The sequence below is a fragment of the Maniola jurtina genome, chromosome 8 (genome assembly GCF_905333055.1).
Source record: "Maniola jurtina chromosome 8, ilManJurt1.1, whole genome shotgun sequence".
NCBI lineage: Eukaryota > Metazoa > Arthropoda > Insecta > Lepidoptera > Nymphalidae > Maniola > Maniola jurtina.
The window spans coordinates 5,084,089-5,203,334 of NC_060036.1; the positions used below are offsets into that span (position 1 = coordinate 5,084,089).

General features: G+C 35.3%; 7 protein-coding genes across 65 annotated transcripts; 4 read left to right on the forward strand and 3 right to left on the reverse strand.

Annotated features, from left to right (window-relative positions):
• Nucleotides 1-10,206: 10,206 nt before the first annotated feature.
• Nucleotides 10,207-34,209, reverse strand: LOC123867287. 5 transcript variants are annotated; one of them, XM_045909265.1, is made up of 14 exons: nt 33,901-34,089; nt 33,593-33,815; nt 33,084-33,278; nt 32,548-32,658; nt 31,905-31,958; nt 29,595-29,703; nt 29,366-29,483; nt 26,347-26,482; nt 17,306-17,445; nt 15,680-15,798; nt 12,115-12,269; nt 11,641-11,770; nt 11,063-11,238; nt 10,207-10,599 (listed from the first exon to the last, which is right to left on the reverse strand). In XM_045909265.1, the coding sequence occupies exons 2-14, from the start codon at nt 33,756-33,758 to the stop codon at nt 10,484-10,486; spliced, it is 1,725 nt and encodes a 574-aa protein (XP_045765221.1). In that variant the 5' UTR covers nt 33,759-33,815; nt 33,901-34,089; the 3' UTR covers nt 10,207-10,483. The 5 variants fall into 5 exon arrangements, with proteins under 5 accessions (XP_045765221.1, XP_045765223.1, XP_045765222.1 ...); XM_045909267.1 differs by lacking the exon at nt 33,901-34,089 and adding an exon at nt 34,104-34,209 and having other exon boundaries at nt 10,208-10,599; nt 31,938-31,958; XM_045909266.1 differs by lacking the exon at nt 33,901-34,089 and adding an exon at nt 34,104-34,209 and having other exon boundaries at nt 10,208-10,599; nt 31,908-31,958.
• Nucleotides 18,349-20,935, forward strand: LOC123867293. Of its 2 annotated transcripts, XM_045909283.1 has the most exons (4): nt 18,349-18,813; nt 19,210-19,361; nt 19,994-20,239; nt 20,396-20,935. In XM_045909283.1, exons 1-3 carry the CDS (start codon nt 18,626-18,628, stop codon nt 20,197-20,199), a joined length of 546 nt encoding a protein of 181 aa, XP_045765239.1. In that variant the 5' UTR covers nt 18,349-18,625; the 3' UTR covers nt 20,200-20,239; nt 20,396-20,935. The 2 variants fall into 2 exon arrangements, with proteins under 2 accessions (XP_045765239.1, XP_045765237.1); XM_045909281.1 differs by having other exon boundaries at nt 19,994-20,935.
• LOC123867291 lies at nt 21,557-25,903 on the forward strand. 8 transcript variants are annotated; one of them, XM_045909280.1, is made up of 4 exons: nt 21,557-21,595; nt 24,625-24,792; nt 24,976-25,145; nt 25,406-25,903. In XM_045909280.1, exons 2-4 carry the CDS (start codon nt 24,656-24,658, stop codon nt 25,588-25,590), a joined length of 492 nt encoding a protein of 163 aa, XP_045765236.1. In that variant the 5' UTR covers nt 21,557-21,595; nt 24,625-24,655; the 3' UTR covers nt 25,591-25,903. The 8 variants fall into 8 exon arrangements, with proteins under 8 accessions (XP_045765236.1, XP_045765234.1, XP_045765229.1 ...); XM_045909278.1 differs by lacking the exon at nt 21,557-21,595 and adding an exon at nt 23,605-23,806; XM_045909273.1 differs by lacking the exon at nt 21,557-21,595 and adding an exon at nt 23,826-24,038.
• Nucleotides 34,210-34,887: 678 nt separating the features above from the next.
• Nucleotides 34,888-35,982, forward strand: LOC123867290 (THAP domain-containing protein 2-like). Its single transcript, XM_045909272.1, has 3 exons — nt 34,888-35,030; nt 35,251-35,446; nt 35,543-35,982. Exons 1-3 carry the CDS (start codon nt 34,957-34,959, stop codon nt 35,894-35,896), a joined length of 624 nt encoding a protein of 207 aa, XP_045765228.1. The 5' UTR covers nt 34,888-34,956; the 3' UTR covers nt 35,897-35,982.
• A 2,014-nt stretch (nt 35,983-37,996) lies between these two features.
• Nucleotides 37,997-46,861, forward strand: LOC123867288 (thioredoxin domain-containing protein). 2 transcript variants are annotated; one of them, XM_045909270.1, is made up of 7 exons: nt 37,997-38,244; nt 39,004-39,189; nt 39,514-39,652; nt 40,301-40,462; nt 45,803-45,928; nt 46,383-46,605; nt 46,649-46,861. In XM_045909270.1, exons 1-6 carry the CDS (start codon nt 38,115-38,117, stop codon nt 46,579-46,581), a joined length of 942 nt encoding a protein of 313 aa, XP_045765226.1. In that variant the 5' UTR covers nt 37,997-38,114; the 3' UTR covers nt 46,582-46,605; nt 46,649-46,861. The 2 variants fall into 2 exon arrangements, with proteins under 2 accessions (XP_045765226.1, XP_045765225.1); XM_045909269.1 differs by having other exon boundaries at nt 46,383-46,861.
• Nucleotides 46,862-47,222: 361 nt separating this feature from the next.
• Nucleotides 47,223-49,000, reverse strand: LOC123867289 (ELMO domain-containing protein 2). The gene is made up of 2 exons (XM_045909271.1): nt 48,210-49,000; nt 47,223-47,751 (listed from the first exon to the last, which is right to left on the reverse strand). The coding sequence occupies exons 1-2, from the start codon at nt 48,726-48,728 to the stop codon at nt 47,329-47,331; spliced, it is 942 nt and encodes a 313-aa protein (XP_045765227.1). The 5' UTR covers nt 48,729-49,000; the 3' UTR covers nt 47,223-47,328.
• A 9,252-nt stretch (nt 49,001-58,252) lies between these two features.
• LOC123867641 (glutamate-gated chloride channel) lies at nt 58,253-118,792 on the reverse strand. 46 transcript variants are annotated; one of them, XM_045909754.1, is made up of 17 exons: nt 118,390-118,792; nt 77,551-77,647; nt 70,647-70,736; nt 68,071-68,159; nt 67,699-67,794; nt 66,255-66,319; nt 65,982-66,134; nt 65,535-65,685; nt 65,011-65,151; nt 63,866-63,940; nt 63,206-63,358; nt 62,833-62,985; nt 61,433-61,647; nt 60,268-60,318; nt 59,419-59,421; nt 59,076-59,186; nt 58,253-58,692 (listed from the first exon to the last, which is right to left on the reverse strand). In XM_045909754.1, exons 3-17 carry the CDS (start codon nt 70,724-70,726, stop codon nt 58,561-58,563), a joined length of 1,668 nt encoding a protein of 555 aa, XP_045765710.1. In that variant the 5' UTR covers nt 70,727-70,736; nt 77,551-77,647; nt 118,390-118,792; the 3' UTR covers nt 58,253-58,560. The 46 variants fall into 46 exon arrangements, 43 of the variants coding, with proteins under 43 accessions (XP_045765710.1, XP_045765706.1, XP_045765704.1 ...); XM_045909750.1 differs by having other exon boundaries at nt 58,253-58,707; XM_045909748.1 differs by lacking the exon at nt 59,419-59,421 and adding an exon at nt 59,539-59,601.
• Between the last annotated feature and the right edge of the window lie 454 nt (nt 118,793-119,246).

The following is a 119,246-nucleotide window of genomic DNA, read 5'->3' on the forward strand; positions in this document are numbered from 1 at the left end:
GATAAGATGTCCTTGGTAGATTTATTAAACGCATTGAGTATCAATTGTCTAGCTTTTATAGTTTCAGATTTATTGACAGTCAAAACTTCTAGTCTGTAATTCTAGGGTACTTCCCGAAGTCCTAGAAGTTTGAAATTTGGTGTGTACACTAGAAATTGCATACAAACTACAGGAAAATTAAGAAATTTGAAATTTTCCCCCTCCACTCCCACGTATGGGGGAAGTAATTTATTTGTAAAGTCTATCGCTAGAATGCTGATATTTTCAGGATAATATGTCCTTGACAGATCTATCAAATGTACCAAGTATCAATTGTCTACCTGTTATGGTTTCAGATTTATTGCCATTCAAAACCCCTCTAGTCAAAAGTTCTAAAGTACTTCCCTAAGTCCTAGAAGACTGAAATTTGGCATGTAGGCTAGGGATTTCATTCAAACAACAGGAAAATAAACTTTTCCCAGTCTGTACATTAAAAAAATGTGTTTCCTGAAGTCCTAAAAGACTGAAATTTAATATATCTGCTTTAAAATTGAGTTGCAAGATTCCACCCAAACAAACATAGTTACATACATTGCAAGTGGGATAAAAGCTTTTAAAAAAGAGGTAACGATAGAGAGCGGGCCATGAAAATGATGTAGGTACCTACAAAAAATAGATCCAAAAAAAAAAATCTAGGGCACCTGCCAAAAAGAAATGAAATCCCACCAAAAACATTTCATGTAAAAAGGTTGCCAAGACTCACAAGTTCATAATGCTTTCACTGTTAAAAAGTTATGAGATCTCTAGTAGAGCCAAGCCCCTAGCTGAGCTTAGAATTGCGCTGCCCATGGGACTTATCCCAAGTCCAAAGTATATAGCTCTTAAATGCTCTTGAGTATATCACATTTATAACAATAAAGAACAAATAACTCTACTTACAAGCTCTGATTTTACAAACTCTAAATCTTGGTTAAAAAAAGTACGGCTTGGCCGTTTAATGTTCGTGAAACTATTACATGACATAACATAATATATTAAGGCCATAAGAAATAGTTTGTTCGACAATTACTAATTTGTATTATACTTCATGATTGTCGCACAAGCTAATCCGGGCTTAAATGTCATATCAGATAAAAATTTCACAAACATTAAACGGCCAAGCCGTCCTTTTTTAACCAAGATTTAGGGTTTGTAAAATCAGAGCTTGTAAGTAGAGTTATTTGTTCTTTATTGTTATAAATGTGATATACTCAAGAGCATTTAAGAGCTATATACTTTGGACTTGGGATAAGTCCCATGGGCAGCGCAATTCTAAGCTCAGCTAGGGGCTTGGCTCTACTAGAGATCTCATAACTTTTTAAGGTAATTGCTATATGACAAATCGCAAAAATGCTGTACTTTGAAGTAAATTGTTTATTTTTCTAAAGCATTAACAGCTATTAAATCCATCCATCCATCCATCAGCCTGTAAGCGCCCACTGCTGGACATAGGCCTTTCCAAGAGCGCGCCACCAAACACGGTCCTCCGCCTTCCTCATCCACCCGCTCCCCGCCACCTTCTTCAGGTCATCGGTCCAGCGGGCTGGAGGTCGTCCCACACTGCGCTTACCGGTACGCGGTCTCCACTCCAGAACACGTCTGCCCCAACGGCCGTCGGTTCTGCGACAGACATGGCCTGCCCATTGCCACTTCAGCTTGCTAATCCTCTGAGCTATGTCGGTCGCTATTAAATACATGCAATTAAAAACTTCAGTTTGTGAAGATTATAAGGGCCTCTTTTAATTTAGTATACATTATCCCAATAAAAAAAAAAACCAAGTTGAAAACATTGCTGTTCGCAACTTGTTCTGTAAAAGTTTTCTTTAACATCTTGATACTTTGAAGCCAACCTCCAGAAAATGATATGTTTAGGTTTAGCAATCAATTTTAACTGTTAGTTTTATACTAAATGTTTTTCGTTTCTTAAATAATCTAAAACTAACCAAAAAACTTCCTGTGCTATTTATTTTCTTGCAGGCGCTCTATGGAATTCAGTGTCCACTGGACTCTAATGGCGGACGGACTGCGCGCGTCATTTCGTCGCAAAATATTATTTAAAATGAATTTAAGCTTATTATTTTTGAATGAAAGTTGTGTTTATAATCGTTGAAAAATAAAATAGGGATTTTTTCATTTCTAAATGAAGCCTGCTTATATACTAAATTTTATTCTAAAGTTACGGTTTTACCAGGTAAATACTCGGAGGTTGTCATAGATTATGATGACAGATAGTAAGTGTTCTAAATAGGTATTATACCTATGTTAGGAGATAGCGCGCCTCGTTCCGGGTGCCGTGTTCCGAAATGGATTTCGTAGTAGTGCAAGTTTGGTGCAAGCCCCACATGACGGAGGGGTATGCGTCAGGCATTTCCTGTGTACAAAAAAAAGACCTATATTTCGGATCCATATTTCATCACTGACAATATGCACTATTCAAAGACTGTTCTTCAAGCATTGAGGAATTTTGGACAGAGACATCTCGAAGGTTCCCGAAGGCTGCCTGAGTTAGATTTGTCGGCTAGCTAGCTTTTTTCGAAATTGGACTTACTTAGCTGGATTGTGTGTTAGAGCTTTCTTATGTGATATTATATGTACATAATATAACCATGGGTCTCATAAGAAAGCTCAGATTCATGCTGCGGGCAATGGGGAGAGCCTAAAGGTTGGAACGCCATTTCGGCGGCCGTGTTTCCTGCCATATATACCTTAGATACCTGCAAGCCAAGAGTGAATAGGCATCTTCTAGGTAAGCGTGCTCCAACTTGGACCTCATCATTGCTTTCTTTAAAGCATGATTGTCGTCAAGCGCAAGCGCAAAGATTCAGGCGGCGCAAACCCGTAGCATGTGGAAGACCCTATTAAAGACCTATGTTCACTGTGGACGTCTGTCGGTTGATGTTGATGATTATGTCTTTAGTGCAAGTAGTTCAGTAGTTTCAGAGTTTATCGATAACAAACAAACAAACCTTTCCTCTTCATAATATATGTAGTTAGTAGCGCAAACTTGGAAAAAAATCTCGTGGACACTCTTTGATTTTCCGAGATAAATGTCATTTTACCCGACAGCCCTAATCAATTTTATCACTGATATTAATAACTAATTCATAACCGTTAAACCTAAGTGTCAAAATCTCGTTTTTCTAGTCGAGTTCCGTAGGCTCTTTGAACCCACTGCATTATTATCCCAAGAAAACCTACCATTAGATGTAGGAATAATGGAAAGAGGTCACAACCCTCAGCAATAAAGAATACGATGCGGAGAGAGATGTCACTCTCAAGGTCTTTAAATGTATCCATGCAAAAAACCACGTCGACTGGTTGCTCCGTTGCAGCGTGATTGAATATTAAACCAACAAACACACTTTCGCATTTGAAATATGGCCAGTGATTATAAGAAACAGTTTAAATCTCTCTCTGCTCTCTGAGAGACGTTAGGCAAAGTGAACACGAATTATGACACTTCTGTGTTCTTATACAAGCTTAGGTCTCTCAATTTTGTCAATTAATGTCAAATTTCTTTCTCAGATCAAAACCTAGTAAGTGGTTTAAAGTTTAGGCCGTAGTTCTTTCTGGTCCAATGCGGAATGGCATACTTCACACACCTTTGAGAACATGGAAAACTTGCAGGTATGCAGGTTTCCTCACGACGTTTTCCTTCGCCGTTAAAGCAAGTGATATTAAATTGCTTAAAACGCACATAACTGAAAAGTTAGTAGTGCGTGATTCCGGGATCGAACCCCCGACCTTCGATTAGGAGGCGGACGTTCTAACCACTAGGCTATGACAGTTTTTAAATTAAAGGGGTTTAAATATTTTAGTGTGAAGACTGGCCAACACATTTATTCATTACATGTGCATCATTTTCTTTTTTAGGGTTCTGTACCTCAAAATGAAAAACGGAGCTCTTAAAGGACCACTTTGCTGTCTGTCCATTTGTCCGTCCGTCCGTCAAGAAAACCTATACAGTACTTCCCGTTGATCTAGAATCACGAAATTTGTTCTCGGATTTATTCCTTTACTTGGGCTATGAGAGTTGAGACCTATCTACCTGCCCATAATTCTAGGTTAACGGGAAATACCCTATCGGTTTTCTTGACAGACACGACAGACGGACAGACGGACAGAAAGACAGACAACAAAGTGATCCTATAAGGGTCCCGTGTTTCCTTTTGAGATATGGAACCCTAAAAACATTATGTAAGTATGCAAAGTATTTCCCTTGCAAACCATATTTTAACAGTTGACATGTAGAGGTCATTGACTTTTCCTATCTTACTTTTAAGTTTTAATGCATTATTAAGTATTTACTGTTTTGACATGGTATTTAGATAATGGGTGATATTTATTTTATTTAATCTAATTCCTTTTAAAAACTTAGTAAGGCGCATTAATCTATAAAAACCTAGCCAGTTCAAAGACTTACTATGTTTTAAAATGGTCAAAGCGACTTACTAGCTTTTAATTTTACTTTAATGTGGGTGTCCTTACAATACAACGGGACATACTATGAAAGTTAGGCTTATGACATAAAACGATTTTCGGAAAAATGACATTTACTTTGTTTTGATATGGGGCGGTCGATATAATTAGGTACTAGGGTAAAGGCTCGAGTAAATGAACAGATTGGACGTTTTTACATGTATTAAGAGCTGGAATAAAAAACCGGCTGATATACCTTTTTTAAATATTTTCTTACAAATTCTTACACTTTTTTCAATTTCAATTTCAAAACCGTGTTCCGTTCAAACCGTTCAAAAGTGCGTGTGCGTGCGTCCATGTGTGTGTGTGAGTGTGTTGTATGTTTGTACGAGTGTTTGTGAGTGTGGTATTGCGTTGTATAACCACATGAGTAGCGAACAGAGTCAAAGCTTCATACAAGCGCGCTACGATAGGTACACTACTACAAGCTTGAGGCGCGTGTGTGCGTGAGCACAGGCGCTACGTCGCGTACGGAGAGAAATCGGTTTATACCGGCTCGGCCTGTGCTCAAGCTCAGGGGCTGCAGTACACGTCGCGCGTCGTGTTTTCATTTAATTTAATGTTAATGATAATAATTTAAATAGTGTTTAAAATCTATTTTCTTGAACTGTCATAGATTTTGTTCAAAATCAATATCTGAGGATCCCTAGGATCACAAAACAGGAAATTGTTACCAAAATTTAAAAAAATCGACGCCATTTTGAAATTCTTTGTTAATTGACCGATTTCGTTCAAAATCGATATTTAGAGCTCCCTGGGATCACGAAATAAGAAACTGTTACCAAAATTTAAAAAAGTCGACGCCATTTTGAAATTCTTTGTTAATTGACCGATTTCGTTCAAAATCGATATTTAGAGCTCCCTGCAATCACAAAATAAGAAACTGTTACCAAAATTTAAAAAAGTCGACGCCATTTTGAAATTCTTTGTTAATTGACCGATTTCGTTCAAAATCGATATTTAGAGCTCCCTGGGATCACAAAATAAGAAACTGTTACCAAAATTTAAAAAGTCGACGCCATTTTGAAATTCTTTGTTAATTGACCGATTTCGTTCAAAATCGATATTTAGAGCTCCCTGGGATCACAAAATAAGAAACTGTTACCAAAATTTAAAAAAGTCGACGCCATTTTGAAATTCTTTGTTAATTGACCGATTTCGTTCAAAATCGATATTTAGAGCTCCCTGGGATCACGAAATAAGAAACTGTTACCAAAATTTAAAAAAGTCGACGCCATTTTGAAATGCTTTGTTAATTGACCGATTTCGTTCAAAATCGATATTTAGAGCTCCCTGGCATCACAAAAAAGGAAACTGTTACCAAAATTTAAAAAAGTCAACGCCATTTTGAAATTCTTTGTTAATTGACCGATTTCGTTCAAAATCGATATTTAGAGCTCCCTGGGATCACAAAATAAGAAACTGTTACCAAAATTTAAAAAAGTCGACGCCATTTTGAAATTCTTTGTTAATTGACCGATTTCGTTCAAAATCGATATTTAGAGCTCCCTGGGATCACAAAATAAGAAACTGTTACCAAAATTTAAAAAAGTCGACGCCATTTTGAAATTCTTTGTTAATTGACCGATTTCGTTCAAAATCGATATTTAGAGCTCCCTGGGATCACAAAATAGGAAACTGTAACCAAAATTTAAAAAAGTTGGCACCATTTATAATTCTTTCTAAATTGACTGATTTCGATCAAAATCGATATTTAGATCTATTGATCGATATTTAAACTAGGCAATCACAACAAAAACAAACTTTACCATCTTGTTGAACAAATAACTATTGTTAATTAAATTGTATCCTCCAGTGCCAACCCTACCAAAATAGTTATAAAATTTGCTCGCTTCTTAGAAGCTTTGCCTCTGTTTGCTACTCTGTGGTATAACACCATGTTAGTAACCAAATCTTAGTATATTTTTAACCGACTTTAAAAAAAGGAAGAGGTTCTGAATTCGTCGGTATCTTTTTTTTTATGTATGTTCCCCGATTACTCAAAGACGCCTGGACTGATTTGGATTTTTTTTCGTTTGATAGGGTATACTTTGCAAGTGGTCCCATATAAATTTGGTAAAGATCTGATGAATATCTTTGAAGATGGAGAACAGAACTCCTCAATGGATAAGAGCAAATTCAATTTTTTTTTAATGTATGTTCACCGATTGCTCAAAGACGCCTGGACCGATTTGGAAATTATTTTTTTTTGAAAAGCTAGGTATACTTTGCAGGTGGTCCCATATAAATTTGATGAAGTTCTGATGAATATCTTCTGAGATGGAGAACAGAACTCCTCAATGGATAAGAGCAAATTGCTCGCGATCAGTGTAATTGCTTAGTAAACAGTAGGGTTTTAGCTGGGCATGGCATATTATTATAGTACAGTGGGGCCACTAAAAATTTTGAAATAAAATATTTTCAAAAGAAAAATAAAACCGACTTCAAAAACCACAATAACTTAAATTATTTTTTACTTTTTAGTGTTTGTGATTTTGAAATCGGTTTTATTTTTCTTTTGAATTTTTTTTATATTTATTCTGGTATTCTTCTTTCTTGGATATGGATCCCTCTTGGGTATCCCCATTTCTCTCTGTCTTTGGTACTATCAAGCTAATTTTCTCTCGCGATTTGCACAATAGCATTAGACCAACGCGTCTTCGGTCTACCTACCTGTCCTTCTTTCATCTGTAAAAATCGATACAATATGACCATTTGCATTGCAGTTTTAGGGCATGTCTCAAGGTGTCTGTAGGCTTTGTCTTTTTTCTTATGTCTTCAATTCTCACTTTGAATATTTTTTGCTTAATTTATGCAACTTGCCATCGCCTTTTAGCAAGTTACTATTTCTTTTTATATTCTTTGTCTGGACCCATGTTTGGCTGGCATAGGTAAGGCATGGCAGGATGCATGTATCTATAACGGATCTTTTAAGATGTACTGGGTAAGCTCCTTTCATTCTTTCCTTTTGTGCCCAGTAAAACAAGCATACTCGGGCTACTTTGAGAACCCATTAGCAGCTAACAGCAAGGCCTGGACTCCAATTTTTATATGTGGAAGCTGTATTTCCTCGTTGCGTTTATGAGCAAATAAGAATAGTTAACTACTTTTACTAAAAAAAAATTTTATTATTTGGCGCGAACCATCTAAACACCATGATGATTATTATTTCTGCGTTGTGAATATTACCAGAAGAAACAGCAAAAAAATTGTTCCAAGCGGCTCTATTGTAACTTGCAGTCTGCAATTTGAACGATTCTGACTTCTGGTGATAAATCTGTACCTCAGCCCCAACCCAGTACCTCTAATCTACCATTTCAAGAACTTTCAGAAGGTAGTGACGATGTAGTGACTTTTTTACATCTCAACTTAGACCATTCAATCAAAATTATTTGGATCACTTAATGAGAGATCTTAGATTGTCTAAAAAGCATCAGAACATGTGGCTTCTCGGCTCAAAGGAACAAATCTGATAACATCAGACACTTGTGTTACGGTATATTATTCTCACTACTCTTAACACATTCAGTAGCTGATGTTGCACTTCCAGCGACTTGGATGCAACAAGGGCGTTAAGTTTCATTTTCTCTGTAGTCATTTGGACTGTTTTCCAGAAAATTTAGGTGACTTTCAAACTAAGATAACTATACCAAAGGGGATAATATCATATGAAAGGGCTCTATTATACATTCTAAAACAGGTTTTATTTATTATTATTATGTAAAAGAGTTTTTGATTTATCGCGCAAAATGTAGAAAAAAATATACAATAAGTCAAAAACTGAAAATCTGACATTTTTTTTTAAATTCCAAGCCGAAAATATACTTAAGAATTTATTAATAGGAATCGAGAGTTTATGCACTAGATAGAGTTCGTTCATTCACTGAAATTTCCAGTTCATTTACTGGCAATTTATCCTTTTGTTAAATAAAATAATTTATAATAATTAATACCACGCATTTTATTTGATTTTTTGATATACTGTGTACAGATACACAAAAAATAAAAATTATATATAGAACAATTCTCATATATCTTAATTTTAGGTGAAAGTCAGGGTAATCCTTATTCGTTCATGTACTGGATCTTTTACCCTCCTACGTCAAAATACGAAAAGTCCGCGTAAATTTCGCAGATTGAAATGTCTGCTTGATTAATTGTCAATAGAGGGTCATGACATGTCAAAATTGCTAGTTTGAAGGTGAAATCGTCTAAGTCATTCGAGATGGTTTTCCTCTTAACAGTGAAAGCATTATGAACTTGTGAGTCTTGGCAACCTTTTTACATGAAATGTTTTTGGTGGGATTATTCTTACTTTTGACCCAACATGTACAGAGGTCTTTACCATGAACAATATTTAAAAGTACAATGAAAAACCATTTGGAAAGACTTCGAGAATGGAAAGAGTGGGTAAGTATATTATAATTAATTATTTTAATTAACTTATTAAATGAGTATATTATATTTAAATAAATACGGGGACATAAAATAATGACAATGCTGCAATAAACATCTAGTGTCATAAATCTACTAAATAACGCGATATAAATTTAATAAAGATGTAACGTTAAAAACTTATCTAAAGTACTACGTTTAATTTAAATAGTGTATAAATAAGTAGTTTCATCTAGATAACTATCAGGAAAAAATAAGGCAAGTGGACCTGTAATTTCGTCTATCTATTTTTTTTTCTACTGTAAATTGTGGAAGTCATGTACGAAAGTTGTTAATATATGAAAAATGCTTAATTCTTAAATAGAAAATGCGTTAAGTCCTTGAGGAAACGACCAAGAAGGTAGTATTATGGCTTGCGCAAACTACTTTTGTTCGTAGAGTCAAGAATGGATCACTAAGAGCTGCATTGCATAATACACACGATGGACTAAATAGTTCGGTGACACTCAGTAGTCAAAGATGAGAAACTTTTGGCCTCCGCGGACACCAGTCAATCTGTGCAGGCGGAGTAAGGGCTGATTTATCATTCAGTCATATCAAAAATAGTGATAGAATATTGAAAATTTCACCCTAACTTGAAATCTGATTTTGGAAAATTATAATTCAGTCTGATTAATCTAAATTTTAAGCAAAAGGAAGGCGCTCAGACTAGGGATAAATGGAATGGAAAACTTCACTCGGAAATCCGCTCCTCGTTACGTCATGCGCCTTAAGTTTCACGGGTGGTCCAATAAGTATGTATTTTATCATCGTATTTAAATAGTTTCATTGCTGCATATAAATGTGGAATTGCGTTAGAATTTTGAATAAATTCGCCCCATGTTAATATAATAATATAATTAATGTCCGAATTTTTTGCAAGATAAGTCGCATCGGAAAAATTAGTTTGCGCAAAAAAGCGTAATCTGACGCTGTAAATATTATTTCATACTAACGACAAGTTCGAGCTCGAGCGTGCGTTACACTAATTTTGTAAATCAGTTTCTTTCACTGGCGCGCTTTCTAGAGCTCTGCACCCTAAGGGTACCAACGGGACCCTATTACTAAGACTCCGCTGTCAGTCCGTCTGTCTCTTAGCTGTATCTCGTAAGTATAGAGTTGAAATTTTCACAGAATGTATATTTCTGTTGCCGCTATGTCGACAAATAATAAAAATTTCAAAATGACCAACCATGAAAATTTAGATAAAATTAAGTGTTATTACTTGATACGGAACCTTTCATGTGCGAGTCCGATTCGCACATGAAAGACTCCGTACCATCGCACTTGGCCGATGTTTCATAAGTAAGGGCTTATTTATAATATATAGTCCGTACAAAACGAGCTCACTCGCCATTATAACGCTATGTATCCAACCTGTCATACCAAAAGTACGATTTTAGTCCTTATTTTTACGGTGCACCGTACTTTTTACATGACAGTTGACACAGAGTTAAAATGGCGAAAAAGATCTCATTTTGCACGCATTATGCATCGATGGTGTTATTGTCGTTTGTAAGGCCTACGTCCGTCATCAGCACACCTACGTCAGCTAGTCGGTGGGTGGCGCCAGGGCTAGCACGATGGCTTTCATGACGGCGGCAGCGGCTAGCGCGGCGTGCGGCTGCCACTCCTTGCCGCGAGTGCCGTCGCGGTAGTCTGATATGCCTGGAATCACAATTATTTAACATATAGATAAATAAATACTTAATAAATAACTACTTTTACCACAAAATCATTAGCTGATGAACTGAGTTTACGCACTGTCTGACCTTATGCAATACATCGAAAGATATCGAAGTTCATTAAGGAAAACGAACATTAATTGAAATTGTTATGAATTAACTCAATTGTCCATTATAGTTAGGCTTTATAGGTAAGTTTCATTTACTTTAAGGCATCGTTAATTCTACAGCAGATTTCATTATTAGTTATGCTACAAATCTATAGTAGGCCTACATTTATTCATTCGGAGGGCAGATGTCTGTCTTCTAGCATCATATCTCATCATCATCTTACTTGTGTGAGGTTTCACAAAAACGAGCTCGAACAGAGAAAGTGAGGAGGCATTTCCCTCTGTTCGAGCCCGCCACCGGCGCGCCAGTGTACGCCTGAACTCCTCGGTACTCACCTCTGATGGAGAGGAAGCAGTCCTTGCAGTTTCCGACGACGCTATCGAGCACGGCGTCGAGCTCGCAGTCGTACGCGAGCGCGCGCGCGTGCGACGCGAAGGCCGCGCGCGCCTCGCCCGCGCACGACACGGCGCGCCCGCCCGCCACCGGCGCGCAGTGCACGCGAGGGCCGCGCCTGGACACGTCGGTGTAAGACCTTTATATATTGACTATCCAAAGCTAAAGTTTGTACCCTTAGCGCGAGTTGGCAAATCTCGACCACGCCGATAGAAATCAAAAATACTTGTGCTGTGAGGCCTTGCTTATTGCCTTAATTCATAACACTAAGTCGAGAAGAAATACCCTATAGTTTGATTTATTTGAGATTGCCAAAATATGCGGCATAAAATACTGTATTTTTTGATTGTGTTGACTTCGAAGCTTGATTTTCTTACAGCCAAAGGGGTCGTAGACGTTTTTATCTCCACGCATGCCTGAGAAAAATGATCTTGACAGACAGACAGACGACGGAAGTGATCCTATAAGGATTTCTTTTAACCGTTCGAGGTACAAATCAGTAAAAACTTGTCACTCATACATTTTGTCGCCCTGCGGCGCGGGGTGCGACACCTCGATGTAGGCGCCGCCGCCGACGTCCACGCACAGCCGGTCCGTCGCCTCCTCGGGCGGCTCCCAGCGCCCCGGCACGCCTTTCAGACGGTTCAAACCTGCACAAAACCATTACGATATAATATTTATGCCAGAACCAAGCAGTGAGAAGGATAGTCTTACAGAAACCGATAAGGGGTATGGGCTATGGATGTAACAAAAAGTGCCGCACCCCTTCCAAGTCAGTCCGCTACGATCTTACACTACATCATCACTTACCGTCAAGTGAGATCGCAGTCAAGGGCTAGCTTGTTAATTGGAATAATGGAATTAAAAACTTATTCACTGCAGTGTACCGAGTAAGAGGTGGCAATAAAGCAATGTTAGCCACCATTGGATAAAAAAATCGTAGCGTTTTAGAAATAAACAGTCCATAGAATCCGTTGGACTGTAGTAACCATACCGTCATTGACATGATGGGTCCAAGTGGCGCCAGAACTTGCGAGGATGACCGCCAAATCTTGTAGAAGGTAGTCCGCCGGCTTGTACGGTTTCACTTCGTAGTCCCAGCCGCCTTTGTTGTTACGTTCTGCCTTTTCGCAGTAGATGTACACGTACCTAATTAAAAAAATATACAGTGCGATAGTTGAGATCACACTCGCCATTTTAGCTCTGTATCAACTGTCATGTCAAAAGTACCGAAATTCAAATTTTATTTGGTTTTTCGCAATTTGTAAACTAATACGACAAAGTAGGCTTATGGCATTCTAGTTGCGACAATGACAGTATCATTTCCACGTGTTTATGTAAAAATATTTCCTTGATGAGGTCCAGTTTAAGAAATTAGCTCTAGTATCGACTAATTTGTGAGTTACAGTCGATACTAGAGCTAATTTCTTAAACTGGACCCTTTCAAGTAAAGATTTTTATATAAATAGGTGGGGATGATACTGTTATTGTCGCAAATAGAATGCCACTGTCTACTTTGTCGTATAAGTTTACAAATTGCGAAAAACCAAATAAAATTTGAATTTCGCGGGCAGGCCCGTCGCATCCACCTGAAGGGATAAAATCGTACTTTTGCTTTTGACATGACAGTTGATACATGATAGAGCTAAAATGGTGAGTGATCTCAAAATGACATTAAAACGTCTGTTATGCACCATACTGGGTACATATTAAATAGGAAAAGTAACGTAATTGCAGCTTTATTTATAGAAGCTACTAAGGAACCCTGATAATATTATCACACCGAAGTTGTATTTAAATGAATAGGTATTGAAATATTTTGGTATTCCCCATAGTATGTGTCATATGTGATATTCAAATAGGTAATTAACTAAGCATTTGTCAATGATGACGTATGGTACAGACAGGTAACGCTATGAATTATTATTGTGATCAATGGGTAGTTCAAAGTTCATTCATTTAACCCGCTCTCGGGGCGTGCTGTGAGGTCATTTACATTAGACTCATAAGCCTATAGCATACTTAAACTAATTTAGGTAATGTGTACTGCCATTGAACTTAATTAGTACGTATAGAAGGGCTCTGTCATACAAAAATCGTGTTGTACGAAGCTGTCGAAATTAGTATGACACTGGGCATCAAGTTGTAAGCAAAAACGAGTCAAAGGCCGCATAATTTTTGTTCGGAATGACTCGTCTAGTGCTTAGTACTTACTACATATGATAGCTCGTTGACTGTATTAGATTTATAGGATACTAGCTTATGCCCGCGACTTTGTTCGAATGGACTACATAAATTTCAAAGCCCTATATTGCCCCCTTAGGGGATGAATTTTCAAAAATCCTTTCTTAACGAATGGCTACGTCATTATAGCTATCTGCATGCCACAACCCGATCCGTTCAGTAGTTTGAGCTGTGCGTTGAGAGATCAGTCAGTCAGTCAGCTTTTCCTTTTATATATTTAGACTAACTGATACCCGCCTTTCGCGTAGATTTATGTTTTCAAAAATCTTTTTAGAATTCTTTGATTTTCCGGTATAAAAGAAGCCTATGCCACTCTCCAGGTCTTTAACTATATCCATGCAAAATATCAAATCGATCCCTTGCTCCGTTGCTGCGTGATTAAAGAACAAACAATTAAACAAACCAACAAATAAACACACTTTAGCATTTATTATACGGGCAGTGACTAGCTGACCCGCCTAAGCTACTCACTACTAGCAATCGCTCGGACGGAGAATCGGAAATTCCTTAGGATGTCTATGTAACAGAGAAATCCTTCAAGCTAAATTTTAAGATCGAGGCCGAGCTGTTTGAGCTGCACTTAGAGATATACCATATGGACCACTTCCCAGGTAGCATGAAAGCCTTTTCAAATGTAACACTTATTTCCTATCTTACATAAAGAGAAGCCTGTGAAAATCCACGAAGCAAATGCTCACAAAATTTGAAAATGATTTTATCCCGCTTTACTTTTAGAATTTCTAATACGCTAAAGATCGCTGCGTGTAAGAAAGAGAAAATCATCTAGTTAAATAATAAATTAATGTAGTAACGATTGTAAGTTGTGTAAAATTGAAAAATAACTTTCCGTGAAAAGTCATCTAAATATGAAATCACTGAGAGAAAAAATCATCAAACGAAAATGATTTAAGTAAAAGTAGCAATAATGCCCATCTCTAGTAACAACATACCTAGATAAATAAAGAATAATAGATAAAACAACATAAAACATAGACACGATTTATTGAGTATTCAAGATTATGCGGTAGAGTCAATATTATAGGTAAGTCAAATCAATACCAATAGGTACAATGTAGGAAAACTAATTGCTATACCTATTGTGAAAAAATTGCGAAAGGATAATTGTATGATTCGTCGAATGAGTGGATTATACTGGATTTTCTCATAACTTTTGGTTAGGAGTGTAGACTCTAGACGCATACGTCATTTACAGTGGCGCCTAAAGACGCCGCCGCATTTTAAGCTATAAAATTACTCAATATGTGTCAAGGTCTTGACATGTTAAACACTACCATGCGTTTTTGTATTCGAAAAGCCAAGCTTACATCATTAGCATAGATGTAGATAGTATAGTATTTAGTCCAAAGAGACGATATCCAAGCGAAACCATGGGTATTGTATAAATAGTAACTTAAAAAACTGTTCATTTACAGATTAAGCTACAGGTAAGTGAAAAATTAAAAAGAGCAGTATCAAAATATCACACTTACGCTACCAAAACATTACAAATATTCTAATGTAGGGAGATTACCAGTAAAGATATGGTAAAGATTATAATAATTATAGCACTACAAAGAACTCATTTTAACCATCAGACAATTTAGGACACTTAGATAAAACGACACAAAAACCTCAAATTGTTTCTTAAGCGGCGAGAACTTTAGGATTAGTGATGTTCGAGATTTGACCTTGATAAAATTAATAATTATTCCCTTTTATCAAACTTTCAAACAGCAAATACGAAAGCATTTAGGTAGGTGTTTTCTATTCCTTTAATAACTGTATTCTTATGAAAGATTGATTTACTCTATAGTAAAATTATATGTAAGGTACCTATTACGTATCAATTGAACGTAAAGTCTGAATGTATTCAATTCATTAAATTTTTAAATTCATTTCATTCAATTTATAAAAAAGATAGCACTATTACACAGCAGATATAGAGCTGACAATTTAGTCTGGTTTAGAGATAGTGTACAACATAATTGACCTCTTTCCTTCGATCTTACCAATGACTATGAGTTTTTCAATATTGCTGGCGTTCTTCCTTGCTATGTGACTGAAGTACTCGAGGCTCCTCCGCAGACAGATGTTAGATAGCCTCATCTTTATTTTTAGTTTGTTAAGTATTCATCTATAATACTAGTTATTTATTTATATAGTTAATAGTTACTAGAACTGTTTTTTAGTATAGACAAATAGGTACCCAAGTAAAGAAAATGTTACTGTATTAGGACTTCTTTCATTTAAAAAAAATATATGTATGTATGCTCAAATTGTTCTATAGAAATCTAGTATATCAAAGAGGAACTCACTTGTCTTGCAGATCCGGTGCTGGCGTGGAGACCACAACGTCTCCCAGTCTCACGTGCTTAGCATAATCCGTATAATGGGGCACCCCGCCGCCCACGCCCACCAAGAACACGTAATCTACCTACGACACAAAACACCTCTATGAATACCAAATTCGTATGTGACTTGCGTGAAAAATTAACTAGACTTCATAAATTTTACGACTAAGTCGGCAAAACCAGCGGGTCATCCCCATTATCCATATAGTCTGTCATTCAGAAAGATTCCACCCGGAACGAAAACATAAATTCCACATAGAAAAGGTCTATCTATCTTCGCTCTCTGTTAACCAAATGAAAAAAATATTTTATCTTGACGGATATGAACGAATATACCACAGATGATTTGCCTTGTAAAATCAGTTCAAGGCTACCCTGAACCCTCATGTCGTCGACATTCCTTGAAACGATATGCGTCATGAATCATGATTCCTCATAGATACCAGCTATTACCTATGAGTGCGTATGGCAAAGATTTGGAATCGTTAAACAAAGTTTAGCGATCATCATCCAAAAAGCTTCTCTATCTTCGGGTAACTAAGCCCTGTCCATCCCCTCGCGTCTTTGGGGACCTTGAGCCCCTTTGCCTTCAATTCTACCTTCTAAATTCTAATGCTAATCTTGGGAATCAGAATTGGGCTTCTCCCTGTAAAGAAAGCCAGTTTCCTTCACATGATGGTGGACATGAGTTCTCTCTCTTTGTGGACCAATTCCAGTTCCAATAAAATCAAATTGCAATATCGTAACTTTGCTTTAATAAATCTAAGGGTCCATAAGCATTCAAGTGTAACATCCTCTGGTGCGCGGGCGTACCTACTCACACTCATGCGAGAAATTCAATCAAGCGTGTTCGCATCTGTTATTGTAAATCATAATGTATAAACATAGATGGAATCGCTAGGCGTCTCGTTTAAAAATAAATTGAAATTTCCCGCATTGCACCTCCAGAAATAATTGTAATACATTGTGCTTGATTCGTAGGTATCGAACTACACTAATCTTGGAACTTGCTCTCGTTTGGAACATTAGTAATGTAGCAAAATCGCGCCATTTGTTATGAGCTTCAGCCACTTCACGTTCACATACGAAATAGAACAGGCGTCCAAGGACATACTAAGCAGGTTAACACCAATTAGCTAAGTAGATTTTGATACTATTTGGAAGTTTCATGAGCAATAAAAACAATGGTTATTTTTACAGCGCGAACTGAATAAAATCTTCAAGCCACCTGGAGTTTCATCATTATTGGCACTCGTGTTTTACGAGATATTTCACCACAGGTTGCCTCACTTTTTTAGGGTTCCGTATCTCGAAAGGAAAAACGGAACCCTTATAGGATCACTTTGTTGTCTGTCTGTCTGTCAAGAAACCTATAGGATACTTCCCGTTGTCCTAGAATCATGAAATTTGGCAGGTAGGTAGGTCTTACCTACCTGTCAAATTTCATGATTCTAGGCCAACGGGAAGTTAGGCAACGCTATAGGTTTTCTTGACAGACACGACAGACAGGGAACAAAGTGATCCTATAAGAGTTCAGTTTTTCTTTTTAAGGTATGGAACCCCAAAAATTAGATACGGGTTACAAGTTACCTTTTGGAAAGTGCCAAGGAGCCTGGTTGTGGTGTTACCAGCGGCTGTCATGGCTTCTCTCGTCCTGCCAACTGACGGCAACTTCGTGGTGACGACTCGATGTGCGCCAATAGTTCCCAACGTGTACACATTGGATTCACCTGTTGAATATATTTGTATATCAATGGCGAGTCAAAAATAGGTTACTGAAAGTTTTCTTTAACTTTCAACAAAAAAAAGTGATTACTGAATAAGCGATTTCCGAACATAAGTAGTTTTAAAATACACCCTATTTTATACGTTGTTTCTGTAAATAAGAGTGCACATGTAATGCATGCACATGCACTGTAATCTGCACTACTATTACCTTGGGAGGTAAAACTGTAAGTATTAGGTTGTATGTTTTAACACTAACTTATTGAATTTCTCTTTTCTCTTAGGACTAAGACGTCCAATAAGGTTAGTTACCAAAAACTATGATAGGTACAACCTTATAACTCTCCTCTTTACGTGAAGAGGAGAGTCCTTGTGAGGAGGGTTTTCGTAAAATCTCTTCTAAACGAATGCCTTCACCCATTGAAATAAATGTTTAGAATATTCCGAACGGTAATCGTGTTCTACGAGCCATCAAACTAGAGACGTTGTCCATTGTTTTATTGTCGTAGAGTGCCTTATCATTCATTAACTTTACGTTAACCATCAACTCACATGCGCTTGAATAACAAAGCATTGTACTTTTCATCCTTTCATTGAGAGTTTGGATGACTCAAAGATAAGTATTATCCTTTTCAACATCTAGGTAGGCACTACTGCCGTCCTAACAAAGAGTGCAATAAGTCGAGTTTTTGGGCAAATTGACTTAAGACCATATCCGTAATCAGGAAAATGAGCTCTATATTTTCGCCTTAGACGTCTTTTTTGTATCTTCAGTAGTTTCGGTTCTGTTGGTTATCAAAACTGCAATATGTAATATTACGATTTGTAAGTAGCTAATCATAACCGCGAATATCTCGAAAGTAGTCGAAACCTAGTTATTGCTCTCTTCGTTAGGACGACAGACTAGCAGTACTATTTTCCTCAATTTCATATAATAGGTATCCTATTAGATTATTTTATAAAAGCCTCATAAGGAATTGTCAATTTAGTAGCGTGATTCATTTGATCATAATATGTATTACAATAAATACAATTTATTTTGAAATCCATCACTAGTAATTAATTCACACGTCGCGTAGCACGTCAATGATAATAAAGAAACAATAAAACCGTAAATAATTGGTTACTAAAACTGCTCAGGATTCGTCAATATTAAGTATAGTATAAGTGATAGTGAGAGCGAAAATGGATTTAGTAAAAACTTTCGCAATTATAAGTATTGTTATGACACACATCGAAATGATACCAGTTTCGCTGACGTCTAGTGTAGAACTCTTAGATCCTACGAAAATTCCTACTGTACTAAAACTACCGAAGGATATTAAACCAGGAACAAACATAACAATTCTTGGAAATAATAACAACGTTGGCATGTAAGTATCTAGTGATAAAATTATTATATTCAACTAGCATCGTCCGCGTGGATTTAGGTTTTTCAAAATCCCGTGGGAACTCTTTCATTTCCCGGGATAAAAAGTAGCCTATGTGCTAATCCAGGATATTGTCTATCTCCATCTCCAGTTTGGATGTTTGTGACTTCACGCCACAATGACTGAATGATTTGGGGAATGGGGATAGCTTATACCTGGGAAATCGAGATAGATTATGAAGTAACAGACTATTTTATCCCGGAAAATCAAAGAGTTCCCACAGAATTTTCAAAATACCATACGCAGTACACACACCAATACAATATCCATGCGCACGAAGTCGCTCGTCTCCGATGCATTTTGCATTTTCGTATTTTTAATGGTTTAAATTTTTTTTAGGTTTAGCGCAACGTTCTCTGGCGACTTTATGGATAAACACGACAACTGCAACATCTTCTTTATCCCTAATCAAGACAAAGATCAATTCACAATTAAATTCGAAAATCAGGCCGAAACTAGCGAAACAACTTACGATATTGATCCCAATAATAGTAAGTAACTGAACCACAATATGAATTGTCCTTACATCCTTATATTACTAAGATATTAAAATTTTAAAACTAACCGGTAAACAACATGACTTTCCTATGTACTACAGTATTTTTAAGCCTCGACGCAAAAAGAGGACTGTTATAAGAACTGCTTGGTTTGTCTGTCTGTCTGTTGGGTCATATCGCTAAAATGGATGGATCTATTTTAATGCGGTTCTCATATAATATGTTTAGTGAATATCCAGCTGTTTGAGAATTTTCAGCTATTTTTTCAGGGTGAAGGGGTTTCAATAAAACATTTGATATTTGTAATTCTACCACTATAACTTGCTTTATTAACTATTATGAAAGTTCTCCTTAATGTTCCCAAAGGTGTGTGAATTCTGCCAGGCCGCACTCAGCCAGCGTGGCAACTATAGTTTAAGCCCTAGGTTAGGCACGCGGCTGGTCTCAGAGACCAGCCCCGTGCTCTGTAGTAGGCCAGCGATGGGTTGAGACGACGATGATGATATAATGAGTGGCACTGATGATTGAACCAGCTATAACTTTTTAGATTTAAGTAAAAATATAAAAAATAATCGAGTAGCATATTCCAATAATACCTACATGTATTTTAATTTTATTATTTCCAGAAGAGGTCTCTTTTACTCTGCATGTGATTGCTAGAGTTACTGAATCAGGTGAAATAATGGATCTATATTTTGAAGAAACTGATAGAGGACAAGAGCCAATAGGTCACTGTAGGTTCGCGTCATTTCAAACTCTCGAATACATCGTATTTAAAGGCGTTGAACATGTCCAGAATTTGAGCTTTAATTTTACACGTCCCGATTATTGATTTTGAGAATTCACATTTTAATAAGGCATGAAAGGAAATTTAATGGGGAAGGAGGGACGGTTATCGTTACTATTAACGTTTACCAAAAAAATCGTTACGTTAAAAAGGTACTTATAACGTTAATAGTGGGCATTGTTATTTTTATTGTTACTTTTTAACAATAACGCAACGGTAGTTCAGTAACGCTACAAAAATACCGGTAATTCGGTCCCTGAGGGGAAAAGGAGAGCTCATAAGAACAATTTATGAGAAACTAAGAAACAATGAAAAATGGAAGAAATACAAGAGAAGCTAGACGATAAAAAATACGATACATTAAGAGGACAGTGAAACCAGGAAAAGTTCGTAAAATAGACCTCAGGAGCATATTATCAGAAAATAAGCTTCGTATCATACCTACCTGCGAGATATCGATTGTAATCAAATTTTTAATAAGTGTAGTTTCAAATTTTTCCTATAAGTATACCTATTCTGATTTATTAGAATATCCATAAGTATTTTTACTGAGCGAGATTATTATAAAAAGTGGCAAAATATGCATTTTAAATTGTAAAGTATGGAATTGCTGGGTATTTAAAGACTAACTCAATTATATCATACTAAGTAAATACCTTTTCAAGTTTGGTCACATTTCTTTACTATTAAAAATAAAATATTAAGGTAACTTTGTGTGTACTGTCTAGTCATTACTAAAGTTAAGTAATCTTCGGCTGGTCCGAGGAAAGGTTTTTTTATAATAAAGATTATTTATTCGTTGTAATGAAAAGTTTATTTTACTGTAAACCATTAATTTTAACCTTTCATAATATGGGTATGGGTAAAATGAACTCGAACATTTGTACATTTGAACATTAAAAAAAAATATATTTATGCAAAAGTAATTATGTCATTAGAAATTTAATATGGCGGCATATACTTATTATGCATAAAAATACAAACATAAATACAGATATACAACATCAATAAGATAAAATATACAGCCGTGCGATAGAATGTGCCCACTCTTTGGCCCAAACGAAGAAATCGTGCAAACAATAATAAATCTTTGAAAGTAAAAATAATTTGAAGCGTTTGTAATAATATTTTCTGTGGTCATAATTTGTACAGTGTAGGTAAACTTCAGTGAGGCGTAGTCACGCGTTACTCTATCACCGATATCCGGAGAAACTTTTTTTTTTTTTTTAAAGTATATTAGCCATGTTAAATGACTAATATTCCCCTTTCCTGAGGCAACTAAGCGTCAGGCTTGTGCTAGGAGTAGGTACGACAATAGTGCAAAGGGTGGGGTTTGAACCGTCGACCTTCCGGATTTCAGTCCACTCCTTTTACCGTTTGAGCTATTGAGGCTCTGAATCATAAAGTAAACAACTTTTAACATTGGATTATAAATTAAAAGGTAAGATTTATTTTCATTGCATGTAATTTTTATGATCTAAATCATAAAGTAAACAAAAATGTACTTACCTAAAACCTTATATTCAGTTCTAAGAAAGCATCTATCATTAATTCCATGTCAGGTCAGATTGAAGGTAAGTTCTAAGTTGGAATCATGTAAAAATCCGCCTCTAAGCCAGGTGCATAATACATCTAAATATTAAAATAGGAATAGGGATATCACCTACTAAATGTGAAACTATTCAGACAACTCATAATATTTATTCATTAACTCATCATATTAGTTTCTAGAATATGTCTGCAAAATTTCATGGACTTTGGTTGCTTAATATTCAAATGAAATTGGAACTACGTTTGTATGAAGCGAGTGACGGAGAGACCCCTCTTAACATGAACGACGAGTCAAGATTCTGGTCACAACTTGTAAAATACCGTACCTGCCTATTGACCTGCGTCAGACAAGCTTACTTCTACGTGATAGTACTCAAGTTGCTACATAAAGTCACGTACTCTTCAAAAGATAGATAACCTAGTTTTACATGTTTTATAAAGGTTTTATATTTTAAAAAAAATAGGCCGTACGCCTACACTTTTTATACTAATGATACTTATGTAAGCCCCAAAATATTTGTTTTCAACCGTTGTACATCGAGTTGGTTAATCCAGTCATCCCAATAAAACTTCTGATTGGAACTCAATGAGGTTTCCCAGATGGAAATAATAACCAATCTTACTTATTAGTTACTACCCACTTCGGTACTGATGATTTTTAGCAAAAATCTTCATCATCATCTCTTGTAGATTTCCACACGCCGTATGAGATATATATTTTCAGACTGACAATTATCACGTAAATCTGTTAGTAAAAAATCGGCCCAGTAGTTTAGGCGCTACGGTGGAACACACAGAATCTGGATACAAACATACATACATATTTACATATATACATACATAGACTGCTAAGATCATAACCCTTCCTTTCGGCTTTGCCGTAGTCGGGTAAAAATATTCTTATAGGTTCTACGTTATTGTTATACTTATCAGGTACCTACTTAGGTACCTATTTATTACCTACAACGAACGCGGGGACAATCGAAGCTGATAAAATGTACAAGTACCTAGGTGACTTGCCTCAATAAGGTGTGGGTGGATTAGTAATAGTTTAAGGACTAGTAGGTTTCCGTGACTTAGATTTATGAAATTAATAAAACATCATATTAGACATTAATTTATGTTTGATATTAAAAATAACACCACAAAGGGTGTGACTGCAAAGAACGCCTTTTTGCCACACTAAAAACTTATATTAATCGCCTATATTAAACATTACTGTGACTAAATGAACACACACAAGCAACTTAAAGCGGTGGATCTAGAAACTTGAAATTTTACACATGGGTTCTCCCTTTCACGTTTAAGACCCACACTAAGAAAGGACTTGGAGAAATTCCTTAAAAAACCTAAATACACATGAACGAAGTCGCGGGAGTCAGCTAGTCCCTGATACAGTGGAGATCCCCCCATTAAGTGAAGGGATCAGCTCAAGCGAGTTGCTGGAAACCTATAGAATCCATGCAAAGGCTTGTGTCCAACAGGGCACCTCTATTATTTGGAACTATTGATAGGTCAAATCATAAACCTTTGACCAGATTCTGCTTATTGTTTAAACCCATAAATATTTAACTATCGAAAAAAAAATTGAACCAGTAAGTTAATTGGGAACGATTAGCAGACATGATCAAAATAATTTTGAATTTAACGATCATACCAATTATTGAGATGCAATTAGTAATAATGTAGGCGGCCAACGTAAGTAGGTAAGACCAATTCGAGTCCATTCAGCTCGGAAAATTCGGTAAATATTTCTTGGCTTATATGCTTTACTTTATGTTGGAAGGATGTGCTACTACGAACTAACACCGCCCTCTGCCCTTTTCCGTGTGACATGCCTGTTGAATTGATGACCAAAAGATAAGGCAACTGATGTAGGTAATGATAATATTAGGTATGTTATCCTTGTCTAAGTAGGTAAGTGCGTCACTATTTATGAAAATCAACTTGTTATAAAAAAACTTTATATAAATGTATCGTGGGACGCATACTGTACACGCTTTAGCTATACAAGTGGTGCTCATAGCTGACGTCTCGATCGTGCAGAATAACTGCGCTTGCGGCTCGGAGGTGGCCGCGGCCAGTGGCGTTAATCTTCAAGGTGTGTAACTGTGTAAGGTGTATACTGTATAAGTATATTGTGTCTCCGTATTCCGCTGTGAGCGTGTTTGTTTTCGGTATTACGTCACCTCAGTCAATCCACATTCCATCTCTCTATCATTGATAGGTAGTTAAAAACGAATCTTAGCGTGAATTGACGTGTTGTGTTTATTTATTGATTGGAAACGTAGATTAATCACGATGTTAAAAAACTGTTGGGAGTGTGTGATGGGGTATGTAAAGAGCAGTTTAAGTGTTATTTTTAGGCTACACGGCGAGAAGTTTGCCCCGATATTTTCTTCTTGTAATATGCGGAAGTGCACTTTCAATTACCTACTCAATGTTTGCAAACATTATATTTCGCTTCAAACATTTTAAAGTGTAGTTTGTCCCTTTGTCACATTCTTTTTACTATTTCCAAACGATTTCTAAACTTTTTCAATAGCCAAATGTCAATGTCAACACTATTGACAAACGTTAAGTTTGGACGGAGTTGAGACCCGAAAACACGTTTAGTAGGTTATGTAAATTAAAATACAAGACTGAATTTATGAATTGCATAGTATTTAACATGAATCGTCCATGTGGTAAAAGGCTTGTGGTTATTTGACGTACTTTAATTATAGTAAATATCATTTTGTAATTGACCGTGAGTGTTGATATTTAAATCGATTCAGTGGTTAACTCCGATTAACATTGGACGTGTATGTTTTATATTAATTCTGATTAAAAGCGTATACCAAAAGCTAATTTTTTTTTTATTAGAACAACTTTGCATACATGTTTACTGATGAAATACAATTCTTTCATACAATCTAGCTCCCCTGTTGACAATGAAGTTTATGGGACGATGTTAAATGGGCACTCACAAAATACTGCTTGGCCTGAGTCACATCGACAGAACGAAAATATGTTTAGATTGCCGAGGCCCCTAAAAAATGGCGATATGATAGAAATAAATGGATTTTTACAAGGCGATCCACAGAGGTATTTATTATGTAAACTAACTTTGAAATAAGTAGCAATATTTATAAATGAATCGCTTGTTTTCCATTAGCACTTGTCCTGTTTAACACACTTTTTTCATCTTATTACTTATTCTCTATAAAATAACTGATTTGTATGAAATATGAATCAGGTTTAAGCCTAATTTTACATTATCCTTTTCAGGTTATTACTCAAACTTACAACAGGCATGAATAATCCAGATGATTACAATATTGTATGCAAGGCTGAAGCTAATTTCTCTGAGAATATTTTCCATATAAGCGGCAGTGTAAATGGACAAATAGACAACCAACCCCCCTCTGAGGAACCAGATTTGATTGGTCAATTTCCAGGTAATGTGGTAATTAATAATGTGGATAAATTAGTTAGTGCTTAAAAACTGTGATATATTACTAAGTAATTATAGTAAACAGATAAAAATTGAAATGAAAGAATATTATGTAGGTAAGTATTCTTGTGTTTAATTATGGATATAAAAGAAAAAAAAAACATTTCCTTATCTGCTCACACTGCGTAGCACCAAACCTCCCTGATTTTTTTTCCAGATCCAATATTAGTAATTTTATAATTTTAATTATTTCCTACTTTGTAGCAGATGGGAAATTCAATTTCATAATAAGAGCAAGAGGTCATGGATATAATATGTACCTGGATATAGATGTGTTTGAATCAAATATGGGCACAAGAGAACTAAAACACAATTTAGGAGACATCACATTTTTGACACTGGACGGTGATATTACCAAAATTGAAGATTTAAAGTTTACATATGCGTAATTATAAGTATTTAAAGTAGTCTTACCCATTGTATTATACTTATGTGAGATTTTATTTATTGTAATTATGTGCATTTGAATAATGTTTCTCATGGAAGAATCACACATACTGTTATTGATCAGAATTCCATTTTTTTTCAGTATTAAGCTTGATTTTTGTGGTTGTATTTATTGTTACTTTAAGTTTAGGATATTTTTTTTTGTTATTGAGGATCCCACCCATATGTTCACACTCTAATGAATAATATTCTCAATATTGTTAGTTATTTTTTGTAATAAAATTATGAAAAAATATAAATTATCTAGTTATTCAATTATTATTTCTGATAATGTATGAAAAATCCAATTAACTAAGTATTTTTGGAATCCATTCAAAAATTCAAGGGCTTCTTAATATAACTTATTTTTCTTCATTTGTATTCATTTGTGTTTTGTCTTTTGACACATAAGTGGGTTTTAATTACTGAACATATTAGCTTGACATGGCTGGCTAGGCAACAAATTAAAAATAAATCTATGGTTTTCTCTTGGCAACTAATAACAACAATACAACTTACTACAATAATGTTATGACTAAAGTTATTAGTACAATAAGGATGTTTTGATAGTACTAGATTTACTATCTTTTGTTATATGGGTCACACAATATTTAGGGTTCTGTACCTCAAAAGGAAAAACGGAACCCTTATAGGATAACTGTTGTCTGTCTGTCTGTCCGTCCATTCATCCGTTAAAAGCAAATATCAGAAGTACTCACCAACTGTAGTGTACCGCACAAAAGTTTCTTGGTTATCCATCATAGCGTCGACTGCTTGCTTCTCACAGTAGAGGGCCGTCACCACTGCTATCGTGGGTTGCCGGGATGAGCACAGTGTGGGCATTTGTTTCACCACCTAGGGAAGGGAAGCTTTATATAATGTTTATTTATATTTGGATTCATTCTGTTGAATATTGGCATATTTTACGAGTTCATCGAATAGGTGCATGAGCAGCGTTACTAGTCTGAGTGTATAACAACCACATCTGCGGTAGTCTTGGCGTGAGATGTCGCAGACAATATTTAAGACTCCCGGTCACTACGAGGGTCACAACTCACAGGTGTCTTAACAAGCCCCTCGCTGACTAGCGGTCCAGGGCCCGCGGCCGGTCGAAAAAAACAATGAATTGAAAATGAAAAAATATTTATTAACTAAATACAACTTATTTTATTTTTTTCTCTCTGTCCGATGGTATCTACACTAGGTAATCCTGTGTCGTGGCCCATGGGTAACAATATACCGATAACGTTTACAATAAATATCGGTAATAATCGGATAATTGACATCGCACAAGTAAGGTACGTGCCAACGATCTTCGAATGGACGATGCTATAGAGTATAGATCATGCAAAGTAGAAGAGACTTAGCAGGAAAGCAGACCCTGACGTAAGCCGGGACAAAATCTTGGTATAAGAAGATTGCGTATTTATCAATTTTGAAACCGATTTTTACTACCAAACCGATTTTGAAAATTCTTTCACCAGTATTCTATTGGTGAAAGAACTAGCTACATTATTCCTGGGTAACATCCTCCATACTAATATTATAAATGCGAAAGTGTGTGTCTATCTGTCTGCTACTTTTTCACGGCCCAACCGCTGAACCGATTTTAATGAATTTTGGTACAGACTTGGGATACATCTCGGGGAAGGACATAGGCTACTTTTTATCCCGGAAAATCAAAGAGTTCCTACGGGATTTAAAAAACCGAAATCCACGCGGGCGAAGCCGCGGGCATCCTCTAGTAGGCTATATTTTATTTTGAAAAAAATTAGTGATCCCTACGAAAATTGTAATCCCCGTAGCCGTACCCGTGCGAAGATAGTTTATGTAGTCCACGCGAACGAAATCGCGGACATAAGCTAGTTACAAATTATGTTCTCCTGACCGAATTTCAACCACGGCGGCTAATCCTAATGAAGATTAGCCAATTACAGGAGGCAATGTTATAGAGCACAAATGCGTGCGCAAAAAGGTGCATTCTGTATTCTCTCACTACCATAGTCCAATGGGATGTCTATTTGACACAACCAGACCAGACCGAAGAGTTCGGGTGCGTGCTTTTGGTTGGTGGTAGTCTTGACATAATATCATAAGTGACACATGAAATAAATAAACTCGTTGGATTTCATTTTTCGTATTATCCAACGACGGGAGTAGTAAATAATAATAATCATAGTAACCACACGTGCCAAATGTGACTTAATTTAATTTAAGAATGACGCGCAATGCACATACATGAGTTGATTACATTACATGCGCTTTACTCATTTGTTTTAAAATAAGAATACGCATCATTTGAAAGACGCGATTGCAATTATTACGAAATTTATAATCTACTAGCCGATGCCCGCGACTTCGCCCGCGTGGATTTAGGTTTTTGAAATCCCGTGGGAACTCTTTGATTTTCCGGGATAAAAAGTAGCCTATGTGCTAATCCAGGATATTATCTATCTTCATTCCAAATTTCAGCCAAATCCGTCCAGTAGTTTTTGCGTGAAGGAGTAACAAACATACACACACACACACACACACACACACATACAAACTTTCGCCTTTATAATATTAGTGTGACTAGGTCCTTTGTTCATAGAAAATCTACTAGCGTCACAAGTAATCGACGCGCAACGGTGAGAATGCAAGGAATTAATTTAACCTATGTTGTCATCCGAATTTTCAGTGCAAATAATATTATTACATAGAAAACTTGTTCAGCAGAAACTTTTTTAGTTGTTAGGTATGAAGACTTATATTAGCGGAATGCACAAACTCAACAATATTCACTGCTCTCTCTCTCTTCACTCGTAATCCTCATTAAAGAGGCTCGTAGACCTTTCCATTAATAGCGGATTGATAGGGGTTTTCTTTTCTTGTCTAATAATGTGTCAGACTTCGAAGTACTTCCGCATAGGTATTTTATAAGTAGTAAATATAAATAACAATGTGGAAGCCACCGTCTAAGCTTTCAGTTTTCCTTTTGCAATTTGAAATTCTGAATCTGCTGTCCAAACCAATGGTAGAGTCAAACACGTAGCTTATGATATCAGTCTTCATCATCATCAACCGATAGACGTCCACAGCTGGACATAAGGTCTCTTCCTCAAAAGGAAAAACGGAACCCTTATAGGATCACTTTGTTGTCTGTCTGTCTGTCTGTCCGTCCGTCCGTCCGTCCGTCCGTCCGTCCGTCCGTCCGTCCGTCCGTCCGTCCGTCCATCCGTCCATCCGTCCGTCCGTTCGTCCGTCCGTCTGTCCGTCCGTCGTGTCTCTCAAGATAACCTATAGGGTACTTCCCGTTGATCTAGAATCATGAAATTTGGCACGTGGGTACCTTTACTTGTACTATAAGGCCTTATAGTACAAGTAAAGGAATAAATCCGAAAACCGTTTTATGGTTACATTACAGAAAAAAAATGTGTTTCAATTTTCAAAATAAGATAGCTATACCAAGTGGGGTATCATATGAAACCTTTACATTCTGAAACAGATGTTTATTTATTTTTATGCATAATAGTTTTTGATTTATCGTGCAAAATGTCGGAAAAAATACCCGAGTACGGAACCCTCGGTGCGCGAGTCTGATTCGCACTTGGCCAGTTTTTTTCGAACTATGTGCCCTATCCATTGCTGTTTCAGCTTCGCAACCCGCTAAGAATGTAGTTTCACTCTGGTTCACGATCTGCTCAGAGCAGACTTACATGAAATAAATTTTTGAATTATTTAAATTTTGTCGTTTACCTGGGTATCAATACTATGTTGTCGCACGTAGATGCCATCTGACATTAGACGCGTCAACCCCTTCTCCTCTAAGGACTCCAATGCGTCTTTCACTTCGGCCTTTGACCATTTTCCTGCACTGAAAATGCAACTCATAGACTGTAATTGGGATTGGGATGATCCCAATCCCAATTACAATTCCCAAATATGTGATGACAATATTTTTCTTTATTAACGAATATATACTCACGTTACGAAGTCTTCGACAGAGAGAGGATTAGGGTAAGCATTTTCAATCATATCTAGTACCCTTTGTTCTGATATGTGCGTTTGATTCACTATACTGTCTTCAATAAACGCTGAAATAAACATTTTTATATAATACTGTAAGTAGATGTAAGTAGATTGTATATAAGAAAGTACATAGTTAAACTGTTTCTACTACAGTAAAATAAGAATCTATTTGATATAACTTCTGTCCTGCGTTTCTTTTTCATATACTGTAAAATCTATGAATGAAGTTTGAAAAATTTTATATAACACAAACAATAGAATAAAAATAGTGGTAATGTATGAAAAACATTAGCTCAGTTTTTTAATATTTATATGTAGGACGTAGGTATTAAATAAACACGCATAAGAAAAGAAACCAGATGTCTTAATTTAGACCTAGTTGTCCAGAAATCTCTAACTTTAACACAATTGCCGTTAAGCTTTTCACAAATTCCATTGCACAATTTCAGTTACGGAAACATTTGTAGGGTCCAGCAAATAACTTTAGCAAAAAGTAGTTGTGGGGGACACAAGGTCCACTGATTAATCAAAATTGCATTTAAATCCTTTCGTGCCCCCTTCAGTGCGCCAAAAAGACCTTAAAATCGATACTCTGCATTTGCTCACGGAATCTGTTGGGTACTGGTACTCGCAGTTCTCTTAAATTAGTTAAGTTTAGAGATTTACAACCAAAGTCCGTCTCGCACAGGAAGGGTTCCATACCATCATACAACAAATAACACTTTAATTTTTTTTAATTTTCATGGCAGTAATTTTGAAATGTTTAGTATTTGTTGTTACAGCGGCAATAGATATACACATACTGCGAAAATTTCACGTCTCTACCTATTATGATTCACGAGATACAGATATGTGGAGGGACGGATGGACGGACGGAAAGCAGAGTTTAACGGGGCTCTCCCCGTCACTCGCTTCATACAATCGTAGTTATAATTTCATTTGAATATTAAGCAACCAAAGTCCATGAAATTTTGCAGACATATTCTAGAAACTAATATCTGTGTCTGTGGTGTTTTAGATTTTTCTAAAAATATGTAGTTTTAAAATTACAGGGGCTCAAAGATTTGTATGTAATTTTTTAAGACCATGTAACTTTGAAATTGAATATTTTAACAGAAATCTGGAAAACCACAAACATAGCCACAATACTTAATATTCAAATGAAATTGGAACTACGTTTGTATGAAGCGAGTGACAGAGAGACCCCTCTTAATAATAGGGGCCGGTTAGCACCTTTGGGTACAGAACCCTACAAACTAAAAACTAACCCTATATTGATTTTGATGGCAACAAACATGCTTTTTAATGTGACAAACTATGAGTTTCTATATCTATTTCTATATCATATAATATAATAACGAATCCATCAAATCGAGCACATACAATCAACAATGTGTCTAACTTGTGCTAAATGGTAAAACATACAAGGAAACATTGAATGCCATAAGATTCTTTCATGAGTTAAAATATGTTAATTGAAAATAATAAGAGGTGTATCATTCTTGTGATGTGTATAAAAAGTAAACAACCAACAAATACAAATGGATAAATATAAGATTGATATCATAAGCACAGACATAAGGAGCCGAAAGCCAACCACAATGTTAAAAAAAACCGGCCAAGTGCGAGTCAGACTCGCGCACTGAGGGTTCCATACTCGGGTATTTTTTCCAACATTTTTCACGATAAATCGAAAACCATGATGCATAAAAATAAATAAAAATCTGTTTTACAATGTACAGGGGTAAAGCTCTTTCATAGCCCCACTTGGTATAGTTATTTTACTTTGAAATTTGAAACACATTTTAATTTTTTTTAAATGATGTAACCACAAATTCGCGGTTTTCAGATTTATTCCTGTATTTGTGCTATAAGACCTACCTACCTGCCAAATTTCATGATTCTAGGACAACGGGAAGTACCCTAGAGGTTTCTTGACAGACACGACGGGCAGAAAGACAGACAGACAGACGGACAGACAGACAGACAACAAAGTGATCCTATAAGGATTCCTTTTTTGCTCTGGAGATACAGAATCCTCAAAGTCTGTAAAAACTTGCTTTTAACGTTAAATATAATATTTGTCAGTTGTTTAATTTTGTATAGTGCAATGAATTAATTGTTATTTTTAGTGTAAAATTAAAAAATATGTTCATTGAACATGTTATGTTTTCTTAAAAATCTAATATTTTAATAGTATTATTTGCAATCTTAACTTTCAGAAAACACAGCATGCTTTTATATAATATTCTAATGAAATACATACAACCGTTATCATACTTGTATACAACTGTCTTACTCGAAATATCACCATTCACTTCTGTGGCACAGAATTACAAAAATATATATTATTTTAAAGGCATACATAGAATGTCTTAATCTACACATAATTTAATATTTTTTTAAATTAATGCAATAATACAAATATAATTTAAAGGCTCTAAGAGCAAATTGCATATCAGACTGGCCATTAAAGATTACAATTATGGTTAAAGATCACAATGAATTGTTGTTGTTGAAAAAAGTCAGGTTTGTTAACTTTTGATCAAAACTTTACCTAAAAGTAACCATGAAGGTACAAAATTACTGACTTGTGTGTCTCACTTTTGCTTGTTTTTTGGTGGTTAATTTTTTTAACTTTAACCATAATTTAACAGTCTAAAATGTGACTATATGGTTAACTAGCTGATTTGCCCACCACCATCTATATAATAAATAAAACAGTACTGATTGACTGATAGACAATGCACAGCCTAAACTGGCAGATCTAGAAACTTGGAGTTTTGCATGTGGTAGGGAGAACCTCCCTATAAATATTTATAAGGATAACTATTAATACGGATTTTGATAAATTTTAAATAAGTAATGGAGTATTTTTTGCCTGCCTTACTTTATTCTATGATACTAACCTGGTGGTGGTGGACCTGTGCCTTCTTGTCTTAATTCTACTTCTAATAGTTTCAATTGGTGATATTTGTTTTGCATTAATTTTATTATCTTCTTAATAAACCCCACATAATCTGTAAACAAGAAAAAGTCTGAGAATAAAACAGGCATATTATCATGTAAATATTCTTCTTTATTGGTATTATTCATTATTGGTTCTATACTACTTATTATTCCTAGATTATTGGGCATATACTTCAAGATACACTAATATTACACAGAGGTACAGTTTGTATTTGGATATAAGAGGTACTTTAACCTTACCTACTCTCCAAAATTACTTCAATTTCAAAAAATCTTTAACTGCTAAATAGCTACATTATATCCAAGTGTTATAGGCTATAGATTATATATTAGAATCAAATCATGGAAGAAGTCACAAGCAAAAGCTACTGTACTATATTTTTTTTTCATATTTCAGTAAGTATGCGCTACATGAAATGTAGCCAAAATAAAGTCCAAATTCAAATACATGATTTGCTTATAAAATGAAGTATACCTTTAGGAAAGTCCTGAGGACTAACAAGTTCTCGGAAGAATGCCTGGGCTTCATGTGGGCAATCGTCAAGGGACACATCAGGTTTAAACCAAAACCTGAGAGCCCTTGCCTCTCGTGTGTGGTTACCGGTTACTGCTGATACCAAATACACACAAAACTCTAGTTGAGCATGGCAGGGTTCTGTTACACCATTTTCTGAAAATAAGTAACAAAAAGTTTTTTTTTAATATTTGTCATGTTAGACATCATCTGTTTTTATGAGATACAAAGCATCCTAGTTGCAAACTACCTCTGCGCTTTTATCAAAATTGGTTCCATTGTCAAGAAAAAAATTTGAAACTGAAATTCCCTCTGAAATATTTATTACATCATCAGTATCGATTTTCGGAACAAATCCACAGTAGTATAATATTTTGTCATAAATTTATCAGCAGGAAAATATTTTAGTTAGTTAGGAACTGAACATGTTAAATTAATTGAAATAGTATAATTATTAAACTCAGCATTACCATAAATTTTTTCCTTATTGATTATGATCCCGGTGTGGTCTCCTCCAGCCACATGAGTTTTGTCACTTGGCTCTGCTTCAATCACTTTCCTTTCAACTATCAGCACTGTGGATGTTGGGCTTTTACTCTTTGGAGTCATTATCACCTTCTCTTCAATTTCAGCCATGATTACCTCAGTGATACAACTACAATGCTAACAGGTCACCACGACGCGCCCTAACTCCTGTTCAAGTAAAGACGATGACTCATGAACTTAGTCCTTTTTAAAAATATCGTGAGTCGTAACAAATGACAGCACCGCAACCTACTTTTCTGCAGTGCAAGGTTAACACCTGCTAACCTTAACAAGAAATCTCGAGTTACTTGTTAGATCAATCGCTACTTTTAGGGCGGTTACAAATATGATGAACACACAAACAAAAACAAATTGCAACAGTTGAAGTGCACTCAATGATAAATATAAGTTCATGTATTATCCTTGGCAAGATCAGCTTCATGAATAAGTAATTACCTTTAATCAAACGAAGTCTCAAGTAGCTTTTTAATTTTACTTCTCAAGTTCTCAAATATTAATCAGTATAAATGCCTCGGATGAAGGTACCTGCCTACAGCAAAGTTCAAATCGTTCAAATTAATTAAACGTCATTGTCATTTGTCAAATGTAATATCATTGTCAAGTCTGTGTTGGTTTTTTTTTTTTTTTTTTTTTTCTTTAAATCTGGCTTTACTCTGATTAGCCAATGTCAAGTTTGTGATATTTTCAAGTTATTGAATTTATACAAGTATGGACTCCGTCTACGCCGGCGCCCGCCGACATACGCGCGGCGCCCCTTTAGAGCGCTTCCCAGTCAGTTCCACCACCAAAAAACACCAACTAACACAAAAACCAGCCACTCTTAACAATAAAAAACACTCCAAACAAGCACAGCACGCGCGCCAGCAAACGCCATCGCAGACGAAGTCATCTGTGTTGGTGTTAGCTGGCGTCTCTAGACTGGTATAATAGTTATCTGTGGCTGGCGGTCGTGCTCTGCCTTTTTGGAGTGGTTTTTTTGTTAAAACTGACTGACTGGAAAGCGCTCTAAGGGGGTGACGTGCATATGTCGGCGAGCGCTGGCACAGATGGGGTCCACACTTGTATAGTTTAACTAACTGGTTACAAATGTCTACAAACTTGACATTGGCTTATCTTTGTAAAGCCAAACGAGAGAGAGGAATGTACTCTGTGGTCGTCACCTTCACTCTTTAGACTGGTTTATAGTGATCTGTGGTCGTCACCATTGGAAGGCACAAAACCACAAAACATTGGAATTTGATTTAGCGTTGTTTTAAAATTATAAATATCTCTTAGATCTAAAAATCAAATGTGTGAGGCTGTGTTTTGTGCCTCCAGATCTACGAAAGGAGGCCTAAAAGCTCCTGAATTGTCTTTTCATAGGTAAGTCTTTAATTAGTACCTATTTCATCGTTACCAACCGCGATTTTTATTTCGAAAATTGCTGCAAATTAAAGATTTACATGTTAGAAGTGTAATTATCTTTGCCGCGCACTACTCATTAAAGAAAACACCTCCTTTGGGTGCACTTAAAGGCGAACCAAGTCGTCCTTTTCGAATAGATGGGATGAAAATAATTTACCTTTAATGTACCTATTTGTAGGTTTCCTACATGTCCTGAAGTTAGAAATGCTTGGCTCAGGGCAATAAGAAGAGAAAACTGGGAGCCAAAAATCCATGCCCGACTATGCTCCAAGCATTTTGAGCCATCCTGTTATGTATCTGGTTTAAAAATAAAAAGGCTAAAATCGGACGCAGTACCGACCATATTCGAAGATTATCCGAAATATTATCAACCAGTAAGTTGTAACCAGTAATTTTTCAATTTGTACTTACGAATATATTATAACAAAATTGCACACTGTTGTACTTATTAACTGCTGTTTTTTTAATAGGTTGTGAAAAAAAGAAAACTAAATCGAGCGCAGGCATCATGTAATGTCAAACCTGAAATGAGTCAAACCTTTGAAGAGGTAGAGCCAAGTAGAAACAGAGAACTAACTGTTATAGAAGATGGGAGGACGCTGGCAGATAAAAGACTTTTAGAAACTATGGAGAAAGTTCAAGCCACATCTGATCGGAGATTAAAAAAAATTAAAATATTAAGAGAAAGTAGAAGAAGAGCATTGAAAAAAATTGCTTCTCTTAAAAATATAATCAAGGATTTAAAAAACACATGTACACTTGCACAAGCACACACACACATTCGTACATACAAAATCTTTGTTAAGGATTCAGTACCTACATAAGAAAATATTATGTTAAAACTTTAAAAGATTATTCATACTAGCGAGTGCTCGTAGCTTTTGACAAAATTATTAAATTTTTAAGTTTATTTTATGTTATCATTTATATTGATTTATATTGATAATATGCCCCACCTATATTTGTTGTACCTATTCTTTTTCTTCACAACCTCTCCCACCAAGCCAAGGTTCACTAATAGAGATCTCTTATAAAAATAAGTGCTTTCCTGTGCGCTTCCTTTTTACTGTACCTACTGTACTTACCAATAAATAAACATTTAAAAACCGGCCAAGTGCGATTCAGACTCGCACACTGAGGGTTCCATACTCGGGTATTTTTTCCAACATATTGCCCGATACATCAAAAACTATTATACATAAAAATAAATAAAAATCTGTTTTAGGATGTACAGGTAAAGCCCTTTCATATGATACCCCACTAGGTATAGTTATCTTATCTTGAAAATTGAAACACATTTTAATTTTTTTTTTAATGATGTAACCACAAATTCGCGGTTTTCAGATTTATTCCTGTACTTGTGCTATAAGACCTACCTATTTACCAAACATATATCTATCATATCATCTATCCAGGTCAACGGGAAGTAACCTATAGGTTTCTTGACAGATACGACGGACAGACAGACAACAAAGTGTTTAAGGGTTCTGTTTTTCCTTTTGAGGTATGGAACCCTAAAAATGACTAATAAGTAATATTATTACTTATTAGTCATTTTTAGGGTTCCATATTAATTATATATCCTCTTTATTCCCTATTCCTTAAAAGTTTTAAAATACCAGTAAGTAATACCAGTGTTATTTCTTGTCTAAATTATAAAGGAAACCTCTGCACCAAAGATTTCGGCTGAGCGTTGAGGAGTCAGTGAGAAAGGACTTTCGTTTTTATGTATTTAGAATTTAGATATAAAAATCGGTCAGAGCGAGTTGTATTCGCACACGAAGGGTTCTGTACCATCATACACTAATGACACTAATCATTTCATGGCTGTCATTTTGAAATTCTTATTAGGTAATTGCATCGATTTATAGGTGTTTGTTATAGCGGCACTAGAAATACACATTCTGAAAATTTCATCTCTCTAAGGGGATACTTAGCTATTACGGTTCACGGGATACAGCCCACAGACAGACGGACGGCCGGTGGAGTCGGTAATAGGGTCCCGTTCGCACTATTCGGGTATGGAACCCTAAATTAGCTACCTTCTTTCTCGAATGAGCAATCAACTTTAGCAAAGGCAATTTCCCAGATAACCCTGCGGCAGAGTAGCAGCTGAATGTAAGACCCATAGGTAAGACCTGCCTAACTCCCTATGTCGTCGGCCATAAACGATGTTAATTATTTGGTTCTAATATAATATCCATTAAATCTAAAATATATAATTTTTAATACTTCGTAAATCCCTACGCTAAATTAGTTACTGAGTTAAATGGGTTAATCACAAAGTCGATACTATAGCTAATTTCTTAAATTGGACCCTTTCAAGTAAAGATTTTTATATAAACCTGTGAGGATGATACTGCCCTGCCGCAATTAAAGTGCCATAAGCCTACTTTGTCGTATTAGTTTACAAATAACGAAAATCATATTAAATTTGAATTTCGCGGGCAGACCCGTGGTTTGACCATTGACATTTTCATTTATTTTCTTCTGGCTTTACACAAATTAGATAATGTCAGGTTTCTAGTGATAAATAAATTAGGGAAAGTTATGTAGGTACGAAGTTTCCCGCTCCCTTTTTAGTTTCTGACATTTTCATATGTTGATTTCTGTCATATTTTTGTTGTTGATTTCACAGACCATACCAATAATAGGATAGGTAATTTGTCTCCTAAATTTACAACGTACCTACTTCGCGATAATTTGTTTAATATTTTAAACTACCAGGCTTAAAAGGGCGAGAACCCAGTGCCGTAAAACCAGAAAAAAAAAATCATTTCGCGCTACTCGTGTAGTCTTGGATGTAGTAAAATAGGTATTTGTTATACCGTATACGTCAACACAGACCACGAATACGGAGATACGTCAATTACATACTCTTTGACCTACGAATTTATCCTATATGTTATTGGTCTGTGCTACGAATATCCTCAAACATTTTCAATCATTATAACCTAAATAATTACCTATTTTAATATATTATCTTTAAAAATAAGCGCTGAAAATTAGTTCAAAGAAAGAAAGTTTAGCAACTATTGCATAATGCATATTTTGCCGTTTTGTTTGTTATGTTTTATAATCGTGAAAGTTCAAAGCCAAACTTTGCAAAATGTAAGCGATGATGAGTTACTGCAACTGATAAAAGAAGAGGAAAAATTGATTGTATTGTTTTGTAAGTAAGCTCAAACAACCTGTTTTTACTCTAAAAAGTCCTTCAGGCGCCCCTGCCGCGCGTTTTGAAGTTTTAAGTATTTTGAAACTTTTACACCTACTAATATTGTTGGTTTTTTTCGTCTTCTGATTTCTTTTATGTAGTCGTAAGCGTAGCATTTATCTCAATCTTGCTTCGACAATGTATATTCTAAAAACTAAAATGATACATAGAAGTTTAGCATGCTCCCTGCGCATTTTTCTGTCGATATTAATTTAATTGTTTGTAATGTTTTTTCTTTGGGCCAAATTTTTATAAATGCTGTGTAATACTTGTGAATGATCATTACATTTAGTAAGCATATGTTTAAGAAGTATCAGTGTCAGTAGTTGTCATAAGTAGCCAATTAAACAAAAATAAAATCTCCGATAACAGTTGGCCTTTGCCCAGCTGCTAGTTCAATATCATATAAGTATTATTTATTAGCAGGCCAATATTTTAATTAACCATGATTACCCGACTGGTGAAGCCCCAAAAAGCCCAGGACCTGTATGTATATCTGTCCCTATGTCCGCTTAAGTAAACACATCATCAAGATGAAACATAAGTTTTGTTTTGATGGTGCAAGTGTCACTGGGTACATAAAGTTCTTGAAAGGAAAATGGCAGATTTTACACACTTAAATGTGTGTGCTGAAAATGATGCACCGCAAACTGCAGTCAGTGTTTTTTTGAAAACGTTTCAAATTATGTATTTGTTTTTTAAATATGGTTGTTTCAGCTAAACCAAATTGTGATGTGTGTAATAAATTGGAACAAAATCTTGACAGTATGTATGATGACTTTGTGAAGCATATGAATGCTTTAACTGTGAAAGCAGTTAACAGTCATTTATCCAGACTTTACAGTCCAACCAAAGAGCCGGCCGTTGTATTTTTCAGACATGGAGTTCCTTTGCTCTATGATGGTATGAAACCTTATTCTATTTTTCACTAATTTTACTACAATGTTTGCATACAATAGAGAAAAATATGGGACTGGAGTGCCCTGAACATTGTTGTCCAAGCTTTTCACTATATTCATTCTTGAGATTTTCAAGTTAAGCTTAAAAAAAGTTCTGACCTGACTGTATATTGTCCCAAAAGTAAATTTTGAGAAGATTGACACTATTTTAATTCCTGGCTGTTTCGTTTAGAACAATATATTATGTTACTTAAAACAACCACTGTTTAGAATTTAATGACTATATTGGGTAATATACTTATTTATTTTCATGTTAATTTAATAATAGGTGAACCAGGTGAAAATGAACTTTATGGGTTTTTGGAAAAAAATCAGACGCCAGCAGTTAAAGAGTTAACAGATAAAATTTTTGAGCACATGACACAAGCAGCTACTGGTGCCACCACTGGGGATTGGTTTGTTATGTTGTAAGTACTGTCTTACTTATTTTTAGGGTTCCGTACCTCAAAAGAAAAAACGGAACCCTTATGGAATCACTTTGTTCTCTGTCTGTCTGTCCGTCTGTCAATTTGTCATGTCTGTCAATTAAACCTGTAGGGTACTTCCCGTTGACGTAGAATCATGAAATTTGGCAGGTAAGTAGGTCTTATGTGCTATAATTATTTTTTGTATTAGTATAAGTAAAGGAAAACATCTGAAAATCGAAAATTTGTGGTTACATCACAAAAAAAATTAAAATATGTTCATGAACAAATAAATAATTAGTATTTTCAATGTAAGATAACTGTACCAAGTGGGGTATCATGTGAAAGGGCTTTACCTGTACACTCTAAAACAGATTTTCATTTATTTTTAGACATAATAGTTTTTGATTTATCTTGCAAAATGACTTAATATCTTATGCATAATTATTATGTGAGTTGAAGAGGCACTTATTTCTTTCAAACACTTATAGATCATAATATTATGACATAATCTATCCCATAACATATCCTTGAAAAAAAAAAAACAAAATTAAAATCGGTTCATTCTGTTTAGGAGCTACGATGCCACAGACAGTTTATTTGATGCATCTTTTTAATACCTAATGATGTTTGATTATGACTTTGTTAAAGTTACGGTGCATCCTGTGTGGAATGTCAAAGGTTGCATGCAGTTTGGGAAAGTGTGGGAGCAACATTACGTGGACGAATTAATGTTGCCAGGGTTGATGCTAATCTGGCAGGGCTCAATACAGCCAAGAGGTTTAAAGTTGCTAAACTGCCAGCCTTTCTCTTGTAAGTTTAACTAATTACTTTTTTCACTTTATTAGTTTTAAATGCTTTCAGGGTGGTTAAATTGAAATCTGTACCCCTGCAATCCTAAATACCTATTCTTTTACAAGAAATCAAAAGGAATTCCTAGTTTTAAGAGCCTCATAAGCTCAATAATGAAACAATCATAATGAAACAAAATCATTTCATTTTTGATGGGCATCAGTATTTTTAAATATAACTTCACAATAATGTTAATAGATGGCGCTGTGAAGCATTATTGCAATATTCAACTATCTCCAATAATTCTAGCTCTTTTTGCATCTAATGTTAAAAATTAACTATTACAATATATAGTTAAAATTATCTTATGGGAATAATGGGATACCGCTAAGTCTCAGTTCGGGGGAACCACTAGTTATACAGTAGAACGCCGATTATCCGAATTAATTGGGACCAGGGTCGATTCGGATAATCGAAAATTCGGATAATCGGACATAGACTGGTAATAAAGAAAAACGAACTGTCACACATAGAATAAACTTTATTAAATTTAACAAACTCAATTCTACAATATGTAAGTAGTGCACTAGAGTTTCAACTTGTGACAACAATTACATTACTTACTTACAGTGCTTGGTTTTAATTTTTTATATTACGCTTATTAAGTGTTTAGTTTTCGTCGAAAACAACCGTGTCTTAAACGCAATACTAGCAGCGTAATCTGCTGACGCCGCGTCTTCGACCGCCGCGCGCGGGTCAACTGCGTTCGACATAATGACCCAGTTCCGCGTTTTGACCGCGTCAGGGTTATTATAAAATAATTTAATATTAAATCGCAGCTATACTACCTTTATACTGCAACTATGGGTACGGAAATTAAATTAATTACGGAAACAGAGCAAATGCTTTTTAAAGCATTCTCCGAAAAAAAGGCGGAAAATGAGAAACTTCAAATCATGATTACTGCTATGCAAAAGCAAATATTGGAACTCCAAAATCAGATAAAATTTCTATCAAATCAAAATCCAATGGATACCAGCCAGAATAACACTACCAAGGAAAACTCACCGCAACCTACGGAATACCAGACGGATGAGGAAGAGCTAGCCAGAGAGACAGAATGGATTAGAGCTAAAAGCAGGAAGAAAAGAAAATTGAACACCTCGCCTGCACAGTCCACATCTATAAATCAGCATGATGATTCCCCTCAAGAAAAGACAAAGAAAGTCCCACCACCCCCGCCAATAATAGTAGACGATGTAACAAACTATCAGTCATTTTATGACTTATTAACAGAAGGTCCATCCGGAGACTCTTTTCGAATCAAAATGTTAAATGGCAACAATGTTAAAATAAATGCCAACAACGAAGATACATATCGGTCAATCACTAAGATACTGACTGCAGGGAAATTCCTGTGGCATTCTTATGAAAACAAGCAAGAAAGGCCCATTAAAGTCATGGCCAAAAAGTTGCATTTTACTTGCAAGCCAGAAAGAATAATCGAAGACCTACAGAATAAGGGGTTTAAGGTTGAAAATGCCGTCAACAAGCTAAGGTGGAAAAATAAGGAACCTCTAAACATGTTCTTGCTTAGCTTCAAAAATGGAGAAGACATCAACAAAATTTATGGAATCACTTCGATTCTTGGATGCAAAGTGGAAATACATCCACTGAGATCATCAAAGCTCATACCACAATGTAAAAGATGTCAAACGTATGGGCACACCCAAAAGTACTGTTCTAGAGAGCCAAGATGTGTCAAATGCACTGGAAAACATCTGAGTATTGAATGCAAAAAACCAGCTGAGCAGAAACCTAAATGTATCCACTGTGGGGAAGCTCATCCAGCTAATTATAGAGGCTGCATAGTAGCCAAGGAGATGCAATCCATTAGGAACAAGAAATACAAAAATCCATCTTCTCAAAACACTCAAGCAGCAAGTGATAAAGCAAAACAAACTCCAGCTATTAAGAACCGACTTGCCGAAATCAACAAAGAAAATCCTAATAAAAAGGTAACATATGCACAAGTAGCATCAAATATAATGTCCGGCAGTAATAACACGAGCGATCCTACCTCAAATAAACTAGACGAGATCCTAAAACTATTGTCATCATTTGATGATCGCTTGCGAAAACTTGAAAAAAAGCAATAACAAAGCTCCCTTTAAAACCAAATAATGGGAAAGGAACTAAAAATATTGGCATGGAATTCTAATGGACTATTTCAACATCTACATGAGCTACAAGTAGTCCTAGATACTGAAAATATTGACATATGTCTGATCTCCGAAACACATTTTACAAAAGAATCCTATATCAAATTTAAAGGATATAAAGTATACCATGCCCTACATCCCAATAACTCAGCCAGAGGAGGTAGTGCTGTTATAATAAAAGAGAATATTTCCCATTACGAAGAAAGTAAACATGAGGAGTTAGAAATTCAAGCAGTGGCAGTAAATATCAAAACAGAACGATACCCAATTACAATAGTAGCCATATACTGCCCACCACGGCATTCTCTAAAAAAATATGAATACACAAGATTCTTGAGTCAATATGGACACAGATTTATAATTGGTGGCGATTTTAACGCCAAAAATATTTTCTGGGGCTCTAGACTAACAACAACAAAAGGAAAAGAATTGTTGAGTGCGATTAAAGACCTAAGATGCGACGTGATCAGTACTGGTATGCCGACCTATTGGCCTACTGATCCTCGAAAAATCCCAGATCTGATAGATTTCTTTATATCTAAGAATATCTCACCAAGGTACCTAAATATTGAAGGAAAATACGACATGAATTCGGACCATTCGCCAATATTGTTAACATTGGATAAACATAACATTGCATTCAAGGAAAGCAAGCTCACTCTTGTGAATAACAATACAGACTGGGAGAGCTTTAAAATAGAGTTAGCCAATATTATAAACCTAAAGGTCCCTTTAAAATGCCCAGACCAGCTCAATTTGGAAGTAGCCAAATTTATTACAGAGATACAAAAATCAGCCTGGAACAATACGCCATTCATTAAAAAATGGAGTAAGGGTGCCACCTATCCGAAGGAAATTATCCACCTTATTAGAATAAAGAGAAAGCAAAGAAAAAAATGGCATGCCTCGAGATCGCCAGAAGACAAAACAACACTTAACAAACTCGCGAAAACAATCAAGAAAGCAATCAAAAGTCATAACGAAAATAAGTTAAATGATTACCTACGAAGCTTGACCAATGATCGAGAAACTGACTATTCTCTTTGGAAAGCAACGGGAAATCTAAAAAGACCCATCACACATATACCACCACTTAAAGACTCAAATGGAAAATGGGCTATCAATAACATTCAAAAAGCTAATAGATTCGCTCAGCATCTGGAAGATATATTCCAACCAAATGAGGGCCATTCACTTGATCTTAGTGAGAATGAAGAAAGACAAGATGATCGGCAAAATATCAGACTTGTGACACCAAAAGAAGTATCTGAAGAAATAAAGTTCAATTTAAGCAAAAAAAAATCTCCAGGATACGATCTCATTACTGGAGAAATTTTAAAAAACCTACCTCGGAAAGCTTTAGTGAAACTTACCAATCTCATAAATGCGTCATTTAGACTGAGACATGTACCTGAGTTATGGAAAGTTGCTGAAGTCATTATGATTGCCAAACCGGGGAAACCACCCCATGAAACAACATCATATAGACCAATCTCTTTATTACCAGTTATTTCAAAGTTGTTTGAAAAATTATTACTCAAGAGACTAAAACCCGTACTAGAAGATAGAAAATTAATACCAGATCATCAGTTTGGATTCCGAGAAAAACACTCAACGATAGATCAAGTCCACAGAATTACTGATATAATAGAGAAATCATTAGAAAATAAGAAAGTGTGTTCTACAGTTTTCTTAGATGTAGCGCAAGCTTTTGATAAAGTGTGGCACGAAGGGCTTATCTATAAACTCAGAAATATGCTACCAAAGTCATTTGCAGATATCCTTGAATCATACATTTCAAACAGATGGTTTAGAGTTCGTCAAGAAGATGCGTATTCTGAACTCAAGGAAATTAAAGCTGGGGTACCACAAGGAAGTGTCTTAGGTCCGGTCCTGTACTTATTGTACACCTGTGATATTCCAGCACTAGAAAATAATACCATTGCAACATTCGCTGATGACACTGCGATTATAGGAACTGGTGAAAGTCACGAAGAAGCAGTGGAAAAAGTTCAAGTTGCCATAAATAAAGTTAACGAATGGACTATAAAGTGGCGAATTAAGCTTAACGAATCGAAATCAATGCATATAGATTTTACCAATAAGCGACCGAAATATCACCCGATTTATCTAAATCGGCAACTTATTCCATATGTAAATACAGCAAAGTACTTAGGTATGACGCTAGACGCAAAGCTTCGATGGAAAGCTCATGTTAAAAAGAAACGCGAGGAGCTGGAACTACGTTATAAAAAAATGTATTGGCTGCTTGGAAGGCACTCAACACTCTCTATAAATAATAAACTTATGCTATACAAGCAAATTCTGATGCCTGTATGGACGTATGGTATACAACTCTGGGGGTGTACTAAATCGACCAATGTACAAGTAATACAGAGATTCCAGAATAAAGTACTCCGGGAAATAACAAATGCACCCTGGTATGTAAGAAATCACGATCTCCACAGGGACCTTAAGATAGAGATCGTAAACAAAGTCATCCAAAAGTTCGCAGAAGCTCACCAACATCGACTTCATCATCACGTTAATTTCGAGGCTGTGAAGCTTCTAGATAACTTGGACATAAAAAGAAGACTCAAAAGAACCAAGCCGTTCGAACTAGTGTTAAAAAGTGCATAAATGCAGTGAGTGTGTATAGTGTTTGTGCTACTTTATTTTTATCTAGGTCGCAATAACATAGTGGACCGTAAGCATATTAGAATAAACTAAGGACAGTTATTGGACTGAAATTAGATTTAGAAATTATTCATAAGTAGAAGTTTAAGCTAGAATAAAATTACTTATTAGCCCATAGGCTAGATCGTAGTAGAAATAAAGCTACCATTATATAATGGAGCTTTATGGTAAGGAAAAAAAAAAAAAAAAAAAAAATATTACGCTTAGGACCGATTCGGATAATTGGCGATTCGGTTAATCGGCGTTCGGATAATCGGCGTTCTACTGTAGTATGGTTGCTGATAGATGTGTGGGCATGTGTATGTGAATTATGAGTGTGTGATGTGTCATTATTATGGCTGTATGAGTAAATATTTTTATTTTAAAAAAGGTCAAAATCACTTATAATATTAAAATAAAATGATGTTCTAGTAAGAGGTTGATGGTTGGTTGGTTATTTCAGCTTCCGTCTTGGAAAAGTTTATCGCTATGACTTACCAAAGAGAGATATCAAGTCATTTGTTTCCTTTGCCCAGGATTGGTACAAAAACTCAAAGGGTGAATCTGTACCACTTCTTTCGTCACCATTGTAAGTCAAACATTACATAAGTTATACATCTTTAACAAATATAAAGACAGTTAAATCTTATTATATAATAATACTAGCTGTGCCCGCGACTTCGTTCGCGTGGAATAGTGACTTTTCGGGCAGCGTGATTCTTTAAATTGACATAACTTTTTTATTTATGAACCGATTGACATGAAATAAACACTAAATGCTAAGTGAAGCTTACTACAATATATCAGTGAAAACCGTATCTAAATCGAATAAGCCGTTTCTGAGATTAGCGTGCACAAACACACAGACAAACAGACAAACAGACAAAAAAAAATTAATTACAATTTCGGGTTCGGCATCGATATAATAACAACCCCTGCTACTTTTTTTTATATATTTCCATTGTACAGACACCACTTTTCTACAATTTTATTATATGTAATAGATTATGGAATCTTAAAAAGTGTTTTTTTTTTAATTTCAGTGATGAGTTGGTTGATTGGTGTGTTGAAATGATTAAATTCAGCATAGCTTTTGGACTGGACATATTAGCAAGATATCCCTGGATCTGGCAGATAGGACTAGCAGGATTTGGTCTTGTTGCAATAACAGCCCTTATAGCATTAATCAAAGCAGGAAAAACAAAACCTAAAGAAGTTAAAAAAGAGAAGAAGAGCAAATGAGTTGGTCTTAATATGACATCACAGATTCTAAAAAACACTTCAAAGTTATTAGCACTAATGTAATAATTATGACCAGTGATAAAATATTATTATCAGGGTAGGAACGTTGCATTTATTTATCCGTCCTAGTTTTTGAGCATGTGATAATACTTTTTTAACTACCTAGGTATACTTACCTATAAGTTGCATAAAAACCCATATATTAAGTTTGTATATTTGTATTGTATTTTTTTAAAATACTAAATAAGTATATAATTATAAATAAAACTATTTAATTTTGCATAAGACTTTTAATACCTAACCAAAGTTAAACAATAAGCATTTTGTTTTGTCATGGTTTTAACATAATTAACTTAAAAATAGGTAATCACATTTGAGAGTTAGTATTAAAATATTGATCACAGAAGCACAAGTGCATAAGCTTAAGAAAATACATATAAAAGATTTCATTGTTATTTTAAGTTAAATAAAGATCTTATTATACTTTGAACACTATAAATACAAAATACATATTGATACAGCAACATTTAACATATGAAAGACATTGTATAGGAGTTTTCACACATATTATGTGATAGGTATATTTTTGAAATTATTTATTACACAAGACAACAAAAGTTATGTGCCATCCAAATTCCTACATTGTATTACTATAACACAGTTCTAATTGAACACATTGCACAGGTAGTTCATAAGCTTCAAGTTTGTGCTACAAATCGAGTGTAAAATTCAACTAAATATTTATTTTTATATAGTATCTACTTGTATGTTTATTCTAAACACTGATGCTGGATCAGCTAGCTCAGAACGAATAGCATTCTCAAACTTTTTGAATATTATAGAAAATTCCATCATATTCTCTGGTTTTGATTCAATCCACATTTTGTCAAATTCATAAAAGAGATAGCAATAAAACTTGTGAAACAAATTAATACTAGGCAGGTACTGTTTACAGTTAAACATATACGTTTTGGCCGAGCCATCCTTTAGTAGATAGTAAGCCATGGATGTTAAGTTAATACCCACAATAGCAAATGTGTATCCGTACTTAGGGTGCAATGAGTGACTTAAGACATGGTTTGAAGCCCGAGTGTACTCTGTTGCAAAGTATAGTAAATTTTCTAAACCCAGGAGTCCCATACCACGGAAGTCTGTTTTTGGATCATCACCCTGAAAAGATAATATGTATGTAAGCACTTCTGTTGCAGCAGTTTTTTACAACCAAAGAATTTTTTTTGTATGAGTAATCTAAAAGAAAATTTAAAAATTTCTTGAATCAACTAAAAAGAAAAACAGCAATCACCCAATAAGGCTGTAAACCACACTGTATGTTTTTGTATACGGGCAAGGTATACAGCATTTGTGCCAAGTTGGGACATCTTTTTGTTCAGGTTGTGCCACACATGACACAGTGTATTCCGGTGCTTCTTCGAGGTCTTTTGACTTCAATGCTCAAGTATTAGAGGCGCGGAGATAACCTAACCCGTAGGCATAACTGGCAATGTGTGGCACAGCTTTCAGAAAATGAACATTTTTGTTTCTTTCTTTCAATAGGCTAGGTAAAGTTAAAAACTATAATATGTAGGTAAAATTCTAGTTTCAATTATTGTTATATTTCTTTACTGTACCTGAAAACCGATGTCTTGCCAGTCTTTGGTAATCCTTGCTTCCAATGGTCTGTCAGGCATCAACAAATTCCACAACCTCAAGAGCTTTGCCTCATGATCTGGATTATTGCTATCATACTGTGTACACCGAAGATCTTCCACTTCATCAACTAACTGACGGTAACTCCAGATTTGTATGAGGCACTGACGAAATGATGGTTTGAAAGCATCGTGGAGTTTTGGATTGATCTTCTTAACTCTTAGTATAATATTTATTGGAGGATCGAGTATTTCAGAGAAATGTGCCGGAATGAATCGTCGCTCTCTTACCACCGCGTCTAAGAACGAAACAACTTCTTTTACATCTCGCGTTCGTGATAACATTAATGATTTTTCAATATTACACGTCCTCTGAGCTCCTACTCTGTCACCATAACATATCCTTTGCAGTTCACAAAGACGCGTAGTTTTCCGCAAAAACCATTTTATAAAAGGCCTCAAATACCACTGAAGCACAGACCAGAAGTTGAAAAATACCATTTCTAATTTATTCACAATTTTCACTTTTCATTTACATTCTTTCTAGTTTCCACTTTTACAACAGCCCCGTATGCCTATTTGGTAAGTAATGGCTGCACTTTTAATATCATCTTTTAGATTCAATAGATCAGTCTCATTTATTAGGTAATGAATTTGTGATATAAGGGCTAACTACGAATTTATGTTACACTGACGAATTATTATAATAATAAAATTACAGTTTATGTATCATATATTCACAGTTCACACTGTGATGTTATTAGTATATTATCTATGGTGATCATGATTAGGTTGAGTGTGACAGTGACATTAAATAGGCTTGTCGAAAAAATATCGACATATCGATATTTTTGAGCGATATTTAATTTTTCGATATGTCGATATAAAATTCCAACTATCGAAAAGATATAAAAATCGATATTTTTTCGAACCGAAAAACAAATTTTAAAATGGGTTTCTACCCACCTAAACTAAGTCGAAATATAGAGTAAACCATACCAAGGTAGTGTTGCCTATCGTTAGACTCGATTTTCAAGGTAAAACTAATGATGATTATAATCTATCGATAGTATTGCCACGTGGCAATAGTATCGATAGCGCTTTACAAGCAATACTTTCGATGAATTTTTAATACTATTGATAGTTCTACATTAAATACTATGATAGTATAGATTGTATTTTTCGATTGCTCGCAAAGCGCTATCGATAGTATTTTCACGTGCATCGATATCCTGAATAGTTTTCGAGGTCAATTATCGATAGTCAAACTTCAACACTAGAGCAAGGAATAGAGAAGAAGAGTATCTTCCTTGCTTCCTTTTTTTTTTCTCTCTCCTCTGGCTTTACAAAGATTAGCCAATGTCAAGTTTGTATTATTTGTAACAAGTTAGGGAAACTATGTAAGCATGGACTTCGTCTGTGCCGGCGCTCGCCGACACACGCACGGCACCCCCTTAGAGCGTTTTCCAGTCAGTTTTAACAAAAAAAAAAACACTCCAAAAAGGTAGAGCACGCCCGCTAGCTAACACCAACACAGACGAAGTCTCCTTACTCCTTTATCTGCTGTTTTTTTTTTTTAATTTATTTTACGGCCCTGGATACCAGTCCTTTAAGGCCTTTTATCTGCTGAGCTATAATTTAACCACAGAGTATATACACGAACACGCTAGTGTACTGCGGATTTTCTTGGAAGCCCGAGTTTAGGCGGGATTTTTAACATTGTAGAATTTAGGTAGGTACATAGACATTCCTAACCTATAATATAGATCAAGGTATTACTTATTATTATGTAGAATAACGGGTACATGTACCACGATTAAGATGATTTTGAGACGCTGACGAGTTGCCAGATATATCTAAATATATAAAAGAAAACGCTATCAACACACAGCGCAAACCCTTGTACGGATTGGGCTGGGAATGCAGATAGTTAATAGATATAACATACCTAGACTTTTGAAAATTCTACCCCTTGATAAAATAAATGTTATAATTAATATTAGGTTAACTATATGTAATTATCGAATCTATGTACAGTGTACTTACCTACATTATTTTCAGTCAGTATTTAATTTTATGTCATATACAGTCATAGGTTATTCGATAGGTAAGGTACTTATTACTTAACAAGTAAGGTACTTAATAAAATAACAAGCATACTTTAATCCGAAATTGTGTTTTATTTATTTTGAAAATTGTAATAATAAATTCTACTTAAAATTATTTACAATGCAACATACGATTTGACATGCCATTAATTTATTTACACGTAGAGCTATGCGAGAAATACAACTGTAGCTTCGCAAGTAGGTATAGTTACCGATATTGGTAGGTACTTGATGCTGAAACCTATAGCTATTTATTATTTACCTATAATAGGTAGGTACATAGTTACTTTAGTAAAAGTCAAATAAATAAAAAGGGTTATCTTACCTAAAATGCTCTGATGCGTTCCTATAGGTACACAGTGAATTTTCGTAAAATATTTTCTTTTTGTTTACAAATAGGTGAAGATCATTGTTCACATTGTTATACACAGTAACTCGTACCTAGATACGCAGCGTATGAAATAGATATTTTTTATTTAATACCTATTTAGTCATTACGTAGGTACCTATCTCAAAAGGAAAAAGGAATCTTTATAGGATCACTTTTTTGCCTGTCTGTCGTGTCTGTCAAGGAAAGGAAATCAAAATGTACCTATTGGGTGCTTCCTGTGTACTTCGCTCTGACCTAGAATCATGTTTGGCAGTCAGGTAGGTAGGTTTTATAGCACAAGTACTTAATGGAAAAATCCAAAAACCGTGAATTTGTGGTTACATCACAAAAAGTATTAAAAAGCGTTCAAGATATAATATTTTTATTAAATAACATTATAGATGGCGCTGTCCATCATTAACTTGCAGTGTGGTTCAATTGTTGGAACGAACATATAGTAAATACTGAAGTGTTTTCTTGTACGATAGTATGGAACTCTTCGTGTGCAGGTCCGACTCGCACTTGACCGATTGTTTTGTGATGTATAATTAAGCGGTTAATAGGCTCATCTGGGGACAGAAGGGCTGGCACATTTTCTTCGCAAAGGATCAGCCTGGCTGTCAGACACGGAAACGCAACCAGCATTCTTGGTACCATGCCACGCGGACATTTTGTACAGTACCTAATTAGATAAGGCTAGCTTTAAGTTTATTATTGTAATGAAAAATTCTTTTTTTCGATGAAGTCTTCATGGCTGATCGATGTAGGCGCCTAAGTAGGTACGGTCGGCCTCAGAATTCGAGTAGCAATTCTACGAAACAATTGCATCAAATTCAATCACTGATGACCTTCTTCTATAAACACGCCACACACAATATCTAACGCATGTGCATAACCTTGCCACGCGAATCATTAAGGTGCTAAACGACTTACGGCCTTTGTACATAATAAATAGTATGTAGGTAGGTAGGTAGCATGAGTGCCACAAATGTTCGCCTAGGTATATGAAATTAATACGCATTAAAATACACGTAAAGAGGAACCCCCGTAATTCACAGTTATTATTACTATGAAGTCTCCGACCTAGATTCCACGAATTGGATTATTGAAGAACGAAGCTCCACCTTAACTTTCAGTATCTTTACAAGACGTGTAAGTAATTATTGAATACTTACCCACAATCTAACAGCAGAAAGTGTCGCTTTATAAACTTACTAGCGCCCCGCCCCAGCTTCGCACGGAAGAGGAAATTTTCCAGTACATAGAAACTTACTAGCGACCCGCCCCAGCTTCGCACGGAAGAGGAAATTTCCAGTACATAGTAACTTACTAGCGACCCGCCCCAGCTTCGCACGGAAGAGGAAATTTCCAGTACATAGTAACTTACTAGCGACCCGCCCCAGCTTCGCACGGAAGAGGAAATTTCCAGTACATAGTAACTTACTAGCGACCCGCCCCAGCTTCGCACGGAAGAGGAAATTTCCAGTACATAGTAACTTACTAGCGACCCGCCCCAGCTTCGCACGGAAGAGGAAATTTCCAGTACATAGTAACTTACTAGCGACCCGCCCCAGCTTCGCACGGAAGAGGAAATTTTCCAGTACATAGTAACTTACTAGCGACCCGCCCCAGCTTCGCACGGAAGAGGAAATTTTCCACTACAGTACCTAACTAAGTACATTGTTTTGCGTAGCTTTTAAGGTGGATACGACGGGTCTGCCTGCGAAATTCAAATTTTATTTGGTTTTTCGCAATTTGTAAACTAATACAACAAAGTAGGCTTATGGCATTCTAGTTGCGACAATGACAGTATCATTTCCACGTGTTCATACATAGGTACATACATCCAGACAGACAGCGGGAAGCGATTTGATTTTATTTTTTAAAGAAGTAGAATAACTTTCACAATCATAATCATAATTAAAATGTATACCTCATGGAATCACAATAATTTATACCTCGTGGAGTTATGGAATTTAAAAACTACGGGATACCTACCTAAAAGTCTATGTTAGGCAGCCACACATGATTGGAATAAAAGATAGGCAGCTATATGTAGGTACAATTCAAAGACTCGGCGCACATTAATCTATTGACGCCTGAGTGATAGCGTCTAAAATATATACCTAAGTTCAAGCCGCTTTAGCAGCTATAAAATGCTCAAATGCTTCTGCCAGAGCATTTTCTCGATGGAACGCTATTAAATGAACCACCCCAGCTGCTGAAAAGTAGCGTTCGCTCAGGCGATTAATAGGCGCCCAGACTTTTTATTTTATAATAAAATTATAAACAACATAAGCTGTAGCCATTAGCTAGATGTATAATAATATGACTACTCGTTTTATTGTTTTCAAGTTACAGCATAATTAATTATTATCTTATTATCTAAATAAGTATAATTATTATGAAAATTCATGGTAACATACCTACTTAGCATGTTAAACGTAGCAATTACAACTTTCATATACTTGGGCAAAGCATAATACATATTACGAGTATCTAAGTGACTCGAGTCTACGGCCCAGGTGGGAGCGGCAGCGTCCTGCGGCGCGGCCAGCGTGTAGAACAAACTTTTAATAGGTATTTACAAATAATTGGAAGGAAAACGCGCGGACGTGTCCTAATCGAGAGCGGGTCGGAGAGTATGGCATCGCGGCTCGCGCCCGCTGGCCGCGTCGCAGGACGCACCCGCTCCCACCTGGGCCGCAGACTTACTGAAAATGCAGTGTTGCCACACATATTATAGTGGACCCCCGGTAATCCGGCCCCTGTCTAATCCGGCACCCCCTGTAATCCGACATGTCTATTTTTATTGAATTAACTAAATTAGACATACATAGTGAAGTATGATTTGTACTTCAGAGTATGTATAACATATAGAATCTTATCATTGGATCTGTAATTTGTCGGATTACAAGGTACTCTTTTGTAAAAAAAATCCGGATTATAGGGGGTCTTAGGCAGTACTCTATAATCCGACAAATTCGATAGTTCGACAATGTCCTGCAAAACATTTGTCGGACTACCGGGGGTCCACTGTTTTATTTCTAACTATTTTAATGTCTTTTAAATAGTGATGTGACTAGGTAGATTCAGTTAATCGGCAGATTACTTTCATCCTAGTTTAAGGAATTAGGTAAATAAATGACAGGAAATTAACGTTATACTTACCTACCTAGGTAAATGACCTAAGTAATTCTTGTCATATTGCACAGGCAATTGATAGGCACACAATAAATAACTGAGGAGATAAGTAAGCATTTCAAATGCAATTTAAGCAATTAGAATTTATTTAAAAAAAACATTTATTTTAATTTATTCCTACTCATTGGACTGTGGACGTAATATAATAAATATTACAATAGTTATAATTAACATCCTCCATTATATAATATATTTATTCCTTAGTAGGTAGTAGGTACTACATACGAATAGGTACACTACTTTAAAGTTTTGACGGCCACATTGAAGAACCACTTTATGAACAAATGTACATAATATTAAAATAATATCTATATATTTATAGTCCAAAGCCGAAATACCAGCGTATAATGGAAGGGCTTAGTCTAAAACCATAACTTTGACTTTTACCTACCTTGTAAGTTTTCGGTCCACTCGCGAGCCTACCTAAATTCTTTGTACAAAGCCGAAACGCAATTTTTCCTGTTTTCGGCTTTGGACTAGAGGTAGCCCTGAATTATATACCATTTTAAATGTGTTTAGACTTTATTTAGAATTATTATAATAATATAATAATAATATTATATGGTTATTAGAGGCCAAAGTTATATTTTGTTCATCGTGGCTGTTATTTTAATTCAGAGCGAAGCGAAGGGTTCTATAGTTAGTAGTATAGGAACTCTAAAGTACATTCCTGAGCGTAGCGAGGAATTCAATATACCTACGCCGCAAAAAAAAAACTTTGGTAGCATTTTCCTCTCTGTAGTGAGATGAAAAGTTGTATTTTGCACGGCTACAAAATTCTTATCGTCTCGTGCCTTTGAATTTCGTCACTATGCCAGTAGGTGCAAGGAGAATTCGTATTTACCCATATACCCACTGCTTTAGGGTTATCATGACTGGCTACCTACTCCAAAGCCGAATTGATAAAATTGAGTTTTGACTTCAGTTTCAGTCTGGGCTAAGTATTTAGGCACTCCGCAAATGATCCTAAAATTCACGAGGCAGAAGGCGCTTCCAGCATGACTGATGATTGCAATGACATTGGCAAATTGCCGGCATTTTAGCTTTGGACTATAACATATTATAACAAAAGCGTACTTTATAATAACAGTTTAACAGTTTTTTTTTTTTACAATGATGGTTTAATAAAAATTGCATTATCGGTGGATATATTTTAACATATGCATGTATAATTTAATAATGTACCTTTTACAATAATATATAATCTTAAATTGTGATAAAAGATAGAAATTTATAATTTAACAATAACTTCGTTAAATAACGCCTGCACAATATAAATTTATAATTCTATTTTAACAGAAGAATATAGCATAATAAATATTTTATTTCCGTATCTTATAAAGCGAATGATATGTAATTTTATCTTATAGGTACTTTAGAACATTGCGAATTAAAATAGAATCACTTCCAACAACAATTATAAACTAACTATATTATATATATTTCATAAATTTGGGAATGGTTTTACTAATAATGTTAATTATAATATTTTTATTTAGTAGGTAATATAAATAATAATATTTATTGATTATTAAACATCTGTGAAAATAGAACGTTTGAAAATAAATCGTATATTTTATATCTTGTTATTCATTCCTTTTACCTGCATTCAATGTTCAAAAATGTATTTAAGATCTATTCATTTAGGTACAATATGTGATAGTTTTGGTATTCTTTAGAATTTTAAACATTGCCGAGAAATCGAGATACTTAGGCAGGTATAGCTGTACAGGTTAGCAGGTACTTGTAGCCTATCGGCAAATTAATAATAAAATCTATCCCAACTGTTATAATCTGTTGATAAGTTAGGCACCTAAGTAGGGGGAAGTGCTATCAACTTTATAGCCAGAGATAAAATAACTCTGCACGGACTAATACATAATTAACTTATACTTTGAATAACATTCGTATGTGTTTGATCGTGTATTTAGAGCTTAGCTTAGGTAGCTAGACACTTAACTTTCCATAAATTTCTATCCTTCGGAAAGAGAATAACAAATTGAAAAGAAAAAGAAAAGTCGGTATCAATAAAAATAATTTTATAATCCTATACGATTTAATTTACAATAATTAAGCACAGCCAAAACGGGTTTCTTAGATACGATTTATCTATACATAGTATTTATTATATTTAAATATAAGGTATGTATAATAAATATATACCAAAAGTTGACTCTTTGGTCCGCTTTTTCGTTAAGCAAAAGGCAAGTAGGTACCTATCGTTGACACGATAATAAATTGAACATTTGTATCTTGTATCATCAATTGGAATAAGAAGCTTAGGCTTTACTCTAGTACAAAATGGACAAATACTACACTTAAATAGGTATCCAAAATGCGAATCATTGTGAATTTAACGAACGACACAACTGTACATACATTATTACATACATTTGCTACAAATGCTGAACTCTTAGTGCTCAGTGAGCTTTTGTCTTTTGCAATGTGAACTTAAAATAAGCAAATTTCTGCAGCCGAGAAAATGGGCATAGCCAGAACAAGACAGAGCCCACCACGGGAAGAGGATATGAGTGCAGTAAGAGTTAAAATTTAAAGACTACCTAACATCTTACCAATATTATAAATGTGAAAGTGTGGATGTTTGGATGTTTGTTACTCAACCACGCAAAAACTACTGGACGGATTTGGCTGAAATTTGGAATGGAGATGTATTATACCCTGGATTACCACATAGGCTACTTTTCATCCCGGAAAATCAAAGAGGATTTTGAAAAATGAAAATCCACGCGGACGAAGTCGCGGGCATCAGCTAGTAGTGAAATAAAATAAGGAAGCCTTATTGTTTCATGTAGTCTGTCTCGTGTCATAGCCATTTTATTCAGAACTAGATGATGCCCGTAGCTTCGCCTGCGTGGATTTAGGTTTTTGAAAATCCCGTGGGAACTTTGATTATCTGGACAAAATTAGCCTCCGCGATAGCCCGTCCCCGGGATGCAAGTTATCTGTAGTCTGTACCAAATTTCGCAAGAACATTTAAATGAAATACTACACATTTCTCCGAATTGGAGGGCAGATACTAGTAGTGTCATTTTTTAAATGTAGTAATTCATGTTTATTAGTACCTAGTTATCCATTTCATAGGATGTCACAATTTTGTTGCTCACCGGATGATGTCTGCTGAGTGCTGGCTATGCCCAAAGAGATAATTAATTTATATTGTTTCAGGGGATAAGTATGATCGTTTTTATGAACGAAATGTATACCTTCCTACTTAGAAGAATTTATCTCACTTAAAATAGATACCTTTACAATATTTAATATTTTGCTATACTTACCTACAATATCATCACCAGTGCAATATAGTGCCTATTTCATTTAAATTAAATATAATAATGGACTTTAGTGTTTGATACTTGATAACTCAATACACAAATAATACTGTAATTATTATTTGTTTATATTTATATGAGTGTACTCACGAGTTCACAAGATCTTATAAATTCAAGGCACGCTTAAATCTATTTTTTTAAATCTTATTTTAAGCATTTGAGCTTATTATGTCTTTGCATTTTACACAGTCATTACTCATTACAAACAAACTAATACCACATAGTTTTAACATCACACAAAACTCTTTATTTACGATGCATATCCACTTACTACTTTCATATAGTAATTTATTTAGCTTATATAATCTTACGTATTGATAGGTTTATATTGTATTTACATTATATTTTCATCTATTAACTAAGCAAATAAATTGAACAAACTTTTGACTTGAAAAAGTAATACAAGGCATGTTCATGGTTTTGAAAAAAATATGGGTAGGTAGGTAACTACTTACATAAAAAAGTATGAAAACAACGTGTAGTTTAGAGGGTGACTAAACACTAAAACATATCTATTTGAGCGTTATTCTCTAAATCTAATTCTTTGGTGTCATTTGACTCAAATTAAAAATAACCAACCAGCGCGGTTCACTAGCAAGGGTAAAATCCGAATAGGTAGGTAGGTATATAAATATTTCTAAAAGCAATATTTTCGATATTTGGAGGTTTTACAAAAGATGTGGATGTGCATATTGATATGCTCTACCTAAAGTGATTTAACTAATACTTATATAGTATTGTATTATAATATATAAAATCTACATTAATATCTTACACGATAAGTTATATAACTTCACTACGATTGGACTGTCTTAAGGTTTGAAATAGATTTCTTTACAAAAATCATCACACTTTTACGTCTTTTACTAAACTCTTCGCGATCTTTTCTATAAATGTGAATTGTTCCCACTTTATCTTATCATAAGTATTTTTAGTACGAAATCGGAATCTTCCTTCCGAAGACTATCCCATTAGTAACTATACGCATTTTTAAAACCCATTTCAAATCTTCAGAAAAATAATAGGTACTAAGTAGTTTAACATTTATTTTACGCGGTAATTATGTCTTTAGATGTTTCACAAAAAATAAGGAGTCTTCTGATCTTATTTTCACTCTTATCAATATCTATTTTACTTCTACACTGGATAAATACAATCGCAATTGCTTGAATTGTAATTCATCAAAAATAATTTATCAGATCTTGTAAGTGGTTTTTACCTATTAAATAGCTGTGAAATACGAGATACAAAAGCTGCTCTATTTGGTGCCGACACACAGCTCGTGGCGAGCGTAGGCAGCATTAAGAGAAGGCCTTGTAGTGAATGAAGAAGAAGATGAGAAACACGGCGTACGCAGTGGGGAAGGTAAAGCGAGCTATCACGTCGATCGTCTTCGCCACACGGATTGGATGCGGAGGCTCCTTTTTACGGACCTGAACGAAACATGGCTGAAAGAAATTATCTTGTAAATGAATGATGATGGCGAACGGAAAATACAGATACCTACTTAGACTATTACAACAAATAATAATTGATTAAAAATTAGGAAGTAATCAGATTAAAAAAAATAAAATTAACGAATTCTGATAAAAATACAGTTAAGCATGAAAGATAATAATTTATCTGATATAGTAAGAACTTAGATAAGCATATTTAAAATAAAATTATTTTTAAAGCAAATTAACTCCTAAGTACAGAAAAAGCTTTTGAAAAATAATTTACTTAATCACTAGTAGAAAAAAATATTTATTATGTTACTAGCTAGCAGTTACCTGTTAGGAAAATAATTGAAAAATATATAGGAATATTAAGCTACCTCGGAAACCCCGCCATTGTTGGCCGTATGTGTGCAAGATCCGGGCGCACCTGTACATGCTGTACACGTCACCAGATCTGTTGCAGTTGTTGACTCTCTCTTTTTATCACCCTGTAATAAATAATTATTTAAAAAAATAAATCAAGGATTCGTAGCGAACCAGTAATTATCCTCAAATATAACAATTAAAACTTTAGTTCTACAAACTACACAAGTCAAAAGATGCTACTATAGAATAGCTAAGTACTTAAATGCATACTGAAGTGAATAAATGACTCGGGAACTATTGTTAGTGAAAAGAAATAAGTTAAAATCATAAACTAAAAATCTAAAGGCTACTTACAGGCTGTAGCAATCCGAAGTGGCATTAAAGAAAAAGTATGCGTTAGATTTCGTGATATCAGATTTTTGAGATGGTATGGTATTTAGCGGGATGTGTTTTGGGCGTTGTGACTTCACTTACAGCACCGCTAGTCTCCGGCTGAGGCGTTTCAGATTTTGCCCAATGGAGGAATGCCATCGCCTCCTATTTGGATGAATATTATTATTTCCTTTAGCCGAAGCACATAACGTGAACGTGTGACTTGCCAAAGCTGCGTAATTACTTACTTGATAGTTACTAAATAAAGCATCTTACTCAATAATATTACTCATTGCTTTAAACTTCTTACTTATATTAAGTTCATACTCATTTCAAATATGTAAGTACATTAAAGCTATTAAGATACTTGTACAATATGTTTATATAGAGCATTTCGTTTAGTGTCTACTTGATGCTATCCTCGATACTACCAGGTACTTTCAATGATATTATAACTTATATATTATTATACCTACATCACAAGATGCCTTTAATGACACAGTAGGCGCTCGAGAATAGTAAATGAAATAACTTAATATGATCAAATAACTACGACTAACATTTAAGCTATACTAACAACAAACCATTCTCGCGCAGTTTGCTTTTGCATTGTTAATTTTATGCAACATATCAAAAACATCTGAAGACCAACACATGCGTACCTAATGGAATGAATCTGTGCTGTGATTACAATGGTCCTATATACCTACTGTTATATTTCTTTTCGTAGGTAACTTTCAATTTTACATTAACATATTATATACTGTGCTTCCAAGAAATATAACAGTCTCATATCAGGAATGTGCCAATGATAATGGCGAATGTTCTTACCAAGGGGCTGGCCAGTATAATGCCAATTCTGCTCAGAACTGCGGGCAGTCGCTGTGAACACATTATACAGACATATTGTTCACTTGTGGCTGATGGACTACTGTAGTGCAAAAGTGAACACAGACTAGATTGATGTGGCCACATTTAACATCATCTAGGAACACTGCACATCCAAAATACAAAAATCTTGACATCATTTTTAGTAACATAATCGTCTAAAGATTCTTTGCAATGTTTTCCATTTTCGATGAAAAAAACATTCATATATAATTGTGATGTTTATTGTATTGAAATTGTAATGAAAAAAAATAAGATTATTGATTTTGGCCACACAAAATAGTCTCTGTATAGATGATACGATGTTCATACAATAAATTCTAGGAAAAATTTGCACTTGGCTTGTTAGGTGTTCATTTAAATAAAAACATGCATTTCGTAAAATTTAGAAAACATGCTAAATATAGTAAAGAAGGATATTAAGTTAATGGTATTTGAGACATGCTACGATTTTATTAGTAAAGATACTATAGATAAAAGAAAACATTGCAAAGAGATAAATAGAAATTCTATTAGGTAGGTAGCTAGTTTATTATTCTTCGAGATCATAATTACACCTTTAATCTATTATAAAATTGAAAAAGCTTTTACCGTTTCAAGCTTTCATTATGTACCTACTGTAAACTATATAAGTAATGTAAATTAATACCTACTCGTAACTATCTGTAAATATCGAGTGTGCATTTTTTTGAACAATGCAGCTTTTTTATAGAATGTATTTACATTATCCATTATATTATTTCAGCATTATCAAGACAGAAATATTATTAAATGGAAAATTTAAAAATAGGAAACTAAAGAAATTAAAGGCAATGTGCAAGCAAGATAATTTCTTTTATGCACAAAGTATTGTGTAGGTTTAATTTAGTAATGTCACGCGATATTTAGATTTTGTTAAATTTGCCATTTTTTATAGTTCTTTATCTAATTAAAAGTCATAAAACTTTATATTTTAAACAAGTAAATCATCAATTTATCAACGATTAGGTACAATAGTGCAACTGATCACGTCAAAGCGTTGCTATGATATGAATCACACGTTAACACAACAAACGACAAGTACCAGAGTGAATAATATTATACGAGTAGGTTCAGTTATAAGTCTCACCTGTGTTACTGGGTTCTCGCCGGGCCTATACACCACATTATGCAGTGGTCTCTTGCGACCTACGTAATTGACGCAGACAAATTCAAGAAGGGACGCGTAGATGAAACACATGCACACTCCGTCCCATACGTTCATTGCAGTCAAATTCGACACCACTGGTAACGTTGAACGGAAACCATTGGACGTTGTAAAGAAATTCAACATGGTTGTTACACCTGTATCAAAGAATATAAATTGCTTATTAGTGACATTATGATTGTTAATATACGAATATCTCAGCGTATTACTTCGCATATTGGATGCTCGAGGAACAATACTTTGCTCTAATGGCCTAAATAATAACGAAGTTACCTACCTACGTAAATGTAATATTATGCGGCTTCAATTTTTAAGGTTTTGGATAATCGTTTTATTGTCTAATGCAGTTAAGTTTCTTTATTCCAGAAGGTTTTGATTTAAAAAATTCGCTAGTTAAAAGAGCAAAGTAGGTTCGGTACTTTTGATGATTATATTAACATACTGCAGCATGACTATTTAAATGATGTCTAAAATGTATATATTTATTGCAAGAACCACTAGATTTCAGCAAGCGTTTTCTAAAATACGCTGGATATTCATATTATGTTCAGAGATACGGACTTGCTAGACAAGAAATATATAACTTAGCTACCTATGTAATAAAGGTGCTTTAAGTAATAAGCTTCGTGATATCTATTTTCAAAATCATAAAAAATCTATTCATACTTTCTACTTAAACATTTTCAACCTTTCGTAATTTTAACATAGGTAATTTCATAGGTTTATAATAATAAATAATTATAATATGTTTATTACTGTGTGCAATTTAATTAGTTCCAAAGATATTGATTTCAATAATATAAATAATATTTGAAAAAAAATGGCATTTAAATTGCGCAAGGTTGGAAATATCCATTTGGAAAGCATAAGAATTTTATAAGATGTGCTTTGTGCTTGATAATAATTTATTGTAATAAGAATTTAACTAGAACTTTTAATTTCTACATACCTAACATTGTAGCCTATCAACACCAACAACATCCGTGAACGTTATTATTGGAAAAGTAAGATTCCAAAAATAATAATAAATAAAGATTTATATTTAGCTAAATAATGTTCATCTATAGGTTTACGGTTCCGAAGAACTTGAAAGGATTTGATGAAAATTGCATAGATCCATTTCCCTATTAAAGGGATATATTTAGCTACAGCCTCGTGCTATTGAATCGCTAGATGGTATAGACCTGAACCAATGTAGAAAATTGTTACCAATCTTGACGCTCTTGTTCTTTGGCTCTAAGAAGTGCCAGATATCCACTTCACCCACTCTTTGTTGATCTCGTATAAGATAATTTATAAAACAAAAAACAAATGAAACTGACCTATCATGACTCTAGCAGGTACTGCATTCCATTCCAACCAAAAAGTAATAAAAGACGACGTCACCAAAATGATGCCCGGAATGAAAACAGTAGTGAAGTAAAATGATCTATCTCTTGTGAAGATTAGATCCACTTTGAGGCAGCTGTAATTACCTAAAAACGTAAGGCAAAATCTAATAATAAAATTAAAATAAACAAGCGGTCGAATACGTTGGCATTAAAGTAATATTATAAGTACATGCCAACTAGTAAGCAAAAGAATCCTGCGAGAAGTAGAATTAGCGTGTTATGAACAGCTGCTGCAGCCACATCTAAGAAGAGAGAAGATGCAAGATACAAGACCGAGAACATTCCATTCGCCAGCCAATTTTACCTATCATGGAACGAGCTGGAACTGCGTTCCATTCCAGCCAAAATGTGATGAAGGAAGAGGTCACCAGGATTATGCCAGGGATAAATACTGTGGTAAAGTAGAATGCTCGGTCTCTTGTAAAAATAAGGTCCACCTTTAGACAGCTGTAGTTACCTGTGAAGTTAATATTATACGTAACGATTGAACGTCATACAACACGTCCACGTTGACACTGTGTCGTGTGTTGTATTCAGTTGTACAATGCAATTATTGGTTATGATAAGGTTCGGACATATTCTAAATAACTCTATTCAGTGGCCTTGTAAATTATTTACAGTTACGATAACAAAACCAACTTCTAAACTACGTTTCCGTATGCAGGAGTAATGCGTGTTGTGTACCAACGTGTAGGAGCCTAGTGTTTCAACTTCTCAAACAGCAAAACAGACTAACTTCTATCACGTGCATTTAAACAATTTCGTGCATTAGTAACGTAACACAAATAATAAGTAAATGTTTGATGATAGTGAATGATGGAAGTACTTGTATCATAGTTCTCGTAGCCTTTTCACTTGACTACCACACAACAACGCAATTACTCACACATAAGCGGAATATGAGTTAAACGACAACACCGGACAGGACGGTCAGTCATCCAGTTCAAGCTCAAGAGGTAGGTACCTTGCTCCTCAAATCGTCTCTGGCAAAGATTACATGTCAGGTCTTCATCGTCTTCGTAAAGTGTTAAACCATCAGCTGCTTGCAAAGACGTGAATAAATTCTTACATACTACATTATAAATTATTCATTTATTTATCATGACAATCTTAAATACTCCCAAAAGCTGATATACCATCCAACTAATGCAAAATGTGTGTATCAAACTGATAAATAAAAAATGATCATGCCATACCTACGGCTAACTACGGTCAATTTGCGTAGTCACATTAAGAATATACATAACTAACTAACATAATATTATCTAGTAGTAATACAGTAACAAAAAGCAGTCACAGTTAACGTTATGTATATAATTAGGTATACATTTCTATAGCACGAAAACTTAAAAGTATGTTTCGGAAAACCAAGACCAAGCTGAAAAGAGTTAATCAGAATTTGTTTCGATTAAGTATAGGGTTGTGCTCATAACAAAAGAATGTATGTCAGGAACACTAAGCTACATAACTTGGGCGCGACCGATATGCATATATATATATACAGGGAGTCCTCAATAATAGGTATACGTTAGAACATAATATTACTATAAAAGAACATTAATTTATTACCAAATTCTATAAATAAAGGAGAGATAAGTTCAATTTTTAAATTAATCACTGGAGTATTTCGTAATAAAAATAAGATTTCTAAATAGTAAATTTATGAAAATGAAAATATAAAATAAAAGTAAGTTATTGAAGCCATTCACACCGAGTCGCGAAAGGATGTTATAACAAAAAATCTTGCAAAACCTCTTCACAATTTTAACAAAGTGTGTGTAGTAAAAAGTTTGTGTTAGTGACGGCGTATAGTGAAAAATATTTTTATAAGCCTTAATTCTAAGTTTAAGTTAATATGCTTCTGTACCACGAATTACAATCACTACTAAGTATATTACAGAAAGTATCCATAGTTTGATAGTTAATATCAAGTTAAGTTATAATCAAGATTTTTTGTCACAAAGTATTTCTTTGAATGGATCACTGTCTAACTAGCCTTAGTTAATTTTCACGACCTATTTTCAATGACACCCTGTATATGCTAAATTAGTTTGTTAGTAATGTCATAGAAAGCAATATCATAATCATGGCATGTGAGCAATATTTTACCTCTCCAGCTCGCTTTATTGGGACAAGGAATGGTCTGGTTCTTGATGAGGTAGGCATTTAGCGTCGTTAACGACGGTGACTTCCTTAGAGTGTCTTCATCGTTTTTCCAAACATAAGTTATAGCCGATTGTTCGTATGATACTGAAATCAGTTAAAAACATATTATTAAATAATACTGATTCATGATATAACATCGCCGAAATTTGTTCCAAAAAATAATTTAGAATTTTAAATCATCTTAGTAACAACTACAACGAAAAGATAATTGCAACGGTAAAAAGCTTTCAGATCCTTCAGTTTTAACCTGTACAATTTTCATGCTTTCTCTAAACGTATGCTAATATTTTATCCAATTTTTATTTTAATATTTTTTTCATCAAACTAATCGTTAACTTATGCAGACTAATATCTAACAATAAGATGAATTGAGATCTAAGGCATAACGACGATGGTGACGCGATATTCTGAGATAGATCAATTACAATCTAAATATAACAAAAAATCTAGATAATATGATTACTCACTACTTTCTAACGCAAATGAACACAATGGGTCATCAAATGGGAATATGTTGAGGCTTCCCTGACAGGACAAAATGAGGTGACGCCGCATCAAGTAGTTGATGGTGCCATTCCGATATATGCGCAAGGCAAAATGCATCGGTATTATTGGATCCTGGAATTACATTAATAATACATTTACTAAGTACCTAATCATAAGTCTAAACAAGCAAAATAGGATCCGCCCGCATCATATAGTACTAATCATTCAAATACATAACACCTAAAATTAATAATTAACTGAGAAAATCACAAAAATAAAACTGAATTACTTATACAAAAATAATATCTAGAAAAGAATTTCAATTTTTTTTTGTCTAAGATTACTACATATTCTAAACGACTTACTAACCATCAGTTATATTTTGCTAAACTCTAAAACTAATTTCGTTGGGATGTTAAGCAACTTACTTTAAAGTCTCCATGCATGATGAAGTAAGTATCGGGTAGCCAAATATCCTCGTGATGATGGATGGCGTTAAGGAAGTCGTAATGCGACTGATTTGAATACCGCAGTCGAGGATCATACCACTGCTGTTGCAGAAGAAATTCAACCTCGTATTTCTGAAATATTTCCATTAATTAAGTACATATTTGAAGAATAAATCTTCTATAGAAATTGAGAGTTGATAGTAAGTATAGCAGAAGTACAATACTATTAATCTAAGAAAGAAAATAACTTACAAGACTAGATTCATCTGGAGATGCTAAACTAAGAAGTAGCACGCTAACATTTACGGTGAGGACACCTGGAAACCAATACGGACATAATTGTGATGAATTTTTGCTTTCCCTTATAGAATTAAATAGTTTAATTTTATAAATAAAAGGAAAAAGCAAAATAAAGGAACAGAGCCTTTCTTATGAAGTACAGCAATCAGATCTAAATAGATAACCGTTCGATAATAATTATTGAAGCAGACATAAACTTTACAGAAGAAACCACATGCTTAGTATCTATAGAACAACATCAAAGTGCTTGGTTGTTTTAACGTTATCTTTTTTTAGTGTTATCATAATTATTTAGGGATTCCAGTGATCAGAAAGAAAAATCAATAAAATCAACACTTAAACGACTTTAATAAAAATATTTAGCATTGACATTTGTGTTATGTTTGTGAAAAGAGAAAATTTAATATTTTTTTTGAACAGGAATGGTACTGTGAAGGTGTTAAAGTTCTTCTTCTGGCCAAAAATTTTACAACTTGTCTTTTCATCAGATATTGAATTTCAGGTAACACAGAATACATAATAGCAGGTAGTTGTAGATAAAAACGTATGCTTAGTGACAAAAATATGTTAAACACTTGCCTACTATTAGATATCGGAGAGAATATTTTATCTTTTTTTTTTACGATACGTGTAGTAGTGCATACGAATAGTCTAACACAAAGAATTCATTGAAAACCACACTGTATGTGCAAGTGATGCTTTAGTGTATGTAGTGCAAATTACTACAAATGCATTCAGTTAAGTTAAATAAAGATTTATTTAAAAATAAGAATTTACACTTGAGTTTACCTTGACTTTCGTTTCTTTTACAATTAAATTCACGGTGAAATAGTGGTTTTAGAGCTGCGGCTAAGTAAATTGTCTTAAGCAGGAAGTACTATTGACTACACTTGTTTGTTTTGGAAAACTACACTTTGTTTTGATAAAAAATATCTTTGCACAAACTCGAATCTGTGAGAAACAGTAGTAGTGGGCGGCATATACAAGCGTCACGTGACAATTCCACGCTGTTCTGAGATACCTCAGGACACCTGAGAGTCAGAGCGATGCGGCGGGTTGATAGTAATTAATTATTTTATTTTGATTTGAAGACTAAGGTTAAAATAGTTACATAGTACTGCTTAAGGTGATTCACTAGTCACGGCTCTAAAATCATTAAAATTTCACCATGTAGGTAGGTACCTTTACTTGCAAAAAGAACAGACAAATCAAGGTAAGTGCAAATTTAAAATTTTTATCACACCAAAAATATGTAACTAATATCACATAAATAATAATACATAATAAATCAGTGCGTAGGTAGATGCAGTGACAACTAACAGATAAACTTAAAGAACATGAACGGGGTAGGCAATATAAAGTGTTTCTCTTTTCAAAAACATAGGACACAACGAACCACGATTGTGCGATCGAGGCCGAAGCGAGGGTAGCCCAATATTATTTTGATTGAGAGTGTCGTTCGGCGAAGTGAGACCACAACAAAATTCAGGATCTGTAATTTAATATAGCCTTGCACCTTGTTGTGATTTAACCTCTCGATCTCTACAGTTAAACTCCACAACTTCAATCTAATTTTCTTGCTGCTTTTAGTCTCTTCCATACATTATAATTTTAACCAGACCTTTTATTTTTTCTTATGTATAGTTATCTAAATGTATGTATGTAGTAATTAAAATAGTTAACTTGAATTAATTCAGTTAATATTATGTCATAATAGGGACTATTATAATTTAATCAGGTTATAATTTCTTAAAAGGTTTTTGCTTACCATCTACTGGTGGGAGCAGTCTTTTGTCATAGCGGGAGTTTTTCAGAAGATTGTCCAGAATCTCTTTGTCCGACTTGCCCGCTGCAAAACTAAAATAAAATAATTTCAATTAATCCACCAGATGAGATTGCGGTCAACGGCTAATTTGTATCTAAATAAAAAAAAACCATATGCCTACATCATAAGTAGGTAAACACAAACTTAAAAGCCCCGTTCACGGTAGCGAAAACTCGTTGGTAGATATAGTGCCGTTTCCATAGATGAAGGAAATCACGTTATCTGAGCATGCCATCCTTTCGCTCTAACCGCTCTTTACCCCGAGAGAGGCCGGGTGAATTAATTTTGCTTGAGATACAAGATTTCTAAGTCAAAAACCGCAAAGGGAGAATTCAAATCGACGTTTGAAATTACGCCTATTTTTCCCAAAAGAAAACATTTCATTACACAAACTAAAGATATTTGAAATTATTATAAAGTAAAGTGTGACGCCATGATTTTTGTTAATTTTTCAATGTCATAGTTTCTTATATAGCTTATTTACGCACGAATCTGCCACAGAATTTGCCCTAAAATGGCGATTTTTCAAGGGTCATAACTTTCAAAATAAATATAATATGTAAGTAATCTGACTAAATTTATTATTTTAGGGCATAGATAATGGAGAGATAAATAGACACGAGGAAATAGTTATAGATCTATAATAACAAATAAAAATAATAATAATATATAAATAATAGGCGTAATACGTTTGTATGGAGAAGTGCGTAAGAAGGGCCACCTTAAATACACAAGTAGTAATGGCCAAGTTGCAAGTTGCAAGCTCCGGCCCTCATTTTCCTACCACAGTTTTAATTATAACCAAGGCATATATTGTAAATAATAATTGTTCATGTAATACAACGTAATAATTGTAGCAGCATTTCATTTATCAGTCATCATACGCTGCATGGCTGCTACATATTCACAAGTTCTACGAGTACAATACGTACTCGTAGAACTTGTGAACGAGTAGTACTCGTCCAAAGCAAGTATGTTTTGTTTATTGATATAATAAATGTTGGACGTTGACGATATGGGGTCCTAAGGTGCGAGAATGTCGACTTCGAACCGGAAAACGCAATGTTGGAAGGCCGCTCACTAGGTGGACAAATGAGATCAAACGAATCGCAAGGAGACGCTGAATTCAGGCAGCGCAAGACCGTGGCGTGTGGACGTCTGTCGGTTGACGATTATAATGATGATTATTATTAATGTATCTTTTAACGATCTCTGTATATTATAAATTAAGTATAAATAAAATGTAAAATAGGACGCGGCCGACACTTTACGCTTGGACAGATGTTTACCATGTTACGTCCGCTTCGCCGCGTGCCGGCCTGCCAGGCTTTTCATTTATGGCCTAGGTGTTTACCTACCCTACAAATATTTTCACTGTCCAACGCGATCTAAAAATAGCTTCACACTGGAATTTTATATGAATCCTATCAACTATACCTAGGTATACAGTTGGATTTATTTTAACGTAATGAAAGGGTTCCTTTTGAAGTGAAAACTAAATATTTAGGTGCGTTGGGCGATTTTCGGATGGGAGGAAAAGTTAGACTAGTACCTATAAGATTTTTCACACCTTTATTACCTGTTATATCCCAAGACCACTGTAATCCCATCGCATAGTCGCAGATCGTTCTTCCCTGTGTTGGGGACAATACGCAGAGAATTTCTCAGCTTTTATAAAATAATGAAGGTCTGGCACGCGCTGGCTCTTAGTCCATAAGTAAACTATCGATATTTAAAAAATACCGAGCGATGTGTAAACGGAGTGGACGATTAAAAAATTCATAGATCAAGATTATTAAGTCTAGTAAAGTATTAATGAAAATGGCTGAATATAATGAATCGATTAAGGTATCGATACTCCAAGTCGACTTTTGTAGGGCAGCTCGAGTACGTAAGGGAGAGGAATAAAAATAAACTCTACCTTCCGATTCACAATATTTAAAGCATTCTATAAAGATTGTATGCTTCAAGGGTGGATTGCTTCATAAAAGCTTATAGATGACCCCGTGTCAAGGCTGTCTGTGTTAATTAAAAAGATTTGGCATCTATGTATTAAGTAATTTTCGAAAAATCGATCTACGGAATCTTTGTGAAGACTTTTCAGGTTTGTGTTATACTTTCCAACTTTATCTTTACAATTCCATTCCATCAGCCTTTATGCGTTCACTGCTGGACATAGGCCTTTCCAAGAGCGCGCCATCAAACACGGTCCTACACCTGCCTCATCCATCCGCTCCCCGCCACCTTATTTAGGTCATCGGTCCAGCGGGCTGGAGGTCGTCCCACACTGCACTTACCGGTACGCGGTCTCCACTCCAGAACACGTCCGCTCCATCGGCCGTCGCTTCTGCGACAGACATGACTGCCCACTACCATTTCAGCTTGCTAATCCTTGGAGCTATGTCGATCGCTTTTGTTCTTCTGCGGATTTCCTCGATCCGGATTTTATCCCTGAGAGTGATTCTGCTCCATACGTCATCACAGTACAAATACTTTAGAATAAAAAATATTATACTTACATATCGGACGTAAGTGCAGATGCTCTGCTGAGCATGAGGAGGACAGCCACGGCGCGTGCCACAACGCATGACCAACCCATATTAGGACATCTGCAAATTATAATTGAAACAATTAAGTAGGTACAATTTTAGAAAACTCTATAAGTCACACTAATATTATAAAGGAGAAAGTTTGTATGTGCGTGTGTATGTGTTACTCTTTCACGCAAAAACTACTGAACGGATTTGGCTAAAATTTGGAATGGAGATAGATAATATCCTGGATTAGCACATAAGCTACTTTTTATCCCGGAAAATCAAAGAGTTCCCACAGGATTTCAAAAAACTTAAATCCACGCAGACGAAGTCGCGGCCATCAGCTAGTATTACATATCGGTGATCTGATAGTTCCGACATCAATTAGCTGACCCAATCAGGCTATGCTCGGATATATTTCTTTCTTAGGTTACGGATAGTAATACATAGCTCCACGCAAAATCTCAAGTTTTTGAAGTGAAAACTTTGGGCGTGTTGGGCGATTTTCAGATGAGTAAAAACGTCAAGGTCGCGTTAACGACATGCTAAACTTATTAGCTTTTAAAAGAAAGAAAGATGTTTATTTTTGAAAGCTGTGCTGCACATCACCAATTATACCTACGGGTTAGGTTTTAAAATTTGTATGCTTCCATAGTTAAGTTTTCCCTTCCGTTGCCAGTCCCTTCTGACTGTCATATTATTTTTTGGGAGATTGGGATAGGATCGTACCACGGAATCCATGTTGGATGTAAGCTCTCGATAAATTGAAGCAGATATTTTGTATAAGTTTTTAAATTAAAGCTTAAAATACCATAAAGGGCTGTGATTAGAAATCGTAAAGACATTGCGTAGAGAGCTGTGTTTTACACATCTGGGTAGGTAGTTTACCTATAGATATATTAATTTGCCGGTATCTATTTAAACTATGATATGAACCTTTTTATCAGTATGTAGGTACTACATGTAAGTATATGCCCAGACAAATTATGTCCGGTCGCAAGTCATGCAAGCTATATGCGCTGGCATAAGGCTAAGAGCTCACCCTGAGTCTTGATTCTCAATACTTTTATGTGGTTTTAAGTGTAATTTTGATGCCATATCTGGCACGTTTCAAATACCTTGCTTGGCACTCTTAGCAACACCTTGGCACTTGGTAAACCTTCTTGCAAGAATAAGTGTCAGAATCACAAAATATATGTTACTTATAAGTTAGATACGGTTTTGAGTTCACAGCGAAAGGGCCCAATTGTATGGCATTTATATACGAATCCACATTATTATTCATCCATACTAATTTCCAAACTTTAAAAATATATAATAAAAGCGAAATTATCAATGCGAATTGATATTATAAAAGCGAAAGTGTGTCTGTCTGTCTGTCTGCTAGCTTTTCCCAGTCCAATAGCTTAACCGATTTTAAAGATTTTTTTACAGATTTAGTGCACGATCGTGCACGAGTCACATTGAAATGCGAAGGAAATGCATACCGAAAATCAGCTATTCTCATAGTATTAATTTGCCCGCCTCAAAGTAACGTAATTATTACTATGGGTCTCAGCGGGAAGTCAATTCAAATTTTCACTAAACCATCTCAGGCTACATCACAGGTAGGTACACATTATTATACCTAATTTTTCCCCGTGTGTGGCAACTTTTAATTAATTATTAAAGGTAAGTTTTTATATTGTATTGTAGCCGCGAAGGCTATTGCTTGTTGTTTTAATCACGGTGCGTTCCTGCCCTAAGTAATCGGCGAGGCCACCTTTTTTTCTGATAGCCTAGCATTAAATACATGACCTACATTTGCCTACCATTCGACATGAAATGCTATGACGTCAATTGAATTTTTCTGATATTAAATGATTATTTCATAAAAAATATGTAATGGGTAAAACTACCCCGTAATTACTGTAATGGGTAACTCTATTTTACAACTATTTTTAACCCCCGACCCAAAAAGAGGGGTGTTATAAGTTTGACGTGTGTATTTGTGTATCTGTCTGTGGCATTGTAGCTCCACTACACTTATAACACCCCTCTTTTTAAGTCGGGGGTTAAAAATTAATCAATACGAATTGCGGCATTTATAGTGGTACTTATTATAAATAAAATACGAAGTAAAAGACAGACAGACTGTCTAATAGGTCCCAACATGATCTAAACTTAGTTAAACATGCACCGGGTAAAAAGTTTTTGATTAAATCATTAATCCAATTAGTTATTTATTCAATATTAATGTTACGTGAGTCACGTAATGCTGCGACAAATAAAAATAGTACACTAGTAGTCAGTAGGTAGGTATTGTGCTGTGTTGAGTTTTTCATCTAAAGAATAGAAAACCGAGGGATGGCGCGCTCTCGCAGTTTCCGTGTCTCCTGCAATGCTAGTATGTTGATGCCTTTAAATCCCTTGGGATATCATGCCTAAGTCGATAGGGCTTTGTTGAGAATTATCTATGCTATAGGTAGACGTAGCAAATGGATTACGTCAGTCACGTATTTCAACAGCAATATCATGAAAACCCAAGCCCTGTTAGAGGGATTACAAATATCTACGCCTTTCATAAGGAATTCGTCGGCGCAACAATGTTATCTAATTTCAGCCTTGCATACACCAGCGTATAACTATCTCGTAGTAGATACATGCTTTGACACCACATTAATACGTATATTATAGACTATTATAGACTAGCTGTGCCCGCGACTTCGTTCGCGTAGAATAGCTCTCAGCGCGCTTTATATAGCCACGGACGCTCAGGCGCGAGGCGTGTATTACGTACTCTGTACGTTAAAAATGTTCGCCGTGATTCTTTAAATTGACATAACTTTTTTATTTATGAACCGATTGACATGAAATAAACACTAAATATTAAGTGAAGCTTACTACAATATATTAGTGAAAACCGTATCTAAATCGAATAAGCCGTTTCTGATATTAGCGTGCACAAACACACAGACAAACAGACAAAAAAAATTAATTACAATTTCGGGTTCGGCATCGATATAATAACAACCCCTGCTACTTTTTTTTATATATTTCCATTGTACAGACACCACTTTTCTACAATTTTATTATAATATGTATAGATTATTATTAGAATATTTCGACACCTCCCACGTAAGTTGTTGTAAGCCACAAAATTGCCATTTTGCGTTTTTTACATAATAATGTCTATTTTTATCTATTTTATATGTTCAATTAAAAAAAATCCTAAAAATGTTGTTTTTTAAAGCACTTATGAGGCGTATAATGTTGTATTTTTCAAACGAGGACGACGTAAAATATCATATCGACCTATACAACGTTTTATGCGGGGTGAAGTCGTACGTTTGCGCCTCGTATGTAACAGATACAACAGATCACGCCGGACTTCAAATGAAATGTTTGTAACTCAAGACACTGATATGTCACGGTTGTGTTTGCATTTTTTTAATTCATTATCGTATTTTAGTAATTTAATAGTGATGCCAAGCTAAACTGTTGTATAGATTACATACAACAATTTACGTCGTTAAGGACACCCAAAAACAGTATTGTATGATGACATACAACCGTTTACGTTGCAGAATTATAATAAATTTTGTGTTAAGTGATACATACAACATTTTACTTCGGCATTTATTTCTCAAAATTTTGTTGTATGATTACATGCTATATTTTACGTTGCTATGACATTGTTTTTTTTCTTACATACGACATTGTATACAATAAAACTATGTTAAAATTTAGTTTGATGGCGACGTAAACCTATGGTAGTCAATGAAATAACTAATCGGCTCATCATACCACTAGGTTACCATATAATTAACAAAAAAATCACTATTACAATATATTATTTCAGAGCCTACCTTGCCAATAAATAGGTTGGTAGAACCTGCCAGGTGGTGGAGTCCAATTTCTTTACGGCCTATCGTCCAAAAATAACAAATATTTTTTATGATTTTAAAGCTCATGGCCAGAAAAAGGCCAGAAATGATACTGTAGTCTTCAGCAAATGCACCTACCAACTGGCAGATCTCTATTGTACAAACACGTGACTTATGGATCTTTAATTTCGTTTTAAAGATACCATAGAGCGGAACAGGAACTCAAAAGTATTCACGAAAGATCTGTCTACTAAACAGGGCCTGCTGATACGACAAAAAACTGACAACACCTCATTTCAGCTAAACTTAAGCTCTTGAAATAAGTGGAGAAGTTCTATGGACAGTTATACACCACAATACAAAGACTTGTTGAAGATTTGGCTAAAGATCCCAGAGCTAAATTGACGGGACACTAAACCCAAGATATCCCAGATGCCAGTATATACGAGATAAGTATGGCTCTCAAACAACTCAAGGATAAAAATTCGCTCGGTGATATCAGAATCACAGTAGAATTACTTAAGGTCTTTCAGTGATTTTCCAATCGCCATGACGGGATTTTCAATCCCGTCATGGCGATAATGCCGTAATAAATAATAAGTAATGGTTTATTTGTTGCAATGTGGGCACAAAAGGTTAGTGAGTCTTATATTCAAATCTAGTTCATTGCATAACGAAATTACAAAGTTACAAACATTACTCAAGAAGAGTCATAGACTCATCTCGCTGCTAAGCCATGTCTATAAGCTGTTGTTATCGTAAGTCGTTATGAATCGTCACAATAATAAGTTCGATGACTTTCAGCATCCCTAACAAGCTTGATTCTGAAAAATCTTAAGCACTATAGGTCACATTCATAAGCTGCGACATGTTATGCATAATAAAACTGAAGGCTATTATAATAATCTGCCTCTTTGCTAAGCGTTTGTAAACTATGAGAAAGTTTTTGATTTGGTAGAAACTGGGGCTGTAATAAGGTCGCTATTGAGATGCTAAAACAACTGCCTGTTCATACAAATGCTGAAATAGAATCCTGTACAAAAACACCATGTCAGTCGACATATAGGACCAGACTAGGCCAGTCCAATTGCTGTGACAGGGTGCACATTGAGACGTAATTCTCTGAAACTCTTTACCGCTGCTTTGGAAGACGTCCTTATCTTTAAGCTTGGATTGGAATAAACTTGACATTAACATCAAAAGAAATTCACCTTCGATTTGTCGATGACATAGTCACTATCGCAGAAACTCTGGGAAACCTCATTAGGTTTCCCAGAGTTTCTACATTTACAGCTCAATGACCTTTGCAAAGTTTCACAAAAGATGGGCCTGAAAATGAACATGAGTAAGACGAAAATTATGTCTAATTCTTATGTCTCGGCCCACCCAGTAATCGTTGAGGGCTCTGCACTCGAAATTATAGAAAAGTGTGTAAGCCTGGAACCAGGTACCTAGGTAAGTGCAATATCAAGAAACAGGTCAGCCAACGAATCCGACTCGGCGGCAGCGTACGGAAACCAAATTAGTCTTCGAACAGTGCGTGTTACCAGTGATGACATATTATGGATCTGAGATAATATGGTCACATAATATTATAATGGAATTCATAAGAAAGTTCAGAGTCACTAAGCGGGTAATTAGAGAGCTATATTTGAAGTTTCTCTAAATGAAATCTAATTCTCTAAAAGAATCTGGAATGTGGATATCGGTAGGAAAATTAGAGTAACCGGCATAAATGGGTTGCGAAGCTGAAGTGTAAATGGCCGGGGCACATAATTCGAAGGACCCATAGACGTTGAGGTTCCAAGGTGCTGGAACCTCGCACTGTAAGGCGCAGCGTTGACAGACTCCCACTAGGTGCACAGACGACATCAAACGAGTCACAAGGAGCCACTGGATTCAGGTGGTGCAAGACCGTGGCATATAGAAGTCCCTACAAGAGACCTATGTCCAGTAGTGGACATCCATTGCTTGGAAATGATGAATCGGACTACACATACTACATTTTTTTTAAATATTAAACGACGTACACTGTTGTATTTAACACATACGATGACACTCAACCCGTTTTTTCCAGCGTAATTTGTTGTAAGTATCTTATACAACATTTTACAAAAATGAAACACGCCGTAAAATGTTGTATGAACAAATTCTCAGAAATGTGAAGTATTTCTATAAATTATCTTTCAGAATATGTGAAAGTACTGTAAACTATAACTAAATACCGAATTTCACAAAAATATATTGAAAAATGGAGCTTTAATTTCAATTTATATCTTTAAAACGCTCTACTGAAAAGTTGTAGTTTTGGGGATACAACAACTTACGTGGGAGGTGTCGATTTCTGCTCTACCATCCCTTTCAATTTCTTTTTCTCTTTAAATTCAGTAATAATTGTTACCATATTTGGCACACGTGTCATTTGAATTCTTGGGACGTGAAATAGATGCACTTGTAATACAAGTACCTGCATGATTAAGTAGGTAATTTGATAATTATAATGTAAGCAATAATTAGAATTTCCTAGGTTAGATGTATGTTTAAGCGCTTTACCATAATATTATTCTGTTATATACTTTACAGACCGCTAAAGAATGCTTTTCAGACTTCCAACGTTTTATCTTCTAATAATATATAATGTATTATCGTTTAGCTTTTTAATCTCCGACCCAAAAAGAGGGTTGTTATAAGTTTGATGTGTGTGTATCTGTCCGTGGCATCGTAGCTCCTAAACTAATGAACCGATTTTAATTTGATTTGTTTTTGTTTGAAAGGTGGATTGATCGAGAGTGTTTCTCTCTGTCTGTCTCTTTTCTAGTTACTGTAATCTTCACTCGTCGGAGGGTGTTATAAATTTTTAATTTACACTTGTAGTTTTTTCTGTTACTTATAAGCTTAGATGATATTTTTTTCTAATTAACAGTGGTTAGCTAGTTAGGTATCGCGCTCCACCTGCTTTCCCACCATGTGTGATTGTCAAGCTAAATTTTTTTTTAATAATAATAATTATAAAAAAAAAATACCTTTCTGCTGCCTGCAGAGTGTTGTCGACATGTGGACATAAGCTCAACCAGCCCGCGCTACGTTAGGCCTCCGCAACAGCATCGTGAAGAGTAGGATCTAAAATGAAATAAAACAACTTTATAATGTTTGCAACTAGGGAAATATGGAGACAAATAAGTAGAACATGTAAGAAATTAAATATGTATGTACACTGTACCTATATAAATATCAGTTTCAATAAAATAAGGTAAAAACCTACGATAGGTGTCCCATGGAAGCGACAACTCATTGTTGGGTAAGCCTAAAATACTGCAGTTTCCACAGATGAAGGAAATAAAGCGAACGTTATCTGTGTGTGTTTCCCTTTCTCTCTAACCGCACCTCACCCTGAGACTCCTGAGAGAGGCCAGGTGAATGAATTTTGCTTGAGCTTTTTTAGTCAAAAACAGCAAAATGAAAATTCAAATCAACGTATAGAATTACGCCTATTTCTCTCGAAAGAAAACATTTTTTAGACAAACTAAAGACATTAGAAATTATTATAAAGTAAAGTATGACAAAATGACGTTGTTAATTTTTCAATTTTCTTGTTCCTTTTATACTTTTATAATTGCACAAATTAATTTATGCACATTTGCCCTAAAATAGAGATTTGTTAAGGGTATATAACCTTCAAAATAATTATAAGTAATTTTACTTTTATTATTTTTGTGCATAGATATTGGAAGGATAAATTGGTCGATATCTGGCTTAGTTTTAGACGTATTACTACTAATAAAAGCATAATAGTCGTAATACGTCTTAACAAGGGTCTTTATTTTTAGGTTAGAGATCATGACCATAGTATTAAAAAAAAGAACCTGTTTCATAACAGTAAAAAAAAAATACCATGTTATATTTTACCATCTAAATTATTTCTATAATTAGCAGCATCTTTGTTACGAAAATGAATAAAAGTAAAATTTTTCTTTCAAATAGCGTGGTACGATTCTATTTTTCGCTGAAGCATTTCAGTTTCCCAAGTTTATTTCATAACGAAGCGCAGAGTTAGCGTCAACTTTTCAAAATGTGCCCGTGGCTTTGCAAAAAGGTGTTTATTTATATTTTATTTATAGAGACTTCAGTAATTTGCCCAGCTTCATTCCAACTTTATAGGACCAACAAAGGACTTCGTCTGCGATGGCGCTTGCTGGCGCGCGTGCTGTGCTTGTTTGGAGTGTTTTTTTTTGTTAAGAGTGGCTGGTTTTTGTGTTAGTTGGTGTTTTTTGGTGGTGGAACTGACTGGGAAGCGCTCTAAAGGGGCGCCGCGCGTATGTCGGCGGGCGCCAGCGCAGACGGAGTCCATACTTGTATAAATTCAATAACTTGAAAATATCACAAACTTGACATTGGCTAATCAGAGTAAAGCCAGATTTAAAAAAAAAAAAAAAGGACCAACAAACGTAACGAATGGAAAAGTACTATATGCTTTTCTAGTCGGACGAACATTGTTATATACTTAAACTAGCTGACGCCCGCGACTTCGTCCGCGTGGATTTGGTTTTTCGAAATCCCGTGGGAACTCTTGGTTTTCCGGGATAAAAAGCCTATGTGCTAATCCAGGATATTATCTATCTCCATTCCGAATTTCAGCCAAATCCGTCGAGTGGTTTTTGCGTGAAGGAGTAACAAACATACACACACACACGCACACACACACACACACACACACTCACACACACACACACACACACACAGACATACAAACTTTCGCCTTTATAATATTAGTGTGATAGTGTGATACTTAGATTAAAGAAATATCAAAATAAGCATAAGTAGGTAAGTAGGTAATAAGTAGGTAACTTGGTACCTTTTTTTCCGTTGGTAAAAACTAGGTAGGTATACCTACTTAATATTATATCAACTTCCCCGATAATAATATGATTTAACTTATTATCTGATTTATGAAATATGTATTTAATTAGCAAAATACCAACAATTGTGATAATAATTTCAGTTTAAAACTAGCTGATGCCCGCGACTTCTCCGCGTGGACTACACAAACTTTGAACGCCTATTTTACCCTCTACAAAAATTCTGAACAGCTATCTGCATGCCTTAATTCAGCTTTGAGTTGTAAGTTGATAGATCAACCAGTCAGTCAACCAACTCACCTTTCCTTTTATATATTTAGAAGATAATGATAGTTGGTATCCACCTACTCTTTTTTATATTTATGAAAATAAAGACATAATATTATACGAATTATTGTAAATTAACAAAACAAGCCGTTAAAAAATAACACGCATAGTAATCTTACTCCAAGTGTTAGTAGAATAATAACAGACTTATAAGCGTCAAATTTTGGTTTACATTAAAGAGCGGGCCCTAAAACCACCAGGGAATCTAAAATATTCATGGTTTGTGTACCTTTATAAAACAAAATAACATTCGCTGGCGCAAAAGGCAGCTATTCCCTTCTTTTACTGGCAAAAACAAGCCCCTGATTAAATCGGTTTCAGTTATTTTCAAACATTATTTACCTCCCGCATATTAAACACCTACTCCTACTTAATATTAACACAGTAGAAGCTTTACATAATTTGTAAATATTTGCAAAAGAGAATTAGCGAGTATATATATGGGAAATAATATGTCGTTACATCACAAAAAAACTGAAAATGTATTCATGAACAAATAATTAGTATTTTCCATTTTCAAAGTAAGATGACTGTGCCAAGTGGGGTATCACATGAAAGGGCTTTACTTGCACATTCTACAACAGATTTTTATTTGTTCTTATGCATAATAGTTTTTGATTTATCGTGCAAAATGTCGGAAAAAATACCCGAGTACGGAACCCTCAGTGCACGAGTCTGTTTTTTGTACTTAAACTACACTTCTACAAACCTGATTTTCTAGAAATAAACTAGATAGAAAGAATGCCTCAAGCATCTACGAGTAATGACGTTCGCGATGGAACTGAAGCGGTTAATGCATTTACGTTTAAACATGATTTTTTAGTAAACAACGTTATTTTTAGAATAAAACTAAAGTAAACATTTTTTCAAGTGTTATAGTGATAGGGACAGCATCACAATTGTCAGAGTTATCGCCAGAGAAAAAAGAAATTTTATACTCATATCCTATAAGGCTAGGATCATATCAGTCAAGACCCGTCAAGAGAATCAAGGCGTATAGGCGTAGGTACTTTCCGTTGTCCTACAATCTTAAATTTGGCAGGTATCAATGTCCCATAGCATAAGTACCTAAAGGAAAAAATTGTGGTTACATCACGAAAAAAAATAAAAAATGTTATTTTCGTAGGTAGGTATGCGATGGTACGGAAACCTTGTGTTAGCACGTGAGTGGTTTTTACCCAAAAAGAGGGGTGTTATAAGTTTGACGTGTGTATCTGTGTATCTGTCTGTGGCATCGTAGCTCCTAAACTAATAAACCGATTTTAATTTTTTTTTCAAATTACACTTGTTTACTACGTTTTAATGTGTTTTTATAAAGCTGGCCAATATTGTGTTTAATATTTACATTGACACGTGTTCAACTTTTAACGTTTATACTTATCATGATCATTGCAGGTTTTAGTGATGTAATATTATAATATGATGTTTGATCCCCACACCACGAGAGATGAATGCTTGTTGAATTTAATCGTCTACGATACTTTTACGACGGATACGCTACGCTAAATCGCTAATCGCCGATGATAAAAGTAACGGTGTGTCGGTCAAAGTCAAATCATTTGTTCAAATTGGGTACCTACCATTGTATACTTTTTGATTGTCAATAATTGTTGAATTTGTAGTTTGTCAGCTTTAGCTAACTCCACGGAACTGCGAAAATGACCTTAAATAAATCTATGGCCTTTTCTCAGTGTTGTCATTTAGTAATTGCATCGCGAAAAAAATCGAGGCCTGACGATCTGAACTGTTGCCAAAGTAGAGAAATCCGTTATGCTGTATGCATGAAATTGGAAACTGTGCCAAATATTACAAGTAGGTACTTGAAGAGAATCTACTTCCTTCCTCAACACTCCTCAATGAAACTAAAGAGCAACTCATATAATGTAGTTAACTCAAACTTAAGTGAGTTTAAAACTGAATGCGCTAAGCTTGCTAAGGTCTTGAATTTATTTTCAGTAGAAACATCCTATAGTATAGAGTTTGCCTTAAAATAATAATAATATCTGATCGTGGTTTGGTGGTAGGTACAGGGTAACTGGCATGTCTCTAATATTTTGGTACCTACTCATCACTAATGTTACTTTTTATTATATTATATTATATTCTTTTGACAAAGATTCAGTTGCTATAACTATGTAACAAGTAGCTAAACAGTAGTAACGTAGAATTTGATTGACTGCACGCGCGACAATTAGGGGGTTTGCTACTGGTATTTATTGGATTCGGTGTTCTGGTACGATGCCACGTATCACACTAATATTATAAAGGCGAAAGTTTGTATGTGTGTGTGTGTGTGTGGTGTGTGTGTGTGTGTGTGTGTGTGTGTGTGTGTGTGTGTGTGTGTGTGTTTGTTACTCCTTCACGCAAAAACTACTGGACGGATTTGGCTGAAATTCGGAATGGAGATAGATTTTATCCTGGATTAGCACATAGGCCACTTTTTATCCCGGAAAACCAAAGAGTTCCCACGGGATTTCGAAAAACCTAAATCCACGCGGACGAAGTCGCGGGCGTCAGCTAGTAAACCGATAAGGGGCTTAATAAAACTGCCCTATCCCTTCCAAGTTAGCCCGCTTCCACCTTAGACTGCATCATCACTTATGACCAGGTGAGATCGCAGTCAAGGGCTAAATAGTAATGGAACAAGTGTAAATTAAAAATTTATAACATCCCCGATAAGTGAAGGTTACAGTAACTAGAAAAGAGCTGATAACTTTCAAACGGCTGAACCGATTTTCTTGGATTATGTTCTTTCAAACAAAAAAAAACTATCGGTTCATTAGTATACGAGCTACGCTACCACAGACAGATACACAGATACACAAGTCAAACTTATAACACCCCTCATTTTGGGTCGGGGGTTAAAAATAATGGGACATGGACAATAACAAACACTATCGCCGTCCCTAACTAATTAAAATGTGTTTACCTACAATTTAAATGCTAATATTAAAATCCTTTTTACATAATATTACTCTCTGAATAGTTCCCACGGTTGTGAGTTGTTCTTGTTCAAAAGTGAGATAAACTTATTTATTGTTCCCCCAGTTCGAGTTTATTCAGTGGAGAGCTATTTGACTTGTCGACGTTTTCATGGCTTCATGTTTTCATCCTTTTAGATAAGTATGACTTTTGGGATATTAACCTAAGCGATAAACGGTCGGTTTATGTTAAAAGCTTGTGTAAGTATATATACCTAAATAGATAAGGTTCGCACTTTCATATAAAGTAGCTAGATCTTATTTATAATACAATACTTAAGTACTAGTGGGTACCTAGGTATACGGTTTGATCTGAATATTGATAAAATATAGCAATCAGTAAGTTTTTCCTTTAATAATTGATATTTAAAGTATTTTCCTAGAATAATTAATCCTTAGTGTCGCGTTTTCAACCACGTAGGTACCTAGGTGCTTACCTATTTTATTCATTTAACAAATGAGACCCTCATTACAACAAAGGTGACATTTGCTACCATTGAACCGAGTTCCCCTTTTTGCAAATGGGCAGAAAATGAAATAATATGTACCTACAAAGGTTTTCTCTACGAAATGATATTTACATGCCTTTGTTATATCATGCATGTTTTATGTGAATGATAATACATATTGTAGTTATATCAAAGAGGTATTGTACGAACTTTTACAAAAGGGATAAACTATGAAAGTAGACAAATCCTGCTCTCAGATGTATAAATAACGCCGGAGTATTTCGTAACAATCATTTCATCATAAATATTATTAAAAAATATACAATACAGGGTTGCCAACTGGCCTACTGGTAAAACGTCACGTTCCTATTTTAGGCTCTTTACGCACTGTGCCCGATCCGAATCCAAGAATCCCCGATCCGAAGTAGCAATAATACCTACTTACTAAATGCATGAGTGGTTGCGCACTGTAAAATATAACATAGATCCAAATTACCTACTTGTATGAAAGCTTGTACACTGCGTCTGATCTTCCGAACTATCGCGGATACGCAACGATTCTGTCGAAACGGAAGTGGTGTAAAATCGACATTCGGATTCGATCCGAGTTTCTATATCAGTTTTCTTGGTTTTAGATGCAGTTCGTAAAGAGTCCAAAAAATTGTATGGGAGGTCACATTCATACTAATTCATACTAATATTATAAATACAAAAGTAACTCTGTCTGTTTTTCACCTTTTCACGGTTTAAACTTTGAACCGAACCTGACGTAATTTAGGCTATTATAGCACAGAGAGCTACTCGTATCTCCATTCCAAATTAACAAAGACAGCTTGCATCTTAGGATGCAAGTTAAGTATCTATGCAGTGTTGTATCAATCTTGAATAACACGGTAATTTATATCCAGGAAAATCAAAAAGTTCCAGTAAGTACCGAATCAGCTCATCACTGAGAACACCCTTCAGTGTTTAAACATAATCGTAATTCCACTCGGAATTATTGTGATTTGATAATCTTCTACAAAAGATTTTTCAAATCGCCCAACCCGATCTAATGATTCACGCTGAATCCTGTTCCTTGAAATGTTTATTGCACTCCAGAGACCGCGGCAAAGCAATGGAAGCTGAAAGAAAGAATTGAATGCTTAAGTTGAATACTGGGGAGGAAATTCCTAGAGGGACGAGGTCAAGTAAGTGAACGTTATGCACTGGGCTTTATATTGATTAAACTTTGGTAAATACACAATAATTGATCTTTTTCATCCCAATAAGGCTACAGTCACAATCAGATTAGTTCTAAGAATTTTAAGGCCTAATTCCTTTGGCAACGGAATTTTCAATTTCTTACGTCTTCTTACTTACTTCAAACTTAAGTTAAAACACCAATTTTGTTCCAACAATGCAACATTATTTTCGAGTTTTATTAATTTTCGAGTTCCAACTCCTCAATAATATAATAATAAAACTGTACCTGGACGATTTTTTGTACATTGAATAGGTACCTGCTTACACTTAGTATTTTTTTTTAATATTCGGAGGAAGCATAGATATTGAGCCCAAAACAATAAATAGGTACTCTTTATTCATTTCCGCTTCACTCTGAAACTACTAAACGGATTATGCAACATTGCATATTTACTCTCTAGATACTGGATTATATGCAAAATAAAATATGCATGAAAAGTGTCGAAATATGTAATATAAAATATTAAAAAATACCAGTATTTATTCTTTTAATTTAAAATAACATACAATTGGTAAGTTATTTACATAGAAAAGAATGCATCATCGCAAGATTTTCGGTAAAATAATATGGCTTTCAATAATATCATTGAAATCATTCCAAGAAGAAGGGTAACAAAACAAATTCATAGAATATTTTATATATGGAATAGATCAATATGAGTTTGTTATGAGCGGGTAACGTACCAATAGGTGCCTAAGTAAATAAAACAGTAACTTAAAAAAAATTACGTTACTTGAGCTACTTCTATTAAATTCTAAACCATATAATTATTATCAGCTACGCATGACATTGTAATTATTTTTGTTGAAGCCCCATTATTATATTTGTTTCTAGGTACATTATTAGTTGCCTAAATAATACGTTTAAGAAATTCAAAATCTTAAAGAATTGACTTTTTTGTTTAATCGATAGGTATTTTGAAATGGTTATAGATGGTGTGGATTTATTGATTTCACTAGTTGTTTATGGTTTTGTACCGGTTTTAGGGTTCCGCACATCAAAAGGAAAAACTGAACCCTTATAGGATCATTTTGTTGTCTGTCTGTCTGTCCGTCTGTCTGTCGTGTCTGCTAAAAAACCTATAAGGTACTTCCCGTGGATCTAGAATGGCACGTAGGTAAGTCTTATGGCACAAGTAAAGGAAAAAATCCGAAAACCTATCTCCGATACCTACCTATCTCCGCTTAGAAATCCATCTCCCTCATTGATCACTATGGATGCAGTAACTAGTAACTAATACGGACAGCAGCTGACGTATCATTCTTTAAGTAAGACGGATTCCTTATACCTACCTACTTTACTACTTTTATGAAGGAATATACCTATACTAGTATAGATACTTTTTCATTGATTGTAGTACTAGCTTATGCCCGCGACTTCGTCCGCGTGGACTACACCAAACCCCTATTTTACCCTTCTAGGGATTGAATTTTCAAAAATCCTTCCAAAGCTGATGCCGACGTCATAATAACTCTTTGCATGCCAACAGTTCGATTCGTCCAGTAGTTTGTGCTGTGCGTTGATATCTAGTACAAACTACTGTTAGTCAGTCAGTCAGCTTTACCTTTTATATATTGAGAATACTTATTAAACTAACTTTAACTCTTAATTTTATATTAGGATTAGAAACACAAGGTAGTTGTAAGCAAGTTCGGTACACTGTTTGATATCCGAATTATGTTATGTATTCTGAGACAGCTGTTAGAGTTATGTATTGCAATGGTAGAGAAGAGATAAAAGTCATGACATCGTATACGTAGATGATAATATAAGGATTCTAACTTGCGATATACAAAGTTATGTTAAGTACAAGTAGAGTAAACAGGGTTGCATAGATAATGTAATAAAATTAAGCTTATTACAGTAAGCCAGATAAATATACTCGAAGGTTGCTGTGCTCGAATAAAACCTTTTTTTCCCCTCGAACGAAAGTGTATTCTTACGGAAGACAATGGGCGGTGTAGCTTAGCACTACACCTCTTTGTTATTCACCGCGATAAAGGTTCTTTGTGCTTATAAAACTGTGCGGAAAATTGGACCCATGCAAAAGACTATTGTGTTCAATTTTAGCCCTTGACAGTGATTTTACCGGTTGGTAAATGATGATACATTCTAATATGGAAGCAGGCTAACATGCTAAGGATATGCCAGTTTTTATTGTACCTAACTAGTTGATGCCCGCGTGGAATTATGTTTTTCAAAATAACGCGAGAACTCTTTGATTTTCCGGGATAAAAAGTAGCCTATATGTTAATCCAGGATATAATCTATATCCATTCCATATTTCAGCCAAATCCGTTCTGTAGTTTTTGCGTGATTGAGTAACAGACATCCAAACATCCACACTTTCACATTTATGATATTATTAGGATATCCTACTTCTAATCGGTTTCCAGTTTCTACACAGTATCGTACTGGAACGCTAAATCACTCTACTTTTTTGGGAGGTAACTAGCCATTGCCGAGTCTCATTACGACTTTTGAGAGCAACTTAGCTTACTATGCATGTGGGTTATCCACATTCCATCTATGTATGTATTTTATACTAGTTTTATTTCTATTTATAAGGTTTGTTAGTGAATTTTACATAAAATAGTTCATTAGTTATTCATTAGTTTAGGAGCTACGATGCCACAGACAGATACACAGATACACAAGTCTAACTTATTACACCTCTCTTTTTGGGTCGGGGGTTAAAAAACAATTTAGCGAAATAAAGAAAACACAAAAATAATTTAATTCAATATGCAATGGTAGTGAATGCATCTACTTGCATATCTATAGTTAGTTAAGCTAGGCTATCTGTCTACACATGAAAACTGAAATTGAGGTCAAGCTAATGACCTGCAATTCAAACACATTATATTATGTTCGTACTTCGTTGCGCGTGGCAGTTACGTGTCATATAATACGTACTAGGTATAACGTGCCATAAAAAATAACTATCTTCGATTTTTATGTCTAAAGTGCGACTCAGCAAAAACATTTCATTTTATTATCCTCAAATGTATAGCAAGAGTACAAGAGTAGATATAACAAAAATCGTACGATGGAATCGTGAAAGCCCGAAGCTCATTTATATTTATTTCATACATCAAATTTGCTTTATCAGGGAACTTAAATTACCTACATATCTGACAATAAAAAAGTTGGAATAACAAATCCAAGAACATAATTTACTTTTTTTTTACATTAATTGAAAATACTAGAATTAAAATTATATTCTTTTATCTTGAAGGAATTAAGAATTTAGGATATCCTTTGCTTTACCTTACATCGAGGCTTCTCGGCCCTCGCAGTATAACGTTGCTCATATAAATTACTCAAACACATTGGAATCCTTTATGATCATGTAGCCAAATGTCGCCTATGTCACTCGGACCTTCACGACAAATCAATTGACACCTCATTCATCAAAATCGGCCCAGTAGTTTAGGCACTACGGTGGAACAAACAGAATTTGGATACAAACTTACATACACACATACATACATAGACTGCTAAAATCATAACCCTTCCTTTTGGCTTTGCCGCAGTCGGGTAAGAAGTGCATCATCAATCAATAATATGCTAATCTACTCAAAATATATTGCATATTGTACTGAACACTCAGTACACAGATTTGTACCTGTAACCAGTAAACTTAATTATAGCACTTCGTGTCTATTGTCGTATCACGCACATACTGGCTGCAAGTTCAGGCTTGCGCTTGAGGTTCTATATTTAGGGAGGCAAGTATTAAGAAAATTCGTATCTTCGTAGCATTACCGTAGACATTCGCATAAAGCGTTCATATAGAGAAAAAAATAATGTAGTTAAAAAGACGAGAGTATTAAAAATGATGCTATAATTCATGCTATTATTCTATTGTAATATTAAACATCCATGCTATAGATATGTTCAATAGAATTACCGGTCCTACTTTTATCTTAGACTGTATGGTCACTTACCTATTACCAAGAGAAATTGCAGTCAAGGGTTAACTGGACAACCAGTACAAATATGAAAGAAGTGTTACGGATGACATATTTCTTTAGATGATGGTGCAGTGGACATCCTTATTTTAGGGGTAGGTATGTAATACTCGTGGATCATGTAGTTTTTATGTCGGTTTGGTGAATACAGTCTTCAAAATTGGGGTAAAAGCTGACTTAAGGACGTCCTCAGCCCGAAACGAAACTAGGCTTAGGCACATAAGAGGCCGCAAGGGATGCCGCGCTCCTATTCACTTGGAAAATGGGGCTTTCTTAATTTGGGACAACGTTCTTGAATCACACTTTTGCCAGGATTTTATCCGTTTCTATACAGAAGTAGTTATTTTTGTATTACTAGTCCGTAGATATCTAATCTTAGTTTTTGGAATTTTGTATTGGATATCAGAATTTTGCATTGTAGTATGAAATGAAAAATAATAAGATAAAGTTGAAAACTAATACCCGACTGCGATCGTCTTAATAAACGCTGAAATATTATAGTAAAATTGTATTTCTGTCGCTTGGTATATTTTAATGTTGTAGTAAATTTATATTTATAAACTCAAAAATTTCTCCTCATCCATTTGACACCATACTCGATACAATAGCAAAAAATTTTGGAGATCCCCACTTTTTTTTATGTACCTAATATCCGTTAGGTTAATTTTTTTCGTATAAAATGTAGCCTATGCCATTGACATTTCATTCATCAAAATCGGCCCAGTAGTTTAGGCGCTAGGGTGGAACATACAGAATCTGGATACAAACATACACACATACATACATACATAGACTGCTAAAATCATAACTCCTTTTGGCTTTGCCGCAGTCGGGTAAAAAAGCGGTGATAACCTAGTGGTTAAGATATCAGCATCCTACGTGTGTATTTTCATCTTCTGTAGTGCGCCAGAATGGGGTGGTTCGATTTTATTAATTTATTTATAGATTTTCAAAGATATTTTTAGTAGGTATTAGCTGACGTCCTCCTGTGTAAAATTTCACGCTTTTGGATCCAGTCCCTGACAGAAAAAAGCGATTAGTTTTAGTAAAATTCACTTTATTACTGAAGCATAGGCTCCGTTATAAAATTGCGGTCTCAAGACAGTTTCAAAGATAATAAGATTAGAGTCGAGCGCATTGAAAGTTAAGTTAATTTGTGCATACCTAATGAATATGCACTTTGAAAATCTTTACTTTCCACGTACCTACTGTAACTCTCTATCTCATGTAAAACCCTCTTACGCAAGCCCTTCTCCTAGCCTTTTTTTGTGGACGGGGGGGGGGGGGGGGGATCTTCTTGGTAGATACCCGATGTCTTTGGGGGAAGATCGGGATATATAGGATTTCTACCCACTTTAACACCCTCGGTGGCCATCCTCAGGGGCTTACAAAGAGGCTCTGGTTACGGTGCCTCTTTTGAGTGAAGTGAAGATTTGAGTGTAAACTTTTGCATTATAACAAAGTTGGAATTTACATGATTTTCATGTACAGCTTTGTGAGCCGTAAAATATGAAAATAATTATTCCGTTGGCGTGTGAACCTTAAATTAGGCCGCGAGCTTGCAATGTGTAAAACATTTGCATTTCCTTGGTAGTAGGTACGCTTTTCCTGTGTAGGTACCTACTTTACTCCCAAAATGAAAAATTTACAGTTTTATAGGTAAGATCTTTTGTTACTTTTCTATAAATAATTATATTATTACGTACGTAACTATTGTAAACTGTCTATAACTCTTTGTTAAATAAATCAATGTTATTATTATTATATTTTTCTCACTCACGCCCGTGTACAAAATAAATACATGATATAAAAGCCGAAAGGAAATATAATAGACTTACAAATATAAAAATAATATACCATACTAATTACTATTAATAGTATAGGTACTATTATAATCATACTGAGGCATTTGTCGTGCGTGCCATCTTCCTGGGGAATCCCTCAGACATATTGTATCTGGTTTGTTCTCATCTTGCTAACGGCGAATACTTGCACAGACATAATCAAGTTGCCAAGATAATCCATCAACAACTTGCTCTTCAGTATGGCCTTGTACATACTGAAGTGCCGTACTATAGTTGGTACTACCAAATGTCAGTTCTTGAAAATATCAGTGCCCTGGTTTATTGGGATCGGTCGGTTATCGCTGACAGGTATATTGTAGCCAATAGACCTAATATGGTACTAGTTGACCGGTCAGCGCGTCGAGCAATGATTGTTGATGTCACTATTCCACATGATGATAACCTAGTGAAAGGAGAAAAGGAAAAAGTATCGAAATACTTGGACCTGGTTCACGAGATTAACGCCATGTGGAGTGTGGACTGAGCGATTACTGTACCGATAGTTGAATCAGTCCATGGTCTTATTGCGAAAAGTTTCGACCAACATCTTAAGAAACTATCGCTTAACTGTTGGATCAAGGGTAAGGATACAGAAGGCAGTGGTTCTTGAGACGGCACGCATTGTGAGGATCTTCCTCACTCTGGAGTCCTGAGCACTGGCGGCTTCGGTCCAACTCACCTTGCTGCTAATGGAACCTATTTGACCATATTTTTAACCAATTCCTTCCGTCACTTTATGTTTCTGTTATTTTATTTCTCTTTTGTTTCTGTTATTTAATTTTTTTGAAATTTCTGTAATTATTTTATTTTATTGATATGAGAATAATAAATAAAAGAGAGTCATACTGAGGCGACTGGGGTTCTTTGGCCGTTCACTCGCAGCCAGGATACCTACAGTTCAGTTTGTGCCACAGAACCTTAAGGTCTTAGTTGTTTAAAAAAAATTAAGTACCTACCTACTTTAAACTTTATCTCTAGATCGTATTTCTGCTATCCCCTAGAGCTCGTCTTGTCTGTTTTATGAGTGAAGTTTCATAAGGCGTGTTACTTTGCGTCTTGAAGAGAGAGATAAGAAATGATATTTTTCAAGTTTTAAACCAAGGATTTATGTTTTAAAATTAAAAAAAAAACCAAATTATGCCCATTTTCATTTCATACCACTTGATAATGATTCCTAAATGGTGTTTTCTAATAAGGAAGCTATATGACAATAACCGATTATTATTATAAGCCCTAGGACCAGCTTTGCGGTATTTGGCAACCTCTTGTATAGTAGGTAGATATATTTGATTACTTACCATAGATGTCGACGGCTGAACATAGGTCTCTCCCAAGGATTTACATAGGTTTTATGCTGCTTGGGTCTAGCGGCTCTCAGTGTCTTGTTTAAGATGGTCAAACAGTCTCCCAGCACTAAATACATACAATATGTCTACACATACTAATTGCTATAACCTTGATTAATTCATGCAACAATGTACTCGACAATCGACATTTCTATTAATGCCATCTGTAAGATTAATTCTATAAATAGGACTTTTATTGATATTAATTGGTTGACAAGGAATTATCATAGTTATAAAAACTGTCTTCCTGGAGGTTAGCTCATCTCCATCTTACGTCATCTACTATCTGGGGAGATTAGCACAGTTAATGTCCGCACATCTGAAAGACGGTGGCGATTTTTGAGGCTTCAGAAAAAGTTTGACAAAAGCTAAGGCTTTTTTTGCATTTAATAGCGAGCAAACGAACAGGTGACCACCTGATATTCCGCCCATAACATTTGTTGCACCATAATCTGAACTTGCTTTTTTTAACAGACGGACACTACACACTTTCACAATGAATAATATTAGTTCCAAACTAATATTGGTATGGATTGATTATTATTTAATATATACTCACCTATTATTTGACTTTCAAAAGTTTTTAATACAAAAATTTGCAGTTAGCAATTTCATTTCATTTCAAAAGACATAAAGTAATTAATATATTAGTCAGACCAACAAAAACACTTTCTCTTTAATTCTTTTTTATGGATCATAAATCCATTTTGTATGGATCCGGTACTTTAATAAACCAAGCAGCGTTCTTCAGTAAGATTTCTTATTAACATAATGTAGGTAGGTACAAGTAGATAGCAGGAAGAGAGACTTCCATTTAGGCATACATATTTTATGTCAGATTTGCCTTTTTGATGTGATGACTGTAGATTACTTAAACACCAGGTATTATTTATTCTGTGACTCGAACAGCCCCCAGTGTCCTTGGCATACTTACAGAAAGTTAAATCTATACTTCATTTGCATATTACAGACATAAAAGTACTTTAGTGAAACATAGGCCTTTCCTTAGTCACATGTCACATGCATTGAGGTCGAACATTAAATATTCAATAAATGATTACTGATTCTAATTTTCCGTTTTTTTAGGATACCGTACCTCAAAAGGTAAAGCGGAACCCTTATTGGATCAGTTTGTTGTCTGTCGGTCTGTCTAGCTGTTCGTCCGTCCGTCCGTCGTCTCTGTCAAGAAACCTATAGGGAACTTCCCGTTGACCTAGAATCATGAAATTTGGCGGGTAGGTAGGTCTTATAGCACAAGTACAGGAATAAATCTGAAAACCGCGAATTTGTGGTTACATCATTAAAAAAAAAAATTAAAATGTATTTCAATTTTCAAAGTAAGATAACTATACCAAGTGGGGTATCGTATGAAAAGGCTTTACCTGTATATTCTAAAACAGATTTTTATTTATTTTTATACATAATAGTTTTTGATTTATCGCGCAAAATGTCGGAAAAAATACCTGAGTACGGAACCCTCGGTGCGCGAGTCTGACTTAGCCGGGTTTTTTGTGAGGAGAAAGATTCAATGGTACGAGTACGTTAGTAATCTAAACGCAACTACCCTTACCTATTATGCCATAGGGAGTTTCCGTGTCCACATCTTGTCTGTTTATCGTCATCATGTTACTGTCATCTTGGTTTTGAAAGGTAGAAAGCTCATGAAAACTAAGCTAATGGGTGCAAATTTGACTCTAATGCCCTATGTAAATCAAAGAGTTTCATTTTGATCTCGCATCTCTATTATCAGAGACGCTCAATGGTACCATAATCATCCATTGTTATCTAAATCACGCTTGTTTGTTAAATTTCAATTCAATCGGACAATTTGAAGACGAAAAAATTTCGACAAACAAGTCGCGACAAACAAGACAAAAATAGGTAACAAAATCAACTTATCATAAATACTTAATTACCTACATTTAAAATATATCACAGTAAAAAATTGTGTAGTAAAATAGTTAGTAAGAACTTTATTTCTATTTGAAACAACAAAGAGAAACGTGGGTTTCCTTCAGGCATCTCGTAGTTTTCTTCTTATATAAGAATTAAACCTTTTGTTGAAAAAATTAGTGGCCACTTGTATATACAAAAGCTTTTATTGCTAGAGCTCTTTATATTATTATTTATATCAACGGCTTTATTCTGCAAACATTAGGAAGAATATATAAATTATATAAACCAGTTTAAATAGTTCATAGAAAATATCTCGGTACTGTAAAATGACTATACAATGAATGGGAGATAGTCTTATTAATCTGTACTAATAAATAAAATTGAAGTGTCTGTCTGTAATTTCGAAATAACAACCTCATATTAAGCTCATATGGTTATTTGAACTGTACCATAATTGAATCTTACGTTTTTAAATTTTTTGTCTATATGTCTGTCTGCCTGTCTGTTTAAACGGGCTATATTCGGAACGGCTGAACCTATTTTGACGGGACGGAACCTAAAAATATATATGTGAAAGTTCACATATTTTTTTATCGATAGAGAAATTTTACGACACTATCCCATAAAAAATTGGATTCCAACTACTCAATCCTCATGATGCAGAGGGCCTGGCTACCCCCCTACACCCTTTAAGTACCTACTCTACTTATGAGCTAAAATTTTAACCATACATAAATTACTCAAGAAGAGATCACTATAGTGATAAGGTCGCCCTTTGCTAGTAAATCTATCCTGTACTTTAATCGTTGTTAGTATTAAGTATTAAGCAATAAAGTTGTTTATATAAATATATAATAAAAAAATTAGTACATTTTAGTCAAACACGGATCTACTCAGTGTAAATTATGTTACTACTTATTATTTACCTACCTACTGTTTTGATTGCATATGGCCCTATTCAGTATGGTATGAAATATGGCTTCAGTAAAGAAATTTGCTGATAATCATATTATCGGGTATCGGAAGCCTCTGCTTAGTCTTAAGTAACTCTACCTATTCCGAGAAGGTAACTTTACCTAACAGTGATGTCACTTCGTAGCCGTAAGTAGAAATGGTAGCACATATACATACTAAAGGGCTATTAATTACTTAAGGTTCACTAGACGGGTCTGGCTGCGAAATTCTAATTTGGTTTTTCGCAATTTGTAAACTAATACGGCAAAGTAGGCTTATGGTATTCTAACAGTGCCAATGGCTGTATCATCTCCACAGGTTTATACAAAAATCTTTACTTGAAAGTGTTCAGTTTAAGAAATTTAATTGCTTACTGACTACTCGGGGGAGCACAGTGGTTATGTCGGACTCCTACCGAATAAAAACCTCCCGAAGTTTCATCCTATCTGACGACGGAGCACAAAGGACCGACAACTCGCTACTCCGACAGCAGATGTCCACCGAAGCAGATCCACCACTGGGGCACTACGTCCTCCAAACACCGTTAGAGGCATGCCGGAACCACAAAACGCCAACCAACCCGAGGACCATACTGTGAGCGACAGACGACCTACTTTTTATCCTGGGAAATCAAAGAGTTACCGCGGGACAAAAATATAAAATCCTTTTTTGGTTAGGTACGTACGTTCCAAAAACGATAATCTGGTCTAAAAGTGGTGTTGAATTAAATTGAGGTTTTAGACTGTAAGTAGGTACGTAAGCAAATTAGAAACTTTGTTGCTTCTGGTTTAAACTTTCAGCTCAAGATTACTTTTGTTATAACAACATATTTTATGTTTTAATTAAAGCAGTTTAATATCTTGTATAAACAAATGAACAAAGGCAGTCTTATCTCAGCAGCACACACTGTGGAGGCAAACTTTGCATACGAAGATTTTGTTGAAGCAGAACTTCAAGTGCGGAAACCTAATTCATTTGACCGATTTTCATCGCGGCGAAACTTCTTAATGACACAATGCTCACTTTAACTTTGATAACTATCTTAAGCCGTGAATGATAAAGGTCAGTTTAATAACTTGTGAAAGATTTTACCAACTTAATTTAAGAATTACTTGAAGTGTCACCTTCGGAATGGTTTACCGGCAAAAGTTTGTCTTAATGTAAAATACACTTTATATTAGAAGGAAGAAAATCCCTAGGAAGACTGTTCGCTAGGAATTAATAAATGGTAAAATCGAAAAAAAGGTAAAAAACTAAATTATTCACTTCCCATGTAATGATTCCCTTAAAATATATGTATACCTAAGGGTGGAACGCATAAAAACGAGAAGTTGTGTACAAGGATAGTAGCACCAACTTAATCGATTCTCATGGACACTTCATAGCCGGAAGAACGGCACACAATTCAAATCTTATTCACTATGAACTTTCATAATAAGGCAATCGGGTGCGATGGATCGATAAATTTAACCAGGCGAGTGTGCCAATTTGGCCGCGCTGCCCGTGACCGACTAGACTAGGCCATGTTCGCGTCCGCGTCACCACTGGGTAAGCGATTCAGAAAAATATTTGTCTTAATAGTATCGGTCAACTGTAAATGTACATACATAATTCATTACGAATTTACGATTTTTAAAGATCCACTTTGAGTTTCTCAAAACTCTTACTCAGTACACCCTCAAGCTACTAGTTACTTACTCAAGGAATGTGCCCTTTAAACAAATCTTTAGGTCCACCGGTTTAGGCTATGCGTTGTCTGTCACCCAGTCAGTCATGGTTATTGGTATAGAATATATGGTCTATCACTGGTCATGGTACTATTTAAATGTAGGTACGTACCCATTTATTGAAGCTAAACAATATAATTATCACAGATCATGTCATTACTAGTCGGTGCATAGAGTGCGTTTGAAATTCGGTGCCGGAGAGTCTGCCTCCTGTCTGCGTTGGCGAAGAAAGAGTGATGTCTCTCTTCGCTAAAGAGGGAGTGTAGTCAACCAGAAGATCATACGAGCAGATATTACGTACACTACATAATACATAATAGTGTAGTTACTCTAGTAACAACCTCAACATAAAGACATAGGCACATCATTGAGAAATTAATATCGCAAGATGTATCGTAGAATATTAATATCGGTCTATGTTTTGTATGCATTGCGCTCTCTCGATATATGAGGGAGCGGCGAAATTAAACCCGTACTCCAGTCAGTTCAGAACTTATTCGTATCAGGGGGCACGGCAGTGCCCCCGCCAAGACGAGCCAAACGGCGGCCGGGGCGCTACGTACCTTTTTCTCGAAGTGTTTCGCCGTATTTTCGACTCGTCATAACTTCGGTCTGGATGACGCTAGAAAGCTGAAATTTGCAGTATTGGGTGTCCTCAGCAAATTTATCAAATATACCAAGTATCAAATATCTAGCTTTTATGGTTACAGATTTATTGATACCTAAAATACGCCGATTTCGTCCCTCACTGATGATCATCAAAACCTCTACTCAAAACCTCTAAGGTACTTCCCGAAGTCCTAGAAGACTGAAATTTGGTATGTAGACTAAAAATTGACAACAAACTACAGGAAAATTAAGAAATTGGAAATGCCCCCCCTCTACGCCTCTTATGGGTGAAGCAAATTTGTAAATTCTGTCGCTAGAATGCTGATATTTTCAGGATAAGATGTCCTTGGCAGATTTATTAAACGCATTGAGTATCAATTGTCTAGCTTTTATAGTTTCAGATTTATTGACAGTCAAAACTTCTAGTCTGTAATTCTAGGGTACTTCCCGAAGTCCTAGAAGACTGAAATTTGGTGTGTACACTAGAAATCGCATACAAACTACAGGAAAATTAAGAAATTCAAAATTTTCCCCCTCCACTCCCACGTATGGGGGAAGCAAATTATTTGTAAAGTCTATCGCTAGAATGCTGATATTTTCAGGATAATATGTCCTTGACAGACTTATCAAACGTACCAAGTATCAATTCTCTACCTGTTATGGTTTCAGATTTATTGCCATTCACAACCCCTCTAGTCAAAAGTTCTAAAGTACTTCCCTAAGTCCTAGAAGACTGAAATTTGGTATGTAGGCTAGGGATTTCATTCAAACAACAGGAAAATAAACTTTTCCCAGTCTGTACATTTAAAAAATGTGTTTCCTGAAGTCCTAAAAGACTGAAATTTGATATATCTGCTTTAAAATTGAGTTGCAAGATTCCACCCAAACAAACATAGTTACATACATTGCAAGTGGAATAAAAGCTTTAAAAAAAAGAGGTAACGATAGAGAGCGGGCCATGAAAATGATGTAGGTACCTACAAAAAATAGATCCAAAAAAAAAATCTAGGGCACCTGCCAAAAAGAAATGAAATCCCACCAAAAACATTTCATGTAAAATGTTGCCAAGACTCACAAGTTCATAATGCTTTCACTGTTAAAAAGTTATGAGATCTCTAGTAGAGCCAAGCCCCTAGCTGAGCTTAGAATTGCGCTGCCCATGGGACCTATCCCAAGTCCAAAGTATATAGCTCTTAAATGCTCTTGAGTATATCACATTTATAACAATAAAGAACAAATAACTCTACTTACAAGCTCTGATTTTACAAACCCTAAATCTTGGTTAAAAAAGTACGGCTTGGCCGTTTAATGTTCGTGAAACTATTACATGTCATAACATATTATAATATTAAGGTCATAAGGAATAGTTTGTTCGACAATTACTAATTTATATTATTCTTCATGATTGTCGCACAAGCTATTCCGGGCTTAAATGTCATATCAGATAAAAGTACCACGAACATTAAACGGCCAAGCCGTCCTTTTTTAACCAAGATTTAGGGTTTGTAAAATCAGAGCTTGTAAGTAGAGTTATTTGTTCTTTATTGTTATAAATGTGATATACTCAAGAGCATTTAAGAGCTATATACTTTGGACTTGGGATAGGTCCCATGGGCAGCGCAATTCTAAGCTCAGCTAGGGGCTTGGCTCTACTAGAGATCTCATAACTTTTTAACAGTGAAAGCATTATGAACTTGTGAGTCTTGGCAACATTTTACATGAAATGTTTTTGGTGGGATTAGCATTTCTCTGCTACTTGTAAAGTACTGCTACTAACGGTATGACATTTATCTACTACATTATTTATCTACTAACTACTTAGTGATCCCTTTGCCTAGAAAGTTGTACAATATAAGACGTAATAATTAATATACAAATGTTCGTATATTATGAAATCGCTTAAGTACCTAAGTATTATGTAGTCTCTAGTCTACATCATTTATGGTCTATGTGCAATTGTGCAATCAACATGCACGTTGGTAATTACCGCTCGGAAGTTTAGCCCTCGCCGGCAAATTACTTGCTAAAATATTTATAGGGTTCTCTTATTGGTAAGACATAACCTAACATCCAACATAGTCGTACCTTTTTTTTTCTCTCGTCTGGCTTTTCAAAGATTAGCCAATGTCAAGTTTGTAGTTATTTGTAACAAGTTAGCTAAACTATCTAGTCGTACCTACTTATTATAATTATTTTTTTACCGCATTAATCTATCTACCTGCAGGAAAAACCAATAAACCAACAAACAAACACGCTTTTCATTTTGGGTAGTGATTTTATTTGTATGCGTCCGTTATTTTACTTCATATTGAGAGAGATTTCAAGTCAACGGAATCACATTCTAGCCTTGATATAATTTTAGGGTGCTACCTCTACCTATTGGATCTATATCCTAAGCAATCTATCCTATAAAAGTACCAGAAGAGTAGACACATTTTGTCTGCAGTCATGGAAATATATCTAAATCTTCTTCGCTTCTAAAAAATAGGTACTTATTACCTGTGAAGCCCCAAAGTTGAAGTAACTTTAGAGTGTTGAACTCTATAAAGGTAATTACTTCATTACTACGCTGTAAGGAAGGCGATTAATGACGTCACAACTCACAAGGCGTAAAAGGCAAATATTTTTCAATTTTTCAACATAATTTTTTTACCAAAGAAATTACTCTATTTTTACGTTAAAAAATTTGAAAAACATTGGTCGTTTGCCTTACGCACAACAGACGGCAACGTTTAAGTGCGAAAACCAGCCCAGAGTGAAGACAGAAGGTCGTTTGCCTTGTAACGTCATTAATCACTTTTCGTACATGGCGTAGAAATCATGATTTTTATTGAAAATTCTAGCCCCAAAAACTACTGATATACAAAACATCACATCATTTTGTTACTACAGTCCAAGACACTATTCTCGAAGACAGGATAACATCACGAGATTACTGTATGCCTGAGAGTTCTCCATAATGTTTTCAGTGGCAGACTTCACTCTCCCAATCTATGACCAAACTCATCTCATTATGAGAAGAGACCAGTGTTCAGTAGTAGTAGACAAGTGAAAGTTGCAGTAACTAGAAAAGAGCTGATAACTTTCAAACGGCTGAACCAATTTTCTTGGATTATAGCTAAGAACACTCTCGAGCAAGCCACCTTTCGAACAAAAAAGACTAAATTAAAATCCGTTCATTAGTTTAGGAGCTACGATGCACAGTCAGATACACAGATACACACGTCAAACTTATAACATCCCTCTTTTTGGGTCGGGAGTTGCTTAAGAAAATAAAGGGATGCTTGCACCAGTTATAACCATATACGTATGTAATATTATGTATAAGTAGTTGTATGTATTTTCTGTTCAAAGTAAGCAAAAGTACAACAGTCTAACGTTACTGCAGAATGCAGATGGATTACATTTTTTATTATGGCCGTAAAAAGTCCATAAACGTAATTAAATCCAGTGGTACCTACTCGTAAGTAGGCCGCTCGCTACATGTTCCAATCTAGGGATGTTATGGATATATAATTTCGGATCCGGATATGGATATGGATATTGGTAAAAAATAATATCGGTTTCGGTTACGGTTATGGATACTAAATTATTTCGGATTATCCGATAGTTTCGGTTACGTATATTAATTTTTTAAGGAACTGTAAAATGTGAACTGATAAAGGTGTCGCATTCCAGCGGAGTGCACAGTTAATTCGTACGAGTGTAGTATTTAGTTAGACTCCGCCCTATCCGAAACTATCCAAAACTTTTATTACGGATTCAGTTACGGTTACGGATATTTTTTTATTTCGGATATCCGATAGTTTCGGTTACGGATATGGATATCCATAACAACACTATTCCAATCCAACCTCTGCTAACCTCATCTAATAAAGCTTACGGTCCAATAGAATTTGCAGAATTTCACTAATTACGCCGAGTAATATTTTATGTATCCGTATAAAGTCGCGAAGGCACTAACCATTTTTACGGCCATTTAATAAGTATTCATTACTTAGATGATATTATCACATCTGCGTTTTGAAGGCCTTTTTTTAGGGTACCGTACCCAAAGGGTAATAACGGAGCCCTATTAAGTAGATAACTCTGCCTGTCCGTCCGTCTGTTCGTCTGCCTGTCTGTCTGTATGTATTAATTTATAAACTTGACGAGTTAATAAATTAATAATGAGAATGATTTGCGTATTTTTTTTAAATCGTTTAGACATTGTGACATTGTTCCATAAAAATTTGGATTCCAACTCCTCAATCCTGATGCTGCAGGGGATCTGATCAATCCACGCGGGCGAAGCTGCGGGCATCATCTAGTTATTGCAGAAATCTACGGGCGCATAGACCATACGGGTACCTACCTACAAAAACGTGAGTTTTCAAGTGAATTTCGCCTTTGTAATTGATCGTTTCCTTTTATTCGAAATATATAGCTATAGTATCACTAAATAAATATACCAGAGTATTTGTCACTATGCACCACTTGCACGTAATTAACAGGAAATTTAATTCTTATCTGTACCAAGCCTCATGTAGTTAGTTAAGAGCGTAGCCTAATGGAATCAAGTCATTAAGTTTGTAGTGTGTATGCATATACAAAGATCTTTTAATATGTACTCTGGAGTGAGGCATTAGGCTTGATTAAGGCTTGACAGCTTTCGAAGATTGTATATCTATATATGCTATAAAATCAAGCGTTCACAAAAAAAAAAACTTGTCGTTGCCATCATCTCACCCATCGCTGGTCTTCTCTTAAAATGAGAAGGGCTTTGGACCATAGGTAGCTATTAGATTTTTAAGATGGTTTTAACAAATTCTAAACACAGCAACTAGTGGAGTAAATGAAGCCGTAAAATAGCCAATCTTAGGAAGTCCTCTGAAACACCTCCAAATTTTTGCTTTTTGTATATTATTTAAAATCAGAAACCGCGGAAATAATTTTTAACATTTTTTAATCCATATGTATGATATTTATACATGACGTTCAGTGAAACGTTACCTTCTCCTTGAGAAGTTGTAGAGGAGGTCAAATATGCTATCAAATGACCTTTAAACACCTATGGGCAAAAACAGCCCGTTTTTGAGTTATTGATCGTTTTCAGAAAAATACGCATTTTTTTCTTTTAAAATTAATTTAAAGAACATATAACTTTTAATTTAGTTTCTAAGTGGCACACATCTGAATTAATATTTGTGAGTACTAAAATAAAAATAGTCCTTTTAGGTTCTCCTTTTCAAAATTAGCTAAAGAAACGATAAAATAATAGCACAAGGGAGAAACTTTACAAGCTGGTAAGTGCAAAAAAATGCAACACGTGGTCTGAACCATTGACTTTTCGAATTTGAGTCCGCTTCTTGACCGTTGAATTATTGAGGCTCTAAAATTAATTAGTAATGTAGATGTACATTAAGACATACAGGCACAGATATTAGTTTCTAGAATATGTCTGCAAATTTTTTTTTGCAGACATATTTCATGGACTTTGGTTGCTTAATATTCAAATGAAATTGGAACGACGATTGTATGGAGTAAGTGACGGAGAGAGCCCTGTTAATGAATTAGGCATGTGAAATATTAGACAAAACTTAATTAGGTCAAATGCAAAATCCAACAATTCAGGAACGCAGTTTCAGCAAAATTGCCAAACAGAAATACGTCAGTAAAATGTTGAGCTTTTCCATTTTTTAACTTCGTTTACTCAATTGAATCAGCATTCGCAAGATTTACTGTTGGCTCTGCTACAAATTACTGTCGGTACTCAGTGGTTTTTTGTGGATAATTGCGGATTGCAGTCTATTTATATCAGCAGTCTATTTAAAGTTCTGTTTATCCTAAAATTACAACCGTGCATTTTTGGATGCTTATAGTTACATACTTAATTGAAAATATCGGTTTAAGTTTGGCTATTGTTGGTGTTTTATCATTGTTAACAAGATAAAGTTGAAAACTAAAACCCGACTGCGATCGTCTTAATAAACGCTGAAATATTATAGTATAAAATTGTTTTTCTGTCGCTTGGTATATTTTAATGTTGTAGTAGGTACATTTACATTTATGAACTCAGAATTTTTTCCTCTTTCTGAATCTGGATACAAACATACATTTTAACCACATACATACATACATACATACATACATAGACTGCTAAAATCATAACCCTTCCTTTTGGTTTTGCCGCAGTCGGGTACAAAAAATTAAATCGCCGGCAGATTAATTATTATGAATGCAAAAGTATATTTGTTTGATGGTTTATCCTCCAATCTCGCTAATAAGCAACCGATTGACGCGGTGATCTTTTGCAAAGGAATAGTTAAATACCTGGAGTGCAAGAGACTATCCCGGGTAGAACCGGGATAGTCTCTATCATCACTAGAGTTACGACGACATTTTTAAACACCCAAGTCTATTTATATGAATTTCAGGTATCAACTAGTAATTAAACATTTTAGACCAAAAATGACTTAGTTTTACGGTATTGAATAATAAGAGGAACAATAAAATAACCAGCAATAAGCTTTGAACTTTCATGAAGCACAATTTTCTACAAACAAGAAAGTAAGAGCCCAAGAGTCGCCAGGCCACAAGTTCTGCTGCTGGCGACGTGGATTGTCGAGTCAAGGCTCTGTGGCGTTAGAAACGCCGCGACAGAGCGGCAGACTAATGTAATGGCGTTTCTACTACGCAAATCTAGGGATATCAGCGGAGGTCATCGAATGGCATGACAGTACATCGAGGCCGTGGTATGGCAAGTTCTTGCACCTCCTGCTAGTCTTATAAGTCGTTTCTTGTTATGCGATCATTTTTGGACATGGCGTGCAAGTAATAAAGTGCAAAATACAAAAACCGAAATAAGACCAAGGCCCTTTTCTGATAACACTTTAATGCCAGACTGAGAACCAGCATAAAATATACATAATGGCCTGTTTTGACTCGAATACCAGACATTGAGGCGGCAAGTTTGCCAACACTGTTCATTTGGGTCGAGACGTTATCGATTTTTTATTTCACCTTTCGCCAAAGCAGGCGAACTATTGATATCCCAACGATTTGCTATTACTATTTAACTATGCTGTACTGGTTAGAATGCTTTCAATTTATAAATCTACTATGGGAAAATGTAAGCTGCATTAAAAACGAGGAAAATGGTCAGGAGAGTTATCAAAACTAGGTATTTCTGACTAATAGTATTATACTTAAATATCAATTTTAATAAACTAGACAAGCCATCTCCACTGCGATCAAGTGAATCAACAAAATTAAAAAAAACTGAAATATTTACTTTTTCATTTAAAACCAAAAACTAAATACTAATTTTCAGGATCTCGAAAAATATTATGGACTTATTCCCTATCCTAACAGTAACTAAATTCCCTTAGCGGTGAAATTTCTAAATTCTAAAAGGATCGTACCTACCTACACTCAACACTTCTAAGTTCTAAGTTTCTAACTAGGTTCAGGCTATAGGCACCTATAAGTATTTACGTTGATAGTCAGTCGGCGAGTATTTATAGGCCCATTATAGTCGGAATAAATTTTTTTAACCCCCGACCCAAAAAGAGGGGTGTTATAAGTTTGACGTGTGTATCTGTGTATCTGTCTGTGGCATCGTAGCTCCTAAACTAATGAACCGATTTTAATTTAGTTTTTTTTTTGTTTGAAAGGTGGCTTGATCGAAAATATTCTTAGCCAAGAAAATCGGTTCAGCTGTTTGAAAGTTATCAGCTCTTTTCTAGTTACTGTAACCTTCACTTGTCGGGGGTTTTATAAATTTTTAGTTTACACTTGTTATTTACTTATGTAAGTATAGTTGGATAGGATGTATTTTTAACTAGGTATTATGTATGTAAAGTACACAATAGCTTTAGATTAGCTCTTTGTAAGGCTAATCATACCCTAAAATACATGTATACATACATTAAGTACTATATTTTGTATAGTGAAAATAAAAAATTAACATCTGAAAGATAGCCCATAAGGCGAATGCAAATCAACTTTTATATTCATTAGATGGACTTCAGCCCCCCCTTTCATTATGACGAAGTCGTCTCGTTATGTCTATTCAACCCACCCTCTTACATTAAATAATAAAAAAATATTGTTTGATAGATGCCAAGAAACTTTTTGAAAATAATTTCGCTTATTAAACGTTAGTGGCAACTTTTAGTGTTGAAGGGTTGTGTTTGTTAGATTTCATGTCTTCGATATGAACTTACTCTCAATTAGTCTAGGATAATGAAATGAAAAGAAAGACAATATGTAAAATTAAAACATAATATTTAAGATTTTTTTGATAAAAGAGAAACTAATTTTATATCTGCCTGGACTTCGTCTGTGTTGGTCTTAGCTGGCGGGCGTGCTCTGCCTTTTTGGAGTGTTTTTTTTTGTTAAAACTGACTGGAAAGCGCTCTAAGGGGGTGCCGTGCGTATGTCGGCGAGCGCCGGCACAGACGGGGTCCATACTTGTATAGTTTAACTAACTTGTTACAAATAACTACAAACTTGACATTGGCTAATCTTTGTAAAGCCAGACGAGAGAGGATCTGCCTTTACATTGGGACGTAACATATGTAAAAAGTACCTAATGTAAAATGTAGAACATAATATTTCACCATAGGTTATTAGGGACAAAAATTTAAATCAAGGCGCAAAATGATGCAAGTTATAAATGTTGAAGCTGTCAACCAAAACCAAGTCCATTAGGGGTAGCAAAGTAAGAGGTATTATTTCGGCCTAAAAGCCTTGTCTGGGAACAACGTGGTAAGTCGGAAATACGGGAATATTTGCATTTAATGGCTTGTTCAGCCCCGCCCTTTGAGCTTAACAGCCAACACGATTTAGATTCACACTACAGAGGTCTCTGTGCTAAGAGAGCGAGCGAATTAGGTAAAATGGACGAGATTGTTACACAGTAATGGCCCCGCAACTTTACTCGTATAAGCCATATCTACTAAAATTATAGAGAGATAGATAAAAACTTTATTGCACACAAAACATGAAATAATCAACACAAAGGGAAGAAACAAAAAAAAAACTTAAGTCAATTTTATGCAAAGGTGGCCTTATTGCTTAGAGCAGTCTCCACCAGGCAGCCTTTGGTGAAATTATAACTGCGATGTGTGTCTGTCTATCCGTCTGCTAGCTTTTCACGGCCCAGTTTAAGAAATTTTTAGGGTTCCGTACCTCAAAAGGAAAAACGGAACCCTTATAGGATAACTTTGTTGTCTGTCTGTCTGTCCGACCATCCGTCCGTGCGTCCGTCCGTCACGTCTGTCAAGAAAATCTACAGGGTACTTCCCGTTGACCTAGAATCATGAAATTTGGCAGGTATAGGTAGGTCTTATAGCTCAAGTGAAGGAAAAAATCTGAAAACCGTGAATTAATAGTTACATCATTTAAAAAAAATTAAAATGTGTTTTTTAAGATAACTATATCATTGTGTACATTCTAAAACTGATTTTTATTTATTTTTTAAGCATAATAGTTTTGATTTATCGTGCAAAATATCGGAAAAAATATCCGAGTACGGAACCCTCGATGCGCGAGTCTGACTCGCACTTGGCCGGTTTTTTTTGTTAAAAGTGATCGGTTTTTGTGTTTTACTGGTGTTTTTGGTGGTGGAACTGACTGGGAAGCGCTCTGAAGGGGCGCCGGCACAGACGAAGTCCATACTTATGTAATTTCCCTAACTTGTATATTACTACAAACTTGACATTGGCTGTGTAAAGCCAGACGAGAGAGAGAAAAAAAGTTTATATTAAGTTGTTTTAACTAGATCATGACTCATAGCTTCACTTAGCACAATGTTCCTAGTATTATAGTATTAGGTACTTACCTATTTTGTTAGAACTTAGAAGTCATTTTACCTAAGCACTACAGATTTTTCACTTCAGAGACTTTTAACAGGGCTCTCTCCGTCACTCGTTTCATACAATCGTAGTTCCAATTTCATTTGAATACTAAGCAACCAAAGTCCATGAAATTTTGCAGACATATTATAGAAACTAATATAGTGCCTGTGGTGTTTTAGATTTTTCTAAAAATATGTAGTTTTAAAATTACAGGGGCTCAAAGATTTGTATGAAAATTTTTAAGACCACATAACTTTGAAATTGAATATTTTAACAGAAATCTGGAAAACCACAAACATAGATATTAGTTTCTAGAATATGTCTGCAAAATTTCATGGACTTTGGTTGTTTAATATTCAAATGAAATTGGAAGTACGTTTGTATGAAGCGAGTGACGGAGAGACCCCTCTCAATTCTAGCTGTCACTTTAATCTCTGGTTGACTTTTCCGTCGCGTCCGTCGCTTTATTGCTCTAGATTAGTTCCTAACGCACATAATAATTATTGTATTAATTTTAACAAGCCTGACACGAACTAAGAACAATACGTTAAAGCATGCATGATACCTATTCAGTCTGTGTGTGGTATTAAATATGGTGGCTCTTTATTACTACCAGCGACCCGCCCCGGCTTCGCACGGGTAACTTTTTAGTACAGCTTTCATAGGAATCTCAATTTTTTTGAAAATAAAATATACCCTATATTACTTACGAATAATGTAGCTTTCTACTGGTGAAGGAATTTTCAAAATCGGTTCAGTAGTTCCAGAGATTACTTTCTACAAGCAAACTTACAAACTTTATCTCTTTATAATACTAGGTATATAAGAAGGAGGACGCTGAGGGGGATCGCGAGTGAGCCGATCCTGCTCGGAGGCGGAGACATCAGGGCGGCGCTGATCAACCCCCTGATCCGTCCATCCAGTAGTCCCGGGTGCTGGGACCAGGTTAGAAGTGGCTGGAGCGGAGATCTGGCCGGCGAGCCTGGAAGGACGACAGCTTGCTGTGGCACAAGCTGTCTCTGCAAAGTGCATGAGGCGTTGGGAGTGCCTCCTCCAGGGTGAACCCATTGGGCGTCGCGGAATGGAGGCACCGCCGCACGTTCGTAAGTTTCTCGAGCCTCTTATAATTATAATCGCTGAGGATGGCCACCGAGGGAGTTTTAGTGGGTAGAAATCCCACATACCGCTCGATATCTCCTCAAAGAGATCAAGATCAATTAGTAAGGTACAGATATCTTACTTTGAAATTTCAAACCCCCGATTTTCCCATCTTTTTTTTTAAAACTAGAAATAAGTTTCGATTTTTTTATTGCAATGATGTTGGGCCACTATTATATAGGTACAACTATGTATTCCATGTTGATTGAAATAATCGACTGTGACAGACGGACGGACGGACGGAAAAAGTCGCAATAAAAGGGTATTATTTTCACCATTTTAGTACGCAAACCTAAAAGTGTGTTGGTCAGATGAGCAAATACGCCGTTTTGTTAGCCAACTCCTTTATTTTATTGTAATTGGTTGTAAGTAGGTACGTACTTTTAATTCAACGCTGTCCGTTCTACTCAAGGGCGATCCGCATTCATGCAGCACTTCGCTAATTTTAACATTCGACATTCGGTACTGATGTGTCCAAGACAAGCGGGCGCTCTCATCCAACAATGTTTACAACAATAATAATAGATACTGAATCATAACTTTTAGGTTGATCTTTTTTACAGATATAAGTACTTAGTTCTTGCCTATCTCTGACTCAGAAGATAATATATCGTAAGACAGTTTTATTTTATTTTAATTTGCTCATCTCTTCTAATTGGTATTTGGTTTAAGTAGTGCAGCGGATTTTGTAATTTGGTATTTCTACTGGACCGATACCTACGTACCCTATTTTTATACCCACCTAGCTCTTATGCCATTCCCATAACAATACAAAATAATGTATGTCTAGCTTTTAATTTCCAACTCCAAAATCCTATGCAGTGGTTTCTCAATCATACTAATCTTTACTATAATAAAACTGTAACTGGACGATTTCTGTACATCAAAGTATATATTTTGAAAATTTCAATCAGGGGAAACACTATTGTCGATATAAACAATTTTTTTTGGAATTTTTGTCTGTTTGTCTGTAAGCGCATCACGCGAAAACTACTGAACGGATTAAAATGAAAGGCACAGTGGTAGCTGATACTCTGGGTTAATATATAGGGTAGTTTTTATCCCGATAAAATTAGGGATTCTTCAAGATAGCGATCAAACTTTTTATCGATTCAACTCTGTCAAAGAACCGATTTTCATAATTCTTTTTTCTTTACAAAGGTTGCACTATCAGGTTGGTACCATATAAGTTTGGAGAAAAATTGTTCTCGTTTATTGCTGCAATAGGTTTGAAAACGAATTCCATAACAACTTCAACTTACAACTTTCAATTACAACCTACCTAGAAAAAGATATGTTCCAATATCAATACATCAGTTGTTTTGATTTTTTTGTACCCCAACTAAAACTAACTACGTAGGACCAAGGTTTTTTTGTAGCATTATTTTTAGAAATAATTAAGTTTTCGAATATACCTACTCTTTTTTTTTGGCGATAGCTTAAAAGATACTTCTGGCAGCTAACCGCTTTTTAGAAATAGGACAATATAATGCTTTAGTACATTTACATATACAGTACCTTTCAGATAGGACAGCGAAATTGTATATTACACTTGTTACAATGTTGTTACAAATTGCACAAGAAAAGGATCGATCTACGTCTGAAGTTATTTTACTGAAACTAAAAATTGTAGTACAGAATAAGTAGATGTTGATTGTAGAACGCAGACGCAAATTGGCCAACTACTTTGTATGTAGAGATACAATTTGTTTACAGTAGGTACTTTGTGACGTTTGCGAAGAATGTGGCGCCATAGTTCCAGACGGGACTTATGTAATCATTTTACTCATTACTTCAGTTAAACTGTACCAGTAGTCTTGCAAAATTCCGAATTTTGAAAAATAATATATGGCCACAAAAACTACTGAATAGAAAGCTTCTGCACAATATATTATTATCCTTTTCATTGCAAATAACAAGGAAAATCGTGAAAGAATTATTGCATCAAATATTCAAAGGAATGACGGTAGAGAAATGTACAAAGACTACCTCTACTAATACAAGTAGATATCCACGCTGGACCTGCGATTGCCAACCTGTTTTTGAAATAACTTCCACAACAACTTTGAGTGTCATGTGACCGTACTCGGATGAAAATATTAGTGACGAGACATCAGGTCAACACAATATAACATGTTCCTTTTAAGAGGGCTCTCTCCGTCACTCGTTTCATACAATCGTAGTTCCAGATTTTTGTTAAAATATTCGGTTTCAAAGTTACGCGGTCTTAAAAATTCACATACAAATCTTTGAGCCCCTGTAATTTTAAAACTACATATTTTTAGAAAAATCTAAAACACCACAGACACAGATAGGTATTAGTTTCTAGAATATGTCTGCAAAATTTCATGGACTTTGGTTGCTTAATATTCAAATGAAATTGGAACTACGATTGTATGAAACGAGTGACAGAGAGAGCCCTGTTAATCTTAGGTCAACACGAAGATCATTTGCCACACAGTGTCAAATTTAAATTCTCTGTATGCTCGGTGGGGCGTGCGTTTCGAATCGACACAAAAAATAATTGTTCCAAACAAAAAAAGCAGAAGAAGAAAATAACTGTTATTTTGTATGGCATACCTCTTCCAGCGTTCTTTGTATATTATGTCCATTTCAGTGCGTCTCGATGTTAAAAATAGATGACGATCATAAAACAGTTGAAGCTTGTAAAATCTGAAAAGCAACGTGTTTGCGATCACACATTTCATATTTCAATCTGGGAAATGTTTGTTGTGCGTTAATAACCTTTTTTACGAGTGTAAACTTTGTAGTGGAAACTATCGTTGGGTAAGCGTTGGGTTTGATAAAACATTATGTTTCAAACGTTTCACATACCTAATTCAATCAGAGAGAGGTAATAGGTATATTTATTATCTGTAATTTATATCCATAATATCCATAATTCCATAATAATATTATAAATGCGAAAGTGTGTCTGTCTGTCTGTCTGCTACGTTTTCACGGCCCAACCGCTAAACCGATTTTAACGAAATTTGGCACAGACATGGGATACATCCCGGGGAAGGACATATGCTACTTTTTATCCCGGAATATCAAAGAGTTCCTGCAGGATTTAAAAAAAACCAAAATCCACGGGAGCGAAGCCGCGGGCATCCTCTACTAATAAATATAAGTAACGTAAACACTTATTCCCGTAGAAATGCGTAGCGACTTAGCGCTTAGGACGTTATTACTGCGAACTTACAACGAAACCATGATAAAAGCGAAAAATCCTAAAGCATTGGGCAAAGGTTAGGCTTTTCTTCTAGAAGTATTTTCGAGGTCCAAAGCGTAAGCGACGGCGCTCGCGCAATTTGTGTCTTCTTAAATCTTTGCCGCTTGAGGAAAATATTATTATAGATTACGCCTAAGGTCCCTAATCTCAGTTAAAAGCAGCTTTATGTATGCCTACTTACATCTTGAAAATACTTAAAAGTACTTTGTAGATAGTTTTAGTAGGGCGTAAGAGCTTCTTTAACACTAAGACATTATGAATATTGAAGGTTAAAGCAAGGATAGTCCTATTGAAATGATTTCTATTTCATCTCATCTCAAAGCCGAATCAATCACAAGTTCGTAGTGGGAAACTCGAATTGGATGCAAATATCCATAAACAGGAGAGAATTGCGAGCAAATGAAGAGCCCTTAGAGCTTTACTAAGCTCTTAAGCTTAATGCTTAAGAGCAGCTTATGGTACGTGTACATAGTTTATATTTAAGCACCTTTTTAGGTATAAGTTTATAAAAACTACAATTAGTGTTCCGTACCTGAAGGATGCCACCGAAATGATATCATGAACTGTAATAGGTAGAGAGTTGAAATTTTCACAGTGTTATTGCCGCGATAACAACAAATAAAATAAAAGTTTCAAAAAGGCTGCCTTATCCATACTTAATATTATAAATGCGAAAGTGTGTCTGTCTGTCTGTCTGTCTGCTACCTTTTCACGGCCCAGCAGTTTAACCGATTCTGGTGAAATTTGGAACACGGTTAGCGTATATTTCGGGGACGGACATAAGCTACTTTTTATCCCGGAAAATCAGAGAGTTCCCACGAGATTCCCAAAAACCCATCCGCTTAAGCGATTTGTATGAAATTTGGTACCAAGGTAGCTTGCGTCCCTGTAATTGACATTTATTTATTTATTTATTTAATTAATCATTTAATTAGAACGGACCTTTTAAGTCCAATTACACTAATTAAATTAAGTGACATAGGCATTTTATCCCGGAAAACCAAACAGTTCCCACGGGATCTTTAAAAACATAAATCCACGCGAATGAAGTCGCGGCATCCTCTAGTAATTAATTAAATTAAGATAAATTAAAAAATACATAATCTTGTTTGATGGTACGGAACCCTTCATGTGCGAGTCCCAGACGCTCTTGACTGGTTTTGAATTTTTTACTACGTGTAGAAAAGAAATTAAGGTAAACGAACGTCGCGTTTTGCTGCAGGCGACGCGACTACGAGCACGCCATCGTAATTGTCAATTTTCAGGAATTTCCAACATGTCTGAAATAAAACCTATCCATGTAACGTACGTCGATAACTCTTTATTATGTAAACGTATTATTATAAAGGTAAACACTTAGTTCTTAGTAAATATAGTGTACAGTGTAGTGTACAATGTACCTACTTACTTATTTTGTGCATAAATCCATCCATACGATGCGAAAGTGTGTCTGTCGGTCTGTCTGTCTGCTACCTTTTCACGGCCCAACATTTTAACCGATTCCGACGAAATTTGGTATAGAGTTAGGTTATATCCCGGGGATGGACATAGGCTACTTTTTATCCCGGAAAATCAAAGAGTTCCCACGGGATTCCTTAAATACCCAGTACAGCTGTTTAACCGATTTGTATGAAATTTGGTACCGAGGTAGCTTGCGTCCCTTTAATTAACATAGGCATAGGCAATTTTTTATCCCAGAAAATCAAACATTCCCACGGGATCTTTAAAAACCTTAATCCACGCGGACGAAGTCGCAGGCATCCTCCAGTCTTTAATAAAATAAAGCACAATCATCGACTGAAATTTATAATTGAAAATCGACAATTATTTTACAAAGCTAATAATAATGGTTACCAATTTATCTAATTGCAAGCATATTCAGAAGTTTTATTAGATCGTTCTTAATTGAATCATAGAAATAGAACAATCCGTGGTTTTGATTATTATATTAAATAATTACCTTTTTATTATGGAAAGTTTAAATTTTTTTAAAGTTGAAAAGTTTATTTGCCAAAGATCAGCAGCGCAAGTCTTTAAATCTTTAATCAAGATTAATCACTTCCAGCTTATGTTATATTTCTTTCAATTTTATTCCTTTCAATTTCGTATGAAACTGAATATTATTACGTAGGTAAGGTCAACCTGACTACTTAGGTATATTTTATAATATGCGTACGTACTTTATTATACACTTAAATGGACATGAACAAGTACCTACGCTGGAAGACTAGTGCTATACAAAATTACAGTAATTTTTTGTAACACCGCGCCCTACCGAGCGTACCTACCGGGAAAATTGACACTTAAATGTCAAATGGTCTTTGTGTTGACCCTATGATGACAGATGTCTCATCACTACTTACTTCCGAGTACGCTCACATGACGCTCACTGCTACTATCAGCGCCAAAATGGCGAAAATCAAGTTGCTGCAAAAATGGGTCGGCAATCGCAAATCCAGCGTACTTGTAGAGGTCAGTGATATTATAATAATACGGTGAAAATATACCCCGTCAAAATCGCATTACAGTAGCGAGTACACAAAATCTCTACATAGTATAAAATAGAGTCGCTTTCAGCAATAGATAGATGATTCAAGAGAAACGTTTATATGCACGTATAATTTAATATTGTTTTGTGTTCATTTGTTGAAAAATGACGATAATTGATATCGGGAGAAATCAAGCCGACTGACAGCTTTCATTGAAAGTGCTTATTCTTTTGAAATACAACTGTATAGACACACCGACGCCACATTAGTATATACATTGCACCCGTGTGAATCCGGGGCGGGTGGCTAGTAACTAATAAATTCTAGATCTACTAGCATCTTAGGTACAAGAATATGCTACGCCAGCAATCTAAGTACAATGTTCATACGTGCTACGTTAAGGCTACGGTGCTACGAGAATGGAAGACCTGTAGGTAAGTATCTACTTCTCTGGTCATATTCAAATTGAAGCGAATAGTCGCATAATACATTGACAGAAGCTTTTTTTTTTTTTTTTCTTTAAATCTGGCTTTACTCTGATTAGCCAATGTCAAGTTTGTAGTTATTTTCAAGTTATTGAATCTATACAAGTATGGACTCCGTCTGCGCCGGCGCCAGCCAACATACGCGCGGCGCCTCTTTAGAGCGCTTCCCAGTCAGTTCCACCACCAAAAAACACCAACTAACATAAAAACCAGCCACTCTTAACAAAAAAACACTCCAAACAAGCACAGCACGCGCGCCAGCAAACGCCATCACAGACGAAGTCTGACAGAAGCTTTAGACCATAATTTTTAAGGGGGGTCTCTCCGTCACTCGCTTCATACAAACGTAGTTCCAATTTCATTTGAATATTAAGTAACCAAAGTTCATGAAATTTTGCAGACATATTCTAGAAACTAATATCTATGTCTGTGGTTTTCCAGATTTCTGTTAAAATATTCGGTTTCAAAGTTACGCGGTCTTAAAAATTTACATACAAATCTTTGAGCCCCTGTAATTTTAAAACTAGGTACATATTTTTAGAAAAATCTAAAACACCTCAGACACAGATATTAGTTTCTAGAATATGTCTGCAAAATTTCATGGACTTTGGTTGCTTAATATTCAAATGAAATTGAAACTACGATTGTATGAAGCGAGTGACGGAGAGAGCCCTGTTAAGATTACTGACAGGTAGAGCATTAAGTTTAACGTGTGTATCTGTATGTGGCATCATAGATAATAAACTAATGAACCGATTTTAATTTAGTTTTTTTTTGTTTGAAAGGTGGCATGATTGACAGTGTTCGGAGAGAGGGAGTGAACGGCTGAATCGATTTTCTTGGATTATGATTAGCCATAATCCAAGAAAATCGATTCAGCCGTTTGAAAGTTATTAGCTCTTTTCTAGAATTACTGTAACCTTCACTTGTTGGGGGTGTTATAAATTCTTAATTTACCCTTGTGTATGTAAGTGCTCTGTATTTTATACTAAACCGTCTTTGTAAGTGTTGTATTTACTAATTATTATGCTCACGTCTAGTACCTATCTACCTACCTAATTCAATTATTCAAATGCGTCAATGTTGATATCCCCAAGGGCGAAAATATCTGACTATTATGGAATACCCACCTATTTGTTCCACTATTAATTATATTGTTTGTGTAAATTATCTATATAGTCTCATCAACATATCATATTCCACCGATAGACACCCACTTAGGTCTCTTGTAGTCCAAACGCCTTACGCCGCCTGAATCAAGCGTCTCCCTGCGACCTCCCTGAGTTTCTCAATAGATGGGCCTAAAAATGAACTTTAGTATGACGAAAATAATATCTAATGCTCATGTCCCGCGCCCCATCTTTGAGAGTTCTGAACTCGAAATTGTAGACGATGTATAACTAGGATGGAGAGTGGAGACACACAATTTGTCTAGATAGGTAATAATTTCAATCTAATTAACTATCTACAAGTTTTATTAAAATTGAAGAGATGCATTGAATGAAAATTAAAAACTATTTAACACATTATTTATCATTTTATAGGAATATCTACCATTTTCTGTATTAAACTAAGTAGGTACAACTGTAATTTTTCATCTTCACTGCGTTTTTCATCTGATCTCTGTAACTGTAACACCAGTTGGTAGGTAGGTACATATTCATGAATGTCTGACAATCAAATCCATAAAACATGTCTGAGATACTGTTTCAAACTTCTGTATGACCTAGTTCCTTGTGAGTATTTTACGTCACGCCTTGGCCTACACCCAATACCCAGTACCTACGAGAAAAAAATTCAGGCTTTAAATAAATACTATGTATTGTTTGTTACTTACATGGTTTTCTTTTTTCGTACCTACCAAAAAAGTAAAGCTTTTCTGCGAACTATTGAAATGGAATACCTGAGCTTAAGCCTTCACAGACGTCAACTTTTGAGTAATGAGATTCACTGCATGAGATGACTCTACCATTGGTAGGGTTGCCAGGCGTCTGGCTTTAACCGGACATATTTGGCTTTTCGCCGTCGTAGTATTCAGCTAAATATTTACGTCGACCTGTCCAGCTTTTGTTAGGCTTTTTTTAGATTAACGGTTTACACGCAGAGCCTGAAGAGAGAGCGAAGCAATGAGGAAAATTCCGATTCATTTGAATGTAATAAAAAATTAAAATAAGAAACCAATTTATTGAGGTTTCAAGTGTATGTCCAGCTGAAAAACGCACATCCGGTTTTAAAAATATATTTTTGGCTACTAAAAAGGGTAATATGGCTGGCTTTTAGAGCAAAATGTCTGACCTAATATAGCACCGAGTCCAGGTTTTGTATGTTAGGGCCTGGGTACCCTAACACAGGCTATGTGCTGACTAGCAAATTTTTTTGCAAAAGACGCTGTCAATGTTACGTAAATTTCAAGCAAATTTTTGTGTAGGTACTAAAAACTTGCAGAAGTCGAATTGTTTCAAGAGTTCTGATTTCTGCAAGAAGTTGCCAATGAACACAATGGCTTAGACACTATCCAGATTGTACTGTAAAGACTATAGTAAAGACTCAGTTGTCAGTACCTATAAAAACACGCGACGGAAACTGCATGGCAGAAGAGGAGGTTGACACTGAACGTGCACGGAGGTACGATTTGCATTAGGTATGTACTTGAGGCGTATCTACTAATTATTATTATCAATATAATATATTCTGATAACACGCGCTTCACAATAGAGAAGGATCTCTATAACAGATCCTTATTGTATTACATATTCTAGAGCATCCTTTCACAATGAATTAATTTATAAACATGGTGACATCACACGATATGTGTTTTCAGGATTCAGTTCGTTAGCGGTTTTTAGTGTTACCTGACTAGACGGAATAAAGCTGACCACCAGAGCTCTGAATGTAACTTTTCAAGTTAATATTACCGGCAAATATCCTAATTTTGCCTACCAAGTGGTATAGGCAAAATTTTGATTGTAGAGCAATTTATTTAGGTATATCTAAAAATATTGTAAAGAGGAAATTGGTAAGGTTGTGAGTAAAATGTAACTTTCTAACTTTGCTTGAATTCGTTTAGATAAGCGGGCGGTTTTAACATTATTGTTACAAAAAGGCAATATTCTTAAAGTAAGTACCTGAATAGTTAGGTAGAAGATTAATGTGAACGTTAAGTGATCCGTTTTAGAATCTTCCTACCGTGAAAACAGTGATGTGGTTTAAATATAAACTTACCTACAGTAAAGATGCTTCAAAAATTTATAATACGTTTATTTAATTTTCATGCAGTATGATTCTGTCTCTCGAGAATAAAATTGTTAGGTTTGTTTTAAAAGGTCAAAGACCCTATGTTAGTATCGATCTGAAACGTTTGCGAGTGCTCTATGTAACTTAAGTACCTATGCCGCTCGAATAGCATCAGAGAAGGCACAAAAACTTAGTTGTAACAAAGGAAAAGATGTCCTTTTCTGGTTACTTTTAACCCGACTGCGGCAAAGCCAAAAGGAAGGGTTATGATTTTAGCAGTCTATATATGTATGTGTGTATGTTTGTATCCAAATTCTGTGTGTTCCACCGTAGCGCCTAAACTACTAGCTGGATTTTGATGAATGAGGTGTCAATCGATTCGTTGTAAAAGTCCGGGTGACATAGACTACATTATCTACAAAGCCTTATTATATCAGTTTCGAACAACAGGAAACGGTAACAAAGACATCTGGATAAAAAGGTAATAAACGGACAGGTACTTCATAACACAACGTTTTGTGTAGGATTTTTTTGTTTTTTTAACCGACTACGGGAGGGTGGGTGTTTATCGGTTAATCGGTTCCACTATAATGCAAAAAACAAACTCGACTAGCCGAAGCCAACGACACCTCATAAAAATCTAATAGGTATTTTAATAAAATATGATTTCTTAAGAAGTTCATCTTACGTTCACATTTCATTAGGGTGTCATAGGCTATAATAATTATATGACGTCATGACAAATCAAATTTGGCGGATATCATGACAAAACAAAATTAGGTACGTCTAGAAAATAGACAGATTGCAAAACATATCGAGTTTGGTATTAAAATCCAAATGAAATGTTGAAACTAAGTGCATACCGTGTATATTCCAAAAATATTAGAATTATTGATAGAGCTTCTAAAAAATGATAACATACTTTTAAGCGGTTCATCCGTGTTGGTAAATATTGTAAGTGAATTTGTAAGTATAATATCTATCTAGTCGAGTTTAATTTTTAAAGTAAGTATAGGTATCTACCTACCTTGTTAGGAGAAATTAGTTTTCATTATGTTAATTAAGTACGTTCTTTTGTATCACCCAATCTATAAACTGAAGACTTTATTTATAAGTCCGCATACAATTTATAAATATTCTGTTGTAAGTAACGTGCCAAATTCGCAAAAGAAACTGCGTTTAAAAATTACAAAAGGACAGTAAAGTTTACCTTGCCGCTCCTACCGCAGTATCGATTCCTCGGCACCACCAGCGCGGCCCCACCGGCCGCCGCCACCACTAGCCAGTAGCTACCAAGCAAAGTAAAACAAAACAAATGGACACACACACACTTTAAACGTTCGCACTAATTCATAATAACTGACGAGACCCGAATCGACTCACTATTTAAAAGTCAACTTTAAAAGTTATGGGTATCTAAACCAAAAAATTCCAAGGTTTTTTTTTCAAATAAATGGGGTTTTCCTTTATAGTTTTTAAACGGGTTGCGCGGCGCGGGAAAGTTTTATGGTGATTTGTGTTTCCCCATGCCGCCGCGGGAACGTAGCTCAAGTTTTCCGCGCGGTCTACAGGCGGGTTGTGGTTACGCAACGGACTGCGACGCGAGGCCGCCAGGGGGCAGCGTGCCGCCTAGTGGCGCAGTGGCGGGCATGCGCACAGCGCACCGCCACCGAGTCGTTCGTTTTATTTTCAGACACATGCATATTTATTGTTCAACGTTAATAACGAATAAAGTCACTTTATGGGCACAGGGGTAACCATTTATTAATTTATCACGTTTCTTTGTTTGAAATTTCAAGTTATACGTACCTACCTATTTAACTTAATATTGCTATTCTATCCCGCCCGCCCGCCCAATTCGTCACGTTCGATTGTTATCCTTTGTTCTTTGTAATGAAAATGAGGTGTTTGTAGATTGGTTTCCATCAATTTGGCAATTTAGTGCTAATGAGATCACGATCAATACGATACTTATATTGGGCGACGATTTTTTTTGATAAGTAAATAAGTTTTTTTTGGATTATTTTGTATCTACCACGAAGGTACATAATATTATATAGGTCAAGT

What these genes read in the sequence shown, in the direction of transcription:
- LOC123867293 (XM_045909281.1), top strand. Translation starts at nt 18,626, where the DNA reads ATGGATTTAGTAAAAACTTTCGCAATTATAAGTATTGTTATGACACAC. An exon ending in AATAATAACAACGTTGGCAT is followed by an intron (nt 18,814 to 19,209) that starts GTAAGTATCTAG and finishes AATTTTTTTTAG; the next exon opens with GTTTAGCGCAACGTTCTCTG. An exon ending in CGATATTGATCCCAATAATA is followed by an intron (nt 19,362 to 19,993) that starts GTAAGTAACTGA and finishes TATTATTTCCAG; the next exon opens with AAGAGGTCTCTTTTACTCTG.
- LOC123867290 (XM_045909272.1), top strand. Translation starts at nt 34,957, where the DNA reads ATGTGTGAGGCTGTGTTTTGTGCCTCCAGATCTACGAAAGGAGGCCTA. An exon ending in CCTGAATTGTCTTTTCATAG is followed by an intron (nt 35,031 to 35,250) that starts GTAAGTCTTTAA and finishes ACCTATTTGTAG; the next exon opens with GTTTCCTACATGTCCTGAAG. An exon ending in ATCCGAAATATTATCAACCA is followed by an intron (nt 35,447 to 35,542) that starts GTAAGTTGTAAC and finishes TTTTTTTAATAG; the next exon opens with GTTGTGAAAAAAAGAAAACT.
- LOC123867288 (XM_045909269.1), top strand. Translation starts at nt 38,115, where the DNA reads ATGCATATTTTGCCGTTTTGTTTGTTATGTTTTATAATCGTGAAAGTT. An exon ending in AAAATTGATTGTATTGTTTT is followed by an intron (nt 38,245 to 39,003) that starts GTAAGTAAGCTC and finishes TGGTTGTTTCAG; the next exon opens with CTAAACCAAATTGTGATGTG. An exon ending in GGGGATTGGTTTGTTATGTT is followed by an intron (nt 39,653 to 40,300) that starts GTAAGTACTGTC and finishes ACTTTGTTAAAG; the next exon opens with TTACGGTGCATCCTGTGTGG.
- LOC123867289 (XM_045909271.1), bottom strand. Translation starts at nt 48,728, where the DNA reads ATGGTATTTTTCAACTTCTGGTCTGTGCTTCAGTGGTATTTGAGGCCT. An exon ending in GGCAAGACATCGGTTTTCAG is followed by an intron (nt 47,752 to 48,209) that starts GTACAGTAAAGA and finishes TTATCTTTTCAG; the next exon opens with GGTGATGATCCAAAAACAGA.
- LOC123867287 (XM_045909265.1), bottom strand. Translation starts at nt 33,758, where the DNA reads ATGGCTGAAATTGAAGAGAAGGTGATAATGACTCCAAAGAGTAAAAGC. An exon ending in TCTGTCGAAGACTTCGTAAC is followed by an intron (nt 29,484 to 29,594) that starts GTGAGTATATAT and finishes TTGCATTTTCAG; the next exon opens with TGCAGGAAAATGGTCAAAGG. An exon ending in AACATAGTATTGATACCCAG is followed by an intron (nt 26,483 to 29,365) that starts GTAAACGACAAA and finishes TCCCTTCCCTAG; the next exon opens with GTGGTGAAACAAATGCCCAC.
- LOC123867291 (XM_045909273.1), top strand. Translation starts at nt 24,007, where the DNA reads ATGTTAAAAAACTGTTGGGAGTGTGTGATGGG. An exon ending in TTACAAGGCGATCCACAGAG is followed by an intron (nt 24,793 to 24,975) that starts GTATTTATTATG and finishes TATCCTTTTCAG; the next exon opens with GTTATTACTCAAACTTACAA. An exon ending in TTTGATTGGTCAATTTCCAG is followed by an intron (nt 25,146 to 25,405) that starts GTAATGTGGTAA and finishes CCTACTTTGTAG; the next exon opens with CAGATGGGAAATTCAATTTC.
- LOC123867641 (XM_045909747.1), bottom strand. Translation starts at nt 70,726, where the DNA reads ATGGGTTGGTCATGCGTTGTGGCACGCGCCGTGGCTGTCCTCCTCATG. An exon ending in TCATGCATGGAGACTTTAAA is followed by an intron (nt 65,686 to 65,981) that starts GTAAGTTGCTTA and finishes ATGTAATTCCAG; the next exon opens with GATCCAATAATACCGATGCA. An exon ending in AGCCGGAGACTAGCGGTGCT is followed by an intron (nt 59,187 to 59,538) that starts GTAAGTGAAGTC and finishes TATTTATTACAG; the next exon opens with GGTGATAAAAAGAGAGAGTC.